The 141104-nt window shown below is 47.4% G+C and overlaps 4 protein-coding genes across 17 annotated transcripts; 3 read left to right on the top strand and 1 right to left on the bottom strand.

Annotated features, from left to right (window-relative positions):
* Positions 1-1502: 1502 nt before the first annotated feature.
* COMMD7 (COMM domain containing 7) lies at positions 1503-8708 on the bottom strand. The gene is made up of 9 exons (XM_037915883.2): positions 8596-8708; positions 6788-6841; positions 6584-6686; positions 4645-4701; positions 4530-4567; positions 3819-3909; positions 3607-3656; positions 3064-3112; positions 1503-1712 (listed from the first exon to the last, which is right to left on the bottom strand). Exons 1-9 carry the CDS (start codon positions 8686-8688, stop codon positions 1636-1638), a joined length of 612 nt encoding a protein of 203 aa, XP_037771811.1. The 5' UTR covers positions 8689-8708; the 3' UTR covers positions 1503-1635.
* Positions 8709-25320: 16612 nt separating this feature from the next.
* On the top strand, positions 25321-72303 carry DNMT3B (DNA methyltransferase 3 beta). 9 transcript variants are annotated; one of them, XM_037915341.2, is made up of 22 exons: positions 25321-25388; positions 28218-28330; positions 36849-36996; positions 38239-38345; positions 40936-41076; positions 41431-41622; positions 47440-47598; positions 49018-49125; positions 50734-50875; positions 51932-52063; positions 52735-52779; positions 54259-54338; positions 55000-55112; positions 56452-56635; positions 57462-57546; positions 59173-59318; positions 59542-59632; positions 60092-60240; positions 61291-61376; positions 64830-64899; positions 65813-65931; positions 68124-72303. In XM_037915341.2, exons 3-22 carry the CDS (start codon positions 36855-36857, stop codon positions 68263-68265), a joined length of 2433 nt encoding a protein of 810 aa, XP_037771269.2. In that variant the 5' UTR covers positions 25321-25388; positions 28218-28330; positions 36849-36854; the 3' UTR covers positions 68266-72303. The 9 variants fall into 9 exon arrangements, 8 of the variants coding, with proteins under 8 accessions (XP_037771269.2, XP_043382674.1, XP_043382676.1 ...); XM_043526738.1 differs by lacking the exon at positions 25321-25388 and adding an exon at positions 32838-33000 and having other exon boundaries at positions 26763-28330; XM_043526739.1 differs by lacking the exons at positions 25321-25388; positions 28218-28330 and adding an exon at positions 25393-25523.
* A 3699-nt stretch (positions 72304-76002) lies between these two features.
* Positions 76003-87496, top strand: MAPRE1 (microtubule associated protein RP/EB family member 1). Of its 6 annotated transcripts, none has more exons than XM_043526776.1 (8): positions 76003-76225; positions 77245-77368; positions 80376-80521; positions 82072-82279; positions 82611-82688; positions 82873-82991; positions 83615-83767; positions 84155-87496. In XM_043526776.1, the coding sequence occupies exons 2-8, from the start codon at positions 77248-77250 to the stop codon at positions 84209-84211; spliced, it is 882 nt and encodes a 293-aa protein (XP_043382711.1). In that variant the 5' UTR covers positions 76003-76225; positions 77245-77247; the 3' UTR covers positions 84212-87496. The 6 variants fall into 6 exon arrangements, with proteins under 6 accessions (XP_043382711.1, XP_037771639.1, XP_037771640.1 ...); XM_043526778.1 differs by lacking the exon at positions 76003-76225 and adding an exon at positions 76488-76510; XM_043526777.1 differs by lacking the exon at positions 76003-76225 and adding an exon at positions 76606-76747.
* Positions 87497-90273: 2777 nt separating this feature from the next.
* On the top strand, positions 90274-130144 carry EFCAB8 (EF-hand calcium binding domain 8). The gene is made up of 27 exons (XM_027824980.3): positions 90274-92011; positions 94838-94895; positions 96021-96195; positions 97736-97854; positions 98078-98181; positions 99512-99692; positions 100637-100742; positions 101043-101127; positions 102617-102738; positions 105954-106027; positions 108218-108348; positions 112648-112715; positions 113796-113944; positions 115036-115173; positions 117168-117275; positions 117449-117676; positions 118157-118227; positions 118664-118868; positions 121375-121629; positions 122080-122220; positions 122315-122536; positions 122935-123096; positions 126201-126369; positions 127569-127701; positions 128817-129021; positions 129149-129247; positions 129671-130144. Exons 1-27 carry the CDS (start codon positions 91932-91934, stop codon positions 129875-129877), a joined length of 3795 nt encoding a protein of 1264 aa, XP_027680781.2. The 5' UTR covers positions 90274-91931; the 3' UTR covers positions 129878-130144.
* The last annotated feature ends 10960 nt before the right edge of the window (positions 130145-141104 follow it).

The raw sequence follows: 141104 nt of genomic DNA, 5'->3' as shown, positions 1-141104 counted from the left end.
GGAGAAACCATAGGAACAAGCAGCAGAAATCGTAAGGCAGAAAGGCCCCTCTTCTTGACGCGACTCTCCAGCTTTTCTATGTGAGATGGCGGTGGGGTAAAAAAAGTAATGGACAAGGAATGTTTTACGGGAGGGATTTTATTTCTCAGGGTTTTATTTCCAGTTTCCAATTTTCGTGTGACAAAGCAGGGATCCCCTATGAATGGAGTGTGACACCAGGAAAGAAAAATGCAAATATTGGCCTTGAGTCAATCTGGGACATTTCAAGTAGGATTCCCCCATGTTACTCTCTTCAAACACAAGACACCATTCTCATTTGCCACTTGGTCCTACTTACAAAAGATAACGGGGGTTTATATTTTCCTGTAACGGATTAAAATTAGCATGTAATACTGCACCCAGAGGGCAATCTGTCAAAGTTCTCGTATTTATTTATAATCTCACTGTGCATGGTTTTAATGGGATGGGAATGTTGTAACTGGAAGAGAAGTGATTTAAGAAAGGAAGGTCTCATGTTTGATCATTCATTGAAACTAGCCAGGAAGGAGACTCTGCTTATTGCAGGACTTAGTTATTTTAGGTGTTGGCTGCATGCTAGTTCAAGCTCTTATTCCTACACATCAAGTGTACTGGTTCTTTCCATCATACATGTTATGACTACAGTTGCATGTGAAGATCTCACCTCCTCAGGAACACTTAGTGTTGGAAAGAGAATATGTTGCAAGAGGGATCACCTTTCAGAAGACCTGTCCCAAGAGGTGTGCTTAAAGTGAATTTAGGCTGATAAAAGGTGCTAGTGACAACCCTGGAGAATGAAATCTAGTCATCCACAAAACAGGTCTAAGTGAGGGCAGCAGTAGGTAGTACAAGCCCTCTGCTTGGCCCTAGAGGTGTCTCAAAAATTCCAAGTGGAGAGTTCATCTTCCCAAGAGACTAACAAGCATGACAAATGTGCTAGGAAGTAGAAGACTTATTTCACACAGGCCTGTCTTTAGGAGCTCTTCACTAGAATCATATGTTTGTTCAGAAAACCGGGGGATTTGTCTAATTATCAGGGTGAAATTTTTTTTAAATAAAATCCCAGTGTTCTCCCATGTCTACCATTTAATAATAATTTCCATAATGAGGCATTATGGGGCAGTACATTATCAGTCAAGTTCTTAACACAAGAATAAGAGCTTTGATGTGGAACACTGCTAACTAATTCATCTAGTTAGGATTCTCTCTCTCTCTCTTTTTTAAATGGTCTTTACTCACAAGTTTGCTTTATCTCTTTTATACAAGTCCAATACAAAAGGAAGCAGGACCCTAACATGGATTCCTAGCTTGCATACCACTATAAATGTCTACATAGCTCTGACAATATTTTCTTCTAATGGTTACTACAGAAAAGCAATACGAGTACTTATGTCTGTAGCTACTAAATATTTGTAAAAGTTTCAGTCTCTGAAGGACAGAAATATAACAATTTTTAAAGACCATTTCCATTCTGGGTCCAGAACTATTTGACAGTGTTGTTTATTAAACAGTGCAATCTTCATCTAATATGTTACAAATCTGCAGAGTTAAGATCAGACATGTTGGCCCACAAGGAGAAATTACCCCTCTATGGTATAAATGCAGTCCCTTGGGGTTTCAGCTGAAACATTCCAGACTGGTTTTGACTCGTTCCATCTCATGCAGAAAACTGTAGAACTGCGGCAATGTTAACTCTGAAAAAGGAGAGGAAAAAAAACCCCCCAGCTATATTTAAAGTCCCATGTCTAACACAAAGCTATTCACATCCATATCAAGGAGCAATTTTCATCCCCACCTGGGCTGGATTGTATTAGAGATTCTAGCTCTTAACATGCTTTTCTACACAACATCATTTGAATGTAACAGGATTCCAGGCAAAGATTTTCATAATATGATAGACATTGGGATTGCCCTCATTTCTGTTAGTATGCTGCTCTCTAATGACTACTTCTAAAGGCTCCAATTGTCAGAGCTTTATGGTATATATTTTGATATGCATAGATATGAAGACCCTCCACACAGTCATTACTTCTGAATCATTTCCTACAGTGCCACCATTTGGGAGAGGTCAGGGTTGGAATAGTTGTGAGCATCTATAGTCAGTGCTTCAACAGCAGTGGCTTTCAACTTTTCCAGACTCCTGTACCCCTTTCAGGAGTCTGATTTGTCTTGCGTACCCCCAAGTTACACCTCACTTAAACTACTTCCTTACAAGATCAGACATAAAAATACAAAAATGTCACTGCATACTATTACTGAAAAATTGCTTACTTTCTTATTGTTACCATATAATTATAAATCAATTGGAATACAAATACTATATTTACATTTCAGTGTATAGCAGGGATCGGCAACCTTTGGCACATGGCCTGCCAGGGAAATCCGCTGGTGGGCCGGGATGGTTTGTTTACCTGCCGAGTCCGCAGGTTCAGCTGATGGCAGCTCCCACTGGCCGCGGTTCGCCGTTCCAGGCCAATGGGGGCTGTGGGAAGCGGCGGCCAGCACATCCCTCGGCCCGTGCCAGTTCCCGCAGCCCCCATCGGCCTAGAACGGGGGACCGCAGCCAGTGGGAGTTGTGATTGGCTGAACCTGCGGATACTGCAGGTAAACAAACCGTCCCGGCCCGCCAGCAGATTTCCCTGATGGGCTGCGTGCCAAAAGGTTGCTGATCCCTGGTGTATAGTGTAGAGAGCAGTATAAACAAGTCATTTTATGAAATTTTAGTTTGTATTGACTTCGCTAGTGCTTTTTATGTAGCCTGTTGTAAAACTAGGCAAATATCTAGATGAGTTGATGTATCCCCTGGAAGACCTCTGCGTACCCCAAGGGTACACACATCCCTGGTTGAGAACCACTGTTCTACAGTGATCCCCTGCTGGGAGCTGGGTCTGCTTCCAAAGCTCATTGAGATCCAATGAATATATGTGACGGTTCTATAAATACTTGGACTCTCAAATACATTTCAAAGGCTTCATGAAATACTTCTGAAGTCCCTTCATGAAATGTTTCTGTTCTAGAACTCCCCACTGAAGTTAGTTAACTCACCTACATACACGTGATCCGTTTGGCTTCCTTTTTTAACCACCAGTTTCAACTGGGAAGGAATCAGAGACATTTAATTGAAACAGCCGAGCATCATAAAAATCAAGGCATCAAACGTTAGTTTCAGACAGCATAGACTATTGTAGAGAGACCACTTCTTCAACTGGTCTTCCAGAAAAAGCTACTATAGGGGTAGATCCTTCAGAGATCATCCTAAGGAGTGTCTTTTATCTAAGATAATCAAACCAACCTCTCGTACACAATATCAGGACCTCTACTAGACTGCAAATGCTGGTACCTCATCATCCCTACGGTTGGCCACAAATCTCCTTAGATAAGTGAAGCCTGCAGAAAAAGCAGCAGCAGTGCACTGGTTTTAGCTGATGTCTTCAAGAAATCAGAAGCAGAGCCAACTCCAAATGCCATACTCTTGGGTTCCCTTGGCTCCCACTGGAGTCAGCACCAGCAGGTTCATCCCTTTAGCTTGTCCTTTACCAAGTGATGAACTACAACCCATTCCCTAAACTCTCATTTTGGGAGACTTACCTGTAAGAAGATACTTCCCACTTTTTCCAGTTCACTGCTCCCTGCAGTCACTGTGAAATGGAGAGAAGAGATGGCAGATAACTCCCCTGAGGTCTAAAGTAGCTTAGTTGAGTGAAATTATTTCAAGAGAGTCTACAGTTAAGAACTGCTGCTGGATTTCAGCCTTGACATCAAACAGACACTCCAGCCTACTCATGTCTCGCATCCATTACCTCCAAATTTCCACTCCATGTCTATAAGCTGGTTAATCATCAGTGTCTGTCCAACAGCCAGGCGTGTCAGAGTGGGGGAATTCAGCTTCCACTGTAGGAGCAAAAAATGGACACTTAACCAATTGATGCAAAAATACTACTCCTTACTGTATTACCTGTAGCTCCAACACCAGTAAGGAATTGGGCAGAGCCCCAGCAGAAGCATAAGGCAGATGTACATGCAGCACGTATCAAGGGACTGCATAAATGCCAAAAAATGAAAATGGACGGGGGTATAAGTTTAAAAAACGTATTTATTTTATGTAGTTGATTTAGGCATTTTTGAAAATTTTGCCATGGGACCAATTTAACATGTTAATGCAAAAGTCCTGTATTCATTTATTTGGATAACGCTGAGGTTCAATGCAACCAAAGGCAGAAACAGAATCAAAGCAACGCTTAATTGCCACAGTCAATAAAACTGTTTAAGGTGCTTATATGCTACAATGCGTATATCATGCCAAATCAGAAGTACTGCTTAGACAAAACGTTTCATTCCAGTTGTCATGGCATCTTCAGTTTATGATTTTCATAAGGTATGAAGCAACAAACAGCCTGACTTCTTGGGACCTCTGAATATGTGGCCACAAGTTTATGAAACCGCCCTGTCCCAATGAGAGTTTTTTTTTTTTTTTTTTTTAAAGTTAAGAAGTAAAGGAATTCTATTAATACCTGCTCTGCAAAATAACTGGCTTTCTCTTCACTGAGCCCTGTAGGAGAAACCACACAAAATTAACAAAATAAAAACCAATGAATATTTAATATTTAGTAAAGTCAAGTGACCTACCCAGAGCAATGAAATCTGCTTGGACTTGTTCAGATGACAGATTCCTCTTCAGGGCCCCTAGAATAAACAGTGCAAAAGGAGGAAATCATTTTTACTGAATACAGCATTGCACTGTGTTAAGTCAAACACACACAAGGACAGAGAGGTTTTAACAGGATGTTTTTGTTCTCCAGTTGTGCTGTTCAGCAGCTCACTACTCACTAAAGTAGGAAATACTGTTGTCTTCTACTGTACCTTAGTAGACGCCAAAGCTACTGCTTAAAGCGTCAGTCGGATGCATGTGCATGAGAGCAAGATGAAGCTACATTGTTGGTCTCCATGGTAATGGCACCAGCAGCTTCGTTTTGAAGTTACTGCTTTTTCCCCTACAGAAGCTTTGCTTGTTAATGGCTGGCAAGCTACTAATTTGACCTACCTGCTGTGTTCTGGATGGTGGGTGTGACCATGTGCCTGTAACATTTTCTCCTGCTGTGCCTGCCTGCTTTGTTCTTGGGGAGCGGGCTGCACACTGAAATTTACAAGGACCCTGTTCTCTGAAGCCAAGAGAAGGAGTCTGTCTGGTAAATTTTGATAGACTGCCTGCCCCACACGGCTTTGTATCCGTATTGTACATAAGCACTCAGTGAAGTTATCAGAACAGATGGCAGGTATCGTTCATGGCAACTCAGCCCTGACAAAAATGATACAAGGATCTGAGGATAAGGCATATAAATAGCAACCAAGGGAGCTAAATGTATGTTGTCTAGAAAAGAAAAGCCTCAGAATGGGGAAATTATGATTTCTGACTGTTAATACCTTCAAGGTAGCTATATAAAAGGAGGAAGGAAATTTTTTCACTGCCTTTTATGCTAGCAGGAAAAGGAGAAATGGCCTGAAGCTACAAAAAGAAAGTTTAATACAAGCAAAATGCTAGAAGAAAATTTGCACTTAAGTACTATGGTGATGGGAAGTACAGAAAAATCTAAGACCAACAGATAATAGTAAAGGTAATGGATGAACAGGAGACACTCCCAAGGGAGGTGGTTGAAGCACAGCCACGGCAGATTGCTGAGAATAAGTTGGCTATGGTGGTAGCAGGATTGCTGTAGGGAATAATCTTGTACAACAAAGTGGTCAGACTGAATGACTCTGCTGGTCTTTTCTGGCTCCGCTATGTGTGATTAACATGCACTTGTTTTGGGGAGCTGCTCACAGGTAAGTGTTTCTCTAAAAGGAGGCTGCAAGGATAGAAGTCACCTTAACACAATTTTAAATGGCTCTGATTTCCAGAGTCTTCTAATGTGGTCTCAATTTGCTCAGCCCTCTATCTGATGAAGCTCATCTGCCTAGTGGGAAGTACAATGCTGCATCATGTAGATGGCAGCTGCTACATGGTTTTTGTCTGAAGATAAAACTGCACTAGTTTCACCAAATATATTAATTTTTACAGGTGCAAGTTAAATTAATGTAATCAAGTGTTAAACCAATAGATGTGTGGGTTGGATGGATCACCTGATGATTACCTGTTTTGTTTATTCCCTCTGGGGCACCCAGCATTGGCCACTGGGCTAGATGGACCTTTGGTCTCACCCAGTATGACTGTTCTTATGTGTCCGCATAAAGGATTTCTGTAGGTTCAACTAAAATATTTTTTTAACAAACTTTAGTTAAGCCAGTGGAACCTGTGTATAGACATGGCTTAAGAGACAACAGCCTGATGAACTGAACAGGGATTCTTCAACAGAGAGAGGGATTTCTAAAGTATGTTTGAGAACTCATTTTTAATTCTTGATTACTGCTTACTTAGCAATCAAAGGTTCTGTCCTGCAAGCTGATAGGCACAGTGAAATCAGTGGGGCTCTAGATGGATTACTGTGCAGGCACAAACACAGCAGTTCCTTTCAGGCTCAAACCAAGAGTAACATTCTCACACACACACAACCATTTCCAGGCTACTCACCATTAGGTATCAAGAGGATACTTTTGATAATATTTTTCAGAGGACCTAGGCTGATTTCATTCATGGTGGCAAATTCAGAGAGCTGAGTCAGAAACCTTTCTACCTGCAGACAGCAAAGAGAAGAGACAAAGCCTTAACGCTGCGCTCATCTCATCTGACCGCTGCAATCAAACCCCTCTCCACATTGTGCTGCAGAGGCCTTACCTCCTTGGGCTCTGTTAAAAAGCTGAAGACTACATCAGTCAGTGCTGAGAATTGCTGTGAAGAAACAGGACAGTGTCACTAAACCAGGGACTAGCAGGCTACATTTCTCACTCACCTCTTCCAAATTCTCTTCACAGATCCTTGAAAGAGGAACATCTGCTGTTCTGTGTTAACACCCTTCTCCTATTCAGTGCAGCTCTAGCGGCCCAGATTCATTTCACCACTATACAGTTTACTTCACAGCACTTTGGTGGCCACCTCCCTCCAATGGCAACAAGGAAATGACGCTTCCCAACACAACTTTCTGGCTTTGTAGAGGTCACTCACTGATCCTTTTGGAATACTCTGTCTTCAAGTCTCAGAGTAGCAGCCGTGTTAGGCTGTATTCGCAAAAAGAACAGGAGGACTAGTGGCACCTTAGAGACGAACCCATTTATTTGAGCGTAAGCATGATGCATCCGACGAAGCGAGCTGTAGCTCACGAAAGCTGATGCTCAAATAAATGGGTTCGTCTCTAAGGTGCCACAAGTACTCCTTTTCTTTTTGCGAATACAGACTAACACAGCTGTTACTCTGAAACCTGCCATTTATTTGAGCGTAAGCATGATGCATCCGACGAAGTGAGCTGTAGCTCACGAAAGCTGATGCCCAAATAAATGGGTTCGTCTCTAAGGTGCCACAAGTCCTCCTGTTCTTTCTGTCTTCAAGACTATTCACGCAGCTAGCAGCTGTGGCTGGAAAGGATTTTGTACGGGCGCTATGCAACCCAAGTTGAGCATTTAGGGGCACAACAGGAGAAGGGCTGTGGACCTTCCCTGGTATTGCCACAGCTTTACAGGGTGTCTGGACTGCTGCGGCAGTAGCTAACGTCCATTACCGCTCCATCACGTAAGCATGTTGTAACCTCTACCTGCAACTAGAGACCGAGGGTTTGTCTCCATAACATTTCTGTAAGGAGCTTCTGACGCTGGATGATCCATTGCTGCCCGGGGGCTGGGGCGAGGGTAGGCAAAATGAATCGGGGGCAGCTGCTGCCCTTCGGAAGGGGACTGAGCTGGCCCCACCGTTACGGTTCCCAGGGGGTTAGGCGAGTGGATTCGAAACAACGGCGGGAGGCCGGAGGGGCCGTTCAGAGCCTCAGCGCCGAGCCCGGCAAGGCCGCCCGCCCGGCCGCCCACGGGCCTCCCTGGGAGAGTTTGGCGCAACACCTAGAATACGGACGGGGAGCCCAAGCGGCTGCGGGCAGCCCGGAGCCCAGGCAGGTGCCTGGGTCCCAGTGAGGGAAGAGGGTTAATCTCACGCCCCCCTGCCTGGGCGCCGCAGCGGGGAGCTCCCGGGGCGGGAGAGGCGCCGCCGGACCGGACCGGACCGGACCGGGGGCAAACGCACCCTCCGCCCCGGGCACCGCGCCGAGCACCGCGGCCAGGCCTCGGGCTCTCCCCACCAGGCTGCTCAGCCGCAGGGCCGGTGCGGGGGGGGGCAGCACCGGGGGCCGAAGGGCCCGTGGCTCCCCAACCTGGGCGCGGGCGACCCCCCCCCCGCACAGATTAAAACCCGGGGGGGGCATCGGTTTAACACCATGAGAAATGCTGGGGGCGAAGCGGGTTTCGGGGGGGCGGGGCTGGCAGCTCGCGACCCCCCCCAGTGTGAGACGCCCCGCCCCGCCCCCGGGCGGGAACCGGATCGCCCCGGCCCGCAGCGCGCGGCCTGCGGGGGGGAAGCGGCCCCCGGCAGCCCCGCCCCGGGCTCGGGTAGGCCCCGGCCGAGCCGCCTCGAGCCGCACAAGGGCCCGGCCCGCGGCCCCGCACCTCGGCGCGCAGCTGGTTCAGGCTCCGCATGGCGCCGCTCCCCGCCGGCCCCGGCCCCGGCCCCGGCCCCGCGTCCCGGCCGCGCTGCCCCATGTCCCGCCGGCCCCGCCCCGCGCCGCCGCCTCAGCCTGAGCGTTGGCGGCCGCACTTTCCGCGCGCGCGGCGCCGCCCCCTCCCCTGGGCCCCCCCGCGCCCTGCCCCCCGCCTGGGGCCCCTCACCTGGGCTCCCTACCCCCCGCCTGGGCCCCCCGCCCCCTCACCTGGGCTCCCCAGGACCCCCCGCGCCGACCCCCCGCGCCTTTCCCCCCCCCCGCCTGGGGCCCCCGTGCCCCCACCTGAGCCCTGCCCCCCACTTGGGCCGCTGCACTCTGACTGCCTGGTACCCCCTATGCCCCGTCACCGGGCTCCCTGCCCCACACCTGGACCCCCCCCACGTGCCTCCCCAGCTGGGCCTCCCCATGCTCTGACCTCCCAGGACCCCCCGCACCCCCTCACTTGTCCCCCCCGCGCCCTGCCCCCTACCTGGGCCTGCTGCACCCCCTCACCTGGGCCCCCCCCCCCCCGACACCCTGTCAAGGTTCCTTCCCCCCTCTGAACTCTAGGGTACAGATGTGGGGACCTGCATGAAAACCTCCTCAGCTTACTTTTACCAGCTTAGGTTAAAACTTCCCCAGGGTACGAACTATTTTACCCTTTGCCCTTGGACTTTCGCTGCTACCACCAAGCGTCTAACGGGTATTTATTATTGGGAAAGAGTTCCTTTGGAAACGTCTTTCCCCCCAAAATCCGCACCAAAACCTTACACCCCCCTTCCTGGGGAAGGCTTGATAAAAATCCTCACCAATTTGCATAGGTGACCACAGACCCAAACCCTTGGATCTTAAGAACAATGAAAAAACAATCAGTTTCTTAAAAGAAGAATTTTAATAGAAGAAAAAGTAAAAAGAATCACCTCTGTAAAATCAGGAGGGTAAAGACCTTACAGGGTAATCAGATTCAAAACATAGAGAATCCCTCTAGGCAAAACCTTAAGTTTCAAAAAGGCACAAAGATAGGAATCTCCATTCCATTCAGCACAGTTAATTTTCTCAGCCATTCAAACAAACAGAATCTAACGCGTCTCTAGCTAGGTTGCTGACTGAGTTCTCAGACTCCATTCCTGTTCTGTCCCCGGCAAAAGCATCACCCAGACAGACCCAGACCCTTTGTTTCTCCCCCCTCCAGCTTTGAAAGTATCTTGTCTCCTCATTAGTCATTGTGGTCAGGTGCCAGCGAGGTTATCTGGGCTTCTTAACCCTTTACAGGTGAAAGGGCTTTTCCTCTGGCCAGGAGGGATTTTAAAGGTGTTTACCCGTCCCTTTATATTTATGACACACCCACACTCCCTCACCAGGTTTCCCTGCTTCCCCACCTGGGCTCCCCACCCCAGCATGCTGTGTCCTTCCCCCCTCCTGGGCACCCTGTGCCCCCTCACCTGGGCACTCAGCACCCTGTTCCCCCACCTGGGCATGCTGCACCCCCTTACCTGGGCCCCCCACACCCTTACCCCCTGGGATCCACATGCCCCCTCACTTGGGCACCCCACACTCTGCCCCCCCCTGGGAACTCCATGCCCCCTCACCTGGACACCTAGTGGCCTACCTCCAGCCACCTAGGCACTGCGTGCTCTGCTCCTCACCTACCTGGGCATCCAGAGTCCTGCCCCCCATCCACTGGGGTACCCTGTGCCCTGCCCCCATCCACCTGGGGACCTGTGCTGTGCCCCCCTCACCTGGACACCCAGTGCCCTGCCTCCACCCACCTAGGAACCCCATGCCCTGCCCCACTCACCTGTGAACCCCATGCCCTTCCTTTCCACCTATCTGGGCACCCTTTGGTCTGCCTTCTCCCCTACCCGGGGAGGTGCTTGCCTTACCGACTTGGACACCCTGCACCTCCCCACCTGGGCTCCCACACCCCTATCCTGGGCACCCCGCACTCTGCCCCCTACCTACATGGGCACCGCGTGTCCTGGTCCCCCTCCCGGGCACTCCTTGCCCTTCCCCAGACACCTTGTAGGGTTGCCAGTTTTGTTTGGAGGTATTCCTCCCCCCCTTCATCACATGTCATGATCTTTAATTAAAGATTAATCTTTAATTCCTAGTGACTCCAGGATAATCCTGGAGGGTTGGCACCTCCATCACCTAGTATCCCCCCCAGGCACCAGTGCCTTGCCCCCACCTCACCTGGCCACCGACCACCCAGTCCCCTCCCTCCCGACTCGCCTGGTTTCTTTGTCCCCTCTACTCACCTGGGCACTCAGCACCTGCCCTCTCCATTCACCTGGGCACCCAATACCATCCCACTCACCTGCAATCTAGCACCCTGTCATCTCCCACATTTTGCACCCAATACCCTGCTCCGTCACTCAGCTGGACACCCAATACTTTGCCTCTCCAACATGCTTGGTACCTGGGCAACCAATACACTGTCCCCCAACACAACTGGCACCTGGATAATCTGCCTCCTGCTCACCTGGGCACCCAAAAATTGCACCCTGACACGCGCACACACACCCACCCACCTGGTACCAAAAAAACTGGCCTACTTCTGCTCCCTCCAAGTACAGATTTACACATACAAACATTTGACTGGTGGTGCCATGGACAACATATTCATCGTCACAGATTCCAAGGCCAGAAAGGACCACTGTGATCATCTAATCTGAACTCCTGTAAGACACAGGCTAGAGACCTGCCCCAGAATAATTCCCAGAGCAGATCTTTTAGAAAAACACTCAATCTTGATTTAAAAATTGTCAGTGGAGCGTCCACCATGACCCTTCGTAAATTGTTCCAATGGTTAAATATGCTCATTGTTAAACATTTGTCTTATTTCTGTTCTTGTGTAGCTTCAACTTCCAGACATTGGACTGTGTAATCACTTTATCTGTTAGATGGAAGAGCCCATTATTAAACGTTTGTTCCCCATGTACATACTTGCAGAATGTAATCAAGTCACCCCTTAACCTTCTCTTTGTTAAGATGAGAATATTGAGTTCCTTGAATCTGTCCTTATAAGGCATCTGTTTTCTAATCCTTTGACCAGTCTCGTGGCTCTTCTCTGAACCCTCTTCAATTTATAAACATTTTTCTTGAATTGTGGGAGCTAGAACTGGACACAGGATTCCAGCAGTGATTGCACCAGTGCTAAATACAGAAGTAAAATAGCCTTGCTACATCTACTTGAGATTCCCCTGTTTGTGCCTCCCAGGACCACATTTGGGCAGTTATCACACAGGGAGCTCATGTTCAGCTCATTATCCACCATGACCCCCAAATCTTTTTCAGAGTCACTGCTTCCCAGGATAGAGTACATTTAGCTATATTAAAATCCATATTGTTTGCATATGCCCAGTTTACCAAGCAATCTAGATTGCTCTGAATCAATGACCTTCCTCTGCATTTTTTACCACTCCTCCATTTTTTGTGTTATCTGCAAACTTTATCAGGGATGATTTTATGTTTTCTACCAGGTCCTTGATAAAAATTGTGAGTAGCATAATGCTAACCCCATCTCCAGTCTGCCTGACACACACCCTCATTGCTGCCAAACAAGCCCTGCTCCTATGCTCTCTTCCGCTCGGTAGGCATGGTTCAACAAAGCAATAACAAATACATGACATGCCGTATATTCTTGGCCCTTCACTCAAACCCAGGGATTGCAAGATATCTGTAATATCACCTGTGTGCCAGTAGCCTGAACATTCAGTGTCCTTTACTCTGGGTGGGAATTACTCAGGGCTTGTACACACTGCTACTTATGTCGATATAACTTATGTCACTCAGGGGTGTGAATAGGCCACACAAGTTACACCAACCGAAGCACTCTCTTCCGTTGGCATAGAGCGTCTTCGCCAGAGGCACAACAGCGGCGCAGCTGCACCAATGCAGCTGTGCTGATATAGGGCTTGCGCTTCTAGTGTAGACTAGCCCTCCTTTGCTGCTCTTGGCCTTCAGAGGCTTTTCCCTGCTGCATGGTGGCTGTAATTTCCCCAGACTCTGATAAGTGGGAAAAAGGCATTGTGGGCGTCCATCATTATTCGCTCTTGAGTCTTCCACCCACTTGCTTGCTTTAAAGTAACCTGGGTTACACATCTGTTATTTGTTCTGTTTTTCTGTTCTCAGTTCTGCTATTAACGCGAGTGTTTGCGAACGCTTAGCTCACTTCTGTATAAAACCATTTGGGCTATCTTCAGAACGAAAGGCCCCGTACAATTGTCCACGTTCTCATTTGCAATGGAAAGCGACAGTCAGCGTCAGCAGCACGGCAGTCTGCAGCACTTTCGCTTTTCACAAAGGCAATACATCCATACCGGTCACTCAGGCAGCCAGTCAGAGACTTTAAGGAAAAATAGATCTGATATCACATTGACAGGGAAACAGATTTGGTCCCTGCTCTTGGAAAGTTGCAAAGTGGTAGCTGGAGGCCCCAATCAAGTATTTAAGCACATGATCAGTTCCATTGTCTTCAGTGGGAATACTCCCAGTCATCAAGTTAAACACGTCACACAGCCGATGAAGTGAGCTGTGCTCACGAAAGCTTATGCTCAAATAAATTGGTTAGTCTCTAAGGTGCCACAAGTCCTCCTCTTCTTTTTGCGAATACAGACTAACACGGCTGCTACTCTGAAATTTGACTTCAGTGGCATTGGGATGGAGTGCAGAGGGCAGCTGTAATGAGAGTAAGAAGGTGACGCTTTTACAATCAAATAGTCACTTTTCCAACCATAGTTACAATGGAGGCCCTTCTCCAGCAAAGCACTTTAGCCTGTGTTTAACTTGATGACTGGGAGTATTCCCACTGAAGACAATGGAACTGATCATGTGCTTAAATACTTGATTGGGGCCTCCAGCTACCACTTTGCAGCTTTCCAAGAGCAGGGACCAAATCTGTTTCACTGTTAATGTGATATCAGATCCATTTTTCCTTAAAGTCTCTGACTGGCTGCCTGAGTGACCGGTATGGATGTATTGCCTTTGTGAAAAGCGAAAGTGCTGCAGACTGCCATGCTGCTGATGCTGACTGTCGCTTTCCATTGCAAATGAGAACGTGGACAATTGTACGGGGCCTTTCGTTCTGAAGATAGCCCAAATGGTTTTATACAGAAGTGAGCTAAGCCTCAAAGCACCAATGTTAGAGGAGATGTTTACTGATGGTCTGACTAGAAGAATCAACTCCAAATTTTTTTTCTATATTAATATCACAATTATTTCTTATACAGCCTGAACTCAGTGAGACTGTTGATGTGAGAAAATTACCTGTATTGTGGCAGTGTTTGCAGGCTTGAGTCCTAAGTATATGAAACACTTTAACCATAAAGAACAGGAGGACTTGTGGCACCTTAGAGACTAACCAATTTATTTGAGCATAAGCTTTCGTGAGCTACAGCTCACTTCGTCGGATGCATGTAGCTCACGAAAGCTTATGCTCAAATAAATTGGTTAGTCTCTAAGGTGCCACAAGTACTCCTTTTCTTTTTGCAAATACAGACTAACATGGCTGTTACTCTGAAACCTGACTTTAACCATATTTTATCTGAAAAATAAAAGAGGCTCATTTGTGCTAAATTTTAATCAACATCAGTTAATATTTGTAGCTAAAAGAAAAGGAGTACTTGTGGCACCTTAGAGACTAACCAATTTATTTGAGCATAAGCTTTCGTGGGCTACAGCTCACTTCATCGGATGCATACTCAAATAAATTGGTTAGTCTCTAAGGTGCCACAAGTACTCCTTTTCTTTTTGCGAATACAGACTAACACGGCTGTTACTCTGAAACCTATTTGTAGCTATAATTCTCCAAACCCAGCAAAATCCAAGCAAAATTACCCTGAGGATTGCACTAGAGGAACAGCTGTGAAATAATGGCAAGACAACTTTGTGTAGGACACTGGATCCTGTGACAAGTTTCACAATATGGCACTTAACCAATGTGCTTGCATCCTTCTCCCTTTCCCTGGGGAATGCTTTAAGAGAGTTAATAAAATTGTTAATGTGGGGTTGGGTGGGAAGTTAGCACTGTTCCAATATTTCTCATGCAGCAAGTGGAATCCCTAAGAAACTCCGAGTGTCGAAGAAGAAGAGTTCTAATCAAAATACATGTTCATAATATCCTGTTTTAGCAATCAGCAGGAAACTCAGCAATCACACCTCATAGGACATTGAATATACCTCTGAAGTGAGGTATATTACAGAAGTCCATGGTGCTGCACTAGCGTTTCATAAAGTACTGTTCAGACCATTTTTTTGGTTTTGGTCGCACTCTTTGAAGAAAGACAGTCAAGGAGGAGAGCGTATAAGTTGGCTAAATAATGCGATAAATAGAATGGAGTAATTTACATATGAGGAGAGACTGGTATCTTGTAGTGTGTTGAGCTGTGTAACTGAAAGGAGATAGTGTCACTTGGTTTACTTTCAATGTAGAAGACTCTTAGGTCCCATACCATTGCTGCATTTCTTGCATATCCAAAACTCCCTTTGGCTACCCTGGGTGCATGGAAATTCAGGCTCATGTTGAAAGAAAGTTTCTGTCCTCAGTCATCAGATGTGGGGACGTGCATGTCCTGAGCCATTCTCATGCAGAATTTGTCACTGATTGACTCATCACGTTAGTAGATATCAATAGCATTTGTTATGCTGCAGATAAGCCCTTTGTAATATGTAACCATCAATACTGGAGAGCAAACAGCAAGAGGAAATAGCAGGCAAAAAGGAAACAAGGAAGCATAAAAAATGATTTGCTTTAAAATGAGTCCCAGGATAAGCATCTCCTGCTTTGAAAATAAATTTCTCATCTTCAATTCAGCATCTATTTTCTTTAAATTGAAAAGTGTCTTCTCAGCCTTTACTTGGCAGTTGGAACCCATTAGCCTGTGAAAATTCCTTATTCTGTTTGTGGCAACATCTAAACACCATACACCAATGTTTTGCACTTTGATAGCATCTTCTATCCAAGGATCTCAAAGCACCTTACCAACGTTAGTGAATGGAGCCTCATAACACCTCAGTAAAGTAGGGAAATGTTTTCATTCCCGTTTTCTGGATGGGAAAGATTAAGTGACTTGATCAGATTCACAGAGTGAGCCTGTCAATGAGTCAGGAATACAACTCTGACCTCCTGACATCCAGACTCATGGATCAGACCACCCATTCTATTATGTCTGATCTACAGTGAAATCTCATTTCGAGTAGATCTTGGATAATACCTGTACCCCTAAGGCAGTGGTTCTCAACTCTGGTCCACCGCTTGTTCAGGGAAAGCCCCTGGCGCGCTGGGCCGGTTTGTTTACCTGCCATGTCCGCAGGTTCAGCCGATCGCGGCTCCCACTGGCCGTGGTTTGCCGCTCCAGGCCAATGGGGGCTGCAGAAAGCGGCGTGGGCGAGGGATATGCTGGCTGCCCGTCCTGCAGCCCCCATGGGCCTGAAGTGGCGAACCGTGCCAGTGGGAGCCGTAATCGGCCGAACCTGCGGACGCGGCAGGTAAACAAACCGGACCGGTGCGCCAGGGGCTTTCCCTGAACAAGCGGTGGACCAGAGTTGAGAACCACTGCCCTAAGGGTATGTCTACACCGCAGCTGGAAGTGTGTCTCATGTCTCCCAGCCCATGTAGACAGACATACACTCGGTCCAGTCGAGCTAGGGCTCTAAAAATTGCACTGTGGACATTGTGGCCGCCCCAGTACAAGCCTGCCTGGCTCCATGAGTCCATACGTTGGCAGCTAGCCGGTGCCACAACATCTACATTACTATTTTTAGGGCACTAGCTTGAGCAGAGAGCGTGACTCTGTCTCTTGGGCTGGGAAGCACACCCCAGCTGCAGGGTAGATGTGTTTTTCTAAAAGATCTGCTCTAGACATTGTTTTGGGGAAGTTCTCTGGCCTGTGTTACATAGAAGGTCAGACCAGATGATCCCAATGGTCTCTTCTGGCCTTGCAATCTGTGAAGTCCTTTCCTGTTTGTTGAATTGACTGGCTGATGCTAAAGAGCTGGTAATGCCTGATAGAGAAATTGGAAACAACTTTTCTGAGAGCATTTCTACTCACACCAGGAGACTTATTTGAACAAGATTTTTGTTTCTCAGAATTTCAGCTCCTCCTCCAGGTTATTCCCCTCTGGATCCCATCATCCTGTGTAACATCACAGTCTTCTGCAGGAGCAAATTATTATGAATATTGCACTGTAGGTGTACATAACATAGTAAACAGTTTTGGCAGCACTGAGAGCCGTGGCTGGCAGTCAGGACTCCTGGGTTCTACTTCCAGCTCTATCACTAACTTGCTGTGTGACCTTAGACAAATCACTTCCTCTTCCTGTGATTCATAAAAACATAAGAACGGCCATACTGGGTCAGACCAAAGGCCAATCTAGCCCAATATCCTGTCTTCCAACAGTGGCCAATGCCAGGTGCCCCAGAGGGAATGAACAGAACAGGAAATAATCAAGTATCCATCCCTGTTCGCCCATTCCCAGCTTCTGGCAAACAGAGGCTAGGGACACCATCCCTGCCCATCCTGGCTAATAGCCACTGATGGACCTATCCTCCATGAATTTATCTAGTTCTTTTCTGAACCCAGTTGAGCAGTTCATTTCTGAACCCATCTGTGCAGTGGAGATAACAATACTTGCCCAGAGTTGTAAGAATTAATTCATGTTTGAAAAGGGCTATGGGGTCCCTAGATGAAAGACAAGTTAGAAGGGAAGAATATTCTATCAGTAAAGATTACATAAACCCAAAGCAGTGGTTCAGGGAATTCGAATCACTTTCGTTTAGGCCCCTGGTTGCCACATTCATATTCTCTCTCTGGGAAAAAGGAGGTTTTCTGGTCTGCTCCCTCCGAGCTGTGTTGGTGATGTTCCTTTCTATGCCTGTCTTTGGAAGGTTTAATACTGGGCTCTACAGTCTTGCTGAAAGTATTGGTTAAACAGATGTCATTGATTATTAACCTATTTTGTAATTAAAGGGCTGTATTATGTGGTCCTACCCAGCCCACAGGAAGAGTCCTGTAAGAGCGATAACACTTCCTATCTAAGAATAAAGAGAATTTCCCAACAGGCGTGAAGCGCCAGCCCAGCTATGAGGGGAGGCGAGCTGCTGGTTCTCATGCACGGTAGCATAAGGGGACTTTCATGCAATCAGAACAGAGTGAGACCTACACTTAAGCACACAGGGACAGTAAAGGCAAGGTGTATTGCTCCATTACCATTCATAACAAACACACTGCAACTTTCTTTTGTGTCGCGTCTTTCATACAACCCCGGGAGAGCAGGCTGGGGAGATGGGCAGAGAAATTTTCCAGAGGAGCTTTGAAATGGGGTGGATGGTCAGTGTGATATATGGAGGTCGTTCCCCTGCAGAGAAGAAAGCTCGCCAGCAAGACTGAGGGGACTAAGTGAAGTGCAAGGCTAGATAAACCCATGGGAAGGGGAAGGAATGGGGTCCATGGGATAAAGTAGGATGGAAAAAAATCATGAAAGATTTTAAATTCTAGAAGGACAGATCCACACTGGGTTTTGAAATCAGTGGGGAATAATAATAACAAATAGTAAATATTATTATTGTTATTGGATTTGTTGTGGGGAGGGCCATTGTTCTAGGTGCTGTACAAATGCCTACAAAGATATGGGGTGAAATCCTGACGCCTATAAAATCAATAAGAGTTTTGCCATTGACTACAGTGGAGCCAGGATTTCCCAGAGTCCCTGTCCCAAGGAGCTGACATTTACAGAGCAATGTTGGGTGAAGAGATGAGGATGATGTGATGGTGCACATTGGTGCTTCTTTATATGTTTGAGAATGCAGAAGAAGCCCTCTGCCCATGCAGGAGTCTGGAAATCTGGGACGTAAGGGGACCAGAGGAGGGGGAATTGAACTAATGAAAGTGATGCGAGATATTATTTATTTTATCATATTTTGCATTGTGGAGCGCTTCGGAGCCTCAGCCATGGACTAGCCACTGTGCTCTACAAACACAGAACAAAAAGATGGTCCCTGTCCTAAGGAGCTGACAGTCTAAGTATAAAACAAGAGACAACAGATGGATACAGACATGCAAGGGAGCACAAGGAAACAAATTGGGGGAAAACAGTAGGCGTGATATATCTTGATTTTTGTAAGGTTTTGACACAGTCCCATGTGACAGTCTCCTAAGCAAATTAGGGAAATGTGGTCTAGATGAAATTACTATAAAGTGGTTGTATAACTGAGTGAAAGACTGTACTCAAAAAGTAGTTATCAAGGGTTGGCTGTCAAATTGGGAATGCTTCTCTGATGGGTCCTACAGAGGTCAGTCCTGGGTCTGATACTATTCAATATTTTCATTAATGAGTTGGATATTGGAGTGAGAGTAAAATTTATAAAATTTACAGATGACACCAAGAGGATTGGGGTTGCTAGCACTTTGGAGGACAGGATTAGAATTGAGAATGAACTTGAAAATTAGAGAATTGGTCTGAAATCAACAAGATGAAATTCAATAAAGACAAATGTAAAGTAGGACACTTAGAAAGGAAAAAATGAAATGCACAACTACTAAATGGGGAATAACTGGCTAGGTGGTCGTACTGCTGAAAACGATCTGGGTTTATAGTGGATACACCGAATATGAGCCAAAAATATGATGCAGTTGTGAAAAAGTCGAATATAATTCCAGTGTTTATTAACAGGAGTGTTGTATGTAAGACCCGGAAGGTAATTGTCCTGCTCTGCCTGGCACTGGTGAGGCCTCATCTGCAGTACTGTGTCCAGCTCTGGGTGCCATACTTTGGGAAAGATGTGGATAAATTGGAGAGTCCAGCGGTGAGCACCAAAACTGATAAAAAGGTTTAGAAAACCTGACTCATGAGGAAAGTTAAAAAAGTTAGGCATGTTTAATCTCAAGAAAAGAAGACTGAGGGGATGTAACCCTGTGTAACCTTTATGTTCAAATGTTCCCAATTAATCTTAAGTTGTTAAAGAGAAGGGTGCAATAAAACCAATTTAGTTTTCAGGTTTGAGCCTTTAGGTCGGTTACAGCAGAAAATGTATTTAGTAGAGGATCACTAGGTGACACTTGGATTGATACAACCAAACTTTATTTAAAAGGAAGATAATTAGTTTAGCAAACAGGCATGCAGTTACCACTTACACAATAGTACAGTTATACTTACACTCCAAGATGAAATAGTGTATCCATGGGTGATCCTTCTGCTGACATTAGAGTGAAGTGTAATCCTGGAACCTAACAGTAGTCTGGGGATGTTAATTGGAGCTCACTTGCAATTTGGCAAAACTACTCCTTTTATACTCTGTTATAAAACTAATTAACATTAAACTGCCCTTTACCATAATTATATTTCTACCACCTTCTTATTGGCTCTTTAATTACACATTATTTAAATTAACATCTGCACCAATGTCCTTCCCATACTATCAATATAGATAGCATTTGAATAGAACATTCACAGTTCTCAAAAACACTAAAAACCTTGCTTAAATCAGTTATAACCAAGAGATAACAGTAACATAACCCTGGCTTATGGCCTTGCTAACGCTTACTTTCCCGTAACACTCTGTCTTCAACTTGTTTCTAACTTTTTCACACTAGCAAATTTCCATTTCCCATACAACTTAGGCGCAAAACCTAACTTCTACTTACTTTTTTAATCCAAACTATACTCTTGGTTACGAGGGGGACCTGATAGTTTTCCAATACATTAAGGGCTCTTATAAAGAAGCTGGGAATGAGTGACAGGGGATGGATCACTTGATGATTACCTGTTCTGTTCATTCCCTCTGGGGCACCTGGCATTGGCCACTGTCGGAAGAGAGGATACTGGGCTAGATGGACCCTTGGTTTGACCCAGTATGGCCGTTCTTATGTTCTTATGTAAAGAGGACAGCAATCAGTTGTTCTCCATGTCCACTGAAGGTAGGATAAGAAGTAATGGTATTAATCTGCAGCAAGGGAGATTCAGGTTAGATGTTAGGAAAAACTTTCTACCTATGAGGGTAGTTCAGCTCTGAAATAGGCTTCCAAGGGAGGTTGTAGAATCCCCCTCAAGAACAGGTTAGAGAAACGCCTGTCAGGGATGCTCTAGGTTTGGACCATCAGCACAGAGGGCTGGACCTAATGACCTTTTGAGGTCGCTTCCAGTCTTACATTTCTATTGTTCTGTAATATGGGTCAGCAGGATGAGCAGTGGTCTTAGCGCAGCAGCCTAAGTGTGGGCATAACAGCAAAGGAGAGTTTTAAGAAGGTTTTTGAAAGAGGACCATGAGGTAGATGAAGGCATAAATGAGGAGTGCAGCAGAGGTGCTGTTGGGGCAGTGGTATACATGCGCAATGCTGCAGAGAAGGCAAGAGGCCAATCTGCAGGCAGATGAGATGTCGGAAAGAAGGAGTTCAGGGTCAGGGATGACCCAGGAGTTACACATGGAAGGGCTGAGATGATTACTAGAGAGACAAGGGGGATAGTGTAATATCTTTTACTGGACCAACTTCTGTTGATGAGAGAGACAAGCCCATTTTACCCAGAGCTCTTCCTAGGGTCTGGGGTGTCACAGCTAAATACAAGGTGGAACAGATTGTTTAGTGTACGTAGCACTTATTTTAAGGGACCATTCAAGGTGCAGTGGCCTGTTAACACCTCTGCAGTCATAGGACAAAAAGAGGGGGTGTAGAGAGTTACAGATTTTTGTAATAAGCCATAAATCCAGTGTCTCTGTTCAGGCCATGACTTTTAGTGCCTAGCAGAGTTATGAATTTAAGCTCCCAGACTCATCTTCTGAAAGTGTCCTGCAGGTTTCCTTTGAGGATGAGGACTGATAGGTCAGATAGAGAGTGATGGCTTTGTGAAAAGTGTTCACAGTGATAGGGTGTCTTTATCTTTTGTCATTTTCCTGTGTCAGTTCATTCAAGTGCATAGTGATTGTCTGGGTTCACCCACCTCGTTGTTATTGGGGCATTTAGTGCGCTGGATGAGTTATACCGCATGTTGTGATAGGCCTGTGTCGGCAGGGCCATCCCTAGGAAGGGGCGGGGCCCGGGGCGGAAGCGGCGGATTCGTCTCTTCTGGGACCGACTGCGCCGGCCAATCACACCGGCCCTTGGGGCCCCCCAAAGCGTGGGGCCCAGAGTGGTCGCCCCAATTCGCTGTACCCAAGGGACGGCTCTGTGTGGGCCCCTGGATCTTGAAAGGTGCGTTATGGGGGGTGTTGATCATTGGAGCAGTGGAGCTGCGGCTGCAGGTTTTCCATCCGTTGTTCTGGCAGGTCCGGTGCGTGTTACTAGAACGCAGCGGTAGTGAAAGCGGAGGACATGTCCCTTTTGATCGGAATGAACGTTACCGATTCAGTGTAGTTTTGTTATGATGGTCATGACAGATAGTGCCTCTTTGTGCTGGGTGGTTAGTGGGCTCCATGTATTTAAAGTGAGGCTGAGGAAGACCAGCAGGGTGACAAAAATGCTCAAATAAATTTGTTAGTCTCTCAGGTGCCACAAGTCCTCCTTTTCTTTTTGCGGATACAGACTGACACGGCTCCTACTCTGAAAAAACACTTCTCGTTACTGGAGGGATACCGTCTCTTTCCAGACTTCTCTGAATCACCCTGATAGGGACGTGCAGCGAAACTCAGCTCCCAGGCCCCCACCCTGCAACTCCTTCCAGGCAGATGGGCCCAGGGCTCTGTGTGGAGCAATGCTGGGGAGCGCTTGGACTCAAGGGATCAGTGTGTGGAGCAATGCTGGAGAGCACATAGCCTTGGAGTCCGTCTGCCCGGAACGAGTTGCAGGATCGGGGCCCTATTTGGCAGGAGTGGCTGAATTAATGAACTGAGCATATTGGAAGGATCTATAAAGGTTAATTTAAGTACCAAATCCTCTCAAAAGGCATGTCCTTTCTCCTTCTGATCCACAGACAAACTCCCTTTACTGTTGAGAAATAGATTCAAAGCATCATTGCATTTTACCCAGTAGTGTTGCTATGGATGGGTGGTGGGGACGGGGGACGTTACATTATAATCCAGTACAATGCATCTTTGTTTTGTACTGTGCCTTTCATACAAACAATATCCCCCCAAATGCTTTCCCTAAGTTAAAAAATAACAGAAGGGGAGAGGACATGAAAAGGGGCATTTTCCAATGAGCTTTGAGTGAGATGGAGAGTCAATGGGGAGAAAAGTATCAGGGGGTAGCCGTGTTCGTTTGTATCCACAGAAACAACGAGGAGTCTGGTGGCACCTTAAAGACTAACAGATTTATTTGGGCATAAACTTTCGTGGGTAAAAACCCCGCTTCTTCAAATGCACGAAAGCTTATGCCCAAATAAATCTGTTAGTCTTTAAGGTGCCACTGGACTCCTTAATGGGGAGAAAGAAACAGAAAGGATTTTAGCAGAGGAGCAGAGTTTGTGGCTCCATAAGGCAGAAGAATGTGGCTTGGCGATAATCACAAATTCTGCTCTGAACCATGGCCTACAACATCTCAAGAGTCTGGCTTATGAAAACATTTTATTTTCCAAATTTGGAAAAACAAACAAAAAATAAAGCGTATTTGCCTGGTTTTAATCTTCCCAGCAGAGAGCAAATTAGCTATAGGTTTAGGTGGCTTTTTGTTTATTGAAACGGCAATCTCCAGTGTTTCAGAAGACTTATCCAGGACTAGGTTTTTGGACTTTTTCCTTTATTCACTTGTATATTTTGCATGTGCAGCTCCATTTTTCATTTCTGTCTTTTGCATGAAGTGGAAGAAAGGTCTTGGAGTGAGAGTCCCAGTTCTACTATGTATTCCTGTGTTACCTTGGCGAAATCACTTTGCCTCTGTGAAATAGGGATAATAATATTCTTGTCTCTTACAGGTCTGTAGCAACCTACTGGTGAATCAGGTACAGAAAATAATAACAATTAGACATGGGGCATTAAACCCCAAATGCCCTCTGATACTTTGTCCTGGGCAGAAACTGGGCACATTGTGTCTCTCTCTCACCCAGACTTCAAAATTTCTGTTCCCTTTTTAAACATTGGTGACCCCATATTAGCTTGTCATGAGGATTTTGCATTTGTTGTGAGGCTTCATTCATGTTCAAAAACTGCTTTGAAATCCTCAGATGTGTAGATACGCAAAGTGCTGTTGGCGAAGTGACTCTATCGTGTGTAGGCTGGTTGACCTGAAGGTTACGGGGTTTACCAGATCCTTTGCTTCCAGCTGGCCATCGTGGGATGATTGGCTCTTTATTTTGATTGCAGTGTGTTTTTGTTGTTGTTATTTAACATTTAGAACGTAAGAACGGCCATACTGGGTCAGACCCAATGATCCGTCTAGCCTAGTATGTTGTCTTCAAAGAGTGGCCAGTGCCAGGTGCTTCAGGGGGAATGAACAGAACAGAAAAGGAGTACTTGTGGCACCTTAGAGACTAACAAATTTATTTGAGCATAAGCTTTTGTGAGCTACAGCTCACTTCATCGGATGCATACAGTGAGCTGTAGCTCACGAAAGCTTATGCTCAAATAAATTTGTTAGTTTCTAAGGTGCCAAAAGTCCTCCTTTTCTTTTTGCGGATACAGACTAACACGGCTGCTACTCTGAAACCTGAACAGAACAGGTAATCCTCGAGTGATCCATCCTCTGTTGTCCATCCCAGCTTCTGGCAGTCAGAGGCTTAGGGATACCCAGAGAATGGGGTTGCATCCCTGACCATCTTCATTAATAGCCACTGATGGACCTATCCTCCATTAATGTATCTAATTCTTTCTTGAACCCAGTTATACCTTTGGCCTTCACAACATCCCCTGGCAGTGAGTTCCACAGGTTGACCGTACATTGTGTGAAGTAGTGCTTCCTTTTGTTTAAGCCTGCTGCCTATTGATTTCATTGGGTGACCCCTGGTTTTTGTTATGTGAAAGAGTAACTAACACGTCCCTGCTCACTTTTCCCACCCCATTCATGGTGTTATAGATCCTGGTCCTATCCCCCCTCAGTGGTCTCTTTTCTAAACCCAACAGTCCCAGTCTTATTAACCTTGCCTCAGAGGGAAGCTTCTCCACCCCCCTCCTCAGTTCCCCCGGCCTTCTCTGGCCCTCTTTGAACCTAAGGGATCTGTTTCGGGATGGGGGCGAGCAGAACTGAGGCGGTATTCCGCGCGTGGGCCCACCCTGTATTTGTTCAGCGGCACGAGGACATTTACTGTTGATCACTTTATGATTGATTGGGCTCCTTCAGCGTCCCCAGGGCGATGGGGGGGACACGCTCCTTGCCCCCGACAGCGCGGGACGGCCAGCCAGGGCCGCGGCGGAGCGGGAGAAGGGCCCCCCCGGGGAGAGCGGCACGTTTCGCGGACCGTCGGGTTCCTTGTCCAGCGGCGGGAGCCGACGCGCATTACCCCGCCCGGGACGGGACGGGGCGGCCGGGGCAGCCTCCTGCCCTGTGCGGCGCCGGGGGGGGGCAAGCCGGGTTAGTCCCCCCCCCCCGGGGCAACCTCAGCGACCTGCGGGGCCTCCCGCTGCGTCTGCCCCGAGCTGGCCCGGGCTCGGGGGGGGGGACGCGCAGCGCCCGGCCCGGCCCCTGCCCCGGGGTGGAGCCGCCGCAGCCGCAGCAGGGGCGGCCCGGCACGGGGAGGGTTAACGCGCCAAGTAAATGTAGCTTTGCGGTTGCCAGTTTCCGATTCGAGACCCGGGAAAAGTCACGCCTGGCTCCCAGCGCCCGCCGCGGGCTGCAGAGCGGCTCCGCCGGGCCGGCCGCGAGCTCCGGGCGCGCGCCGGGCCCGGGGGGGGGCGGAACGGTGAGTCCGGGCAGCAGCCCCCCCCCCGCCCCACGCGGCGCCGGGGGCGGGGGGCAGAGCCGGGGGAGGGGCCGGCCGGGCTGCGGCAACAATCGCTGCAACTTTGTATCCAGGAGCGAAACTTTCTGCGCCCATGTGAGCGAGCGCGGGGGGGGCCGGGCCGGGAAGGGGGGGCCGTGCTAGGGGAGTAGAGCCGGGCACGGGACTTCGGGGGGAGCCGGGCTGGGAGGGGAAAAGGGGGGGCAGGGACGGCTGGGGGGCGGCAGAGCCGGATCCAGGACCGCTGGGGGGCAGAGCCGGGATGCAGGGGTGGGGGGAAGGAGCCTGGCGGCGGCGGCGGCGGCGGGGGCAGAAGTTGGCAGGGACGGCTGGGGAGTAGAGCCGGGCTGGGGGGAGCCGGGGGGCGGGCAGAGCAGGGCACGCTGGGGGGGGCAGAGCAGGGCACGCTGGGGGGGGCAGAGCCGGACTGGGACGGGGGGGGGGCGCAGAGAAGGGAACGAGCCGGGCACGGGACCGCTGGGGGGCAGAGCCGGGCGGGGGGGGGGGGCAGAGAAGGGATCGAGCCGGGCACGGGACCGCTGGGGGGGCAGAGAAGTGATCGAGCCGGGCACGGGACCGCTGGGGGGGCAGAGAAGTGATCGAGCCGGGCACGGGACCGCTGGGGGGGGCAGAGAAGGGATCGAGCCGGGCACGGGACCGCTGGGGGGGGCAGAGAAGGGATCGAGCCGGGCACGGGACCGCTGGGGGGGGCAGAGAAGGGATCGAGCCGGGCACGGGACCGCTGGGGGGGCAGAGAAGGGATCGAGCCGGGCACGGGACCGCTGGGGGGGGCAGAGAAGGGATCGAGCCGGGCACGGGACCGCTGGGGGGGGCAGAGAAGGGATCGAGCCGGGCACGGGACCGCTGGGGGGCAGAGCCGGGCTGGGGGGGGGCAGGGAAGGGAACGAGCCGCGCACGGGACCGCTGGGGGGGCAGAGCCGGGCTTGGGGGGGGCAGGGAAGGGAACGAGCCGGGCACGGGACCGCTGGGGGGGGCAGAGCCGGGCTGGGGGGGGGGGGCAGGGAAGGGATCGAGCCGGGCACGGGACCGCTGGGGGGGCAGAGAAGGGAACGAGCCGCGCACGGGACCGCTGCGGGGCAGACTCGGGATCGGACTCCGGATCCAGCCGCCGCTGGTCCAACATCGGCAGCAAAGGCGCCGGCAGCCCCCGCTGGGCGCCGGCCGGGCTTTGTCTGGGGTGGGCGGGAGGGGGAGGGGAGGGCGTTTCGGGGGGGGGGGGTTGAGGGTATTTTGACTTGGGGCTGGGGGCTGTTCTTTGGGGTCATGGGGCTGATCTCATTAGGGGATTGTCGCTGCTATTTGGAGCTGGCTTGGGGGTGGCGGGATGATCCGGGCTGGTCGTTGGGGCCGGGGATGGGTTGCTGTCGGGACCCTCGTACAGGGAACCGTGATGGAGTCTCAGCCGCGGATTTATTGATGTTCGCTCATAATAGTCCTGGTGGATGCTCCCGCACTGGCCATTTGAAACCAGGATCTAAAAGCCCTGCGGGGGGTTATCTTGGGGCAGTTCCCCGGCCTGTGGTGTGCAGGAAGGTCAGACTCACTCCAGGATCACAATGGTCCCTTCTGGCCTGGGAATCTATGGAGAGGAATGTCAGGCTGCAAAAAGAGCTTCACCTGGGGCATGAGTAAGGTGTCAAAGAGGGACGGACGCACAAGCCTTGGGGGATTATCCTGAGAATTTTCATGCATCCACAGCTGTGGGTTTATAAAGCCCAGGAGTGCACAGTAGTAAATTTAATCATTATTTAGGTCACTGCTTAATGTTGGGAACCTTCCCTCTCCCATACATTAGTACTGTTTGTTTCAGCCAGACTTTTAGTTGGATTTTCCCTCATGTTCTGGGTGGGAAATTGGCAGAGGGATGGGGATTATCTGGAACACAATGAATTTGGCTCAGGGAGATTAAATGACTTGCCTAAGGAAACCCAGTGAATCAGTGGCACAGACAGAGATAGAACCCAGTGAGCTGCTCTAATCTGTAGGTAACATTATATTAAGTGTTCCCTAGATTTAGGCATAAAGGGCCATATTTTTAAAGGAACCTCAGTTTGGCCTCCTTTTCAGATTGTTGCATATGCAAATGAGTATGTGTGCAGAATTGTGTGCCACAAACATAGAGTGCTGGGTTCTTTTAGCTGTAGGCTTTAGGAATGGGTCAAACAGCTCGACTGCCTTCCCGTGTATTTATTGTCACGTCTTGGAAGTTCATATTATTTCTGGGAAGAGTTTTTACACGGAGATGAAGGATGGTCCTGGGGATACAGCAGTAGGAGCTCTGTGTTCAGTTCTCTGCCCTAGACTCTCTGCCTCCCACAGCTGAAGTGTGGGCAGCGTAGGGCTGCCTATGATGGCACAATGCAGTGCCCATGGCAGGGGAATTCTCTGGCTGCTTGTGGGCTGGTTGGGGAGAGACAATGCCACCTTGGGTAAATCACTTAATCTCTCTGGGCCTCAATTTCCTATCTGTAAAATGGGGACAGCAATCCTTCCTTTGTTTGTCTTGTCTGTGTAGCCTGTAGTCTCTGTAGGGCAGGGACCTATCTCCATGACTGTACAGCACTCTGCACAATAGGGCCCTGATCTCAGTTGGGACTCCTAGGTGCTACTGTAATACAAATGCATAAATAATAACAGCTGTAATGGTTCCCCACTGGGACCTGAGTTATGGCATTTGCATGCTCAAGTACCTTTGGATACATTCCTAGTTTTTTGACCGGTTGTCTGGAAATGCCTTTTTTGTTTCTGTTTTTTGTTTTTAAAAAGCAGATCTCGGCTGGTTACTAGGGCATCAGGTTACCCCTGGCCTGGGGAAGGAAGGGGAGAGGGAACTCTTCAGTGCTGAGACGTTTCACTGCAGGTTCCATACACCGAGCCTTCAGGTAGTGACACAGTTAAAGAAACTGCACTTTATTCTGCTTCATCCTCCCAAAGGCCAATGAGAAGAAACTCCCTTGGTGATATAATGGGGAAGGGGCTGGGTGGTGTCTAAGAAGCAAATTCTGCAGCAGCTCCGGAGCTTGCACCAGTCCCAGGTGGATGGGAAATGCGGCTGGATGGAGACCCATGGGGAAGAGCTGAAAGTTAGGGTCTCTGTGGTTGGTAAATGTGTATTAGAGAAAATGATCCACGGAAACACAGACAGTAGGAGATTGGAAAGAAGCGAAGGCTCCCCTGGGCCCAACTGTAGGGGTTGCACTTACTTGCTTCTCTGCAGGTACACTCAGTTACTCCCTTTCTTCCTAAATGACTGGCTTGTTTATTGCTGTGGTTATTGTTATAGCACTGAAGTCTGAATGATGGGCCCGGGGGGGAGGGCGGGAACAGGCGTGGATGGAAAGAGTGAGGTTTTGTTGCTTTATTTCTCTTTGTGCTGTTGCTTGTATGTGTTTAGCACTGGTGAAAGGTGCCCAGCTGACAGCCGTGGAAACTGACAAACTTTTTCTACATAGCAGGTGCAACTCCCTGCTACTTCCTGCTTCAGCCCAGACCTGGGAGTAATTAATCTCTTCTCTGCATTGGGGATTTGCCCTGGTTAGAGAACTCAGAGAGAACAAATAACATGTGATAGATGTTAGTCCCAGTTGCTCAATGCATTACTGGAAGATGCTCAGATACTGGGGCAATGAGCATGGGATACGAACCCATATAGAATAGAATACAGTAGAATAGTGACTGGCCATGTGTGTAGCTGCTTCAGAGCAAACGCCTAGGCCTTGCTTTCCCTAGGCAACAAGGTATTTTTTCACCACTTTTTAGCTAACACATGGTGACTCACACATTAGTGAAATCCTAGTGTGGACAAGGCAGCTGTCGTTTTAAAATGTGATACCAGGTTGAGGTGAATGTGGGGGTGGGGGTGGGAGCAGGGGCAGGAGAGGATGAAATAACAAAAAAAAGACAGTACAGTTAAAATTGGGGAAGTCTCCAAGCCTGTGATTGTGGGTGAAAAAGGGGAAACTGGCAGCAAGGGCAGGGGGTAGAAACAGGAGGTGGGTGGGGCAGGGAAGGGACTGGCCTTTTTAACGAGCACATCTGCAAGTCAAGAAGTTCCTTTTCTTATGAAACTGCACACCCCAAGTACCTCTTTACTTTTCAGGATTAGAGGGAAATGCTCTATTTTAGGGAGAATGAAAGACCATTTGGGAAGTGATGGCCCAGAGCTCCCAAATGAGCCATTGGTGTCAGCCATTGGTATCAGCTATTTCTTTTTTGTCATTCAAATGGTTTTTGGGTCATGGCTGACATCCCACCCATCATGTAAAACGCTTCCCTGTGGTCTTTTGACATGCACACAGAGGTATCTACAGGCAAAACCAGGCTGTTTCCATTGCACTCTCTGCACCTACAGAGGAAATGTACCTGATGAGGGTAACTCTGTTTCCTCTGGAATTAAAACTGAAACTAGCCCAACTGCATCTTCGATGAGGACTGGGAGGGTGTGGAGTCCGGTCATTGAAGCTGCAGTAGTCAGCAGCGACGGACACAGGGCCTAGGGGGACAAGCAGGTTCCAAAGGGCGGAAAGGCCTGGAAATAGTGTTTCCGGGGGAAGCTCAAGTCAGGGTTTAGAAGGCAAGGCTGTCTCTGCCTTCCTTCTCCTGAATGTAGGCGGTAAGCTCTTCAGGGCAGGGGTGGATCTGTGTTGCTCTGTAAGCAATGAATAGTACAACAGGATCTTTACCCAGCATGGCAAACCTGAAATGGCCTGGGCTGCAAAGCTGGGATCTGGATCTGATCTCAACAGTTTCATTGTCTCAGTGGGATATAACTTTTGGGGGCGAGATCATGGTTCCAGATGCAGAAGTATCCCAGGAGTAGCTGGGCCCAGCCTCTTGGAGGGCTTTGAATATTGGGATCAAGACCTGGAACCATTCTATTCTGTTCTATACAGGTTCTTACGCTGTGCTCATCACCATAGTACCTGAGTGTCTTCCCAGTCATGCATTAAGCAACTGTGACTATTACATGTTTGTTCTCTCCTTCTCTCCCCAGGGGAAGAAGTGTGTGCAGGGGGGGTGTTTAGTTTTGGATGTTTTTAATTTTTTTTAATTTTTATATATAATCTGTATATACACACATTGCTATCTGTGTACGCTAGAGAAGGCAGGTTGAAGAAATGTACCGTGCGTTTGGAGCGGAAAATGGGAAGGTTTGGGTTGGTTCTTTGCTCCTGGAGGAGTTTGGTCTCAGTCTGGGGCTGGCCCCTGAAAAAAGCTTTGTCTCCTATATTCACTGGAGCTTTGTATTCAGTGGGAGCTAAGTGCAGGGAGCAGGGCACTGGAGTGGTGCGTTAATGGACAATGGCTGTGATGATAAGGAGATGGGCTGTTGCAGATCCTGTTCAGTATCAGTCAGAGCTTTTTCAGGGTGTGCACCTTCATTCCTAGATTTAATGGGCTGCAATAAATCAGGGCTGGCAATCACAAAAACTGGGGTCACCCTGGCCAGGTCTTTGTAGTTTTTTAACTTGCTTTGCACCATTTGGACTGGTTGGTTACTACCCTCTTCCATTCATCCTGGACAGTGAAGCAATATTTTCAAAAAGTGAGTGCTGAGGCTGTCCCAAGAAAATGTCCATGCAAATAGTCATCTGTTCCATGCCTGTATGTATTTTGCAGGCCCAGCATACAGGCTGTCTTTTGAAAATTCAGCCCCGAAGCCCGTGTGGTGTGTTCTGGCCTGTTTCACTTTCTGGTACAGTTGTGGTGTATGGGATACCAGCTCTGTAGGAGAATGTTTACGTTCAAACAACACACAATTCTTTTCAATGAAATACTAAAAGACCCCCAGTGAAACGTCAGAACTCCTTAGCTCTGGGGTTCACCATGAAGGAGAGTCCTTTCTGAAAGTCACGTGGGCCAAAGTAGCCTTGGTGTGTTAGACCCCCTTAGAGAGCTGTGTTGCTGGGGGAGCCTGACTGAGATGCTCACAAGAAATCACAGCCCTCTTAAAAATAGTAAGGCATTGTACTGGATCAGCCCAGAACATACCCTTGTCTGAATGAAGATTACAGGATTCAGCTCTTTACCGATTCGAGCTGTTGCTGTAGAATTGCTGTACTGTAATACCCAGGGCCTGCCTCCACTGCTGAAAAAGCTTTTTTTTTTTTTTACCCTTGGGGTGGCTATCCCACACGAGGGAGCCGGAGGTGAAAACACAGTGGAGATGTTTCAGAGTAACAGCCGTGTTAGTCTGTATTTGCAAAAAGAAAAGGAGTACTTGTGGCACCTTAGAGACTAACCAATTTATTTGAGTATGCATCCGATGAAGTGAGCTGTAGCTCACGAAAGCTTATGCTCAAATAAATTGGTTAGTCTCTAAGGTGCCACAAGTCCTCCTTTTCTTTTTACAGTGGAGATGAGGCACTTGATTTAGTTTTACCGCTCGGGCCAGCCCTACGTACCTGCCTGGGGTTGAGCTTCGGGGTTGTGGTTAAACTCAAGTGCCTGGTCTTTGCTGTGTTCTCCCTCGGGATCGCTCATGCACGCTAGGAAGGGAAAAACGCAGCTTGGTTAGAGAAGCCCTCCGTAGCAGTGGTGGCTGGAGTGGAAACAGGAGTCAGCCCTTATTTCCCGCTACAGACTTTGAACGTTTGTGTACTAACCAGCCGTGATCAGGCAGCAAAACCCAGGTGCAGATTTTGGACATCCCTGAGTTCAGGGCTGTTCAAAGCCAGGATTCTGGTGTAGACTTATTCTAAAGATAGAGGTAATTTGCAAAATTTGGATGTGGATGTAGGGGTGGGTTTCAAGATGTTTGGATCCAGGGTTCAGGGTCTGGCCTGTCTCTAGTAATAAACTCCTAATATTCAGTAGTAACCTGAAATCTGTGGAGGGACCCTGGCGTCCCTAGAGAGAGAAACTGTGACCTTTGCTGCCTTTGTTTGTGAGGTGTGTGAGTCTGTTACTCCCAGCTTCCGGGTGAGGCATCTCGGGGGAGGAAATGCTGCTCCCCCTGAGCTGCTAGCTGCAGTAGTCAGCAGGCCTTTCAGGTCTCTGAGTAGCTGAGGGGAGTCGAGCGAGTCTGGGCAGCTCCCAGTAATTGTTCATTTGGTCTGAGAGCAGATGTGCTGGATCAGTGGGATTGCTACAAACAGCTGTAGGGGTTTACTTAGCTTGAGACTCTCTTCCTTCTGCCCCGTGTTCAGACACTGTTGTTGTGCTCTGGGGGAAGGATCTGAATGTGCACTTTGTGGGGACTTTTTGCTTTTGGCAGGTGTGGGATGGACACCTGACTGATGACCTGTGTCAAGAGCGTAACCAGTCTTAAGGCCAAAACGTCTTCTCTAAAAGTTCAGTCCAGACGGCTCCTTTATGCTTGTCGGATGAGGTGAAAGAAGAGCTGAAAGCAGAAACCTCAATTGTTTCTGTACTGCCTATAACACACAGATTACAGAGGCATTTGTGTCCGAGAGAGAGAGAAAAGATAGGATTCTCCCAGCCAGGCTCTGGTCCTGGATGCAGAGCTATCTGGAGAGGACATCAGTGACCTGGTCAATGGGTACCAGCACCTCTCTGCTCCTAGGGAAGATTTCACTAGGTCCTGAGTCAGGTAAGATACCAGTGACGTCAATGGGAGTTTGGGTGAATATGGGCCTCAGGTTCTGAGCCGGTTGGAACAGCAGGTCGTTCGTGCTTCTCAGGATCAGGCCCTTCAAGTTGAGTTAAAAATGTCCCCGGAAAAACATGGGTTTACACTGGGAAAAGTTGTAGACCACATTCATGTCACATCATGGCTCCTGCTACACAGCAGCGAGATGGCTTCCTTCATTGGTCCAAGGGAAGCCGCTGCGCTGCAGCCCTTTGGTCCAGAGTGCTTCTGAGATAGTCTGGGAGCTTCCGTTTACTAAAACAGGACCAGGCAAGGACATATTGGGAGGGCAGGAGACACGTGGGCTCAGGTGAAGTGCCCCTCGTTGCATGGGAACTGCTGGACAGGTTTAGGAGGGGGGGGGGGGGGAAACCCTTGTCTGAATAAGAGAAAAAGAGAGAGAGGAGAAAAACAAAAACCCGCCCTGTCTTTGTTCTTTGGCTCAAGACTGTGCATCCCAGCTGACAACCCACAGCTCAGGAGGCCCCAGGGTGACATTAAGGATGTATGTTTGCGACAGTGATGAGAAATTCTGGCCGACACAAACGCATGGTATGCTGAGTACAAAGCAGAGCAGACCCCATTTTGTGCACCGGTGTGTTGCTGTGACTGTGGCTGTGCTGGCAGGAGAATGCTCTAAGCACCCGTTCTGCTGCGTCTGCATCAGTGGAATTGGATCAGGCCCCAAGCAGAGATTGAGGCCCTCCACAGAACTCCTTGTGGGCCCCTCTTTGTTCCCACACGTGTGTTCTCCAGAGAAAGAGCATGACCCCTAGTGGGGAGCTGTCGGGAAATGGAGGGTTCTGTTTTTAGGCAAAAATGAAGACTTTTAGAACCAATTGCAATTTGAAAAATCACTTTAGTTATAACACTGTTGCCTGCACCCTGTACAGGGTTATGAGACCCTATTCATCATTACATTTCTGGTGGGGAGCGGAGAATTTAATTGTGTAGGTGACAGACTCTCCCGTACTTAAACCACCAACTGATTTAAAGTTATAAATGTTTGATCTCTAAATGGGTGACGGGTCCAATTGGGCCTTCAGTGATACTGCTGCAACCACAGTGAATTCGCTGGCTATGTCTGCAATGAAGATGTTTTCAGTCCCCCCCCCCCCTTTTTTTTTTTTCCTTTTCTATTTTATCCATTTTTTGTTGTTGTTAGTTTCTGAAATCTGCAAAACACTTTGGAACGGCACTGCTTGGATTGGATTCAATGAGGGAAGGGCTGGGCTCTTGATAATTATTCATATTATAGGGCTGGGCCCAATAACCTAATACTTATTTCATGTTTGGGAGCAGGATCAGGCCCAAACTTGCAACCTCGTGTCCTTTAGATCCACAGTAGCTGTGTCATTCTCAGTGAATCTTTGCTGATTAGGAAAAGGTGAAGCTGGTGCTGGTTCTAGCTGGATGAGGGGAAGTTAGACCAAGGAGGAGGAAATTCTAATAAGACACTCAGGATGCATTTCCTACCCTTAGAGCTGATGTGCTATGTTCGTCCAGAATGGGTCAGATCCTACTTCCGGTGCAGTGAATGGCAGTTGCCATTGACTTCCATAGGAGCAGGATTGGGCCCTCCCTCGGCCAGTTGTCACAGCTGAGCAGTAGTAGTGAATCCATCTCACTGCCAGTTCTGAAATAGTTTTATCCCCCTATAAACAATTCATTAGGTGGGCCAGTGGCTCTAGACTTGGTTAAATGGTTCCTGTGGTTTGGCTGAAGAGAAAACATTTTAAATTAATAATTACTCTGACTCTATCAAGATTATGCCCCTACTTCAGTTGAAGCCCTTCTGCATAATTAAACACGCATGGCTACTGAGCCCCTGCTCTCAAGTAGCTTGCGACCCTGTGCCTCCCAGGGTTCATGGAAGGGATGCACGCTCGCAGCTCCACCCCCTTTGTGCTCCCTGCAACTTCAGTGTGCTAGCACCAATGTCACAAGGAGCAGACGTTGTCCCTGGCTCCTGAATCTCCTCTGGAAAGTGGGACTCACAGGCCTAGTCTGCTGAGGGAGAAGGGAGCGTAAGGGGGCCCTTGAATGTCAGTGCTGGGGGAGAGAACACTTCCACTGCCTCGCTGCCTAGCTTCTCTGGTCACATCTTTCTCTGTCCCATATGGACCACTGTGAAAACAATGCACGAGACTGGCACTAGCCTTGGTTAGGCCAAAGAGTAGAGGAGAGAGTTGGAAGATGCTGAGAATGGATTGGAAGAGGCAGAGGCCTGAGGCAATGTCAGGGTAGGGCTGGAAGTGTATTTTCTGGACTACATCAGCATTAATCCAGCTCCCCACCAATGTGACTGAGAGCAGAATTTGGCCCTCTGTTTTTCAGCAGACATATTGTATGGGGTGGCAATGGCTGTCCCCTAGTCAGTTTAAAGCATCCCGTAATAAGCTGGATTTTTAACCCCCTTCACACCACCTTCTGCAAAAAAAAGACCCGCGCTTTCTGCCATCTTGCCTTCTGCAGCTCACCTCGGGGAGAGGAGGTGCGTGGGCAGTTTGATGAGAATCAGAAACATTTTAAACATTTGAAAAAGCCCGTGCCCTGTTTGGTTCTGTATTTCTGACTTTGTGGTTCATTCTGTCTCCAAAGGAGCTTGGATAAGAATCTCACAATGGCTTTGGTTTGGTTGCCCCTGCTGAGAAGGGCCGGGCAGCATTTTAGTGGGAGATTTATATCTGTTTAACCAGACACTACAACTGCTTGCCAGTGCACAAAGAGAGTTGTTTAAGCTATTGATATTGGTGTAAATGCCAATAAACTTGAATGTTTGTAACGGACCTTGTCTTGATGTCAGGTTTTGCAGTTGCAGCAGCTGCCCTCCCAAAGTAGCTGGAGCCGGGCTGCAATTGTGGGGACCTGAGCTGCTAACCTGCTGTATTTCTTTACTTTCTAAAGGGCGGGTGGATTTTTGTGCAGAAAGCGTGCTATTGTGTACGTGTTGTCTGGACTCCCCGATAAACTCCTTACATTAGAAATTAAGTTGTTGTGTTATTTGTTTTTTTTAGAACTAGAATAAAGCACGTCTCCTGGGCCGGATTCTGCAGCTCTCGCTCGGTCTTTGTTGCAACCAAGCCCCCTTGGAATTCAGGGGGAGCTGCAGCTGAGTGTGATCTGCATGACTTTGTCCCCACTGGCTGTCTGGCTGGTGCATTTTAATATTGCTGCCCCAGCTCATCCTATTGCCCTGAGCTACAGGACAAATCCCCTCTGCGCATTTCTCAAAGGAAAATAACCAGTCTAGTGGCAATATGGGGACTTGGTTTTCCCTGGTAATATAGGCTTTTTGGAGACATCTCATTCCTCCAGCGTGACTGGGGACAGCAGCTTGAAATCCGGAACAAGAAATTCCGCTCTAGATTAAGGATGTCCATCCAGTCTGTTAGATTGGTATTTCTCCTCTCACGCGCACCAGGATAAATTGGGAGCAGCTCCACTGAAGTCACTGGCGTGTGAAACTGGCCTGACTTCAGGACTAATGCCTAGACGCGCCGTTCAGATCGTTACCAGGCCCCATGGAGAATGATGTAAGGAGCAACACTGAGGAGAATCAGAGCCATGTGTGAATCTGAGCAGGACGGGGTACAGAAAGGGACTGATGTTACATTCATTCGCATCGGTGAATTTCCATTAATGTCCATGGGCATTGGACCAGGCCTTAAGAAAGCCGCTAAGTGGATGTTCAGTTGGGCTGCATTTAGTAGGTTACGCAGCCCAGTTTGTCTTTCTCAGACTTGACTTGGCTGTATTTAGTGAGTGGCTAAATTTCTCCCCTGTTGTACCGCAAATCATTTCCGCAGGCTAGCATGAAAAGAGACAAGTGCCATGGCGATGGGGAGACAGACTGCAGGGCAGAGCTGGTCTTTGTCAATGGAGGCTGCAGTGACCCTGCTGAAGAAGAAGCTTCTCCCCCAGCTCTGGAAGCAAATGGGGGGCTCAATACACAAGGTCAGTCTCCTCTTACTGTACTCGCAGCATGGGCTGGGCTCTGGATTTCCACGGCTGACCTCTTGGGGGTGGTGCTGGGTGCAGTGGAGATCATTGCGTTGGGTGCTGGGATAGGTCGGGCTTCTCTACGGTGGCTCTCGTCTTTGTAAGGCTGGATCCTGCTCTCATTGAAGACAAAGGCAGTTTTGCAATTGACTTGAGAGGGAGCAGGACTGGGTCCAAGATGGGCGGTGAGCAAGTGCAGTAGGGCAGATTCACACGCTGGTATTCTGTGCGCTTGATTTATTTCACTGATGCTGCACAAGTTAATAATAAACCACTGGCATCTTCTGAGCTGTAGAGCACATTGAAGAGACATCATAATTAACAATGGCAACACATGCTCCTATTGCAAATTGCCCGGAGCCATGTGACAAGCTTTGCCATCCTGAATCATGTGACCAGCTGTGCTCTGCCTCCCTGAGTCATTTGACTGTGCCACCCTGAGCTAGGCAAGCAGCACAGAGGACAAATAAATATGCACAAAAGGAGTTTTGCCAACTCTTGCGATTCTATCAAGAGTCTCGTAATAGTGAATAGATTTCCCCAGTGCCCCAGCTCCTGGAATCGTGTGGTTGGGTCAGACTGTCAGCTTTAATTAAAAAGAGAAAGGAGTAAATTTCTAGCCTGTGTGGCTGTGGAGAAAAGCTTGAAAATACAAAGAGGAAGCGGCAGCATGGCTTAGGGGGTTGAGCACTGAACTGGGACTCCGGAGACCGGGGTTCCATTCCTGGCTTTGCCGATGACCTTGGGGGAGTTGCTTCTCTTCTGTGCCTCAGTTTCCTCATGTATAAAATGAGGATAATGATACTGACGTCTTCTGTAAAGCGCTTTGAGGTCTGCTGCTGAAAAGCTCTCTCTGAACTGGCAGTTACCATTATTGCACCCTAAAGGCCTAACATTTATCATTTAAAAAATAAAAACCCTTTACAATTTTTAAGGCAATCTCACAATTTGTTGACAGCTGACTGATGATGTTTGAATGCTTGGGGTTCGCAATCCTGCAGAGGTGAGGTCTGAGAATGTCAAAATCTTCAGAGTTGGGCCAGATTTCTTCCCTAGGGTGGGAGGGTCGTGGGTGAGATCTCCCTTTCTCCAAATCAGGACTTGTTGATTTATACCAAATTCCAGGCTGTGGTAAGCGGGTCCCGTTCCAGAGCAACTGACTGAGGGCAGTATTACTTTGGACTTTTTTTCCCGTAGAGGCTGTGGACCTACGAATAGTGTCCACTAGGCGCAAGAAGGTTGCCAAGGAAGACCTCGCCAAGGAAAACCTGTCTTGGCCCATGAAGCTCGGCGAGGCTCAGGAGGTCAGTTTTTTCCCTCCGCGGAACGTTGTGCTCTGGTTTCCCTGGGCTGTATTCTGTGGTGTCCCTGGGGTTGTCGCAACAAATCTTTTGGCGGCCTCAGAGTGCAGCCATCAACGCTTGCTGGTGGCCGCTCTGACAAACCCGTCTGCCTGTCCGTTGCTTCCTGTGGCCTGGCAGCGAGAGACGCCCCAGGGAAGGTGGGTTGGGAACTCACCAGCTGCGTGTGAAGTGCCTGGCTCCCCATGCCCCAGCCAGGCGGGAGTGGGAGAGCTGCCCAGGGGAGTGCCCCGGCAACCGGATGCTGCGGCCGCCTCCATTGACAAGAGCCTCCTCCGGCGCCCTGTACACCAGCCCCACGTCTCCAGGGGCACTGCCTGGAGCCCCCAAGGAGGCTGCACGGGGCAGGGCACCAATCCCTGTGGTGGCACCAGGGCCGGCGCCAAGGCAGTGCATCTCGCTGCCCTGGGTAACAGTTAGTCAGGAGCAGCAGCCCTGTGCTACTTTGCCCCTGCCCCCAATCTCTGCCCAGGCTTTTTGGCGGCAAAGAAATTGCTGGTGGCCGCATTTGAGAGACACTGCACGTGTCTGCATGGTGGTTTAACAGCCCATTCCGTGAAACAGGCGCACAGCTCATCTGGGAAGTGCTGCTGATAACTGCGTGGGCCAAATTCTGTGCTCCTCGTTTGTTCTTTACTCCCGTGGCCTGAGGAAGTGCTGCGGGAATTGGCCCTGTGACAAGCCTGGCAGCTTCCTAGATGTATTCAATATGGACCGTGCATTTGATCCAGTCTGGCCCTTGTTGCAGTCTTTGTCGGCAGTTTGGGAGCCAAATTGCTCTAGCTTCTTTCTCAAACCAGAGAAATTCTGAGGGACAGTTTAATCAAAAAGAAAACCAAAAAGCCAAACAGCCTTCAGTTATAGCTGGGTTATCTCCTGTTTATAGAACGAAGAGCGTGTCAACAATGAGACACAGTCAATAATTCCCTCCCCTCTCGCCCCAGGATTTGAGTGTGGTATAGGAGGTGTAAGCTTTATATTCCTTTACAAGGGTACATGGTCTTGTGATCCAAGTGCAAGATCGGAGCTCTAATTCCAGCTCTGCCATGGATGGTGAGACCTTGAGCAAGTCCCTTTCCCTCTCTCCACCTTAGATTCCCTGTCTTTAAAATGTGGGGGGAGTACCTGCCTCGCACGGGAGCTGGGAGGGCTCTTTCAGCTGGGAGGGCCCTTTCACTGGTGCTCGTCAATTGTTTGAGATCCTTGTGTGGAAGGTGCTATAGAGAAGGCCAAAGCGTGGCTGAGAGTGGAAGACTGGAAAGAAGGAACTGGAGCCAGCTTGCAAACCTTTGCCTCCCCCAGACACGAGCTGGGACCTTGCTGCAACTGGGGCTGGTTACTTTTGCCTTTCACTTCCATGTGTCAAACGATGAATTCAAAGGCCTTTCTGGCCTCCAGCGTAACTTTGTGTTGACTTTGAAACCCCAAAACTAGAGATCTTCCTGTGAGGACAGACCTTTCGATGGCAGAAGCTCTCTAAAACAAACTCAGGGGTTAAAATTCTGTCTGCTTGAAGGGCCTGTTCACCCATAGGCCGCTTTGAAGACTTGTTTTATTTTAAAATTCTGTTACCCCAGATGCAGGAAGCCCGCCTGGTTTACAATGTTTCATTGAACAAGAGATCTACAAACCACAGGGGAAAAGCTGCCATGGGAGGGAGCCTCTGCAGAATCAGCCTTTGTGTGTATAGGTATACGAGGGGTGGGGCCTAGGAAGGGACTGCAGAGAGAAAACCGTGTCCCCCAAGTACAGCCCAGCTGCAGATGCTGTGTTCCCGAGTCCACAGCATTCAGAATAGCTGCCAAATCTCAGGTCCTTTTCATTGCCTTTTAAACATGTGTGTGGTTACCTCTCTGCCAAGAAGTGGTGGTATTAGGAGGAGAGACAGTCAGTGAAACACAATGACCGAAAACAAAAGTTGTCCCTCTAAACAGGGATTCCCTTCTAGGATCTGGGCTGGGCTTTCTTGGGGCAAGATAACTGCCCCAAGGACAGAATAATGGGTCTCTTGGGGGTGGGATATCAAGTCGTTTAGAGGCACCAGGCCCATGCAATGAGATGCTGAGATACCATATGACAATACACATGGTTATTGTAGCACCGGTTGGCTCTAGTCAAGGTTGGGGCCCCGTTTTGCACTGTACAGTCCCACAGTGAGAGGTAGTGTCAGGCTGGCCGAGCTCCTGCAAGGTAGGAGGCAAAAGGGGTCCCAAGAGATGCAGGGATTCACGCCACATCTCCCAGCTGGTTCGTGCTAGAGTTAGGACGAGAACCCAGGCCTCCTGCTCGCCAACTAGTGCCCTGCCCACTGGACGACGCCCGTTTCGTAGCCTCTGCTGCTCTCACTCCCAATTCCTTCTCCGATGGCTGTTGGCCCTACAAGTAGAATGAAGCTGGCCCATGGTCACAGCATGGCCCTTGCGGTGCATTGTGGGAACGCATTAGTACAGATTAAACGTATTCTCTGTGTTGACTCTATGCTGGGGAAAGAGCATGAAGGGTGTAACCAAGGCCTGTCCTCTCTGGATTCCAGGTGCGACCGCGCGGGGCTGCTGGCTGGGAGAACAGCCTGAGGCAGAAGCCTCCAGCTCGCATGATATTCCAGGCAGGTCTGAATCTCCACGAGACGAAACTTAAAGAAGAGAATGACCTGGAGTCCCTGGCTCCCGTTCGGGTAGGGCTCTGCCTGGGGCAGGGGACCACACACAGGGAGAGCTTGAATTGGCGAGGGCAGAACTGGAGCCCACGTGGTATGTAGTGTGGCTTCAAGAGCAAAGCTTTATCCTGGCGCCTGTCCAGGGCTCTGGAGGAAGAGGCTGGGGTGAGTCTGCTCTCTCTGATGCTCAGCCTGGAAATGTGGTGTTTTAGGGTGTTTGGGGGATGCAGTTTGCAGGGATGATGTGACGCAGGATGGGTCTGTGCTGCCTTCCTGGCCCTTCATGCTTTTGTTCTCTCTCTCCTCCCCTCTCCTGTGTTTCCCTCCCTGCCTTCCTCTTCTGGCTACTCATGCCCTATTCCTTCTCCCCAGTGCTCTAAGAGGAGGACGGGCATGTCTGTCCAGGCGCCCCTGATCGACCTCACTGAGGAGGATTCCAAGGAGTCCTCCCAGAGCAGCAGTACCACGTCTGCCAGCAGCACCCAGGAGGACCAGAACGGATCCCCCGAGCTCGTCGCTGGGGAGCAGAGGAGCAGAGTTGCAGGGGAAGTGGTGGAATACCAGGTAGGGGAGCCCAGTGATGCCAGAGCTGTGGCTGTTCCAGACAAATCATTGTCTTGCACCCAGGAATAGTGTTGGGTGCTCACTGAGATCTCGGGACAGCAGAACAGTACCCAGAGCTAGGACAGACTCCCCAGATGGGGCAGGTGTCTCCTGGGTTTTGCAGTCTCAGACCCACCCGGCACGCGATTTGGAGTTTCATGGCAACCTCTCTTCCTGCCTGCTGTTTGCCTTTGACTCCTGTGCCCTTGCACATGTCCAGGTTCCTCTTCCAGCCAGGTGGGCAGGAGGCCCGGGGCTCTGTGTAGGTGCTTGGTGGCAGCAGGTGGGCTGAGTCAGCACGAGGTGACTTGCAAGCCCTGCTCCACCCTGGGGTCTGCCGCCCTCGCTGTGCGGTGCTGGCCAGGGAGGGAACCGAGCCGGGATGCTCTGGTTAACCGTTCTGTGGAGCCCGCGCTGTACGGTACAGCTGCTCTCCCCCAGCAGGAGCCCTGAGGGCAAGCAGTGGTGCGGAGGTTTAGATGTTCCAAAGGAATCCCTGGTGTGCCATGGGCCAGGCTGAGAGCTGTGCCCCTTGCACACACTGCTGTTTCCAGCAGGAGGTGCCACAGAGGACGAACTGGTTGCTCCTGTGGGTGAGGGCGTCTGTGACGAAGTGGGGATTTTCCCTTGTTAAGTTGTATGTGAGTCTTACTGTTCTGCTTGAATACTGTATGTGCCTCAGTTTCCCTGTGTGCTGCACCAATACCTCGGTGGTGGGAATAGGGGGGTATGACTTTGGCTGAGACCTCTGGGGAAGATGAGGCTGCTCCAGCTGCCTGCAGGTAGGCTATGGCCAGTGCCCTTCGTAACCTGAAACCCAGGAGGGGGATGCAACCAGGTGATGACCAGGTGACTTTTTGTCTGGGAAGGGAGACAAAGAGAAGGAGGAGCAACAGGGGTGTCGGAGGTCGGGTCCCTGGAAGCTGGCAGTCTGCTTGGGGGGACTGGAAGAGGGGGAGTCCAGGGCTACTGGCCCAGGACTCCCCAAGATGGACTTGGCTGAAAGTCACTGATTTCTGTGTCAGCAAGTTCTGTTCTACGCTGTGTTCCTGTCGAATAATAAACCTTCTGTTTTACTGGCTGGCTGAGAGTCACTGCTGACTGCGGAGTTGGGGTGCAGGATCCTCTGGCTTCCTCAGAAGCCCCGCCCGGGCGGACTCACTGTGGGAAGCGCACGGTGTGGAAGGGGATGCTGAATGCTCCAAGGTCAGATCTAGGAAGGTGGAAGCTGTGTAAGCTTCTTGCCCTGGAGACAGGCTGCTCAGAGAGTGGAGGCGCCCCCAGAGTCCTGACTGGCTTCATATGAAGTAGTTCCAGAGCATCACTCTGTGACAGCGTCCCAGTGCCGGGGCACGCTCAGAGGCTCGCTGGAATTGTACAGTTGCATTTTGCTACATAATTAGGCACCTAAATGCACACCAAAGCTTAGCCTGAAGATGTGCACCTGTGATGCTGCTGCCTCCCCCATCCTACCGGTTAGATTACTGAAGGAATAGGCGTTGGTTTGGATTTGGCTTGTTTGCTTTGTGTTCCGTGCAGGACCAGGATTTGGGGCCCCCGTCAGGGTTATTCTTGGTTGCCCACCTCCTTAGTTTCTTTGCCTTTTTCCCCCTCAGACCTTTTCCTTTCTCTTGCCCATGGTCAGGAATGGGGTGGGGGGGCCTGTTGGCCAGGAATCACTCTCCCTCCCGGTGGTGCCTCCTGTGTTAGAGAAGAGACAGGACTCACTGTAAAGGGTAGGAAAGGGATTCTTCAGTGTGCTGCTGGACAAGGGTAGATCTGGTGGTTCCCTCCATCGCCCCGACTGACAAAGAGACTGCTGTCCCCACATGGCACGCCCTGCGTCCTGGCCGAGGCGAGCGACTGTACTGCGGACTATACTGCCTAATCACTAGCCAGTAATTATGGGCCTTTCCTGACACAGAGCTGAGAGGGAGGGATGGAGCCTGCTCGCTGGGTCTTTTCTCAGACCCAATCCATGCATGTAGGATGCAGTGTCCCCTACAAAGAGCTCTGAGTGCCCTCAGCTCCTGTTGTCTGCAGTAAGGGCTAAGGATGCATCTCGCAGGATTAGGTTTACAGAGGCACGTACACTTGTCCTGTCCTGTTGATGGTTAGATCGAAGCTCATCAATTCAGGACTGTTGGCAGACTGTTTCTTGAAATACTGCTCTAGCCATTGAATGGAAGGTGTTATTTTCACCTGTCACAGACGAGGCCTTGCTCCTGTCTTCTCCTCTCTGTCTGTCTTCACAGGCTCTTTGGAGACTGTCCGTCATTAAACACCACAATGTAGTTTCTTTACACTGCTCTTCCCACCACCTTACTAATTCACAAACCACAGCATTTGTTCCTCATTAGCCCTCTGCTGAAGAGAGAAGAGATCTCTTCATCCAGAGACCCTTCTTGGTTCTGATTCCACTAGCCTGCCTGCCTTTCTCCTCAGTACTTCCTTCCACTGCCACCTTCTGCTCTAATGGGATAATTCGCCCATTTAGTCCTCCCAAACCCATTCTGATCTGCTCATTAGGCCCATTCAGGTCCACTCCGGGGGAATTAATGGGAGTTTAAGTGATCAGAGTGCTGGCCCAGCCATTGGTTCCCAGCACTCTGTCACACCACCAGCGGTCTCTATGTTGATGTCTATCTTTTCATCTCCTTCATGGATGAGAGTTGCACTGGCATGAAGTGGTATGATTCTGTTTGGAATGAACGCACCTCCCTGGAGTCTTTCTCCTTTGGTTTTGGCAGCACTAGGGATGCGCTGCCTCAGCTCGTCATAACTGATGCAGGGTCTCTGAAGATGAAGCCTGAGAGACCCAAACTGACGGGGTGGCTGTGCAGTGAGGCTTACGTGCAGTGGTGTGAAAACTTCGGAACTGTTAAATATTGTGCATTCTGCAACTGAGAGGCACTTTCTCTGTGTGTCTTCAGCAGGATGGTACTCACTGGTGGCTGAGTTATATGCCTGCTTATCTATCAAAGAAAGACCAAACTCATGTCCCAGTTAGGGCACAGAAGTAGCTGGCCTCTACAATCACCTGGCTCTGGATAATATTCTGAGGCTTTCGTTCTGGCCCTTTCAGACTGAAGGGTTGAAGTGGTATTATAAGGAACCACTTGATCATTTGAAAGCAGTTAGTCAGGCTCACTCACTGGAAGAACATTCACAAAACATTTGGGTGACTTAAGATCTTGCTTCAGATTACTAGCAGCTTGGACAGCATCAGCTAATGTTGTTGCGCGGCATAGAACAATGGTCGACTTGCCTTGCCCATGCTGTGCATGGAATGAAATTACAGAGCCAGAGTGTTTTGCTGATCTTGCCTGTGATTTACTACTGGAATAGCTTGCAGTTTCTACATCTGAGGGAAGCAGGGCTTTATATCTTTGGAGCAGCTTGACAGGAGATGAGCCTTCTTGTTGTATTGTCTCCAACTAGGTGATAAAACACAGAGTTGTAAGGTGACTGTATTGTTGTAGTGTTACTAGATGGTTTTAATGTAGGATTCATTTTACTCAGGTAGGAAGAAAGGCAGGGCAAGTGATAAACTGCATCCTTAGCAATTAAGCCTTCCACAGATATTCTGCGCAACATGTCGTCCTCGCCACTTGAACTGGTGCCTCCCTTAGATTAGTTGCTCTCTGAAATGTTTCTGTTTTATGGAGTGTCTTGTCTGTCTTGTATGTTTTTTCTCAAGCAAGCACGGCAGCAGGACCACTCGCTGGAGAAGGTGCTTGCTCTGGTGGCTATAGAAGCAGGTCAACATGATGCGCTCTGATCAGATTCAGAGTCTGTTTTCTTCCCTCGATTCAACACACCTCTGGCATGTGCCATGGTTGACTTGCTTGTGTACTTCTGAAAGCAGCGTCTATGAGAGAGCATTGGTGGCGCATCACCTAAACTAGAAAACTCACCGCGTAGCCGCCGATACAACTCCCCTCTCCTGCCACCATCACCGAATTCTACCCAGTACTGGTGGCTTTGGACAGGGGTTTGCATTCTTTTGATTTTTCTTGACAAATAACACATTTTTCAAAGTTTGCTGGGAGTTTTTTTTCTCTTCGATATAAGTGTTAAGAGGCTTGCATCCTCCATAGCTTCCCATACTGCAACTCCCCGCAAAGGTAAAATTCCCAGTGTATATTGTGAGCATTCCCACCACCATTTTTCATTTTATACAAGTACACTGACTTGTGCTAAATTAGATCTATACGTTAGTATCAAAATGGTCATTTTTGTTTAGTGAACTTGTTGAAGCCCAGAGTGAAACTGTGGATTGTCCCTTCTCACACTAATACTGTGCATAAGTGCCACTGAATTAAAAAGTGAGTTTCTAGAAATTTCAAAGGCTAGTACAGCATGCATAGGCAGTTGCACATTAAAACCTCGAACCAGGCAGACTAGGTGTGATGTATGTGCAAGAGCTCACAAGTGGAGAAGCATTACATCAGGAATTCACATGTATCTATATCTACCCACTGTGCAGTACAAACTGTAGGGATGCAATCTACGGCTACTGGTGCGCAACCTTCAGTGTGAGACTGATCTGGTCAGCAAATTTCAATTGCAAATATAAAAAAAACCTATTCTAATGACTTGTGAAATACTTTGGCAAACTAAGAATATGCAACGTGAAAACAGTTCATGTGAGTGTACTGCAAAATGTTGATATTTGTCATTTTTGCAACATGATAATCAGCATACTCATTCCGGGGGGAGGGGGAACCTTGCACATGCAAAACCAATAAAAATCTTTTAATAGATTGTCGTCTGGTAGCCTTGGCCAAACAACACCGCCACACTGTGGCATTGAAATGAACGTAGACAGTAGAAGTTGTAGTCATAAGCATGCTGCACGATTCCTGGAACTATGCAAAAAATGACACTGGCCCAGCCTGGGTTTCCTTGTCCCACCTTGCCCACAAGCTTACGGCACCGCTCGCTGTCCACACCTCATCTAAACGCACACACAATAAGCTTTCAAATGATATATGGTGTGGATGACGAGGGCGGGTACATTGAACTCCAAAAATATAGCCCTTTTCGGAGAATTGCTGCATGCCCAATAACACAGCATAATTAGTACCTCTGTGGGGGAAAAGGGCCTCTGCTGGTGAAATGGGTGGAGCTCACTCACCTCGCCAGTTTCCACCAGCTGAGGATGCGGCCAACAGTGTGAAGGTGGTAAGCCTGTGTGTCTCGGCATCAATGAAACCAGGAGCGCCTGAGACTGGCTTGTTTGGATGCAGAGAAAAGGCTGCTCTGAGTTTGTTTTTTTTTTGCATAGTGCAAGCCAGGACACAAGCAGGAGGGGGCATGCTCGCTGGGTGAGTGCAGGAGGAGGCATGCACTGTATGTTAGTGCCCAGGAGGCATAGCTGCGTGTGAAGTTGCCAACAGAAAAAGCTTTCCCTCATTCTTCTGAAATCTTACCATACTTCCTATAGACAGTAGCTTAGAACCAGAATTCCCTGGTGACTTAGGGCCTGAACCTGGTCTCATGGACGTCAAGGGCAGTTTTGTCATTCATCTGGGAGGGAGCAGGAGCTAGCTTTCAGGGCCCAATCCTGTAAATGCTTACACACATGAGTAGCTTGACTCATGTGAATCGTGTAAAGGTGAGAGAGGTGCAAACAGAATGCTTTGTGTACACATTGCAGCTGGGCAATTTCACGATCACTCGAGGGCGCTTGTTATTGGCTTCTCTGCGGGCTCCTCCTGCAACGTCTGGCTGGTGTTTTCTGCTGCTGATTTGCATTGCCCTGGTTTTTTTCAGGATGGAAAAGATTTTGGAATTGGGGAGCTCGTGTGGGGGAAGATCAAGGGCTTCTCCTGGTGGCCTGCAATCATCGTCTCCTACAGAGTCACATCCAAACGTCAGGCAATCTCTGGAATGCGCTGGGTGCAATGGTTTGGGGACGGGAAGTTCTCCGAGGTACGTTGAAAGCACAGGGGCTGCAGATGCTCACTGCCCCCCTCCAGCAGTCTTGCTCAGCCTGGGGTAGAGGTCAGGCTGGGGACTCTTGTCTTGCAGATTTCTTTGAAACTCAGCTTGCGGTGTTCTGTGTGACATTTCTCCCGTGCTGCTGCAGAGGCAGCCAGATGGCCAGTAGAGGGTGCCCGAGTCTCGTCGTTGTGATCCCCTCCAGGATCTTGTTGCCTTGCCCCTGTTTGCAAAGCCTGGATTGGATTTCTTTGCATGGTTTCATTTTCAGAAACAAAGATTCTGATAAGAACAAAAAGAGAAAATAAGCCCACCTGCAGCAGAAGCGCCAGGAGTGACCGGAGCAAACCTACAACAACAATGGGAGGGACAGCTTGTGATTAAGGGACTAGATTTTAGTGTCCGACTTCTCAGGTTATTCAGATTAAAAAGTGGTTCTATGACAAACACTCTGCCACAGGGGTTGGTCCTCCTTAGCCACACCTGAAAATGTCCAGGTGCAGCTCTCCCACCTCTGACCCATGCAGAACGGGCAGGGGAGTGAGCAGATGGCCATTTGCATGGGAAGTTGCCCATTCTGCACAGGCGGAATGGATGCTCCCAGGAATGTTATGGGTGATGCTATGGAGGCTGGTTGAAACCGTGGGCTTCAGGGCTCTTTTAGCCTGGTGAGATCCTCTGAGAGCACCTTGGAGCCTCAAGCATCAGCCATTTATTCCTATGTTCTTTACACGCTCCCTTACACTCACCCACTCTCCCCATCGCACGGACCCTCCCTCCAGCAGAGAGAGGCCGAACGAATCTCCCTCCAGATGCCCATTAACAACTCTGCGCATGTTGGTGTCACTGGAGAGCAATGTGAGCCCTGCCTCCCACTCCCCAGGGACGACGCATGGTGGTTGAGATCACTGGGAGCCAGATGCTGGATCTGAGCAGAGCTTTCTTGGGGGAAACAAACCATGTCATGCAGGCATCTTGTGTGACCGGATGTTTTGAGAGTAAACAACAAGCTGACTCCGTGTCTGGCTGTTCAAGCACCTTTTGCAAACGCTGCTAATTGCCTTTCTGTTTGTTACAGGTTCCTTCTTCTCTGCAGGACTACATATTGTAAATATAGATGTGCTCTAGTGTGCCTAAGGCAAGGGACTGGAGCCAAAACACCTGTGCTCTATTCCTGGCTCTGCCATTAATTCACTTTTTAGCCTTGAGCAAGTCTCTCATTTGCCTTGGTGTGGGATGGGGGAGATAATGCAACTTAGTTTCATGGGGATGTTGCAAGACTTAATGTTTATAAAGTTCTTTGAGGTCCTTACATGGAAGGAGCTAGATAAGTGCCTGGTACTTATTATTATTTGTATTTTATTAATAATAATCATATTTGTTATTAAGTATTGATCACTCTCTTACTAGGTTTCAGCAGACAAGCTGGTGGGTCTGGTGGCTTTTAGGCAGCATTTCAACCACTCCACATTTAATAAGCTGGTCTCCTATCGACGAGCCGTACACCATGCCCTGGAGGTAACTGGAGAGCAGCGCTGGGTTTTGTTGCAAGATTGCTCACTCAGCGGGAATCTCTTGGCAACGCAGGGCGGCATAGCATTTCTCAGGGCTCCGGCCTGCATGGGGAGCACTGGGGACATAGGAAGGGAAGTCAGAACCTGCCATATCCCACCCATGCTGAGGCTGTAATTAGTGATCTGCTGCGTGAGGCGCACACTTTGTGTTGCCCAGAGTGACTGAGGCAGCTGGCGCAGGGGCGCAGCTGGTCTGTTCAACATTAATACTGAAGAAACTAAGGAGGGTGAAAGTGCCTGGGCCAGGAAACGAGGCCCCTTCACCCCTAAAAACAGCCCTGCTGCCACCCTCCTCTGGGGAGAGCAGGTGACGGAGTCGGGACTCTTGGCTTCCATTCTCTGATCTGTTACTCTCTCGCTGCATAAGCTTCGTCAAGACCCTTCCTCTCCGTGTACGGGGAGGTGAGGAGAGTTCCTGCTATCAAGGTGTTAGTTAAGATGTGGGGGGCGCGTTGAGATCCGGGGATGCTGCAAAGGGTCAGTGATTCTACCCAGCTGGTTGGGGTGGGCTCAGTGATGCTCACGCCGCTCTCCTGGCACCATGCCGAGGTGCAGACTTGGGGCCGGACTCTGCTCACGTTTATGCTGCGGGGGATCGGAGTAACTGCTGGCTCCACCAGAGTCATGCTGGTCTTGCTGAGTCTGGCTCTGTGTCAGGATCTTTGCTTCTCCTGCAGCAGCTCCCCAGTTGCTCAGGGGTGTTATCCAGGGAGCAGTTGCTCCGTGCTGATGATTGATGAGCAGCAGGTCTTGTTGTTGGCACTGGGGCTAAATGCCTCGTGACGCTAATATCTCGTACATACAGTGGGACCCATTCCACTCCTGGTTACTCACTGCAAACCTGCAGGGACTCCACTGCCTTTGGAATTTGGGCCAGTGGCTCTGGGCTCATTCCTCCTGCTCCTGTCTGGGTTGGGGCTCGCAGACGTGGCTGGTTGCAGGCATGCTCTTCCCAGCTGACTGGGAGGGAAAGCCCCGGAGGAAGCAAGAGAGCCCTCCGGAGCTGGCACACCCACTGCTGGAATGTGTGGCAGCGTTGCCCTCAAGGAAAGGCCTGTTCGTCCCCCACCCCTGGGAGCAGCTGTTGCTGCAGGTGCTGGTATGAATGAGCCCAGTGTGCACATATGTTTGGGGGGAGGGCTGGCACAGGAGGCTGCATCCAAGCAAGAAAAGTCAGGCCAGCCATGTCGCCTGGGTTCAGCATTTCAGCCAGAGGCTAGAAGACAGAGAGCCTCCATGATTCTCGCCCTGTCTCCTTGAGTGGTTTCAGAGTAGCAGCCGTGTTAGTCTGTATTCGCAAAAAGAAAAGGAGTACTTGTGGCACCTTAGAGACTAACCAATTTATTTGAGCATAAGCTCCTAATGATGAAGTGAGCTGTAGCTCACGAAAGCTTATGCTCAAATAAATTGGTTAGTCTCTAAGGTGCCACTAGTACTCCTCTCCTTGAGTGGTTGTTTCCAAGTGAGACTGTCATTGGGATGCCATTGTGAGATGCTTTGACTTGTCATCCGGCTGTGCAGAACGTGGTAACTTCTCCTCTCTCTCCGGCAGGTTGCAAGGAGCCGGGCAGGGAAGACGTTCCCAGGCACCACTGGGGAGTCTCTGGAAGAGCAGCTAAAGCCCATGATTGACTGGGCGTTCAGCGGCTTCAAGCCTATGGGATGCAAGGGACTGAAACCACCGAAAACTCCAGGTTTGCTGCTTTTGTGAGCCAGACAGCAGAGCTGGCGTGGTCGGGACTTGTCAATTAACCTGGCCATTTGAATTTGGTTAGCTGCTGCTGACCCCACAGTGTAACCTGCAGTGGGGAATTCATTTGCCTTGGCCAACCTCTTTCCTCCTGTCTGCATCATCATCGGCTGGTCAGGATCCCCTTGGGCCAGAGCTGTCTCTAGTGTAACTCTAGGGGTTGCAGTGGAGTTGTCCCAGGGGATGCGTTTGGCCCTGGTTGGGCAGTAGCACAGTGGGTGCCAGTAGACAAAGGTGCCCAGCAGCAGCTTAGCAAAAGGCCAGAGGAAGGACATGAAGCACCTTTCCGTTGGCATAAAAATATTGCTCCAGGAACTAAACTGTTATTTGGTTGTGTTCACCCAGCAGGCAGGGCTTGGGCAGGCACGAGGGGCTCGGGGGACACAGCTTCCTCCTCTATGGAAATATTTTGATGCCCAGCAAAGGCAAAAAGTAAGAATGGCCCTTGAGACACCTCTCCAAGAGTCATGGCTGGCTGGGAGGGCTCAGTGTGTGAGAAAGAGAGGGGGGTGAACTGTGCCAGGTGCAAAGAAATTTCCCAGCCCTCTCCCCAATCTCCCAATCATCTCCAGCACATGCAGGTCTGGCATCGGGATTAACTCTCCTGGCACACAGCGGGAATGTTGAGGGTCTCACCAGAAGCTCAGACTAAATCCCTGCATGAAGGACGGGGTGTGGGTGCCGCGTTGCCAGACGCTGTGGGGAACACGGCATCGGGTTGAGCATGTCTTAGCGGAAGAGGCTTCCCACTGAAAGAACATGTAACATGATTCTAGTTCGGGAGCGCTCTGGCCTTTGTTTGTCATGGTCCTTGCCCTAGACCAGGATAAATTTGGCCACGGGAGTAGGGCACTTATCCTTGGAGAGGATGAGGGAGAAAGAAAGGAGAGAGAGAGAAATTCAACACCTTTCTTGGAAATTCTCAAGACTGTAATGAGCCAGGGTAGTGGGTCAGGACCGGACAGAGTCTGGGAAGCCTGAGGCTGCTCTCCTTTCACAGAGAATGGAGTGGCTCCCCACAAGAATGGCATTGAAGAGGTCTGTGCCCCTGAACACTGCCCCCCAGCCAAGCGACTAAAGACTAACTTCTGCAACAACAGCAAGGAGCGGGTGGAGGAGGACCAGAGCAGAGGTAACTCGGGAGATGGGGGGGCGTGGCACCAAGGGTGGGTGTCGCAATTCAGCAAAAACTTAGGCGTAGAAAGCACCAAAGAGAAACCCCTCTGGGCAGGTGATAGGCTGTGACTCCCTCCCAGGCAGCACTGAACGAACGATATTTTTTTTGGTGTAGCACCAGAAATGTGGGAGCTGGAGTATTTGTCTAGCTGTGTCAGTACAATATCCACACCTCTGCACACTGCACACCCACATAACCTGCACACGCCCCCGCTACACACAGCCCTTGCCTGCACATACCCTAATCTGCACATAAACACGTGTAGCATGACAGCCTAATCTAGGCACGGCCATTCACGCACTTCCTCATTCTGCCTGCTAATATACGGATACAGAACGTTTTTTGCCAAAATGTATTTAACTGTATTGTCCCCCACGTTCATTTGGGACTGTCTGGACTGTTTCAGAGCAGTGAACCACTGGAGTAAAGCTCCTAAAAGGACACACAGTCTGTATAAGATAAGTACATAATATGTGAATATATACTCCTTCGTGTGAATATGCAGTATTGCTATAGTAGTTTAAATTAAGGAACTCGAGTGCTGTTAAACAGGCTACATGTAAAGTTTGCTACATAAAATCGTTTAAGGACTGAGCACATTTTCCTTTTGTTTTTTATTTGTAAAGAGCAAATGGTTTCTGAAGTCACAAACAACAACAGGAGCCTTGAAGGTAATTAGTTTCCTTTTTTCTCTCCGTCAAAAGTCAGTGGCTAAGTCAGGTGCTTGGATACGGTCTCAGATGAAAGATAATTTGTCTTCCCTGTTTAATTGCACCGTGTGGAATTATTGGGAAGTTCTCCAGATTGCTGGAGAGGTGACCATCCTTCCCTGAGGCTGAAATGCAGGAGGGCCAGTCACCACGCAAACTTCATTTACAGCCCTGACCCTGCAAACAGTTACCCATGTGTTTAACTTCAGATGCTGGGAGGAGTGCCTTGAGGTTCGCTGAGGCTGCTCTCAATGTACAAAGTGAAGCATGCGTGTATCCTTGCAGGACTGGGTCCTGACTCCTCTCAGGAGAGTCTACGTGGTAGACAGACCTTTCGCTGGCCCTCTGTACGTACAGGGGTAAATTTCAGTCTAAGAGATCAGTCTACTGGTTAAAAGTTAAGGGCCAAACGCAAGTTGGTCAGAAATTGGTTTGTTCTTGGAATTCCACTATACCTAAACATGTTGTCAAAATGAGATGGGGCGAAGGGCCGTATAATGGTCTACGGAAAATGGAGACAATGAGGCGGGGGCTGGAATATAATTAGTCCAGTATTCAGTGGGATGCAGCAAAGGGGAGAAGTAGCCTGTCTTTATGGACCATATCGGGGGGTCGCCGTGTTAGTCTGTATCCTCAAAAACAACAAGGAGTCCGGTGGCAAAGTGGTTTCTTATCCACAAAAGCTTATGCCCAAATAAATCTGTTAGTCTTTAAGGTACCACCGGACTCCTTGTTGTTTTTGTGGACAGTGTTTCCTTACAAACTAGACAAAACTGAAACTCCGGAAGGGACAGGAGTGTAGTGAGACAAGGCCCAGTCGGGAATGGTGGTAGCGATTTAAGGACAGCTGGGTTCTAGTCTGCTCTGCCACTGACTCAGAACTGACTTTCACTCTCTGTGCCTCTTCGCGAAGTACTAATAATGATCATACCTATGTCACAGAGGTGGTGGTTGGCTCTTAAGATGCTTCATTCTGCACACTAGCAGGTAGGGCCCTGTGGACTTCTGGTGGGTGCTGTGGTGAGAGCCACGGAGGGGGCAGTGACAAACAAAGGGCTGTGTGTGGCAAAGAGGCTGCTGCCTGCCACTCGATTCTCAGGGGTCCCTTTTCACTGATTACAGCAACAAAGGCGAAAGCTAACTGGGAGCGGAGCTGCCTGGGACATCTGGCTCCCATTGCGGGTGCTGAGCACCTGAATCGGGGCCCTTTGTCTCTCTTTGCTGCGGCTCTCCGTCGTTAACGCGGGGAATAATCATCCTTCTTTTCTGCCCTCCTGTGTCTCTCGTCTGCCTAGATTGAGCTCTTCGGGGCGAGAGCTGTCTCTCACTGTGCGTCCGTGCAGCGCCTGGCACTGTGGCGTCCCGCTCTCGTTCTGGCCTCTAGGTGCTACTGGGATCAATAACACTATTTTTAAAGGGTGTGTTCATTGTATTAAACAGACAGTTGTTTATCGTGTGGGAGAAAAAACCCAGCCACATTCCACCCGCTGTTTGAGGGGGGCCTTTGCCAGACTTGCAGGGTAAGTCACTAGTGAGGGTGGGTGTGGGGGGCCGGGGGAGAAGGCTGGGTCAGGTCACTGTCAGTGTGTAGTGACTCTGGCTACTGCAGCCTGCGAGGTTTTGAGAGAGGTGTGGGGAGAGAACCAGCTGGTTTGGGAAGCCCCAGGGCCTACGGGAGCTCTGCTGACCTTTCTGTGTCAGGGTTATACTTCGCTCTGCCAGAGGGGCCACGCTGTGACTGTGCGCCAAGGCTGGGGAGGGTGCCGGTCACCCCTCCCGGGATAGGGCAGGGGAAGGTGGAGCCAGGGTGCCACACTCTTGTCCTGCCCATCAGAGGGGAGAGCACGCGGCACCCTTCTAACACCAGATCCAAAGCCCATGGAAGTCAGTGAGACTCATTCCATTGGCTCCCCTGGGAATTGGATCCGGCCCCTACGTGAACGTGCGGATGCAGCGTCTGCTGCCCTGTGCACCCAGGAGCTCTGGGAGGCTCCCATGGGACACCGGAGAGGTGCAGCTCCTTGCTGCCTCTCAGCATGAGCCAGAGCCTTCCTGGAGCCTCAGGGGTTTTGGCGTGCGCCATGTGCCCCCTCCATTCTCTCCATCTTGCCTGGTGCCGTTTGGGGCTGGCTCTGCAGCAGACCCCGGGATTCTGACTCTCTGTTGGGTGCTTCTCGCTAGGATCGGTTCCTGGAGCTCTTCTACATGTACGACGAGGACGGGTACCAGTCATTTTGCACCGTCTGCTGCGAAGGCAAGGAGCTGCTGCTGTGTAGCAATGCCAGCTGCTGCAGGTCGGCACCCCACCCAGGCCACTCGTGGTTCTCCTTCTCCAGCAGATCCTGGGCTAAGTTCCCTCTCAGCTGCGCGGCTGTGCCCCAGCCTGTTAAGCACTGCACAGGCGCTCAGGACTGTGGTGGGGAGAGATGCCTCTCCCCTAGCCCTGGACCTGCCGCGGCCGGGGGAAGAGGCATCTCTCCCACCTCAGCCCAGGCGCTGCTGCAGGGATAGACAGCTGGGGGGAGCTCTCTCTCGCCGCTGAAGCCCTGGGGCAGCCTGCACCCCAAACCCCTCATCCCTGGCCCCACCCCAGAGCCAGCATCCCCAGCCAGAGCCCTCACCCTCCTGCACTAGAGCCCTTTGCCACAGCCCTGAGCCCCCTCCCAGATGCCGAATCTCTTGGCCCCACCCCTGCCACATGAATTTTGTTATGTGCACCGAGGTGGAGGTGACGTGTCACACATCACCTCCATCTTGGTGTGAATAACAAAATTCATTCCGCACGTGTGGGAAAAATTAGAGGGAACACTGAATTCCTGGGGCAGATGCTGTGGGGGGAGGGGGTTCAGCACTGCTAGAAAATCTGGCCAGTTGGGTTTCAGTACCTAGGTTGAGGAGCCATGGGATAAGCAGTCTGATCTGAAAATGTTGGCCTCCAACCTTTATGCATCCCATAGGTGTGGACTAGGACAGGCTGATCAGTGCAGTAATGGGGGCTGAGATTTTCAGAGGAGACTGGAGGGAGTTGAAATTCAATAGGACCTGGCTGGCTGGCTGCTTTGAAAACCCCAGCCAGAGAAAGGGAGAAGCCACTTCAGACATAGTTTAGAAGACACTATTTTAAGTCTCTGTAATACTTTCCCAGTGGCTCCTGACTCGCCTTCCCCAGATTGTACAGCCTTTCTCTTTACGCAGTGTTGTCTCAGTGAGTCCCGCTGATCAGACCTGGCTTGTGGACAGCAATTCCCAGGTGAAAGCACTATTCCCTGGGCCTGATTGTGGTGTGCTGTGCTCAGCAGACCGGCCTGCCTCATACCTGAGCGGGTCTGTGAACGTAGCCCTTAAAGAGAATAGCACGTGCCTTGCCCCGGATGCAGGGGCGTGAATACCCTGGCTGAACACATACCTGGGGTCATCAGCTCTAAACACCTAGAGATACATGCATTCCACAGGGATGCCAGAGAAGTCCTGGGGACCTAGTGTCTCCCTGAAAGGTGGGAGAGACGAGAGAATTGGGCTCCATGATAATGTCCTGTCCTGGGGAGATTTATGAGCATAATCTTGGAGGTGGAAGGTGGCTCAGCGGAGGAGCCTTTGGAACTCGGAGTTACCGTGTTCTCCTGGTTTGCGCAGGTGCTTCTGTGTCGAATGCTTGGAGGTCCTGGTAGGGCAAGGTACCTCAGCAAAGGCAAAAGAGCAAGAGCCCTGGAGCTGTTACATGTGTCAACCACAGAAGTGCTATGGGGTGTTACAGCGCCGGCCGGACTGGAATGTACGGCTGCAAGACTTCTTCACCAGCGACAAAGGACAAGAATATGTAAGGAAATCGACCTGGGGCAGGAGTACAACAGACCTCATGTGGGGATGGGCGAGAGATACTGAAGGACACTAGCGATGGGGAAGGACGTAATGCTGTGGAGGACATGGGAGTGGGGATTTGCACAGAACCCAGAGTCGTCTGGACTGGGGCAGCCTCAGGCCATACAGCAGGAGGGTAAGCAGCAGAGAGGAAATGTTAGCTACGCATATGGACGTGAAGGTGGAGGGCCAAATCCTCAGCTGCTTTTAGTTAGCCAGTGCACTTCAGTGGAGCCATCACAGCTTTCCTGAGCCGAGGATGTGCCCCGGGGAGAGCAGCAGAATGGCTGAAGGACAGCCGAAGAGGGAGGAGGAATTGAGGCAACAGGGAATGTTTGATCTCTCTGGTTCTTGTATGGCATGCGTCACTGTGGTCTCTGAGTGCTTGAATCCTTCGTGCTGCCTATAAAAGGGACATTAGCATCTTCCTGAGGGGTCCTGCTGACTCTTATCTGGGATTATGGGAATCTGCTGGATTCTTAAAACCACTCCTCAAAATCCTCACTTTTCTGTTAGCATTTGACCCAGTCGTGGTGCCCTTTGTGTTCCTGACTTGTGTTTTCCTGCACACACGTCTCCCAAGGGTTCTGGGCTTACAGATCCTTTCATCCCTGGCAGAAGCTCTCCTGAAGAGATGCCAGCTGAGAGCCACGTAATGACAGGGCTTGGGCCTGCCTCGTGGGGCACTGAGATGTTACCCAGAGCAGGGGAGTCCTGCTGCAATAGGAGCATGAGCCCGGGCTGAAGGTGCTGCCTACTTCATTTCTCTCTCTGTTTAATTGCAGGATGCGCCTAAAATCTACCCAGCAGTCCCTGCAACAGAGAGGAGGCCAATTAGAGTGCTGTCCCTTTTTGATGGCATAGCAACGGGTGAGGAGCCAAGAGAGCTTATTTATGAATGACTAACAGTATTAAATCTTGCTGATTATTTATGAATGACTAACAGTATTAAATCTTGCTGATTCACACTGCTCTCGCGCCTGCCATCCGGGGAGCTCCAAGCCCCTCACAAACGTGAATGAACTCAGCCTCATGGCACCCCAGGGTACTAGGTCATTGTCATCATGCCCATTAAGCAGATGGGCAAACTGAGGCACAGAGTGATGAAGTGACTTGGCCAAGTTCACACAGAATGAGCCTGAGGCAGAGCCAGGATTCTGAGTCCAGTGCTTTACCCACAAAACCACCCCTTAAAACTAAATGCGGAGGACGAAGAGTCCAGAATCTGAGTAGCTACTCCTTCTGCTCGACGGAGGGAAGTTGTGGTGGGAGAGGGCAGGCACGTGAGACACAATTGCTGTTGTCCCTTCCATTCACCAGCGGAGCCTGAGCACAGACCCAGCTTGCTTATTAACTGATATGGAGAATGTGAGAGCAAATCAAGCCAGAGGTTGATGCCAACATTGTGTCCCAGGTAGAGCTGGCTGGGAAACGAGAATTCCAGTTTGCAAAAAAAAATCAGAGGTTTTGAAACGTCGTCTTAATTTTGCCTTGGAGTGAGAGAGACTGACCCACCCCCGAACAGCCAAGAGCCTGGCGGGTAAAGCACCCGCCTTGGGCCAGGGAGATGAGGTGCAAATCCCTTCTCTGAATCAGACTGAGCAGGGACTTGAACTTGGTTTCCTGCATCCCAGCTGAGTCCCTAATCACTGGACTGTTTAGGTGGGGGAGGTTGTCCGTCTTTCTTTCTTTCAACACATCTGGGGCAAATTGCGTTCTACTGTATGTAAGACGCAATTCCACTGACGTCAGTCGAGTTCTATTTGTTTTTACACCAGGGCTCGATTTGACCCTATAATTCAGCTTCAAGGTGAAGAACCATCAGCTTGTTGAAATGCACCCAATTTGGCCATAAGACCATGTCATGCTCACTAAGTGCACCCAGGGCAGTGTGTCCTCTCACACATTGTGTCCTCTGCCAAACCTAGGATGCATTCGGCAGTTACACACTATATAGGTTCTACCAAAGTCCTGGACTGGATGTGGGTGGGGAATGGATTCTATATAGCGAGCTTGACAAGAGATAAATGTTGGAAGCTGGAACAGTTGGGCTTTATAAAGCAAGGGCCTGATTCGCTGAGGTGCTGAGCAGCCTCCTTGCCCACTCTGTTCAGGGAGAGGTGAGGGAGCTTTGAGGGCTTCCCTGTAAGATGGAGCCCCCAGTGGGGAAATGTCTCAGGGCAGGTGGCTTGACTACTGAAGATCCAGTTCTGCACACACCTCCCTCACCCTGGAGAGAATGAATGGGTGCTCCTGGGAGAAGTCCAATGTGTTCGTTGAAGGTATCTCTCTATGGAGATGATCTTCAAGGGTGGCGGGGGAGCTCAGAGGACCAGATTCTGCCACCCTTACTGACATAGAGAAGATCCTTCGTTTGCACTTGCTCATGAAGCACCAGGGTGGCACAGAGTGTGTGTTATGGGCCGATGGAGGAGGATGGGGGACTGATGAGAACCACCTGACCAGAACTCAAGCTGGGTGTCTTTTCCCCAACAGGTTACCTGGTTCTGAAGGACCTAGGCATTAAAGTGGAGAAATACATTGCCTCTGAGATTTGTGAAGATTCCATTGCTGTGGGAACTGTCCGGCATGAAGGGAACATCACATACGTGCATGATGTCAGGAACATAACCAAGAGAAACGTGAGCATAACCAAGAGAAATGTGTTCCACGGAAGGGCCGGCAAACACACTTGACACGCCCAGGGGGATTTACTTTGTTTTATTTACTACTGAAAAGGAGAAGTGTGAGCTGAGTGTGCAGACCTGTGATACAATTGTTGTCGTGTCCCCAGTGGCACATACTTTAATGGGAGAGGGCTGTTACCTGGTGTCCACTGACACTGAATCTGATTGTCTGTCCTAGATTGAGGAATGGGGTCCTTTCGACTTGGTGATTGGTGGAAGTCCCTGTAACGATCTCTCTATTGTGAATCCTGCCAGAAAGGGTCTGTATGGTAAGACTGTTTGTTTCTGGAGGGAGGTGGTGGGTAATGGGGAATGGAACATTTCACCTCTAGCCCACTGGTTCATATCCAAACGGGGTTGGTGCTGGCCCCAAGATTCTACCATCTGCTCTGGTGACTGATTGGTGGTTTCTGGGAAATGACTTGGTGTCTCATTCCAGTTCCTGGTGGACAGGAGTCCAAAACTGCCACCATAAATGGCGTTAATATGTTCCCCAGTTGGCACCTGCTGCAGGGAGGTCCAGGACTGAATGGACCCTGGAGACTGAGCTTGTCTTACCTCTGGAAGGGGTCCCACTACTAGTTCAGGGTGGAGGCGCATTTGCGGCGCTGCGTGAGGGGAGCTCTTGTTGTTCCTGCCTGTGCCATCGCTCTTCCGGGAGACGGGAGTGTCTCTCTTCTTTCTGGGCTGGGGTAAGCGCTCACAATCTTATACGTTCCCTATTGCAGAGGGAACTGGGAGGCTGTTCTTCGAGTTCTATCATCTCCTCAATTACGCACGTCCCAAGGCAGGGGAAGAGCGACCTTTCTTCTGGATGTTTGAGAATGTCGTGGCCATGAGAGTCAATGATAAAAGGGACATTTCTCGATTTTTGGAGGTAGGAGTCACTGCAGACCATTCCCTGCATTCCTGCTCTGCAGACAAGGGCCTAGAACGGGCAGGCTCTTGCATCCTGGGATGAAGCTGGGCTGTAAGAATATGTATGGGTGGTGTTTGTATAGGGACCTGAGGTTAAAAAGCTCAAACAAAACAAGTGGGGAGGAAGGATGTTCTAGAGGATGATGCACAGAGCTGGAAATTGGCAGATATAGGTTTTATTTCTGGCTCTGCTTCAGATTTCTTCTCTGACCTTGGGCAAATGGCTTCCCCTCTCTGTGCCTCAGTTTTCTCATCTGTAAAATGGGATTAATAGTTCTTAGCAGCCTGGCATGAGGATTGTGAGCTTCCGTTGATTAGTGTAAAGTGCTTTGATATTTCCAGTTGGAAGGTTTTAGGAAAGTGCAAAGCATTAACTCTCACAACAACAAAGACGGTGCTACAGAGAAGGCTGCAACTTCTGTGGCAACATTTGCAGCCCGTCTATTGCGTCTTGTAAGAGTCTCTGCCTAGGAGGATAATTCTGTCCCTGACCCAAAGTAATGAACAGTGAGACACTGGAATTTGATCAACATGTATCATTGTTATTCATTTGTATTGCATTGGTGCCTAGGATTCCTGGTTCTGGATCAGGACCCCAATGCGCTGGGCCCTGTACGCACGCAGAACAGACACATTTATGCTGGCTCCCTCTGAGAGGATCTACTGAGTCTTTAAAATTGTGTATAGCAGAGAATGCACTTCCCATGCTGGGCACTGGCTTCAGGGAGCTGGAGGATGCCGCTCCAGCCCTGGCCACTGGCACACAGGACTTCAGGGAGCTGGAGGATGCCGCGGCAGCGCTTGGAAATTTAAGGTCCTAGACAGATGGCCTTTTAAGGCCTTGTTCTCTGGTTATCTGAGGAGCAGGGCAGTTTGTCAGCCATCTCCGTGCAGTGAGTTGATTTGGAACGCTGCTGGAGGTGGCTGCAGTTAGTGCTGGGTGGTGCGGTTTATGCTGGTCACAGCTGCTTCTCTTTAATCTTTTCCCTTTTTCTCTCTTGGAATGCAGTGCAACCCTGTTATGATCGATGCCATCAAGGTATCAGCTGCACACAGAGCACGCTATTTCTGGGGCAACCTGCCTGGGATGAACAGGTAACTCTTCTGTTTGTGAAGCTCTCACGGTTCTTTTCTCCTCGGCACCATGTGCAGCTCCTGGGAGCCAAAGAGACTCACTATCCTGCCACCCCACAGCCCTTTGCAGAGCTCTGTTATCTTCGTCGTAACAATGGTTCTGTTTCTGCACTGCACTTACCGTTAGCAATTATGTGAATCTGGAAAAATTGTAGAGTTTGGGCCTGATCCAAAGCCCATTGAAGTCAATGGGACCCTTCCCTGGATAGCAGGGCGCACTGGCTCAAGCCCTTCATGCAGTTTGCTGGAGCTGTAGTAGGAATTTCAAACTCATTATCCTCCATCCTAATGGGTTGCTCCAGCAAACTCTTGTACAGCTGACAGGACAGTGGGTAATCTGAATTCCCCTCTGCCCCCACACAGGGCACTTGGTTTCCCTTGCTTAGTGCTGTGAGATTGGGATACGGTCAGCACTCTGGGTTTGATACGTTTAACAGACATTGTGATAAATGTACCCAGTTCTCTTAAGCAAAACACTCCCCTGTTTCCACCAGGTGGAGAGTCTCTTGCTTCTACAGATACCAGTTCAGTGTTTGTAAACCCACATGCACAATTGCCTTTTTAGAAGGACACTGACAGTCCAGTTCCCTATGGACCAAAACCCACCACTGTGAGTGGCACTGACTGGCCTTCCCCCTGCTGACAGCCTCAGCATAAGGGAACAAGGGTTTGGATGGACCGTAGAGCTCAAACTAAACTCTCCGTCCCAGAGATGGTCCATCCAGGGCCGTAGTAAGGCCCATTTGCAGGGCAACATGGGGAAAGCTGGCATTGTTGCAGTCTGTTCGTCCTCAGAAAGCTACAGGATAGAGGCTCCACCCTCCCTGAGCCTTCTGACCAGCCCCTTTCACCATCACCAAATTCACAGGAAAAAGTTATAATAAAATTACATTGCAATTAAATAAAATGATGCTAATCGTGACCTTGTTAACCAGAGATTCCTAGCAACGGCAGGTGGAATTTTCACACATCAAAATGTTCAGTAAGTAAATACCAACAAAAATAAACCAATGGAATCCCTCATGGATTTCTGAACTTTATATGCTTGATTGCACTTTAATTGCCAATACTTTTAGGAGTTATAAATAGTTAAAGCTGCACCTGATGGAAGTAGGCATTTGGAAAGTGAAAGGGCAGTTGCTTGGCTTCTGTTACATCTGCATTTTGAAAACTGTAGTTGCACTTTAACTTGTTTGTAACTGAGCATAGAAATTAAAGCATGAGGTCTTAGTGGTGTCCCACGGAGGTGGGTTTGAGGTCAAATTTTCAAAAGTGACTAAATCCCATTTTCCAAATCGATGGGCACTTAGGAGTCAAGTCCCATTGACTTTTAATGAGACGTGGGATCCTAAGGGGCTTTTGAAAATGGGACTTAGGCACTCTTGAAAATGTTACCCATGAAAACCTATTGAGAGCATTGCATAAAATGAGTTACCAGCTGCATGTCCCAATTTAGAGCCTGTGCCTATGAACAATAACTGATTAAATGAGGCTGACTGTACTAGCTGTTGTTGCTACTTGACCTGCTTCTATTAATTAAAAATGGTCAGGTATCCACAACAGTCGTAACAGGATAAAACCTACAATCGTTGCAGTGTAGTTGTAGCCGTGTTGGTCGCAGGGTATTAGAAAAACAAGGTGGGTGATGTAATACCTTTCATTGGACGAGCTTGTCTCTCTCCTCAACAGACGTTGGTTCAATAAAAGATAAAGATACTACCTGCCTCACCGTGTCTCTCTCATCGCTTCTGCTATAATTTTAAAAAAATGTTTTCTTCAGGCTGTTGAGAGAGAGAGAGAGACTGTAAATGACTCACCATAATTGTATTATTATGGATCATTCCCTGACCCTTTAATCATTTCTGATCACGTCATGATGTGTCTGATGGATAGGGGCAGCCACTGTAAATTGCATAACTATTGTACATTACCTGAAACAAGGGAACTCTGCAAGGAGACAGCACTAGCAGCCTGTAAAGGGGTGCGGTTGGTTTTGTAATATGGCTGACCCCAGCCAATGAAGTTGAACAAGGGCATGTACGATGTCATTATAATGTGGCTGAAGAGGCAGGTATGGTCTGGAGAGGGAGAGAGGCACCGGTCCTCTCTGGAAAGCTTGGTATGAGAGAGATCCCCAGACGACCTAGGATCTGTGTATTCAGACAGCTGGCAGCACATTGCAGGAAGGGAAGGGGTAACAGCTCCATTCTGTAAGCTGTAGCTCCATTCTGCTTTACAGGTGAGGAAGCCACAGCACTTCGGAAAGGGATAGAGTGGGGGAGTGGGCAACACAAGTGACATCTGTGTCTGGTACATCCCAAGGATTCGCTGTGTGTGGTGGAAGATTCTAAAGTCCCAAAGGACAGGAGCAGTGAAAGCAGCCTTTGGGCTGGGTTCCTGCGTGGTCCTATATTTGAAGGAAACAGCTTATTTGTTCTCTTGGAAGAAGCACTCAGTTGTTACCCTACTTTAAAGAACGCTGCGGTTCAAAGTGAATTGATATCTGAGCCCAGAGCTCCGTACTTTGGGGATGTGATTAGGAGATATTTGTAAATAGATTATATGCTCTTGCATCATCTAAGAAATAGGCATGTTCATTAAAGCCTCTTAAGTAGTCAAGAAACATGAATCAGTGTCTGAGCATCAGTGGGCTTTACCACTGGAACACTCGTTTTTCTGTTTATATTTCTCAAGCTGGCGGAGGTTTGGTTTCCATCCCTCACTGACATTGTAGGAAAAAGGAGTCTCACGACCTCTCTCCTCACCTGTGCCTGTCATTTTAAGGTGGGAAATGAAATGATACAAGAGGCCAGGGGTACAGTTGCTAGGTATGGCACAAAAAGAATGTGCACAAATCCTAGTAATCGGTTGCCAGACTTGTTGTGCAGGTTATCCCCCTTCACAAGTAGATCTCCAACGGTCACACTGTCTTTGAAAGAATCCAAGAAAAACTCCACTGGTCTCTTGGTGTGTGTTTTTTTTTTTTTTTTTTTTTGTAACGTCATAAATATTTCCCACTTCTTACAACTATAATTAAAGAACAAAACCAGAAGCCCCGGCCAGCCATTAATGTCATGCTTCCCCCATGACCTTGCTTGGTTCTTCTCTCTTTTGGGAGGTTTCTGGAGTCTGTTGCCTCTTTTGCGTAAAGCTTGCTTATGCTGAGCAGGGCTGTGTGGGGCTTTCACAAAGGCTGTTCACGTGTATGAAATGATAATGGTGAGGCTTTATTTTCACCCACTTGACTTGCAGTCTGGGATTACATTTGATTTTCACCTTTTCTTTAAATGATGCCGCATTCCCTGCTACAGCAGAGGACGCAATGAATTTTGCACAAAAGAAAAGCTTGATGGAGGACTAGAGAACGGAGTTAATTGTAGAGTTTAGAGTGTAATGAGCTTTGCCTGTTCTCAGGCCTCTGGTAGCTTCCAGGACTGATAGAGTTGAGCTTCAGGACTGCCTGGAGTACAGTAGGATAGCAAAGGTAAGACTCGCTGTTCAACCCTTTCCCTTTCCTTCCTTGGGGCAGTCTGGTATTTCTCAGCTTGCCACGAATAGCACTTACTCGGGATGCAGGAACCTCCTGGGGCTCCGTCGCATAATACTGCATGCTATAATAAGGGATGTCCTTTCTGGTGGATGCTCTAGTTGATTTACTCTCAAGGATTCTCTGCTTTCTCCTGGACTTGTGGATATTCTCTCTCATTTCAACCCTAATGAGGGATTTCTCTGTGGTTCCAACCTCTCTCTCCACACCTCCCTTACCTTCCTCTCTGTTCTGCTCTGTGGATCTGGTGAGACAGATGATGCTGGGCTTCTGTCTTGTTCATAGGGGCTTTCTGTTGAGGTATTGTCCACACAAAAATGAGAATGTACAAATGAGGCCCAAAGCTGAGTGTTTGGCTGTAACTGTGGGGACTTAATGCCATACGGCACAGTCCTGGTTAATGGGCACAAACCCTGGCCTGCTACTTTTCCTTGTTCCCAACATGCCAACGCTATTCCTACAGGAGCCACAAATTGCTGCTCTCCCTCTGGATCTCTCTATAGATATTTTTAATTCTTGGGAGCTATGGATTTCACTGCCCAGGTAAAAGTAGCTCCATCTGTTTCCATATACTTTTTTTTACAAATACCCTCTTCTGCGAGTGCAACCACTTCTCTTCAGAGCTGACGTACCGGTGGTTGCAGAATCCGTTGCTGGCATCTGATGCATATTGGTGCAAATACTAAAAATGCTGGCATGCAAAATCCCTGCTCCTTCCTTTTATCATTCCCTGCGTAGATCAGCCCTGGTCTCAGGACGAGATCTTTGCAGGATAGCCCACAGAACATTCATCTGATCCCTAAGACTAAGCCCAGAAGTTCACGTCAACTCTTGTTGTTTTGTTCTTCAGCTGAGGAAAGTGCAAACCATAACGACTAAATCCAACTCCCTCAGGCAGGGGAGAAGCATGCAGCTCCCAGTGCTCATGAATGGGAAAGAAGACAATTTGTGGTGCACTGAGTTAGAAAGGTGAGCGTCACTACCAAGGGGTGACTCAGAGAGAGGTGGAGGGATGGGAGAGGAAAAAAAAGGTGGGGATTAGGTAGAACCACACGCCTAGGGCATGTCTATAGGGAGAGTCAGTGCACGGCAGGCTGGGGTGTAAATCCACAGCGCTTCAGCCTGCCGTGCACTGACTGGCCATGTGGGTCTTTTTAGTGTGAACAAAAAGTACCGTAGAGCGCACTGACCTACTGCTATTCAGATCAAAGGGGCTATGGAACTTTTAGTGCACAGTAGCAGGGTCCGTCTGGCCAAGCCCTTAAAGATCTGTAGGAGCGCTGCATGCATCTGCCAGGTCTTTCCAAGGGAGTCTGTGATGGAGTTCACTGGCTCTTCAGGGTGAGACTCCAAGAGGGTGAGGCCGTGGTCTAGAAGCCCCCTGCCTTAAACTGGTTCCTGGAAAGGAAATACTTCTACAGCATACACTGGAGAGATGTGTGAAGTAGGCATAGGAGGTGGCCTTTTCTAACCTGGCAGTTCCTCAGCAAGAAGCAGAATCTGTTGACCCTCCTTGGAAGGGGCCTAGGAGTTTACACTGCAGGCTTTCTGGCTTGTCACTAAGGGCGATGGCCCAGGGAGCCAACAAGGGGGACTTCTCAATGGTTTGTGGACTCTATAGGCTTCCCTCTTGCTGTTGCTTGCTGCAGTGTAATGACTGAAAGAGCCCCCAGTCCTGATCCCTGGGCAGAGAGGTCTTGGGTGTGTCATCTGGTTCTTTTATTTCCCCTTCCCTGGTTATGTTTTAAATAAAGCTGGGACCCCAGGAAAGGGGAATTTGTTAATCAGAGCATCCAGGGTCTCTTCAGCCGGAACAGCTGGGCTCTGCTGTGGGGGTGCTCTCAGTGGAATTAGTCCAGGCATGTGATGGTGGAACGCGCTTTGTTCTTTAGTTCAGGGGGATTCCAAAGTTCAGTTCTTGTGGAAACTAGTTTCCACGTTGCGCAGTGATTCTCCAGTGCCCGACACGTCTGTCTGAGCTCTTCAGGCAAGTGACTCGATACATTCACTTGCCTTGTGTTTCAGTGGACAGCAGTAATAATAAATAATAATACTAGAGACCGCCACTCAGATAAATACATTACTGCACTTCAGTCAAGTGCAGCACGGTCACTGCATTTCACCTGACTGTCGGCACATCAGGGCTTTTCCGTATGACAAGAGCCTGTTGCTGGGCTTCAGAGAAGAGAGATTATCTCTGCCTTTCAGTAATACAAGAGAACCAAGATCATAGATGCATGGAAGGAAAAGTACTCCAACAGTAGCGTGGGTCACTAGATTTCAGCACCTGAATGGAAGCTGAAAAAACCCATAAACCTGAGTTAGGTTTGTGAAAACCATGAGTATGGAAGTGTGTGATAGCCATGTGGAAACATAAAAGCCATACCAGAATCATGAGACTAGACAAGCTTTTACAGATGGGGGCAGAAGTGATTTTTCAGGATACAGATCTCTACAGGAAAGAAAAAATATGTAGCATATATGGAACACTGTCCTACATGTGAAGTAAATACCCTAATACTCCCATTGGCGTCAGTGAGAGCAGGGTCAGGGTCTTGGGACCAGATTTGTAAAACGGAGAAGGGGGCTTCTTTAATGTGAGCGTAACATGTACCTAAAATGGAACTGTGGGCACAAATCAGAGAGATGCTTGAGGACTCTCACCTATACTTCCAGTGCAGAGACAGCAGGCAGAGACTGTGCCCACAGAGTGGGGGTCTGGGCCTCATCCCTGTGGAAATGTGCCCCTTAGTGAGACAACATAGTGACCAGCACATGAGACATCCGTGTAGAAATAATGCCGTGATGCTATGCAAGGGCACTCTACACCAACTGTGTGTCATACGGGGTAGGGGGGCGCTGTCTCCATGACAACATAGAAGTGGGCATAGGTGAGAGCATGGACTACGTGCGTGCTACTGCAAAGAGCCACAGGCCAAAACTCCTCCAGTCCAGGAGCTGCACAGTTGCTCACCGTCTGTGGGTGAGGGAATCCCTCCGCTGGAACACCCAGAGAACTCATGCACAAAGCCCAGTGCCTTGGGCGATGCACAGGGTCAGGGTTCTGGCCCTCAGGAATAACCCAGTGACTACAAGGACAAGACGTCATCAAAGTGTAACTGCTGTTCTAAAAGCTCCTCCTCTCTTCCTTCCCCCTGCAGGATTTTTGGCTTCCCCCTTCACTACACGGATGTGTCCAACATGGGGCGTGGAGCACGTCAGAAGCTACTCGGGAGATCGTGGAGCGTCCCGGTCATTCGGCACCTGTTTGCCCCGCTCAAGGATTATTTTGCCTGTGAATAGCAGGGATTCCTTTGTCTCTTCTGGTAAAGATGCACTAGCTCAACTGCTTGTGTGGGAGAGGGAAGGAAGAGAATGGCCCACAAGCTCCATTACTTGGTAGGAAATGGTCCCCCGAGCCACATGCTTTGGGAAGGAAGTGTGGCCCTGCAGGGAGAGCGTAGGAAACTTTCTTTAACCAAAGAACCTGTTAGGGTGACTTTTTCAAAGGGACAGAAGACAACGCTCTTTAGAAAATACCAAACACAGAAGCTAGCTTACCCCAGCCAGGAGAGCGTAGATATGGTGGATGAGACACAGAGCATTAATCATTCCATTTTACTGTACAATTGAAAAGTAGCAATTCAGAGGCTGGGTGGTGAAAGCCGCTGGCTGGCGTGCTGCAACCAAACTTGAAATAGGTAGAAACAAAGCTTTTGTGAAGACAAACCAGCCTCTCAAAACAATTGCTAAGAAATCAGAACGGTAGCCACAGGTATAAAGAACCCTGTCAGGTTACTGAACGAACAAGCGGGATACAAGAACCAAATCGCTTTTTACATTTTTTTTTTATTTGTTAAAGTTTAATTTTGTGTTTAAACTTTTGTTGCTGCTTTAAGGCATTACATGAGAATGTGGAAATTCCTAGACCTGAATGTAGCTGAAACTGAACTGTGAGGTGATAGAATGACTGTTCTAGTTAGAGCTAACGAAATGTTGTTGTTTGTGTTTGGCTGTAGTTTTACCAATATTCACTCCTTCCTTTTTAAAACATTCTTTTAATTTTTACATTAAGAACTGCTGAACAGCTAGAAAGGTAAAACATTTGTCAGTTTCTGGAGGGTTTGGGCTCCAAGTTGAAAAGGAAAATGTTCTCTTAACGTTTTGCAAACGAATGTGCTGAAATGGGCAGGAAGGGGCAGCGCTCGTGTTCAATGCTGTTTTTTTTTAAAAACCGCAAAACTTTATTTTTATTAACCGTTTTATAAACCTGGACAGTGTTGCCAACACAGTGCTGCCCAATCCTGATCCCACTAAGTCACCAGGAGTGAAGTCCTGGGCCTTTGAAGTCCATGGCAAGACTCCCATTGACTTCAGTGCAGCCAAAATTTCACCCTAGGAATTTTGCCCTGGGCTTTGGCCTGATTCTTCTCCCGGGTTAGTCAGTGATGCTTTTCCTGCTGACTACAGTGGGGCTGGAGCAGGCCCGTGTTAACAGAATAGGAAACCCTCCTGCCATGGAGTAAACGCTCAACACCCCTCGCCCTCCCCCGGGAGAGTCAGTTTTTATTATACGGTCTATCAGACAGAGTCTCACTGTTCTTACCTCATCTGCCATCCCTGCACATATAGCTAATGTCTGTTAAGAAGCATAGAGGGACACATTTTTACTCTGAACTTTGCCCGCCCACAGGCACAAAACGGTGTGCACACAGGTGGGACAGGTGGGCCTCCACCTGCACCAGTTGTGTGCATGGCCCCGGCCTTGGCAGTGCAATCAGCTACCCATTGTGAAGTGGATGATGCCCTTTGCTGAGTTGGGTTTGACCAGGGTTGAAAATCTGGCTTCAGGCTGAACAATTAAATATGGATCTAGCACCACGGGAACCTTCCTGTCTAATCCACTGCCATGCTCTGAGAAAGGGACGTCCCAATCGGGTCCAGCCGTCGTGATGGTGGCTATGGCAGACCTGCTGCCCCAGCGCCTTGCTGAGGGTCTCACCTTACTTCCTGCCTTTACTGGAAAAAACAAACATTTGAAACATTGAAAGAAACTCCCAAGACTGACTGGCGTTCGCTGGATCCTGAATTGGATAAAGCCTAGACCCAAAGATTTCACCATCAAATACATTAATCACGGGCCGGGCAAGCCAGTGCGTAGGGCTCGCTTGCATATTGTACATATACCATGATGAACAGTCTCTCTGACAGATCTACTAATGGCGCAGGACCCTTTGATAGGGAAGTCAGACTTTTGTCCCCGCAGAGCTTCCCCTAAACGTGGCACCCTCATGTGCATATTGCCATGCTTTTGAAACAGTCCAGGACTTCAGCTCCTCTGTCCTCTCCTAGCTCTGTTCTTCACTCAAAACAGTGGCCCCAGTGAAGTGAAGCACTTTTTATGCCCATGCTTAATAGTATGCATGTGCTTATAGAAGTGCTTTGCTGAATTGCATTAAGTGTTGCTATATCTGATTTGACTGAAAGGAAATGCCATTGCAGCTAAGAAAAGGATCGAGCACTAGACAGACCAATGGACTCTGGATAGTAGTTGGAAGGGCTTCCATTTCTTCCGCAGCCTTCAAGCATCTCTTGCTTTTCTAAATTAAGAGAAGCCTCTGTCTCCTATGCCAAGTAAACATCTGCCTGCCCCCCCATACAGTCTTGCAGGCTGTGTGAAAAGCTGGGCAAACAGAAGTCTTTCTGCATTGTGCTCAGCAGTGTTCCTAAAGGGCAGCCTCCACTTTAACACGGATCCATGAGAAATGAGAGCATCCCTATCTCTGCTCCTTCTGCCCCGCCTTGATAGCAGGAGACCGCTATGCATTTCCTTCCCAGGTCCTAGAAGAGGGCATCATCTCCAGTGGATGAAAACCCTCATGTTTCCCACTCCTCTTATGGTGTCACTTACCCTGTGTTGAGCTGTTTTTGATCTACGTGCAGATTGTTTCCCACCTCCAGCCACAGCTGCAGCCTGCCTCCTCTTGATGCCCAGAGTCAGCTGGGAACTGACAGCAGGGGGAAGCAGGTCAGAGCCATGGGAGACAGGGGTTTTCCCACAGAGGAGAGACTGAGTAGTGCTCTCCTCTCAGTCCTGCTTGGCACTTCCTCCCCAGTTGCACTTGGAAACCCTGTCAGTTAGCTGTTCCCAGGTGACATCCACTTGAGAATGCACTGAGTTCCAAAACAGCGCTCTCCTATGTGCTACCTCCATTCTTTCTAAGCAACTCAGGGACAAGAAGCAGCCTATTATCTCCCTTCGTCATTGCACGCCCATAAACTACATAGATGTGACTCAGGAGACACATGGGGCCAGATTTTCAAGTGATGCAGGTGTTCAAAATGCTCTTCTCAAGTGAGCATGCAACTGACAAGTCTGCATGCATTCATGCACATGCAGCTGGCTAACTGGGTGCCTCTGTGTGCAAAGTTGGAGTAACTCCACATGCATTTGCATGCCTACCTCGTCTGAAACTCTTGAAACAAAAGCTAAACTCTGAACCCTAAACCTATTCTGGATCTGGATTAGAACACTAATTCCTCATTCCATCCCTAGTTGACTGTAATGTGAAAGCATTTTATAGTCCCTGAGCTCCAAGTGGGTGGACTGCAGAACCCCACAGAGAAGAACAGAGTTTTGCATGTTTGCAGGAGTCTGCCCACATGGAGCTCATGGCAAAATTGAGACTTTAAATTCAAATGAGACAAGAAGATTACAAAATCCTCATGTGAGTCCTCCATTTATTTTAGCCTTTGACCTTTTTTCAGACTGAATTAACACACACAACCTCAACTCAGCTTCATCTTTGAATTCTCTACCCCAGTTTTTATATCCTTCCCTTCCTCATCAAAAGAAAAATTAATAAATACAATGCAGAATATTTGGAAAGCAAACAAAAATAAGGAAAAGAGGAATAAGAGTTGTCTTGGCATTAAATTTACATGAAAAATTGTAATTTTCCGCAAAATATTTTTTCCCTGTGAAATCTGCCTTTTATTACGTGTTTATACAAATGTTTTAAGGAGAGAGCTGCATTTCAGGAATTCTATTTTAATGATTCTTAAAGGCCTTTTACTCTCATTGGTGCTATTTTTTTAGACTAAGGATTTTAATGTCAAAACTTTTGTGGGTGATCTTTTAAAATCACGACAAGCTTGTATTTTTGTTGTGTTGCAATAATTCATGTTTTCTGTAAAATGGGCCCAGTACCAAAGTGTGAAAAATCAAAACTCTGCCTTGTCTAAACAGTTTACTGCTTTTCTTATGGAAAAGAAAAAAGATCAATGCCCTGAGTTTACGTTAACATTTATCACAGTTTAATTAAAATCAGTATTTCTATACGACTGGACAATGTTTTTTTAACAGAAACAAGAGAAAGTAAAAAAACGCAGTACTGTGCTGGGAAATGGTGGTGATAAGAAATGTGCTTAAAATTCGTTAGCTGTCCACTTAGTATTCTTGTCATGTGAGTAGAAGCGTTATTACCACACCCACACGGTTATCCACCAAGCATCTTAAACACCTAGCTGAGGTGATCATATCCACATTGTTCCTCACTCTGAAGTGGATAAGAAGCCAGGGGTAAATTTATCAGTTACAGCCTGACTTCTCTTCATACGGATGTTTGTGGTCATCTAGAAGCCTTTGCTCCTAGCTGTGAATTCTCTGCCAGAGAATTTGGTCTGGCCTGACTGAAGACTTTTCCCTTATTTTTCTTAAAGCCCGTGATACTAATTAGAAGTTTTAACTGTTTTTCTGAACTGTTTTTTAGAGAGCGAAGCCCCTAGAGAAGGCTATTGCAAAAAGAACTATATATAAATTATAATTGGTGAACCTTCTGCTCTCTAAAGCATTAGAAACTCACATGACTGGACAGGAATTTCTAAATAGTTATTGCTAAAGAAACACTCCTCTTGTTTGTGTTCATCATGCTCCTTACATTACAGTGCTACATATCACATGAGCAAAGACACATCTTCAAGATAAACAAAAAAGGGAACTAACTGCAAGATATGTTAAAAATATACATGCATCAAGGAGCAGCATAAACTTGGTATTTTTGTTGTTTGCTTTTGCACATTGTAGTCATAAAGATGAGGTATTTTCTATTTTATGTCTCCAGCTATGTGCAATGGAGACATACAACAAGGAGACATAATTCTCCACTGCCTGGCATCTTGTGTCTCCATCTACATCTATACAAAGTGAGTGCAGAGCACTGGTGAAAAGTACAACACAGGCTGCAGAACAAAGAAGATTCAGGTCCTTAGCTATTAACACCTACCCAGGGTAACATGGTGTTCTAGGGAGCTATGAGAAGTTTGAGTATGTGAATGCAGGGAAGACAGAGTCATTGACTGATAGTACTGAGGTAGATTCCATGCAGATTTAAAGAACGATTTACACTTGTCTTTCATCTTGTGAGGATTTCTTTTAGCCCTGGATTGAGGATGAGCAATGGCTACTCATTTGTTGTACCCAGTGATGAGGACTGGTGATGCCGTATTTTCCTGTTGGCAAATGTTTTTATACCCTGGGAGGTTGAACTGGCAGATGATGTATTCCTAGAGCAGAGGTGGGCAAGCTACAGCGGCCTGCGGGACCGTCCTGCCTGGCCCCTGAGCTCCCAGTCGGGGAGGCTAGCCCACGGCTCCTCCCCCGCTGTCCTCCCTCCCCTGCAGCCACGCCGCCACACGGGCAGGGCTTTGGCCCGCTGCTCCTGTTGGGCAGCGTCAGGGGTCAAGGAGCGGGGGGGGGGGGGGGGGTTGGATGGGGTGGAGGTTCTGGGGGGAGGCAATCAGGGGCCAGGGAGCAGGGGGAGTTGAATAGGGGCAGGGGGTCCTGGGAGGGGGCAGTCAGGGGTAAAGGAGCGGGGGGGTTGGATGGGTCAGGGGTTCTGAGGGCAGGTGGATAGCGGTGGGAGCCAGGCTGTTTGGGGAGGCACAGCCTTCCCTACCCGGCCCTCCATACAGTTATGCAACCCCGATGTGGCTCTGGGGCCAAAAAGTTTGCCCACCCCAGTCCTAGAGAGTGGGGTAAGCCATGCCAGTTCTCTTTTGGCCAAGCGGGAAAGGGCTTATCTCCCTGAATTGGGGATGGGTGGCTGGGTGGGGATGAACATGGTCCTACTTGGTGGTTGGGGGCTGCCAAGGTCTGGCTTGGGCAGTAAGGGAGACATGGCCACTATGCAAAAGACAAACCTGAGTAAACGCCTCAGCCGTTGCTGATTCTCTTACCTAAAGTGTGCATGTGTCTTTAGAGCCCCCTGGCCCCCCCTGCGAGGAGAGGAGCTCGGTTCCCACCAGGGTCCCTATGCAGCCCCAGAGACAACAGGCCAAACACATGGGGAAACTGGAGGCTGCTGGGACCTAGAGGGGTCTCTGTGCAGGATGGTCGGGGTTTGCTGGGGGGGGGGCAGTTTGCCTGGGACAGAGGGGGGGCTGGGGGAGGAGAGGCTGGAGGGAGGGGCTGTGAGTCGGGGAGGAAGCGATGAGGTAAGGGTGGGGGAGACTGGAGGGCAGAGGAGGGGCGGGGGGGGGCTGTGAGGCGGGGCGGGGGGGGAGGTGGGAAGTGATGAGCTGTGGACTGGAGGGCAGAGGAGGGGCGGGGGGGCAGTAAGCTGGGGGGAGGGGCTGTGAGCCTTTGGGGGAAGCGATGAGCTAAGGGCGGGGAGGGGCTGTGAGCTGGGGGGGGGAAGCGATGAGCTAAGGGTGGGGAGGGGCTGTGAGCTGTGTGGGGGAAGCGAAAGGCGGGGAGAGGCTGGGGGAGAGGGGGAGTGAGCTGGGGGGGGGAAGCGATGAGCTAAGGGTGGGGAGGGGCTGTGAGCTGTGTGGGGGAAGCGAAAGGCGGGGAGAGGCTGGGGGGGAGGGGGAGTGAGCCGGGGGGGGAAGCGATGAGCTAAGGGCTGGGGGGGGGCAGTGAGCCGGGGGGAGGGGCTGTGAGCCGTGTGGGGGAAACGAGCTAAGGGCGGGGAGGGGCTGTGAGCTGGGGGGGGAAGCGATGAGCTAAGGGCTGGGGGAGGGGCAGTGAGCCGGGGGGGAGGGGCTGTGGGCTGTGTGGGGGAAGCGAAGGGCGGGGAGGGGCTGGGGGGACGGGCTGTGAGCTGTGTGGGGGAAGCGATGAGCGAAGGGCGGGGAGGGGCTGTGAGCTGGGGGGGGAAGCGATGAGCTAAGGGCTGGGGGAGGGGCCGTGAGCCGTGGGGGAGGGGCTGTGAGCTGTGTGGGGGAAGCGAAGGGCGGGGAGGGGCTGGGGGGAGGGGCTGTGAGCCGTGTGGGGGAAGCGATGAGCGAAGGGAGGGGAGGGGCTGGGGGGGAGGGGCAGTGAGCCGCGGGGGAGGGGCAGTGAGCTGTGTGGGGGAAGCGAAGGGCGGGGAGGGGCTGGGGGGAGGGGCAGTGAGCCGGGGGGGAGGGGCTGTGAGCCGTGTCGGGGAAGCGATGAGCGAAGGGCGGGGAGGGGCTGGGGGGGAGGGGCTGTGAGCCGTGTGGGGGAAGCGATGAGCGAAGGGCGGGGAGGGGCTGGGGGGCGGGGCAGTGAGCGGGGGGGGAGGGGCTGTGAGCCGTGTGGGGGAAGCGATGAGCGAAGGGCGGGGCAGTGAGCGGGGGGGAGGGGCTGTGAGCCGTGTGGGGGAAGCGATGAGCGAAGGGCGGGGCAGTGAGCGGGGGGGGAGGGGCTGTGAGCCGTGTGGGGGAAGCGATGAGCGAAGGGCGGGGAGGGGCAGTGAGCCGGGGGGGAGGGGCTGTGAGCTGTGTGGGGGAAGCGAAGGGCGGGGAGGGGCTGGGGGGCGGGGCAGTGAGCCGGGGGGGAGGGGCTGTGAGCCGTGTGGGGGAAGCGATGAGCGAAGGGCGGGGCAGTGAGCGGGGGGGAGGGGCTGTGAGCCGTGTGAGGGAAGCGATGAGCGAAGGGCGGGGAGGGGGAGGGGGTGGGGGCGGATGACCCAGAAGGGGGCGGAGTCTGGCAAGGTAGCCCAATGACCGACCCCACCAATCCTCTGCCATCAACGGGGAAGGGGCTAAATGATATCACGTGACCCAAGGAGGGGGCCGTGCTGCGCCTTAGCAACGAGGCCTCGGCCCCGCCCCTTAGTAACTACTTCCCGCCTCGCCTCGCCCCCCCCAACTTGAGGAAAGGTGACAAGCGACGCCTGCTGCAACGGACGCCGGGTAGTGACGCGAGCACGTACAGTGCGCGTGACGTGCTGCTCCCGGGCGGGCAGGCGGGCGGGGCCGGTTTGAACGCGGAGGAGACGGGGCAGAGCCGGGGCAGGTAACGGAGTGGCGGGGCCGGCCGGGGCCTAGGGGGCGGGGCCGGCAGGCCGTGAGGACCGGCGCGAGGCCTGGGGCTGGGGCGGGGCCGGCTGAGGCGCCCCCCCGCCCCCGGGCCGCTGAGCCCTGACGGGGCGGCCTGGGGCAGCAGCGGCCCCCTCCCGGGCGCGTGTCGCCGCCCAGCGGGCAGGGCCGGTAACGGCCGGGGCGGGGGCCGCGGCCGCGTGAAGCGCCCCGTCGGCGGGGGCCGCGATGGCCGGGCCCTGCGGGCGCCGGGGGCGGAGAGGTGAGAGATGTGGGGGGCGGGGGGGTCTCTAGCTGTGCCCGTCCCCCGGGGGGGGCGGTGGCGGGACGCTTCCAGCGGCGACCGCTCCCCGCGGGAGTTAGGCGCGGGCAGGGACGATCCCCCTGCCCGGTCCGGCAGCCCTGCAGAGCGGGCGGGTCGCGCTCCTTCGGTCCCGTGTCGGTGTGAAAGAGAGACTCGGAGCGGCCCTGGCTTTTTGCTGCGGTGACTTCCCTGGAGGCTGGTACTGGGAAGGGAGCGGGTGGCTTCTGCTTATGGACGGGGGTGGCGAGCGGCTTCTCTGAGCAGCGGCTGAACGGTTTCGCGGCCTCAGCCCACCCACCTGCACTCGGTACAGTCCGCCAGGGAGCCTGCCCCGCCGTGTAGTGGACTATCCTTTCCGCAGTCTTCGGGGCCAGGGGCGAGAGGGCTGAACCAGCTCATCCCAGACGTCCGGGTGGAAGCGTGCTCGGGGAAGTTTGGGTGGCATCTGCTGATCTGTCTCCCATGTCTCTCACAAAACACTAAATCGATTCCTCTCTGCTTCCGATGACTTGGGGGTATTTCCAGCAGCCAGTTCTGTTACCTGGCCGTGTTAGAATCTGCCCTCTGTAGCAACAGGAGGGTGTAAATCAGGGTGTACACTACTGTTCTAACAAGTCAAGTCTGTAGCAGATCTTATCCTACCCATATACAACTTTAGTATGAAACTTTAATCTGTGGTTTCTATCTTTCAGAAAATGGCAGTTAATGTGTATTCTACTTCAGTGACCAGTGATAACTTGAGTCGACATGACATGATTGCCTGGATCAACGAGTCTTTGCAGTTGAACCTGACAAAGATTGAACATCTGTGCTCAGGTAAGAGGGCTAATGACAGGGCATGACTAGGGGTTTTAAGAGCATCCAGTAGTCTGTCACTGGATCTTGCTTGATTTGAGACTTGCTAACCCTGGACCCCAAACTATCTTAGTTGTGAGTACAAAGGATTGCTTCTGTAGTTTTGTGGAAGCTGAAGACTTGTACGCTCCACTCTTGCCTTAAAATATAGCCTTGAACTTTCAGCTCATAGCCCTGTTGTCAGACAAAATAGGCAAAAGCTGGAGATTGTAAAACATGGTTATGATACACCTTTACACTGCCACAACTACATGGTTAGTTAAAATCCTAGTATAGACAAATCCATAGTCAGAGTTAATCTGTTGTCTTGCATTATAACTTGGCTGTGAAACTGTCTCTGAAACCCTGCATTTAATGTGAAAGGTGTATTCCTCTTAGAAGATTATAGTTTAAGATATAGGACAAAAGTTCAGGGAAGGGAGAATGAAGTGAAATCATTGGTGTGGAGAGGGGAAGTTTCCTGGGAGAAACTAGGTTCTAAAGAAGGATTTGAAGTGGATTTCATCAACGGGAAGTAGACTTGAAAAGAAAGACGGAAACTAGATAGTGGCCACTGTTTATAGTGGTGGTGGTGACCAACTTCTCTCAATAGCTGGTTACTAAAAAGATGAAAAGAAAAGTAAGGTGGGAGGCCTGGGAGGAGTTTAAGGATTGAACTGGGACAGCAGATGGGAAAAAATATACTGGTAGGACTTTGAAGGTGAGGTCAAGGAGCTCTAATTTAATGGGGTAAGGAGGCAAAGCCCAACAAGGTGATTTGAGGTGATATAGTTGGAGTTGAGAGGATTTTGATATGGTGGTGTTTTGGATAGACTTGGAGGGGGAGAGAAGGGAAGTGTGTTAGGGTTATGGTCCTGACGAGTCACATTTTAAAGGAGTTAGTTCTGGAAATTGAAACAAAAGGGTGTCTTTTGATGCTGATAAAAATGAAGTAACAGACCTCGAGACAGGATATGGGGAAGGAAAAAAGAGTTGAAGACTAAACCAAGGTTGTGAGCATGGGATACAGGAAAAGTAGTGGTAGATAAGGAAGGTGGAGAGGATCAGGAGAAAATAGTTCAGTTCTAGGAGGTGAGTATGAGACCGTGGCAGGACATCCAGTAGGTGGGAAACATGGAATTTCCTGATTGGTCAAAGGAGGGGGAGAAGGAAAGGAGAGTGAGGTGCTATTAATAAGATGCTGCAGAAATGGTCAGCAAGGGTAGAAAGAACCAAAAGTACAGAGTTACAAGAATCAAAGAACTGAGCTGAGTTACCCAGTGTCCAGGGTTTTAAATCAGAATAAGAATAAAGACTTTTGGATTGCTGGTGTCTTTTATTTTGAACTCCATGAGAACCTTGCCCCGAGGAGTGAGAGAGCCTACATCAGCTTCTGCAGAATCTTGATTAATTTTTAAAGGTCTTAGATCCTACCACTCACCATTGCAAAGAAAAACTTTCAAATGCATACTTGCTCTTAACTGCGTAGTGTCACTTTCCAGTGTCTGCAAACAGACCTCTCTAGTGCTGCTGCTCATTTCTCTACAGCTTGAAATAAGCAAGATGAAACAGCTTTGCTGCTGTTCAATGAAAACTGACTGGTCATGTCAACTTCCTGGGGAATGTCATGAGCAGCAGAGGCAGACACTGGAGTTATTCACTGAATAGAAGAAAAAGATGCTGGAGGGTTCAGTTGCAGACACTTCTTTCCTACCTTAATTTGCACCATCCGAAGGTTATGGAGAAGGGAGAAGAAGCTCTTTTCCAATAACAGGAGGAGACAGTGGGAGCCCCAAGCAGGAACAGCAGCCTGATTGAAATTCCTGCATTCTCTCCCTTCCTAACAGCTGCAGATGGCATGACTAGACCACACATTAGGACTAAAGGCAAAAGGGAACTTGGAATTCTGTGTTCTTGGCAGTTAAACGGACTTCTTACAAATTTTTCACAAAAGTGTACCACCGGTCTTAGTATGACAGTTCAGGGTATTTGGCTTCTGTTGTCACCAGTGAATGTGGACATGGACTCCTCTGGTATATCAGGAAAAAAATAACCCCTTCAAGATAGGCACCTCCCATGTATGTGGCTAGTTCACCTTCCAAACCTATTACCAAATACATATTACCTCTGCAGCCAACCGGAAGGGCTGACAACTTCTTTTTTGTTAATTAAAATCTTTGCAGAATCTAAGTTAATACTTGCTGGGGAAAGATTTCTATTTTTTTCTGGGTGAGTGGATTTCATCCCCCTCCCGACCCCCCCCCCAAGTTCTAAATTGTAGTTATGTGGGGACAAGAAGGGAATAAGAGGTCTTTGAGGTGGGTGGAATGAAGCACTGGCTTTTTTGTTACTTTTATTATGTCTGGATTTCTGTTAGGGAGTGAGGATTGATATGGCCTTTTAACTCCCAGGGCACCAAGAGCTGTGGATAAGTGCTGTTTGTTTTATTTATTTTTCAATTTCTAAAATCTCAAATTTATTCACTAGTTAGAGAACCAGGTTTTCTTGCCTAGCCGAATATGACTGGTTATCTATCCCACACAACCCCACTGAGTTTATTGTTGAAGGAATGTCATGGTGCAGATCCTAGTTACATGTCCAATGAGTATGCTCACTCAGTGAGTTATGGAGGCAATGTAATAAGGGTTCAAATCATAACAGAGACCACCTTATAACCTTCATATTTTCCCTCTCTTGCAGTAAATAGTCTGCCCAGGAGTCTCTGATTCTGACTGACTTTGAATAAGATGTTGTAGCCATGTTGGTCCCAGGATATTAGAGAGTCAAGGTGGGTGAGGCAATGTCTTTTATTGGACCAACTTCTGTTGATGAAAGAGACAAACTTCTGAGCTACACCTGAAGAAGAGTTCTGTGTAGCTTGAAAGCTTCTCTATTTCACCAAAAGAAGTTGGTCCAATAAAAGATATTACCTTGCCCAACTTCTCTTTGTATAAGATGGCTTATGGAAACATTCTGTTTTTCTTGGCAGGTGCTGCCTACTGTCAGTTTTTGGACATGCTCTTCCCTGGTTCTGTAGCACTCAAGAAAGTGAAATTTCAAGCAAAGCTGGAACATGAATACATTCAAAACTTCAAGATTCTACAAGCAGGTTTTAAGCGAATGGGTGTTGACAAAGTAAGCTGGAATTGTAATTGGTATTCCTTGCACTTGGGTGCACGCATTTTAGTTTCAAGTTATCAGTACTGCCAGCTGCACAGCTGTATGAACCCTATGGCTTAGACCTGGATTTCTGTTTACATCTGGGTGTCTGCCAGTCATCAGCTTCGATGACAGCACTTACCCTTCCAACTTCCCAGAATTGGAAATTGAGCTGCTAGGATTGGATTTCTGGCTCTTACAAACAGAATGAGTTTCACTACCTGAAACATACATGTTTGCTTACAGAATACTGTTACAACTCTTCTGAGGTACTGCAGTTGAGCTTCCTGCTCTGTTTGTGCCAGACATGTGGCTAGAACCAATTGGTGTGGTGGTCCCAGGGACTGCAAGTTTTACTACTTCCCACAAATTCCAAGCTGCTGTAGAGTAGACCTGTGAAAGTGATGTTTCACAGTTTAAATAATCTTTGGTTTCAGAGTAGCAGCTGTGTTAGTCTATATCCGTAAAAAGAAAAGGAGTACTTGTGGCACCTTAGAGACTAACACATTAATTAGAGCATAAGCTTTTGTGAGCTACAGCTCAGTTCATTGGATGCATACAGTGGAAAATATAGTGGGGAGATTTTATATACGCAGAGAACATGAAACAATGGGTGTTACCATACAGACACCCATTGTTTCATGTTCTCTGCGTATATAAAATCTCCCCGCTATATTTTCCACTGCATGCATCCGATGAAGTGTAGCTCATGAAAGCTTATGCTCTAATAAATTTGTTAGTCTCTAAGGTGCCACAAGTCCTCCTTTAAATAATCTTTGTGTTCATGGAAAGTACAGTTTATTCATGTAATGGGTACTGCATAGCAATATCAGTACAAGGTTTCAATATTAACATTTCAATGTTATCTCTTATTTTGAGGGAACCTCATCTAAGGGTGAATTGATAGGTGCACTGAACGGATATAGAGAATGGGCTAAGACTGCTATTTATTTTGTGCAGTTCTTGTCTAGTAAGAACTGGGCTGGACTGCTATGTCTCAGATCACTGAATAACCATCAGATGGCTAGCCTTGGTCATTGCCCATTTGGACTGACCTTCAAGTTTTTAATAATTCTCTGTCTCCCTTCTTGCAGGGTGGGGTGCGCTGGGGGAGAGAGGAACCACCTCAAAACTGGGTATTGAGGAGAGTGGGGGTGGGGTGGGTGGGCCAACAGGTGAGACTTGGCATGAAGTTAAGATGTTAGAGTAGGGAGAGATGGACAGACTTCAGGATAGGAGGAGCAAATTTGACATTGGAACTCACTGCAGAAATTCTTACTGCCTAATGGTATAAGATGTGATAGTCGCCACTCAACTTTAAGGGTCCAATTATCTCTCCATTCCAACTAATGGAGAAAAATCTTTGACCACTCCTGTGTTTAAATACATAAGAGAAATCCTCCCTGGACTTGGACTAGAGATTGAATTTACACAATCCTGAGCACAATCTGTGATTTTGTAGAGCTTGATCTTTACTCTCAGAATATTTCCCTTCTGTTTAACAAGCTTTATTTCTCCCTCTCCAGATAATCCCTGTGGACAAACTAGTGAAAGGAAAATTTCAGGACAATTTTGAATTTGTTCAATGGTTCAAAAAATTTTTTGACGCAAACTATGATGGGAAAGAGTATGACCCTGTTGCGGCTCGACAAGGCCAAGAAACAGCACCAGCACCCACCCTTGTTGCTCCAGTACTGAACAAACCCAAGAAAGCTCTCAGTTCCGGCAGTGCAGGTAAAAGAAACATTGAAGATCTTCCGAAAGTCTTTCTAATTGATAAGAGCTTCAATAACCTAAATAGCAAAACTGACTCATTGCTTAATTTCAGTGCATTAAATTGTGGTAGTTCATAGCTTTCCTCTATTTCACAAAGATTCCAGTCTCTCAAAACACAGAATCAAATCATGATACATATGCCTGAGATCACACTGTAGTGCTAAACTTCTTATTTCATGGAGGATAGGAAGCTCTTTTCCATGTGAGACACTTAATCTGTAGGTTTGGCATGGCAGGCATCTTCAGGTCAGATAGTGTGTAACCATTAGAATTGCTATACCTCTTATAGATGACAGTTTCCTGGGAGCCACAGAAATGAAGGCTGCAAGAACAGACGCTTCTTCCTTAAAGAAAATGGCGATGATTGGTACCAACACCCTTGCCAGGGAGAAGGGACACTTCACATGGGGAGCTTGGGGCATTTCTTGCTGCATTACACTGGCTTTCAAATTCTTCACTATTCTATCTAAGCATGGATGGAAATAACTCCTGAGGGGACTTGGTTCTAAAAATGATTAGGCTAAGAATTAACACTGCATCTTGCCTTCTAGCTCCTCAAAGGCCCATTGTTACTCAGAGAACCACAGCAGCTCCTAAAACTAGCACTGGAATGGTTAAAAAGGCTCCCGTAGGAATAGTAGAGGATGAATCAGCAGAGCTGATCCAGCAGGTGAGTGTTAAACCTGTGGACTGTCAGGTTAAGTGAAAGTGCTCTAGATTAATCTACCTGAATCTTTTTATTTAAGTTAAGAAATGACTGGGTCTTGGAAATATAGCAAACAATTCAAATGTTTGTGCAACATGGCATACACAAACACACACACACTAACTTAAATCTCTTACATCCTGATACTTCATCGTACAGCGCTGTTGCAGACATCTAGCCCATTGCAGTTAAACTATGAATGGCTGCTGCTATGCTGCAGTAGTCAGTGTGAGATGTCATGGGTCACACTGTTATAAACTAAACTGACCTCATGTAAATGGTAATTTAGCCTCTAAAAGAATAAGCTGGGCAGATGGTTGGGTTTTTACCTGCATGAAGTAGCGATCCCTTAACATTTGCAAAGAGGACCGTCCCTCATGTGAATTGGATGTCTAGCACAGAAATAGAACATATGAAGTAAACTGAGTCTCAGTAATAGACCAGTGCAGGTCTTGATTATTCCCAAAGTGGTCTCATACATCACAAAAAAAGCAGCTTTTTGTGAACTGTGAGAATCTTGCTTTCTGAGTAAATGCTTTGTGGACTTCTCTCTGGTGGAGAAATGATCATGTGTGACTCTTTGGCAGATCAATGTATTGAAACTTACTGTTGAAGATCTGGAGAAGGAGAGGGACTTCTACTTCGGCAAACTGAGAAATATCGAATTGATCTGCCAAGAGAACGAAGGGGAGAGTGATCCAGTGTTGCAGAGGATTGTGGAAATTCTTTATGCAACAGATGTAAGTCTGCCTTTACATAAACTACTAGTTGGCAAGCGGGCGAATTTTCTCTAACTAGAAGTCTTCCATGAAGCCAATGTCAAATCTTGCTTTCTTCTATGTGCTTTGGGGCAGGCATCTTTTGTACTAAAGCTCTAGATAGTATCCTTGTGGTTACGCAGGAGATTCAGTTTGAATGGAAAAATACTTGAAATTCCGTGACAACTGGATCCAAGATTTGAGAGGGAAAATCTTTCTAGTATTGTATCTGGTCTTTCATAAGTGAGTGTATACCTCCTTGACAGTATCCCAAGTAAAACTGTAGGGAAGGGTATGTGCAACCAGCTGGATCAGTGGGCCTCATTTGACATCTGCTTCCATTAATACGTTCTTTCTTTCCCTCTTCAGGAAGGCTTTGTGATACCTGACGAAGGAGCACCACAAGAGGAACAAGAAGAGTATTAACAGTCCACATACTGTACCAGCAGAGCAGGAACATCAGAATTCTTTGCCCCAAATCATGTGCTTAACTGTAAAATACTCCACTTTATTATTCGTAGAGGACTCACTGGTTTCTTTTCGTAAGCAAAAAGTACCTCTTCTTAAAGTGCACTTTGCAGAAGTTTTACTCTTTTCCAATGGGTTTGAGTTAGGAGCTCTTTTTCACTTCGTAGCAGAACAGTATTAACATCTAGTTGGTATATTTAGGGAACAAGAGGTTGAATATTTTGAAGCTTGCTGCGGAATTGTTTGGTTGCTGGTTAAACATTGGTTTGTGGAAAGTCTTTTCTTCTGTATCTTACTGAGGTGGAGTGTGTAGTAGAGAAACTAATGACTGACTCACTGAAAGATTGAGTTAATGTGAAATTGCGGCAGAGAACTTTTAATAAAAATGCCTTAAGAGTATTTAAAATATGCTTCCATATGCCAAATTATAAAGTAATGTGACAGGAGATTTTATGTGCTTCATAATGGGGTAAGAAAGTGTCTACCTTACACTGCTGTCTGGGAGGCCTTGTGGCAATGTGACTACTCAAAAGGGGCTAGTAAAATAAAACTTCATCCCTGTGTAAAGTCGCTTACTAAGTGGTTAGTTCTCAATGACAAAATAGGCTTTAACGTTGCCCATCATAAGATTGGGAGGGAGTATGAGAGCTCAGACAAACGTACAAATTATTGAGTGCTAAATCTTTCTCTGACATTGTGACTAACAACTTTGCCAAACCCGTGAACTATATTTTCTGAGAAATAACATGTATCTAGTCGTATTGCCTAGAAGGTTCTTCAAAAGTTTCTCACTTCACTCTCTGGATCATTTTTCTACTTGTCCTGTCTCCCTCTATTTTTGTGGTGTCCTTTCTGGTATGTTTGTTTCTGTTTCCCATTCTCTCCCCCATCGTAGAGTACTGGTTAAATCAATGGATCTAACAGAACCTGCCTTATGCAAGTGTCTGTATTAAAGGGAGTGAGCGGGTTGAGGCTATACCTATTTTGTGCCTGTTGGGAAGTCTTCCTCAGCCCTTGGTGTACCTTAATAGTGATACTTGCCAGTACAGTAACCTTCTGGGGACAAAAAATGTGTTAGCTAATAGAAAAGCTAATGTTGCTGCAGAAAATACAGTACCCAGACTAACTTTAATATTAATATTTAAGATACTTTGTTCTTGAACTATCCCTTCCTTTGCTATCAAGTTCCTCTCATTGCTGTTTGTGTTTGGCAAGATCCCACAGGACATATGATCCACCCACCCTGAGTCTGATCAGTCCTGATGTGCTTGTATGCATTTGTTTCTGGTTGTAGCTTGTCCTAAAATGTGTGTAGAAGGCGAGCATTTTATGGTAACTGTTGTGTAGTGCATGAATCTTTGTGAAGTTCAGAGGAAAACCCAATTTCAGTGAATGCCAAAAATAAAATAAAATGCAAGTAACTAGCCATTGTTTAAAATTGCAGTGGTGCTATTTCTCTTGTGGCCTTCTAGACTTTTGTTGCCCTAAAATTCCATTTTACTGAAAAACCATATTCCACCTGGATTTTTCTTGACAGGGTTTTTTCTACTTTAAGCCGTTTCTAAATAAAGTTCTGTATTTCAAGAGTGTCATGTCTGCTGGAGTCGTCATGTTCTGGGGATATGATTAGACTAAGCAAAGGGTCCTGGTATTTTCAGTCTGAAGCTACACTACTTGCAACTTTGGCCTTCATCCTCAAATCATAGCTCCATTCCTTGCTCAAATTACTGCTGCATTGATTTTTCTTGGGGCTCCCCTGTATCCTGTTGGGAGAGAACTTCTTTTGGTATTTTAGGCTTATAGTGAATACAAATCATAGTTTGACTGTGGGCTTCCCTTTCCTTGGGTGTAATGTAGTGGAGCAGTGTAACAGCAACATTTGGTCTGTTTCTCTGTATCTAACTCATGAAGTCTAATGCATTGCATTACTAGAACACCAAAGTTAAAAGAATACCATGTTTTTGACCTTAGGTTCAGTCACCGGCCTCTCTGAGCAAACATCTCTTGTAATTTAGTCATCTTGTTAAACTTGCCGTTAGTTTCAGTGAGCCAAGCCTTAATGTTAGACAAGTACTAACTAGCTTCTGCAGAAACAAATGCTAATGTGGCATGTCTAGCCTTTTAAAAGTTCTGATAAATCCCCCAAAGTCCTGCCAGTATTCATGCTGGCAGACTTTTGGAATGGTCCATAGAGGTCTTATCCTAAGGAATAGTTACTGATGGCAACAAAACTAGTACTGCAGTGTGAAAGTGCATTGGCAAAATGGGGTTTTGATGCACATAAAATCTTCTCTACCATTACTTATTTGGTATGAGGTCAAAAACTTACTATCTTTCAACTTTTGATAACTGTGTAGATCACTCTGTTATCCTTTCTGCATACTCAAGGCAAAGTAGCAACATCTGGCTTGTGTGACCTGCCGTGGGAAATTACATTTGTAGGCTTTACACATTTTGTGAAGAGTCAGCTACGTGCTATGGATCATTGTGGTTTTACCTCTGTATCACAAGATCCTACCTGGTGAGGAGCAAGGATGGATCCATGTTTACCATGACACTAGATGAGTTGTGCTGTGATCAATTTAACCTCTGCTTCTGCCAAAAGCAAACAAATCTCTTAGGTTAAAGGGGAAGGAATAATTGGAATCGTAGAAATACTACTGGTGCTCCTTGACCACAAAATAGTCAAATGTCTAGTTGGTATCCAATGAGTCTACACAACTCAATGTGGAAACTTTCAGTCTTGCAAGTCAAAGTCCTGTGAAATTCCAGATTGCTGCATCATTCCCTAATATACCAAGAAATGACAAGTCATAAATAGAATTTGGAAATCCATAATACAGGTAACTTATTTACAAGTTTGTATCATAGACTTTTTTGGCAGTCTTTTATAATTTCATTGCTGGAAAGAAAATAACCAGAATAAACTTAAAACTCAAGTGGCTACTCTGCTGACCTGGTACAGCATTGGCTGATAGATGTTAAGTGCTTTTCTGCTGGAATGACTATTTCAGAAAACAAACAAACAACCTTTCTTAGATTTAGTTTTATCAGTTATGTGAAACAAACAAAATGGAACAACCAAAAGCTTATATCTATCTTTCTGTACCCAATGTGTCTTACAGGTGTGCACTCTGATTTTTTTAACTTAATTGTTCAATCTTTTCAAAATTCCTGGTTTGCAATGACAATTCATACTGTAACTGTTAAAAGGCTCCAAATAAAAGCCAAGAATTTACATCACTCATTTGTCTTAATATTTAATGTGACCACTGTTGCACTGACAAATGATATCCTGTTTTTGCTTTTGATGTTAGCACTCAATAACACATTTATAGAATTAGCTGAAGTTGAACTAGTACTTGGGGATCCTCTTAGGCTAGTGGTTTGAGCACCACTGGGAGCTAGGAACTAGTTCTGCTCATAGGTTTCAGAGTAGCAGCTGTGTTAGTCTGTATTCGCAAAAAGAAAAGGAGGACTTGTGGCACCTTAGAGACTAACAAATTTATTTGAGCATAAGCTTTCGTGAGCTTCATGCATCCGATGAAGTGAGCTGTAGCTCACAAAAGCTTATGCTCAAATAAATTTGTGAGCTACAGCTCACTTCATCGGATGCATGAAGCTCACGAAAGCTTATGCTCAAATAAATTTGTTAGTCTCTGAGGTGCCACAAGTCCTTCTTTAGTTCTGATCATAGCTTTCTTCCCCCTACTGTGCTTACTAAGATGTGGCTATATCTCAGAGGGTTTGAGGATTAGCTGGGAATTGTTTGTACAGTGCTCTGATTGGAACTACGCAAGTCTTAAGAACCCAGTGTAAAGAAAAATGGCACTATGCAATGCTCTGTGGATTTCTGAGCTTAGTAATGAAAATTCTGTAGCTATTCCCATTGTTAGTGTAAACAGCTCATCTACACTTGTGAAATTAAGAAAATAACTTGGCCCGTTGTGCAGGAACTCTTAAACTCGAGTCCAATTGCTTCTACAGCACTGAAGGCATAATGTGTAAGTACTGAAGTCTTCTAAAACTGCCCACGCATGGTTTGCAATACATCTACTCTGGCAAAATGGGGCTCTTCAACAGATGCCTGCCATGTGATTATAGTCTTGTGATACGGAGCAGAGGATGACAGCCGCCCACCTAGTCACTGTGAGAGAAACTCCTCCTGCATTTCGGTTAAAAGAGGGTGCCATTCCCTTGTTTTTGGAAATTGCTTGATTTTCCAGAGCAGCTTCATTACACCTGTACAAAAGATGGCAGCAAACTGGTGTGGGTTCCAGAGCAGCATAACTTAGGTGTGATGCTTTAAGCTTAGAATTGCCAGGTGTAAAATCATGGCTGTTTTTTTCCTTCTCCTTTGCTGCTTTTTCTTACAAGTTGGGTGGTATAATTGATTCAAAAATTATTCTCCGAGTTCCATCTTTGAAAGATAACTTAATTTTTCCCGTTGCAGATCATCTTTGGGTTTTGATGTATGAAGATTCGAAAACTTTAAAAAAAATTAAAATAAAAACCTGAGCTCTTATCCAGATAAATTATGTGTTGGTGGAGGATCCCTAACGGCCTGTGTGCATTCTTCTGCTTTTCTCCCTTCCCTGGTGATAGGACTCTTCTCAGGATTAGTGCAGTGTCTGTGTCTTGTTCTCCCTGTGTTATGGTGGAAGAGCTTTATGAAAGAGGGTGGTCTAGCAACACCTCTTGCTCATTAACAATTCCTGTAAAGTTGGGATGGGAGTTAGGATTGGTGCTTGCGGGCCCATGATTGGATTCTGCAGCCACTTGTTTTATTAGATGGCGGTAGTTTCTGCCAGCTGTAATGATCAAATAGAAGGTTCTCTGCTTCCTTTACTATAGTGGCGTATTCCTATGAAAAGCATTTGTGCTGTTATTAGATGGGTTCAGAGCACACTTTGTCCCCCTGACATTCTAGCTTTCTTTTTATGGGCTTCATTGCCTGATTTTCAATGGTGAACTTTGGTGATTTTCCTGCCCTGAGAGGGGGAAGCTTGATGTTAGTGGTCATCTGGTAATCCTACTGTTCTATTAGCTTGTTAGCCCCTTGGTTTCACAACTGGGCAGTTTTCCTTCCTAGTGTGTCTTCAAATCTTAGGATAAAACATTTTCACAGACCAGTCTGCTTTAGTGGTTCATTCATAAGAATGGTCTGTGAAAATGTTTTATCCTAAGTTTTCAAGACACACAGTATGGCCAATGTTCCATGTCGCCTATTATCCTGTCTTCTGACAGTGGCCGGTGCCAGATGCTTCACGGGGAATGAACAGAACAGGGACATTCAATCAAGTGATCCATCCCCTGTCACCCAGTCCCAGCTTCTGGCAAACAGAGGCTAAGGACACCATCCCTGCCCAGCCCGGCTAATAGCCATTGATGGACCTATCCTCCTTGAATTTATCAGTTCTTTTTTGAACTCTGTTATAGTCTTGGCCTTCACAGTATCTTCTGGCAAAGTGTTCCACAGGTTGACTGTGTGGTATGTGAAGAAATACTTCCTTTTGTTTGTTTTAAACCTGCTGCCTATTAATTTCATTTGGTGACCCCTAGTTCTTGTGTTATGAGAGTGAGTAAATAACACTTATTTACTTTCTACACACCAGTCATGATTTTATTAGACCTCAGTCATATCCCTCCCCTTAGTCATTTCTTTTCCAAGCTGAAAAGTCCCAGTCTTATTAATCTCCCTTCATACGGAAGCTGTTCCATACCCCTAATAATTTTTGTTGCCCTTTACTGAACCTTTTCCAATTCCAATACACCTGCACGCAGTATTCAAGAGGTGGGCAAACCATGGATTTATATAGAGGCAATATGAGCTTTTCTGTCTTATTTTCTATTCCTTTCTTAACGATGCCCAACTTTCCGTTTGATTTTTTGACCGCCGCTCCACACTGAGTGGATGTTTTTAGAGAACTATCCACAATGACTCCAAGATCTTTCTTGAGTGGTAACAGCGAATTTAGATCCCATCATTTTATATGTATAGTTGAGATTGTTTTCCAACGTATGTTCTCTGCACATATCAACATTGAATTTCATCTGCCGTTTTGTTGCCAAGTCACCCGGTTTTGTGAGATCCCTTTGTAACTCTTGGCAGTCAGCAACTACTCAAGATAGTAGTTTTGTATCCTCTGTAAACTTTGCCACGTTACTCTTTACCTCCTTTCCTGTATCATTTATGAATGTTGAACAGTATATTCTCCAGGTGGGATGGGTGAAGACCTTGGTATTTGGTGGTTGGAGCTGGAGAGTGGGATATGTGTGATATCCTAAATAGCAATACCTACCAAAAATTGGAGAGAGCCTGGGTAAAACCTACAGCTTTTATATTAGACAAGGGAATGGGAGGTTTAAAACTCATTTTGGAAACCCCTACTTCACTCAACTAGCTGAATTAATAGTTGGAATTAAAAAATAATTTGTGAAAAGGATGTGGGTATTGAATCTTTATCTAGAGGCCAAGAACTTCCAGTGCACAAGTTGGCATTGTCCGAGAGAGGCTTCAACCCAAACAGGTACAAAGCTAAATTTGACCTTCCTGATATTACTTAGGTGAAGGGAAAAAACCCTTTGTTTAAGGTTGAAGCAGCCACCTTATTTCTACATTGTATAGAAGTAAAATATTGGCACAAACCCATTCTTTGCCTGCCGGCCATAGAGACGTGATCTGGAAGACAGTGGTGTTTGTCAGAAGATGTGCTTGTCTCTTTAAAGCAAATTTTTCTTAGTAAGCTTGGCTAGCTTTCAAACAGCAGCCTTTTAAAAATCTGTGGCTGACCTGTCAGGAAATGTAGAAAACAGGAACTGAGGGTGCTTTTTCTGAGGTCTGCAAGAAATTTCAGCAAGGCCCCGGAAGAGTGACGTCCTTTTGCAAAGTAGCTTCATAAACTGGTTGCCTCTTAATCTTCCAGGATCTCTCTGAATCTACTGCTGTTCCAATGGGAGCTACAAGAACAGTAAAGCTTCCTGGATAAAATAATGTGGGATTACATTAACATAAGTCTCAACATAACCTCAACTTCATGATTCAATATTTTATATCAAATAAACAAGCAGCAAGTTCGCCTAAAATGGAGGGACAATTGAGGTGAGATCAGCTCAAAAAAATCTAAATACAAACCTCATTTCTGCTTGGCTTTCTCTCAGTCATCCTGTCACTGGGAGGTGAGGGGCTGGTTTAATGACCAAGACCAATGGGAGTCCTGACTGTGGATCCACTGCAGAGACTGCTCTCCTAGCAGCCCTTGAAAAGGGCAGGAAAAGGAAAGGATCTCTAGCCATAAATCCCTGGAAATGGCCTCTGCTATGTTCCTCTCTTGTGTTCTATGGATCCTTTGTAGAGCTCCTGCCTCAAGTCATCTCTGGTGCATATATGTGCGTGTGTTGCTCTCGATGGCGCAATTGAAGAGGAATTCCCTCTCCTCATCCAGCTGCTTTGCGGGAGAGGGATAGTAATGGGCTGCTCCATGGCTTCTTGGCATGGAGACCTCCACCCAACCTTTCTAAGGAAGAGAACCCCTTCCAACAGAGGCTGGGGAAAGCAGTCTGCCTGATGTTCTGTGGGTGATGTCACAAATCCAGAGGTGACATCATAGTTGAGTTTGCTGAGGGCCTTGGGCTGGAAGTCCCCAGTGGATACACAGCAGGAGCAGGAACAGGGAGAATGTCTACCTCTGAGAAGTTGAGCAGCTTTTTGGTGGGCTCAGAGACTCATAGGATCAGTATTCATCCCTCTGTGGCATGGTGAGTGATGAAAGACAGGACACCCAAGGAACTTTTTGCTTCTCACAATACCTAGTTAATTTATTGCTTCTTCTCTGAGCCACCCTCCAGTATAGTAAACCCTTCTCTTAATCCATCCTGCCTCCTTGCTAGGATGATGTAGTAAATTAATGTGTAAGTGCACTGAAATTCTCCCCTAATTTCCCCATCTGTAAAATGGGAATAAAAATATCTCTACCTTCTTGGGGCATTGTAAGGGTTAATTCAAACTTGTAAAACACCTAAGGGCCTGCACATGCAGCTCCCATTGACTTTAGCTGGACTTTCTGCATATGTCTGAAAATCAGGCCTTAAATGACTTCAATTCAAGGTCAAGGTCAGGGATCTCAAACTCAAATCACTACAAGGGCCACTACATTGGAATTAATTGATAAACTTAACAGTAACAAGTCACTGGGACCAGATGGCATTCACTCAAGAGTTCTGAAAGAACTCAAATGTGAAATCGCGGAACTATTAACTGTGGTTTGTAACCTGTCCTTTAAATCAGCTTCTGTACCCAATGACTGGAAGATAGCTAATGTAACGTCAATATTTATAAAGGGCTCTAAAGGTGATCCCGGCAATTACGGACAGGTAAGTCTAACATCCGTACCGGGCAAATTAGTTGAAACAATAGGAAAGAATAAAATTGTCAGACACATAGAACATAAATTGTTGGGCAAAAGTCAACATGGGTTCTGTGAAGGGAGATTGTGTCTTACTGATCTATTAGAGTTCTTTGAAGGGGTCAACAAACGTGGACAAGGGGGATCCAGTGGACATAGTGTACTTAGATTTCCAGAAAGCCTTTGAGAAGGTCACTCACCAAAGGCTCTTACGTAAATTAAGTAGTCGTGGGATAAGTGGGAAGATCCTTTCATGGATTGAGAACTGGTTAAAAGACAGGGAACAAAGGGTAGGAATAAATGGTAAATTTTCAGAATGGAGAGGGGTAACTAGTGGTGTTCCCCAAGGGTCAGTCCTAGGACCAATCCTATTCCACCTATTCATAAATGATCTGGAGAAAGGGGTAAACAGGGAGGTGGCAGTTTGCAGATGATACTAAACTGCTCAAGATAGTTAAGACCAAAGCAGACTGTGAAGAACTTCAAAAAGATCTCAGAAAACTAAGTGATTGGGCAACAAAATAGCAAATGAAATTTAATGTGGATAAATGTAAAGTAATACACATGGGAAAAAATAACCCCAACTAGACATACAATATGATGGGGGCTAGTTTAACTACAATTAATCAAGAAAGAGATCTTGGAGTCATTGTGGTTAGTTTTCTGAAGATGTCCACGCAGTGTGCAGCGGCAGTCAAAAAAGCAAACAGGATGTTACGAATCATTGAAAAAGAGATAGAGAATAAGACTGAGAATATCCTATTGCCCTTATATAAAGCCATGTTACGCCCACATCTTGAATACTGCATACAGATGTGGTCCCCGCATCTCAAAAAAGATATACTGGCATTAGAAAAGGTTCAGAAAAGGGCAACCAAAACGATTAGGGGTTTGGAATGGGTCTCATATGAGCAGAGATTAAAGAGGCTAGGACTTTTCAGCTTGGAAAAGAGGAGATTAAGTGGGGATATGATCGAGGTCTATAAAATCATGAGTGGTGTGGAGAAAGTGAATAAGGAAAAGTTATTTACTTGTTCCCATAATATAAGAACTAGTGGCTGCCAAATGAAATTAATGGGCACCAGGTTTAAAACAAATAAAAGGAAGTTCTGCACACAGTCAACTTGTGGAACTCCTTGCCTGAGGAGGTTGTGAAGGCTAGGACTATAACAGGGTTTAAAAGAGAACTGGATAAATTCATGGAGGTTAAGTCCATTAATGGCTATTAGCCAGCATGGGTAAGGAATGGTGTCCCCAGCCTCTGTTTGTCAGAGGGTGGAGATGGATGGCAGGAGAGAGATCACTCGATCATTACCTGTTAGGTTCACTCCCTCTGGGGCATCTGGCATTGGCCACTGTTGGCAGACAGCATACTGGGCTGGATGGACCTTTGGTCTGACCCAGTTTGGCCGTTCTTATCTACATTGGCCTGAGGGCCGCATCACTGACACCTTTTCATATAAAGATACAAAAGCCCCCTCCTCTGCTCCCAGTCCTGCCCCCACTCCATCCCTTTCATGAGGCCCCGCCCCTTCCCTGCTCACATTCCAACCCCTTCCCCAAAATCCCCACCCCAACTCTGCCCCCTCCCTGCCCCTATTCCAACCTCTTCCCCAAATCCCTGACCCTGTCCCGCCTCTTCTCCACCTCGTCCCCTGAGCATGTGGCTTCCCCCCTCCTGGAAAGCACTAAGTGCTGCCAAACAGCTGTTTGGTGGCGGGAAGTGCCTGGAGGTAGGCAGAGGAGCGGAGACGCGGCGTGCTGGCGTGGGGCGGGGGGGGGCGGGGGCTGTGGGTGAGGGGAGCTTGGCGGCCGCAGGAAATAACTCCAGGGGGCGGGACGGGGAGCTTGGCGGGCTGCAGCAAATAACTCTGCGGGCTGCGTGTTTGAGACCCCAGTCAAGCTGCTTTAGCACCTCTCATGATCAAATTCTTCCATAGCTAGCAGGATGAGTTCAGGATTACATAGCTCTACAGTAAGAACTATGGACATCGTAGTACCTAAGGCAGTATAGAGAGGGCCATGTCCCACTTCAGGTTACGCTAATTTTTACTGAAATTACTTTAATACAAATATTACCTGAATAGCCATTTTAAGGGTCGAAAGATTTGCAGTCTTATTAATGATTACAATCTCTTTCCCACCCCCAAAGCAAATACAGCTACATTTAACATTTCAGGGCAGGCAACGATTCTGAAGATGAAGGAAGCCTTAAACAGCATCAAATGGGGCAAAAGGTAAATGAGCAGAAATGGTATTGATGGACAGAGTGTTATGTGAAAAAGGGCTGTTGTCAAGTGTTCCTAAAATGCAAATGGAGCTGGATTGATGTGGTGGTCTTATTTTCTTAACTGTACACATCGATATTTTGGAAGGTTGAATGATATCCTTGCTTCTCTCAAGTGCCATATTTCATGTCCCCTTTAATATCTGCATCCAGCTATATTTTTTTCCCTCAGATTTAAATGACTTTAAGAACTGCTGGTCATGTGTTTATTTTTTTAAAGCAAGCTTTAATGGTTATACCTTTACCTTAAGGTATCAGATGGGGAAGGGAAATATTTTGTTTTAAACTTGAAACTTACCACAGTGTTTCCTGTTTGAAACCACAATGTGCCCAGTTCATCCTGGCTTTGGGGCTAAACTCTGTGCAGTCGGTGAGTGGGTGCAGGGAATGTTGGCTTTATGCTCATCTTGCTCCTTTCCTATCCTGGACCAGTGAGGGGCCAGTTCAGCTCGCAGCACAGATCGAAACAGCCTGAGTGCTGTGCTGATTTGCACCCAGCTGCCTGGGACAAATGGGCCTGCGTAGCAGCTGGGAATAGACAGAGCTTAGCCATGCCTGCTTGTTTCTGGTCTTGCCTTTGCCATGCCCCTTGTGCCAGGAGGATGGCAGAGAGCTAGCTATGCCGGCTGTACCCCAGCCAATGAAGCCCTCTGTGTAAAGGTAATTGCTTGGTGGCAGCTATAAATTGGGTCCTGTATTTCTTAAGTGATTTAAAATTAATGATACTGTAGTAATGCAGTGGGGCTTAAGTGAGAGTTGTGGTGCACAAGACCTTGTGTGGGGTCTCTGCATTGTCATGGATTTACCCTTGTTGAATTCCGTGGGGCTACTATCAATAGTGAGGACTACTTCCATGGACAAGAGTTTAGAGAACTGGACCTTCAGTTTCTAAGGTCTTTGGCAGAGGGGCCATTTCTCTTGCTTATCTGTATATGCGCTCATAAGGTTACTGCTTATAAGATGTTTACTGGCCTCCTGCTCTTGCCGCATTTCTGTGAGACCTGAGTAAAGAGGGCTATCTTGGGTGGAATAAAAACTCTGCACATGCTGTTCTTGATCCCAACTGTTTTTTCAGCTCACTGGACTTCTGAGGAAATCTGTCTCGAGCTGCTCATCTCCCAAACAAATACGGAGGTTCCCAGAATCCACCGATACCTCCCGTGCCCAGCAAGTTGAGGACCAGATCAATTATGAGCATTTGCAAAAATTGGAGCAATCATTCCGGGAAGCGGATTTAGACAAGGGAGGAGGTGATGATGCAGCATTTCCCAAAGCATTTCAGTCTCTAGATAACTGCTCTTTTGGTCACTTTTTTAGTTTCACAGCTATCTCTGTTGCTGTTAAGAAGCATGCAGTCTACACAACAGCATCCACCAGATTAGCCCCTTCAAGCTTCATCCTTTACTTTGGACCTGATTTTTCCACTGGAGAGGTTTCCAGCTTACCTCTCTCAGCAAGTCTATATCACCCATTCTTTGTGATAGCGTTGGGTTTCTATATGGTGAAGCAGACTCCGATTTCCTCTTCCTCAGTTGCTAGATGTCAGGAAGCCAAGAGAACAAATTTACCACTCTCTCTAATTAGGTTTGGTTTAAATAGGGTAAAATCACACATTGTAATAATGACACGAATACTTCCATAGCATCTTCCAGCTGAAAATCTTGACTTTCTTTAAGAGCATAAGTTAAGCCTCACATGCTCCCAGTGTGGCAGCAGGGTAGTTTACAGATGGAAAAATATGGCACAGAGTGTGTAACTAATCCAAGGTGTCGCAACAGGTCAGAACCAAGGCTAAACCCCAGCTCTCGGGTTCCCAATTCTGTACTTATCAAGACATGTGGCTAGATATTAACCTTCCTCTATGCTTAGGCTTTTTTCCCTATGGCTGAGTTTTTTGTTCGTCTTTGAGGAGGGATGATCTGTAGCCTGACTTTGAGAGATGCTGATCTGGACATCCCTGCATGATCCTGGGTGTAGTTCTCTAGTATTGCCAAAGAGCAGCCTAAGTTTAAATACTGGCTGACAGAGACATTGTGCGTAGCGTGTCTGAGAGCCACATACTGTACCCAGCCACCCCCAGCAGGATGATTTTTCTGCAGTGGTAGAGTTTAGGTTTCAGAGGGATTATTTTAACAGCAGACACAATAGGGTACAAGTGAAAATAGAGCAGTCTGGAAAATTTCAATTGAAATGAAAACTAGATGAAAACAGAAAAGCATTTTCTCTTATTTTCCTCCTATTTTATTTACTGCTCGCCATGAAAATCTGTAAGCTGCCTCACTCCCTTCTTTAGGCACTGGACCAAGGTTTGTAGGTAATAAAACTTGGGCTAATGCTTTCTAGGGGCAAGAGCATTGCTCCACGTTGTGAGTCAGGTTTAGACACTCTAGGAAAAACTTAGTTAGGGGCCCCTGTTCAAAAATCTGTTTGCCCATGATCAGACTTTCAAAGAAGTTCTGCACTTATTTGGTGCTTACCAGTGTGCACAACTACTGCAGAAGTGCATGCAGATTTGGAAATTGCGTATGTAAACAAGTAATTTATAAGCATTTGCACACATCGATATGTTACTTACACAGTTGCAATAGATTGTATGAGCAAATTAGATACCCAACTGCATGTGTTTTTTGTATGCACAAATTATCGAGAAATCTGCCCCCATTGTTTTTTGGGGGGAATTGCTTTTGATACTTAATTGCCATTTTGAAGTGCTCTGTTCAGTCTATTTTTTCAATAGACATAATTGTCTGGAAAAGTTTAGGGCTGAATATACTGTGCTTATTCTCCCAGGGCTGGATATTAAGGAGTTCCGCAAGGCAATGAAGAAGATAATGGACAATATTACTGAAGAAGATATTGATATCATATTTATGAAAATTGACACTGATTGTGATGGCTCCGTGGGCTGGGTAATACTGTGCTCTAATCAAAGAGAATGGTGGTTATGTAGCAGTTGCAAAAATTTCCTGATTTTTATTTACCTTGGTTTAATGTTGGGGGAAGGCAGAGTTTCCTGCTATTCCTATTATCTTTGCCATAGTTCTTGCTGCATCTGTCAGCACCACAGGACTTGAGATAATTAATTCTGCTCTCCTTTTTATGCTATGCTGATGAAATTGTTCTCTCTCACAGGAAGAATATCTGAACTATATATTGCGAGAGTACAGAGGAAAGGATGACATGCTGAAAAGCCAATCTCCTCTGCTTTTTCAGACCCCCATGAAAATCATTCCAGTGTAAGCTCTTAGCCATTACTGTCTGAGGAGGAGTGATTCACATTAAAGCCGCTTGTATTTGTCTTCCAGTTTAGTGTGTTCTTGTGACATCCTAGCTGCGAAAAATGTCTTTTTAAAAATAATTTAACAGCAAATGACAAACATGTGCATCTTCCCATATGAAATTGGCTTAATAAACTCGCCTCTAATCATTTAAGGAACAACCTCTATGAAAGATAATAGCCTAGGTGAAATGGCTGCTTGAGATGAATTCCCGTCAGGATTTATTCAGTCTCAGTAGCATATTGTGAGTATAACTAGGGACACAGTAGATTATTGCTGTTATAGCAACAAATCAGAGCATGAGAAATGACAACACTCCCTTCTCCGGGGGTCACTTGAAAGTGAGGTGTTGCCTGTTTCTCAGACCTGCCAGTGTGATACCACTTGGGGTTGGTGCTATGATGAAGAACAAAGAGCGAGTGTGGCGAAATATGGCTAACTTGTCTTGCACACTTGCTTCTGACTCTGTTTTGTTTAAACTCAGATCCTCTCCAACCCAGCCAAAACTCTCCCCCGAGTCATGCATCCCTTTTCCTTCCTACCTGGATAGAGCCTGGCAATAGGTGAGCTTTGCAGCATGAACTGGAGGTTAGCGACTAGGGAAGCATGCTCCAGAACCATGGAGACTCTGGCTGGCTTCAGTTTCTAGGGTATTAAATAAAGGGACAGGTGGGTCTTTTGTTGTCCAGGCCTCACAGAAAAGGGTACGCTGTAAATACTTCAGTCCTAGTGTCTCTTTTGATCTTAAACTTACGATCATCTAGTTTATCCTGTGTAATACAGGGTTTTTTAAGCTGCACCCAAAGGCTCAGCCCATCTTCACTAACAATTTGTTTCCAGCTTGAAAAAAAACATCCCACGTGAAGTGTCCGGGTTTCAATTTACTTCCACACATGACAGTCCCTCCAACGGGTATTTTCTTCTTTATATGCTGTAATGTATCTTTGTGCTAAGGGGTTGGAGACATTGCAGTGTGAACACCAGTAACCTTATAACCTGATAGTGTGAAAATCTCCTTCCCACTCCCACCACTTTGCCTTGTGTCTCTCTCTCTCTCTCTGTGAGGCTGAGACTGACTCAACTTGCATCAAAAGCTCCTCAGCTCAGGGGCCGGAGTTTCAAATTTCTGCTAAGTGCTGAGTGCCCCATCAGGCTGTATAAGGTCATCACCTTTCAGTTCTTGTGTTCCCACCTGCTCCATTCCTGCCCTCTTACAGGCCTGTGTTACCCTTCTGCTTCCTGACCATTCTGCTCCATTTCTCCTGTCTCACTCCTTTCCCTTGCTCAGGATCCAAGGCCAGGAAATCATCAAGGTGCAGTTTTTCCCAAACCAGGGCCAGGCAATGGACAGGAATGAAAAGGCCAAGAAAAGTAGTGTTTGGAATCTCTCAGGGCGATTCCTGACAGTCAGCCGGGATGGAATCTTACTCTACTGGAGTGACACGTTCAAACTACTCCGCACTGTCCAGGTACATGGCTCATGAACTTGATCGAAGTGAAGGGCTAGATTCTCTCTAATCCACATAATGCAGGGCTCTCAACCTTTCCCAGACCATGACATCCTCCCATTTAGCCCTCTAGAAATGAGGTGGATGTGGCCTCCCTGGGGGTCTCAACCCATGCCCTCATGGAGCTTGAATACACAGTGCAGGTGTCTCCTTTGCATATGTAGTGCTCGTTCTGCATGTGCGACATCCCATTGCCATGAGTGGCGATTCCACAAGTGTGGATGCACCACAGAGCCCCCCACTGCAGATGAGAGACCCACAGCATGGATCGGAGGGGAGAGTTTTGCCCATTGTATGAAGTATTTCTAAATCACCAAATCACTTTAGTAAGTGGCAAGGCAGTGCTCTGCTACACTGGATGCAGAGGTTGGGGTCAAAGCCTTCTCTTCTGGATTCCAGCACTCACAAAAACCCTAATATTGAGGGAGTATAAGGGGAAAATGAACCATTTCTCATGGAAGGAATATTGTGCACTAATTTCCCTGGAGAATCTCTTTAAACAGAAGCACCTGGTCTCAGCTCAAGTTTTGATCTATCTGCTAAGTTTTCTCCTCTTATAAACTAAACACAAGATAATGAATGAGAGATGAGCACTATAGGACAAGATCAATTAGACCCTTGAATCACTGCATCTTTCTACCATTTCAGCAGTAAAACTCTTCCTATTTAAAAATAAGTGCTGGTCTGGGGCTCTCATTCAGGGTGGAAAATACCAGAGCTGCTGCTAACTTAGGGGGAAATTCTCCTCAGGTCAGACAGCGAACCCAAGGCCTATGCATTGCTTACACCCTGCTTAAGCCCATAGACTGATGCATGGTAGTGCTTGATTACGTGAGCTTTGAGTGGGATTTGCAACTATTTTGGGGTTACTTGAGTTTTCAATGTATGTTTCCACTTCTATGTAGCTTGACCAGTCTGGACGACGGCCCAGTCAGCAGATGTGGGTCACTGACATGGTGTGTCTGTCTAATATCAACCTGTTGGCGATAGCGTCTACTGATCAGATTATTGGTAAATAGAGACAAATCATTCCCTCCTGTGACGATCTGGACCCTATCCTGCACCACTGACATTAACGGAAGCCTTGCCATTGACTGCAGCGAGCATGAGGTCCTGCTCTGTATGGCTGCAGTAGTGTCGGTCAGTTGCAGTACCTGTTCAGCAACCGGCATGTTTGCATGGCAGAATGTCTAAATAAACACAGATGCATGTGATAGGTTCAAAAGGTCTGTCTTTGCATGAACACCAAACGTCAAGATGTTGATGCTAATTTTGAGATTCGTGGGATTTCTCTTTTTTTCTGTTACACAGAATTCTTTGATATCAGTGGCAACAAATGTGACAGGCTCTTTTCCCTCATTGAGCTTGACAGCTGTGTTACGGCCTTGGATTACTGGTAGGTTACCTGCTTCTCCGAAAGGGCTGTTACCGGTTTTAAAATAGATACTTGCATCACAGACCCATGGCTCCTCTGCTGTGCGGGGTGCAGGAGCAATGAGTACCTGTCTATTGTAAGGTTTCAGAGCAGCAGCCGTGTTAGTCTGTATCCGCAAAAAGAACAGGAGGACTTGTGGCACCTTAGAGACTAACCCATTTATTTGAGCATAAGCTTTCGTGAGCTACAGCTCGCTTCGTCGGATGCATCTATTGTAATGAACTGGGGGATGTTCATGTGCACAGATACCCTCTACTGGACGGAGAGAGAGCTGCTCACTGACCCACAGCCCCTGTACTGGCTAGCACTTACAGGCCATGGATCTGTGCTCTTTGGAGTAGAAGAGATCTGAATTCTTTATCTACTGCTGCTGTGAAGCTCTGAGTGGCCACCGTATATACTGTAGAGACAATGGCAAGTTGTGAGATGCCGCAGATTTGTCACCTACATTCTCTTACTTTAAATAGTGAGACTCTCTCCTTTTCTGTTTTCTTACTAAATAGTGTAGTGACAGGAGTTTAGGGAGGTTCAACCCTATTCTTTTGTTTTTTACACACCCCTTTTTCAACTGCTCATGAATCTTTTTAAAAACAAGAATGTGTTTTGCCAGGGCCATATGTTTTGTGTGGCTCCTCCAACAGGCCTGACACTTCTGTGTCCCTCAATGACTTCCCGGATGACTCGGTGTCTTTTATCTCAATGTCACTGTCTCTGGTATACCGCTTGTGCGGTCACGTATGTCGAGGGGACAGTGACTATCATGGACAGAGAATTATTCTTGAATGTTTCTCTTTCAGTTGTTCATGAGACTTCAGTGAGCATTGGAGTCTACCAAAAGCATAGCCAAGTGGAAAATGTATTGAATCCTCCCTCTTCACCATATTTAGGTTGCCTGGCGGTAGTGTTATCACTGGATAATTGCTGGAGTCTGGTTTAGGATCCTTAAAACTTTGTCAAGGGGGCCGAGTGTGGGATGGTCACTTTTATTAATTCAAATTCATGCTTATAATAAATAAATACTATTGTATCTGAATTGCAGCTGTGTATAATGGAGCAACATTTCAGCTTTCAGATACTACCTGGAAAAAAAATTTCAGCCAATCTGAAAAAAGCTGCTTCCAGAGAGACGACAGGCCTTGCTTCCTACATCTGTCTTGTGCCCAGTGCACGGCTATGGTACTAGGTGTTCACTTTCCAAAGATGAGTTCTCAAATAGGCTCTCCAGGTCCTGCCTATGCATGCTTAGGTTGGCACTTAGGTGCATAAGATGGGTGTTTACTACATGTGCCTGGGAGCCAATCGGAGCACAAATGTTCAGTTAAGCTGGCCCTGTTTGAAAACTGGGTTTTCTATTTGTGATCCCCACTAGTGCTCTAGTTTAATACTTGCCTGAAGTGGCAATGTACATGGGGGGGTCTGATCTGTTTTCTTTCTTTTCTCCCTGAGTCAGGACAGATGGGTACAAAGGAGTGTTTTGTATTGGCGATGTGAAAGGAAACATTCTGATCTTCTCCTCGCTGGACGTTCTCGCAAATGGGATCTTCAATGTCCGTCACTATATAACTAAACCAGGTACAGATACTTTATAGCTATGCTTGGACCATCACATGTTCTCCTGTCTGATATACTAGAGAGATGAGCCAGGACTGAGGCTTTATCTGAATTGCCCTTCCTGGAGGAAGAGCAAGTGTTACCCATTTTACAAACACAGAGGTGTTATGAGACTGACTTTGAGATTTTATTGACTTCAGAGAGCTGCCAGGTGCTTCGCCCCTCTGAAAATGGCACCCTCCATGACTTGTCCAAAGTCCCACAGGGTCAGGGTAGTATCCAGGAATCCTGGCCCTCAGGTCTCTGCTTGCTCCTTAACCATCCTGATTCCCTAAGCAGGGCTAGATCCAAAGTACTTGGTTTTGGTTTTGGTTTTGAAAAAACAAACTCTGTTGCAGGTTTTGCAAAACCAGAATCATCCCTGTTCCTCAGTGTCTCTGTCCTGATGCACCACTTTTTCGAATCTCTAGGTAATTGTGTATGATTACTGTTAAGATAATAGGACTGGAGGGGACCTCGACAAGTCATCTAGTCCAGTCCTCTGCACTCATGGCAGGACTAAGTATTATCTAGACCAACCTTAACAGGTCTTTGTCTACCTGCTCTTAAAAATCCCCAATGATGGAGATTCCACAACCTCCCTAGGCAATTTATTCCAGTGCTTAACCACCCTGACAGTTGGGAAGTTTTTCTAATGTTAAGAAAAATAATTTTTCTCCCTCCTCCTTGTAACAACATTTTATGTACTTGAGAACTGTTATCATGTCCCCTTTCAGTCTTCTCTTTTCCAGACTAAACAAACCCAATGTTTTCAATCTTCCCTTATAGGTCATATTTTCTAGGCCTTGAATCATTTTTGTCGCTCGTCTCTGGATTCTCTCCAATTTGTCCACATGCTTCCTGAAATATGGCACCCAGAACTGGACACAATGCTCCAGTTGAGGCCTAATCACGCGGAGTAGAGCAGAAGAATTACTTCTTGTGTCTTGCTTACAACACTCCTGCTAACACATCCCAGAATGATGTTCTCATTTTTTTGCAACAGCGTTACACTGTTGACTCATATTTAGCTTGTAGTCCACTATGACTCCCAGATCCCTTTCCACAGTACTCATAGAATCATAGAATATCAGGGTTGGAAGGGACCTCAGGAGGTCATCTGGTCCAACCCCCTGCTCAAAGCAGGACCAATCCCCAACTAAATCATCCCAGCCAGGGCTTTGTCAAGCCTGACCTCCTTCCTAGGCAGTCATTTCCCATTTTGTATGTGTGCAACTGATTGTTCCTTCCGAAGTGGAGTACTTCGCATTTGTTCTTATTGAATTTCATCCTATTTACTTCAGACCATTTCTCCAGTTTGTCCAGATCATTTTGAATTTTAATTCTATCCTCCAAAGCACTTGCAATCCCTCCCAGCTTGGTATCGTCTGCAAACTTTATAAGTGTACTCTGTATGCCATTATCGAAATCGTTGATGAAGATATAGAACAGAACCGGACCCAGATCTGATCCCTGTGGGATCCCACTGGTTATGCCCTTCCAGCATGACTGTGAACCACTGATAACGACTCTCTGGGAACGGTTTTCCAAACAGTTTTGCTCCCACCTTATAGTAGCTCCATCTAGGTTGTATTTCCCTAGTTTGTTTATGAGAAGGTCATGTGAGACACTATCAAAGGCTTTACTAAAGTCAAGATATACCACGTCTACCTCTTCCCCCCTATCCACAAGGCTTGTTACCCTGTCAAAGAAACCTATCAGGTTGGTTTGACACGATTTGTTTTTGAAAAATCCATGCTGTCACTTATCACCTTTTTCTCTTCTAGATGTTTGCAAATTGATTACTTAATTATTTGCTCCATTATCTTTCTGGGTACAGAAGTTAAGCTGACTGGTCTGTAATTCCCCAGGTTGTCCTTATTTCCCTTTTTATAGATGAGCACTATATTTGCCCTTTTCCAGTCTTCTGGAATGTCTCCCATCTTCCATGACTTTTCAAAGATAATTGCTAATGGCTCAGATATCTCATCAGTCAGCTCCTTGAGTATTCTAGGATGCATTTCATCAGGCCCTGGGGACTTGAAGACATCTAATTTGTCTAAGTAATTTTTAACTTATTCTTTCCCTATTTTAGCCTCTTCTGATCCTACATCATTTTCACTGGTATTCAGTATGTTAAGCGTCCAATCACTACCAACCTTCTTGGTGAAAACCGAAACAAAGAAGTCATTAAGCACCTCTGCCATTTCCACATTTTCTGTTATTATTTCACCCCCCTCATTGAGTAACGGGCCTACCCTGTCCTTGGTCTTCCTCTTGCTTCTAATATATTTGTAGAATGTTTTCTTGTTACCCTTTATGTCTCTGTCTAGTTTGATCTCGTTTTGTGCCTTGGCCTTTCTAATTTTGTCCCTACATGCTTGTTTTATTTGTTTTTATTTATCCTTTGTAATTTGACCTCGTTTCCACTTTTTGTTGGACTCTCTTTTGATTTTTAGATCATTGAAGATCTCCTAGTTAAGCCAGGGTGGTCTCTTGCCATACTTCCATGACCCATCCTCCTTCCCCACTGCCACGGAGGCCATTTACACCTGGATTCTGCAGTGGGGAAGGAACTGAGGGGCAGTTGGGCCTGCTCCACCCTTATGCCTTTGGTAAGGGAGCATGAGGACGCTTACGGCACATGTGGCCCCAGTGAATGCTGCTGGCCAAAAGACTGATCTCCAGCGCGTGGGCATATGCGCTGCAAGAGTGGAATGTACTAGACTACTCATCTCAGAGGGCCAGTAGCATAAGTAACTTTTCTTTTTTGTCCATCTTTGTTTGAAACACAAGTGGGGCCAAATTGGAACCATTTCTCTGAACATCTGTGAACTTTGAGGGGTTGGATAAAATGTGACCTGGATCCAAATCCTCATCTTTTAGCCCATATCCTGTTTGAATGCATTTGCTAATACTTCTCCTAAGCATGGATTGTAGATAACACTTTAAACCTTTTAGTGCCATGCTTGTGTCTTGACATTTAAGGTGGATCTGTGAAAATACCACGTAATCCTTCCAGGCATTAATGAATGTCCCTTGTGACTAGCTATCCTGTACACCATATATCCTAGGTCACGCATGGGGTTTAGGCTACTATTATTGCCTTCGGTGCACTTCAGCACAATTAAAATAACTTCTGTTGAGAAATGGGGCAGATGTTGGGTCAGGATTAATATATGGCTTTTCTCCATCAGGTGTCTTAGCCAGAATTCCAGTGCATCTTCTCCTGAAAGGAAAGGCCAGCCTGTACAGAAATTTCCGAGTGCCAGTGAGTTTCTCTGTCTAAAGTTACATTTTGGGACAAACCCCACTCCTACTTAGATTCCTGTTGCTCCCCTATCCTGAAGAAAGTTGGGGAAAGTTGATCTTTATTAAATTACAAACTAAAAAACTTAAAAACCATTATGTACAATGTCTATCAGAATTGTCTCTTTCCCACAGCCTCTGTATGTTGTTCGCCTTCTTAATCTGTAAATTCTTTGGGGCAGAGGCCTCATCTTCCTGTTTGTGTGCAGCATCTGGCACAGTGGGGTTTCTTGGTGCTGCCATAATCAAACATTACTAGTAATAGGTCTCTGGGACGCCCATTGCTCTCATTCCTTCCGTCTTCTTACGTAAAAAGGAAAAGTGTACTTTACTGCTGCTGCTCGTAGACCAAGAACTCTGGCCGTTCAGGGTGTGTCTACACTGAGTAGCAGTCCACAGTGGTGAGTCTCAGAGCGCAGGTCTACAGAGTGAGGCTTGCAAGGTTTTCCCTATAGCGTTAAACGTGGTTGTATAAATGTTGCAGCTTGGGCTGGCGCTCGGACTCTGAAGCCTCAGGAAGGGGGTGGACTTCAGAGCCAGAGCCTGAACCCCTGCACAGCTACTTTTAGTGCTGTAGTGCAAGCTCTGAGAGTCTGAATCTGTCGAGCTGGGTTCTGGGACCTGCTGCCGCTCGCTGTGTGGAGCGGAGTATGGGCTGTGGAGTGCCACCAGGGGCTGCACTGTTTACACATCCTGAAGGCTGGCTCTGCAAACCAGAATGACTTACACCTGGGTCGTTTTGTATCATTCCACCAGCCAGCCATTCATGACCTTGCAGCTCAGCAAGCAGCCAGTTCAGACCATTCTGGCTGGCTGTAGGGCGGCTGTGGGTCTCTCCCTGTCAGTCGCTGTAATACTCCTAGAGCGGCTCTGTTTGGGGGGGAATTAGCCAACAGTTAATAGGCCCTGGCCCTCAGTCCAGGCCGGGCAGCAGTTGGGTCTGGTAGCCCCAACGTTCAGCCAGAGCGGGGCAGCACATGGTTAATGGGTCGGGCAGGGTAGTGGCACATCGCTAGGCCTGGCATCTTCAATCAGGATGGGGCCGTAATCAGTTAAAGGGCTCTGGCCTGCTGTCAGGCGGAGCAATTCAGTAGTCTAGGGAAAGATTAGCTCTCTGATGGGAGAGTCAGGAAAACCATCTGGTGTCCTAGCTCGGGTGGGTGTCTGACCAATACAGGCCTCTTGGCCTAAAGGCGTGGAGGCTGCCACCCCTGACGGTAGGGTGGCGGGGGTTGAGGGATGCAGGCCCACCCACTGCACTGCATCCCAGCCCAAGGCCCTAACCGTGGTCCGCCACTGGGTCAGCGGGGGAATCTGTCCATCACACGCTGACCAGCTTGCAGTCAGTCACACAGCTGAACGCTATACAGCTTCCCTGGGCTGCTTCCTACTCTCCCAGTTGGGGGGTACCTGGGTTCTGGGATCATCATTTGCCTCGCTGGGGTAGACAGCTCGTGGCAGCCCCAACAGCTCCTCAGTGCCCCCTTTGTCTGGCAGCTCCAGCAGCAATTCCAGGTCTCTGGAAGTATAGCAGCCATGCTCCAGCAGCCGGGGGAGAGAGATGTCCTGCTCCTCTGACAGCCACGAGTGACCCGGTTCTGCCCACCAAGGGCGACAGTGGGTCTCTCCGCGTCAACCAGAGGGGGAGACCACGTCCCTTCGCTACAATGGCTAATGCACATGCAAAGCACCGCTGCTTCCTGGATCCCAGAAGAGCCTTGTCTATAAGGATCCTTTTGGTCTGAACCCTCTCAATCCCCATGTCCAAGTTATGACCCTCTTCACATTTCTTGATGTACATGATGAACCATCTCCTCTTAATTCAAAACTGCACTCATCCAATCAAACACCATGCCTTTCCCTTTTCGGGGTTCTGCTGTGTGTGCCACCCTAATGTCTCTCTTCTCCTTCTTTCTTCTGCCTCTGCTCCTTGTCCCACTTTTCCTGTGTTTATTGTTCCTCAGCTTCACATTTCACTGTTTTTCGCTGGAGTTTTTCTGTCTTCTTCAAACTGTACGTGAACCCAGGAATGTCTGAATGGGAGTGGCACTGTTGGCCCCCACTGACGATTGTAATGACGCAGAATGAGCTCTCTGTGCTCTTGTTTATGACCTGCAGTGTCATTAAGCAAAGTCTTTCCTCTCTCTTCCAGGGTCTCCATGGGGACTGGTGCCACCAGATAAGATTCATTCCTCAGCTCAATCTTGTTGCCTCCTGCTCAGCAGCTGATAAGAGAGCTATGGTGCTTACTTCACTTCCACTACATATCATGGGTAAACCCCAGTAAGACAGGTCTCTTTGTCTGTTCTGTAAATTATCCATCACACAATGGTAGCAGGCAATGTTACAGTTCTCTTAAAATTCCATTTCCTCCAGGAAAATCCTGTTGGGACTCAACTTTCAGGCAGGGCTCAGGAAACCTAAATTACAGAACGGGGGTAAAGGGGCCCATAACGGACACTACTCAGTGGCCTGTAAATAGATGAAGTTTCCAACAGACTTCAGGCTGTAAGTACAGTCATTTCTGAGGCCTCTAGGCAGTGGGAAAATGGCTGCATACGGAACAGTTTCTTGAGGAAAATTTCAGAGAAGATGGGAAGACACTGCTTCAGCTCTATTATGTCGTCTATATTTTAGAGAGATGGGTCTGACCTGAGAAGTCTAACCTAGACCCAAATGTCCCCAGAGCTGCTGGGCTGAAGGGTTTGGTTTGATCTGTCACAGAGCAAAGGTCTAGCTGGGAAGTCCCAATCTTGGTCCAAACTTCCCTAGCAACTGGGGGCTTTGGATCTAAAATTTTGCTTGGGTTGGACTTCTTTCTAGTGTCCTGTAAACCTCAAGTGCTGTACTCCACAGGAAAAGTGAACAAACAAATGGAAGTCTCTTAGACTCTTTTCTTTTTAGCTAAAAGAAATTATTATTAGATTTGCTGAAGTGGAATTAAGCAAAATGCAGCCGCAGTGATGTCTGACTTCCTGTTTTTTCCCTCTTCCCGTCTTCAAGAGGCGAGGCAAGGCAAGGTGAAGTGGGGCTTCAGGGTAGCGAAGCTTGGGAACAGTCCTCTGCTCTGTTTTCTGGGGGTGGATGCCCGTCCTGCTGTTGCTGCTCCTGGTCTGTTGGGCCCAAGCGTGCGGTGCTTGTTTGTAGGCAGTGGTGCTGAATCCGAGTGTTGCCAGAGCTGAGCTGCCAGTGGGGAGCAGCACAAGTAGGACTCTCAGTGTTGTGAGGAGGAGGGGGTGGGATTAGGGCAGGCCCAGCAGGCTGTGGGGGGAAAGGGCAGGTGAATGTAAATTGGATGGAACTGGGCAGCAAAATTCTGATCCAAAGTTCAGCTCACCCCAAAGTTAACATCAGAGATGGGGAGGGGAGTTTGCATCCAATGTTTCCAGTCCAGGCCTATCGCTAATTAAAATGTTTCAGGGGTTGGATCTAGAGTAATACACATCCGGCAGGACAAGTACAGGGTGAAGACCATGTTTCTGAAAATGTTTAAGGAAGGGGAAGATGAGGTTGTCTTGAATACATTGCTAGTGTTCACAAGCTGTATACACTGTGTACCCCAGCTGCCATTCACCGCCCTCGTTTCTCTCTACCCTTCACTCCTTCCTCTGATTATTCTCTTTGCAGCCTTAGCTCATCTCCCTTTTCCTTTAATCCCCTTCTCTCCCCTTCTGCTTTCTATATCCCCCTCTCTCCTCCTTCTTTGCCTTTTCTTCCTCAATCCTTTCTGCTTCTTTCATTCCTTCTTTCCCAGCCCTTGTCATCTCTGTATTCTGTCCCTGTCCTTCTCTGCTTTCAAAGTGCATTAGGGCTGGCAGCAGTCCATCGCCTCCTGAAAGCTAATGGGGTGCAGCAGAAAGCCCAGTAGTTAGCTAGCATCCTGGCAACAGGCCAAATACATATTTCAGCAGCTGGCTCACTGTAAATTGTGCAGATAGCGGCCAATGGTTTGAATCCACAATTTTACTCCCTCTGCAATTTTCCCTGGCCCCTGGTAATCACCATTTTCTCTCCCCTTTCCCAATACATGCAACGCTGGGCTCTACTAGAGCAGCAGCCTGCCCAGACTTTATTTCATTCCTTCTCAGAAATCAATCCCGCTGACAATGGAGGCTATTGCTCTTGAAAAGGCTCAATTATGTGTTGGCCTGGAAATCGCAGGCCGCTGCGTCTGCAATCTGTCCAGACGATCATGGAATAACAAAAGATGTGAATGCTAAATAACCACCTCCAGGAGTCGAGTTTAAACTCTCAATCGCATGCTGCTGACACCTGGGTGTTGAAACTCATCTGTCTTTGGAGCCTCTGGAGAGAGTAATGCCAAGTCTTCTGTTGATAATTCATATAATTTAACAATCTCTCTGTTTGGTCGTGGTGTTCTTACTGTAGAAATATGTTCCTCTAGTGACAGATGGGTTTAAAGGAAAGGATTCCAGTGATTTGTGAATGTAAAGATGGTGTGTGCGGGACTCCATTGGGTTTGTCTGCATTTAATACTAAACAAACTTGCTTTATTAATGGATTTGTCTGCAGTTCTGATGATTGTGCATCCTTAAATCCAGAGACGTTGTCCCGTGCTGTATCTATATGTTGGGTAATTTCTGAAGAGTTGTGTGGTGGTGTGTGTGTGTGTGTGTCTCTCTCTCTCTCTCTTTCTCTGGCCTAATTCAAGAAAATCTGGATTAATGCTAAAATAGGTATTTCAGAATTTCATGACCCCGGTTGCGGTGTGGCAGATTTACCAGCAGGTGGTGCTACGGGGCTTTCCTTTACCTGTGAAGAGAGAATTACTGGTTTTGTTCCTTTATGTAGATGAGAGCTGTGTGAGCAATTCCCACTGAACAGTTTATTTGGCAGCTTTAGCCTGGATCATTGCAGCATTTTTATTATGCTATTTGTATGGAAGTTTTGTGTGAATAAATTCCAGCCTGCGGGTCACTTGCTAACTAACCCCTTGAGTATTCATAACTTGGTATTTAAGTTGTGCTGCTGGTTAACTGAGTTTCCTGGTATTGTTTTGGTTCATTGGCAGGGTGGCCGAACGCTTATGAGTTCTGATCCAGCTTCCTTTCAAACAGTAGCTTGGTTAGTGATTGAGCGGACCTTGGGTCATATGGCAGGCTTAGAATTTGCTCTGTGTCCATTTGTATTGTAAATCTTTGCTCGTGTGTGTTCATGATGAGGGGATAAAAAGGACACAGTCAGAGAGAGATTTTATTAAGAAGTCATCTAATTGTTTGCAAGTGGTTTTTCTCTCGTGAAGACCGATTTCTTCATTTCTAATGGTCTCCACTCGTGAGCTAGCTATTGAGGTTACTGCTCCAATGCAGCTGAGCCTTTTGCTCTGCACCAATCCCATTTTTATGGTTTTCACCCTTGTGCTCCCCCCGCCCCAAACTCATTATTTTTAACGGGTGCTGCTTTTGCTTTTAGAAGTGGGTTGTGTACCTTGAAATGAGTTGGTGGAAGCCACGGAATTGACAGCTGTCAGTGGGGTGAATTGTCCCCCTGGGGTCCGAATATCATCTGAGACGGAGCTCCAAGGACTCAAAAATAATAGGACAGCACACTTCCCAGATCTTTATTTCATTTCCTTCTCAGAGAACAATCCCTCTGACAATAGGTGAGCCGAAGCTTCTCTGCAGGTGTTTTCGAGTGTCGGGCGTTATTCTTCTGTTATGACCCCCGGCTCTCAGATAATAAATCACTGAATAGTCCCAGCCCGGGCCTTGTCCTGCTCTTGACTATTGTACTACCCATAAGAATGGGTTTGGGGATGGTTGTGTTCAGCTCCTTCCTTACAGGCTGCTCCATTTCTTCTCTTTATATGAATGCTGTTGCATTTCCTCTTTGCCAGCCACCAAGAGGCACGTTCTCTGTGATCCTGCCTCTCCTGGTTACCTTCTCTTTTTCTCCCCCCGACATAGCACTTCTCCGCCTTGAGTTTTCACCCTGCTCTTCCTCTCTCTTTGCAACTTCTTTTCTGCTTGGTCACCCTAACAATATGTAGAAGCCCAGTGCAAGAGGCCCTAGCAGTCGGGAAGTGAGTCTGCCTCCCCTTCCTGTCCTATTCTCGCAGAGGGTGAAAGGACCTGCAGTATTTTCCCCCTGGGCTCCTGCTGGTGACGGTTGCAAGTTATGGAGCTTGTATGGGATGTGCAGATCCAAACAATCCCTTGTTTTGCTTGTGTTGAAGGCCAGCCCTGGTCCCTTCTCTTCCTTAATCATTTCTTCTTAGAGATGGGTCTGAGCTACACCCTTTGGAGGGGACCTTTTCCAAAGTTTGGGGATGTTTTGGATTGGGGGGCTTCAGTTTGAGCTCATTGTAGGGCAGGTTACAGAGTTTCGCTAATTTTATAGAGCTCTCTTGCTGTTCCTTCTGGTTCTCCATGCTTCTGTCTGTATTTCCCCCTTTTCTGACCACCCCACCTATGCAGGAGGTCCCCTGTTTAATTAGCATAGAGTGTCCTTCACACAAGTGATGTATTTTCCACAGCCTTGCCCACCAAATCTGCAATATGTTTTAAAAGGGCCAGCTGTGGTTCTTGCAAAAGTCTGTTCATTTTATTTTCTCTGTTCTAGATCATCAACGATTGCTTTAAAGAAAGGCATTCTCTGCTTCGATTATTCACCTGAGATGAACGTGCTTGGTAAGCCACCATCATCAAAGCCCATTTTTCACCCCACTGATCTCTGCACTCCATCATTAGTTGCTGTGTTGAAAGCTTTGATAAAAAGGCAAGTGTTGGGAAAGAGTCTGAGTTCAAATACAGAGAGCTGTGTCTTAAGCAGCCATGTAGGGGACCAGCAGAAACTGGTTACTTTAATGGCAGTGGCCTCGTCATAATGGTGGAGTAGGGACTCTCAGATCTTGGGGTTCTATCTCTGACCACGTGGACTAATACCATTGATGGACCTATCCTCCAGGAACTTATCTAGTTCTTTTCTGAACCCGGTTATAGTTTTGTCCTTCATAACATCTCCTGGCAGGAGTTCCATAGGTTGATTGTATTCTGTATGTGTGAAATTTACCTCATGTAAAAGCCAGCACACGGCCTATATGGTATTGCATTTCAATCCCACTGAAACCCTCAAAATAGGGGTTAAGTGGAGCATGGGCAATGAGATTTTTCTTCTGCCTCTTGCTCTTAGTGGCGTGAGTAAATTTTTCAGTGAAGCTATCAATCAGCAAAAAAAATCAATACAAATTCCCTATGTCATCATCCATAGAGAAATGTGAGACACCTGACATCTGAATCCCTTTACGTGTACTTGCATTGCAGACTAAAGCATGTGACACTGTGTTTCTCTGGTGGAATCTGTTGCTCTCTAAGCCAGTTTTAGAATGCTGTAATGTTTCAGACTAGAAATAGGAGACTTAGTGACGACACACAGGCTTGGCCTTATTTAAGATTTATAGCACATGTAGGAAAAAAACCTATTTTAAAATAACTATCCATTGGAGATTGTGGAAGAACACACACTGTTTGGATACAGGTCTGAACTCTCCCAATCTGTGCTTCACCCCCTATTACTCATCTCATGGTCCTAGGTTTTCTCCTCTGTGTGTCAAGTGTGGTAATTACTTTGAATTCGAACAAGGAGACGGGTTAGGTTTGGGCCTAAGCATCTTCTGATGTCCTGTTCCAGTGTTTCCTTCATGGGATGCTGGAGAAGTTAGGTGCGTCCTTGCCTTCTTTTGTAACTAAAATGTATTTTCTTTACATTAGTGACCGGGGGATTGGATCCACTGGTTAGAATATGGAATCCATTTGTTACCAACAGCCCCATAACGCTGATGAAAGGCCACGTTACTGCTGTAACTCACATCATAGTCAATGGAAAGAGAAACACCATCCTCAGCATCTCCAAAGACAAAGTACAAAGTCCGGATTAAAGGAAAAATGGCTTGTTGCATTTGCAGCCGTATATTTCTGTGCTCAGGCAATGGGAAAGCATCGTCCTCTAAATATCAGTAGAACTTACTAGATGACACTTTCGTGGGTATGATGTGTGCAGGAGCTGTGCCTGAATGACCAGCTGGATTTGTATTAGGTTTGAGAGAGATTCTTTAATGCTAGACGTGGGAGCAGGAGAGAGGAGCCTTTGGTGTAATTAGTGCGTGCTCTTCAAAAAGAGGTTAAACGTTGGTGAAACTAGCTTGGCTGAATAGAAAACTACACCTTTGCATCCTCTGTGGGCCAGGAGCAGGGTACCGAGGGGCACCAGAATCAGTTAGTCAAATATTATAGCTGCCAGGAGCCTGGGAAGCTCCCACATCTGTTTAGTTAGGGGCTCCCAAAACATGAAAATGCGGTTTGCTCCTCCTTGCCTTCCTCTGGCCCTGTTTGTCTTAACCCCATCAAAACCCAGAGCGAAGCAGTAACACTGCTCAGTCCCTGGCCATCTTCTGTGATGCCATTCTACCTTTGTTTGTAGCTCCATCTTGAGTAGATGTCGGGTACAAAGAGCCTTTGTTATTGTATCCGTGTCTGTTGTGCTCAGCTCACTAACATTGGTGGGAGGAAGAACAAGGGCAGTAGAAAAGGCTAAAATATTAAGATTTTAGCTTTAGCTTTGAATCTCCTTGTAGGTTGTGGGTTTGAATCAACCCCCCTAAGCATTCCATTCATATAGCTTGTATTGTAATTTAAAGCTAGTGCAGCTTCATACTTTAATTCTGCCTTCTCTGGAATTCTGCAAGCAAAACAAAAATTTCCTGGAGAATGTTGATATTTGGTTTCCTTGGGGAAGGCGGTGTCTATCTGGTAGGTCCTTTGCCTCCATTCCTGGGCTATTGCAGTGAACGAAACCCTACGTTGGGATTGTGCATATGTTTGGATATTGGCCTGAACATATGGGAAAAGTGTATTTCCTCTGGGTTGAACTGCCAAACAGCATGAACTCTCTAATGTGCTTCACAAATGCCTTAATCCCTTTGACTTCTGGTTTCTTTCCTGCATCCTTCAGAATATCCGTGTTTGGGATTTGCTTGATCACTTTTGTCTCCAGTCCATTCCTGGCAGGACTGTCTCGTTAGGAAATTGCCCGATTGTTGATGCCTATTACAGCGAGTTAAACAATATGCTTATCTGCACCACCTTCACCGTGAGTTAGTTATTTTACCATTTAACAGAAGACATAATGTACCCTTTTCTTTCACAAAAGGGAAAAACATATTTTTTCTCCTTTCTTTGCTCATCTTTCTCGCAGACATCAGTGAGGGATTAATTTTTGACTGAAGTTCAAAGACTTAGTCTTGTTGATTTAAATTCACTCTTGTGCAAAGGGCCAACTCAAGGCTTATGCACCGTTTAAACCTTTAGGGCTTACATGGGACCGGGGCTGGGTAGGAAATGTCTTTCCCAACCTGCAAATGGTTTTGAGAGTTTGAAAATGTTACCATCAGCATGGGAATGGAAGATTGAAATCTTGACTGTTCACAAATGAAAAAAGCCGGAAAGCACATCCCTGTTTGAGCCGGGAGGTCTGGTTCCCAGCTGGCATCGACATGCCTGTGCTAGTTCTGCTCAAGCGAGCACCCAAACACAGCCGTGTGGTTGGAGGTGTTGTGGGGGCTAGCGGCTCAAGTACAAACCCAGGGAACCGGAGTTGCTGTCTGTGCTGTCCTGGCTTTGGAGCAGAACCAGGGCAGGTTTTTGTACACCAGCGAGGAATCACGCCTCCCGGCTCGAACAGACGTCGTGTAAGCTCTTGGTTGGGGTCAATTGAAATGTTTTTTGTTTTGATAATTTTGAGATGTCTGATTTTGGCCCTTTTTTTCCTTTTTGTAAACTTTTTCAGTCTGTCTCGCTTAAGTTTCAAAAAGAGAAGTTGTTCTGAACCGCAGAAGCAGTATTTTTCTTTTTGAAAACGTTAAAATGAAATGTTCCAACTATTTTTCAAAGTTTTTTTTTCTCTACGTTTTGTTGAGTGGGGAAACTTGCTGAAGCAGACCCCATTTCATCAGCAGGTTGTGTTTCACCAAATTGACATTTCTGTTGAAAAACCATCAAAAAATCCCAACCAGTCTGGCATGGGGCCTTGTGCCTGAGGTGAATGTCCACCCACCGAGACACCGCATGGCCTAGAGGAGACAGACTCGTTTCTGCCACTGGCATGCTTTGTGACCAAGTGGAGGTCAACTAACTTCATTCTCTGTACTGCAAAACTGGGACAGTGATACTCTCTAGCTACCTCACAGGGATATTGTAAACAAGATTTTGACTGAAATTCTCATCTTGTTCAAGTGAACAGAGCATCAGTGGGACTGCTCACATTCGTCAGGGGAGCAGGGTTTGGCCCTCTGTTGGGGTCTGATCCTGCAGAGTCCTGAGTGCTTCCCACAGGGTGCCATTAGTTCCTACTGAAGTCAATGGGAACTGCATGAGCACAGCACTTTGCAAGGTCCTGCCCATAAGTGTTTTTATAGTGCTTTGATGACATAAAGTGCTAAATACTGTCAGTGATACATGGTGGTGGTATTAGTAAATGCTGGATTTTTATTCAGTAGGCGGTTCGGAATAGAGATGCAGATATTCACTGACCATGTCTGTGGATGGACGCGGATCCAAATTCTATATCTGGAGCCCTGCAGATCTGCGTATATCCGTGGGTATATGTGGACCATCTTTTTGCGGATCAGACATGGATACAAATTTTGTATCCACGCAGGGCTCTGCAGGCCAACTGATGCTCTGACATCAGTTCCAGATATCCCGCCCTAAAAGAAGGAATAGCTGGATGTAACCTAACATTCCTTCCAGTGTATCTGCAGGAGGATGGCCATCCTGAAAAAACATTATAGTCTGGGTATTTCAATGGACGAAAGTGGCACTTTGGTATCAGTAACACAGCAGTGCAGATGTTCTTGAGGTCCTGGTTTATTTTTCTTTGGGAGGTATAGTAATATTGGGGGGCTATCTTTGCTGATGGTTTCCCTGTTCTTGAAGCATGTAGATACCTTTAGTCTATGTTCCATTCACTGCCTAGAGGTGGCAGCTCTGATTCATATAATTTATCTTTTATTCAAATCCTGATGGTTCTTTTTGCAGAAATGTTTGTTTCTGCAGTTTATGGTTTTTTAAATCTATTTCATCCAGATTGGAATTTTCTATGGAGATTTAGAATTCATGGAAACCATTAACTCAGAAGTCACGTCCCATGACCAGCCGCTATGTACAGCCCTGTATAACAGGAACTTCAAACAGGTGAGTGCCAGGATTATAAACTGCCTTAATATCTGTGGTCACTAATAAACTGCCGTAATGACATATCAATGTCTAATGCACTGATCTGCTCCCCTCCTTTATGTCTTATGACCTTGAAATGCCGAGAACTTGATAGATTGACAATATGTACTTCTTCATGGTGGTCTATGCAGGTGGTGAGTGGTTGCCATCGTGGGATGGTCAGAGTCTGGGATATCATGACTGGGCAAAAGATGATGCAGTTTATGACCTCGGAGGGCAAGCACACCGAAATAACAGCAATGGCTTTTGATGGGCCGGAGAGACGCCTCATCACTGCTTTGAAAGATGGGACAATCAAGTTCTGGAACTTCAACAATGGGGCCTGTCTGCTTGAGATGCCTCACTTGGATAAAACGGAGGTCAGCACCTCATGAAAGGAGAGAGATGTGTTTTATCAGCGCTTGTCACGTCCATCTCTCCTCTGCTCCAGCCTGGAGTAGAAGCACCATTTCATTATCCTCGATTCAGCTTGCCAGGGAGCAGAGGGTGGTGCTACCATAGTGTTTTTTCTCCTAGGATAAGTAAGCGGGAGAAGACTGACAGACTGAAATACCAGTAACAATTTTACTTGGAAAAGGGGCCCTTTTAGGGCCAGACTATCAAACTGTCTGTAAAAACCCTGCAAACGTTGCAGAGGCATCCATTGTGCATATAAAACCTGCCTTCCTACATGCAGTTTGACCAAGTGTGACAGCAGTGATGGGTAATTTGGTGCACAATTATCTGATTTGTGCAAATTTTGCACAAATGGGGGAAGTGTGGATTTTGCATATGTGAGCAGATGTTTTCCAGGCAATTACTAGTTATAACTTAGCATTGTGTCTGTGTCTTTCCTGTAGATCTGTGGAATTCTGTATATCAATCTGAAGATATATGTGACTGGGTGGAGTAAAAGAGTTACATGGTACCTGTAAGTAGGAAGTGGGCAGGGGTTACATGATCCAGTGTAAAAATGTATTTCCTTGGTTCCCATTGCTGGCTCGTTATCTCTAACCCTGCTGTGTACCAAATGTTTCCTTAAACATACCAATGCCTAAAAGGTGAAGTGGATTATGGTCTTGAGAGGGATTTGTTGTACTTTACAGTCCACTTCCTTCTAACTTCATTAAATACACTGGTTTCAGAGTAGTTGCCATGTTAGTCTGTATTCGCAAAAAGAAAAGGAGGACTTGTGGCACCTTAGAGACTAACCAATTTATTTAAGCTTTCGTGAGCTACAGCTCACTTCATCGGATGTACGAAAGCTTAAATAAATTGGTTAGTCTCTAAGGTGCCACTAGTACTCCTTTTCTTTTTATTAAATACACTGTTCTTCCTGGATGACTTGCTTTGATCTTGCTTTCCAGAGATGTCAAAGAAAATGAGGTAATTGAATACAAACACTGGAAATCCTACCACTCAGAGGACATCTTATCTATAGCCAAATACAACAGTCAACTCTTGGCTACTGCCTCCTGCGATGGAGATGTAGTGATCTGGAGTACAGACTCGGGGCAGGCAATCTGCAGGTTTAACGCATCCCAGAGTCCTTTGACCCTTACGCCAAACAGGGTAAGTTCAAGAACAGCTGCCCAGCTCTGTTTCCTACACAATTCAATGCTGCAGTATGTTAAAGATGCCTTCCGATTACTGTTAAATTGAGGGGATGTGTGCACTACATTATAACAGGGTCAGCTAATAGGATTCCTCTGTCGCTACATACAAAATGGTGGGATCTAAATTAGTTGTTACCACTCAAGACCTTGGTGTCATCGTGGATAGTTCTCTGAAATGATCTGCTCAATGTGCAGCTGCAGTCCAAGAAGTGAACAATGTTCGGAACCATTAGGAAAGGGATAGATAGTAAGACAGAAAGTATCATAATGCCACTATTATAAATCCATGGTACATCCACACCTTAAATAGTCCATGCGGTTCTAGTTGCCTCATCTCAAAAAAGATATATTAGAAGAAGTACAAAGGAGGGTAACAAAAATGCTTCCAAGTGAGGAGAGATTAAAAAGACTGGAACTGTTCAGTTTGGAAAAGATGCAACTAAGCAGGGATATGAGAGAGGTCTATAAAGTCATGAATGGTGTGGAGAGAGTCAATAAGGAAGTGTTATTTATTCCTTTACATAACAGAAGAACTAGGGGTCACCCAATGAAATTAATAGGCAGCAGGTTTAAAACAAACAAAAGGAAGTGCTTCTTCATATAACGCAGTCGGCCTGTGGAAGTCGTTAACAGGATGTTGTGAAGGCCAAAAGTATAACTGGGTTCAAAAAGCATTATAGACTTTAAAGCCAGAAGGAACCATCATGATCATCTAGTCTGACCTGTGCATTGCAGGCCTCACCCACCCACTCCTGAAATAGAGCCGTAGCTTCTGGCTGAGGTACTGAAGTCCTCAAATCATGATTTAAAGACTTCAAGTTACAGAGGACCCACCATTTACACTAGTTTAAATCTGCAAGTGACCCATGGCCCAAGTTGCAGAGGAAGGCAAAAAAATCCCAAGGTCTCAGCCAGTCTATTCATGGATAAGTTCATGGAGGATTTGCCAAGATGGTCAGGGACACAACCCCATGATCTGGGTGTCTTTAATCCTCTGACTACCAGAAGCTGGGCCTGGAGGACAGGGGATGGATCACTAGATAAATTGCCCTGTTCTGTTCATTCCCTCTGAAGCACCTGGCATTGCCCACTGTTGGAAGACAGGATAGTGGGCTAGAAGGACCATTGGTCTGACCCAGTATGGCCGTTCTTGTGCTGTTATGATTTACAGTTAGAAAATATATTATTTTATTTAAAAAAAAGTTTAATTTGTTGCTCATCAAAATTAGGTACTGATAATAGCTGGAGCCAGGCTGTGTGCCTTTAGTGCTACGAACGTTCTGCAATCCTGATTTATAATGTCCCTGCTCTTCCATTTCCTGAATGGGGACCTGGAAATCTGATGAATTTTACAGTTGTTTTGTGCTATTGGACAGGTGTCCTCTACACACTAAGTTGGGAGTGATAGAGAAGTTATCCAAATAAAATTATGAATATTAATAATACTCCAGCCAATCGGAAACAAGATATTTAAAGTACAGTCAATTGTGTTTTTAATAAGTATCTTGGTTTCTAGTTGGTTGAGGCACAGAACAAGTCTGTTCTTGTCCACATCAGAGCACGCACATCTCAGTTGAAACAGCAGCTGTCCTATCACTGGAGCAAATTGAAATTGTGGAGTATGAAGAGTCACTTGATGTTTCTTTTGCATGTCAGTACCCAGAATTCTGTTTTAGCTCTTACAGAACAGAGTTAGCATCTGCACGCTGTGGGACAGCATGGATTTGTGGTGTGCTTTGTAAGATGCATCATGTTTTCATAGGACTGGAAGGGACCTGGAGAGGTCATCGAGTCCAGTCCTCTGCACTCATGGCAGGACTGTATTATCTAGACCATTCCCGACAGGTGCTTGTCTAACCTGCTCTTAAAAATCTCCAGTGATGGAGATTCCACAACCTCCCTAGGCAATTTATTCCAGTGCTTAACCACCCTGACAGGCAGGAAGTTTTTCCTAATGTCCAACCTAAACCATCCTTGCTGCAATTTAAGCCCGTTGCTTCTTGTCCTATCCTCAGAGGTTAAGAACAACAATTTTTCTCCCTCCTCCTTTTGTTCCAATGCTTTGCAAGGCTGGATTGTGGGAAGCTTTGACCACTATGAACCCTCAGATCTTGTATTGAAAACATATTGCATTGGTATTTGTTCCACATGTTAAAGGCTCATCCTTCTCTCACTGAAGTCACAGAAGTTATGAATGGGAGAAAGATCAGACCCTAATTTAGTCCCACTGGCAGCTACTTCTCAATAGAAACAGGGATTCTACTTCTCCTTAAGCTACTGCAGCAGAAAAGTGATGTTGCTGGCCAGAATGGCTGGGTCTGCTTTGCAAGTGAAGAACCCATTGCCGCTTCAGTCCCGCAGCCCAGCAGATGGGATGGGATGTAGCAGTTTGCAGAAGGAAGATGGGAAAAGTATCTAGGGACAGTTTCACCCTGAATGCAATTTTTGTTCCCATCGCTTAGGTGTTTACTGAGAGTAAGGAAGATCCCAGCAGAGGAAACATCCCAAAGAAACCATCGGTATCCATAAAGCTGAGCGGTTATGCTGAGTCTGGGAAAAAGAGTTGGGCAGGCTCGAGGACTAGCGCCTCAGCTAGGCTTTCAGCGACTGGGAAGCCTTCGGTTTCCTTTTTTGGCCAAGGCAGAAATTTGGCTCCTGCTCCATCTGTTGTAAGACAGTCCAGAGAAAAGCAACTGGATCAAGCTAAAGCACAGCAGGTATGGTTCTGTGAAGGCTCTTGTGATTTAGGCTAAACCCACAACAAGCTCTGGCTTGTTCCAAGCTGGGGTGAAGACATGTCACAGCGTAAGCATTGTTGTCTTTTACACAGTGAACCGTGCCATAAACAGCAAATGGTAAAAATTCAAGGTGGTTTCCTGGTACTCTTGCTTCTTTTCACTCCCCACCCACCCCCTGCTGCCACTGCGTGGTTCTTACACAGCTCTCTGCTGCTTTTGGCCCTTACTCACCTCTGTAAGGGGGTCTCATGACTTGGCCTTATAACAGAGAACTTCTTGTAGTTAAGGTTGAAAGAAATATTGGCCCCTCAAAAAATCACTGTCATGTCTTACCACCCTGCAGAGACTGCTGTCAAGAAGAGCAGAACCTAATCAGCCTCCAGTGAAAGGCCTGGCTATGGGTATGTGGTGGTGTTTTTGATTCTGTAGGGAAAGCCTCCAGGAGGGGAAAATACTGACAGAGACAGTGATTCTCCCAAGGACCAAGATACTGCTGAAACCAGCAACCAAAAGCAAAACTATCCAAATTGGCAGGAAGAGTTGCAGGGCCTCCCAGCTGCTGTGGAAAAGGTTAGACATCTACATTTCTCTTTGACCTACCCAGCAATCAGAGTGGATGTGAGAGTGGACAGGGAACGTGTTGCTATGGCTTTCTCTTTTGCAGATACTTTTCCTGGAGACACGTGAGCAGTCCCCTGACACAGCCATTCTGCTAACCAGCTCTGCAGGTGGCTACATCTATGCCTGGTCAGTCAGTAGTGAAGGGGGGATGTTGGGCAAATTTCGGGCAGTACATGGTGATGATGTAAATGCAGTAGTCGGTACCATGTCCACGGATCCAGAGGACTTCATCTTGTTGACTGGAGATTCCCTAGGCTATATTAAGGTGATTGTTTTATGATGTCTGAGAAACAGCCTCTTTGAGAGTCTGACTCTGAAGATAAGGAATAAAATCATAGGATTTGTAACTTGTCTGCTGTTCAAAACAGACCAAACAGATTGTTCCATTTGAAAGGCTGGGAAAGTAATGAGCTGTGTGAAAACTTGAGACCTTAATTTAAAACCCAGGGAATGAATGAACAAAGCTGTAGAGCAAATGGGACTATCTTTTGTCCCTAGAGATGTCACAAGAATGAAAACTGGGGGGTGAGTTATATGCACCACTCATATTATGGTGAATGGGAGCATTGTGACTGGTCACTTCCTAGCCAGTTTCAGGGGAATGTGCAACATGGTGTTTCTGTAAATGAAAATTAAAAAGTTACTAACAAAGTCTCTCCTTAGATCTGGGATATCGAGAATTATTGCAAATCAAAAGAGGTAAAGAAAGTTTCCAGGGCAGGAAAGACAGAAACATCTCATAGAAATGAGAACATGTTTCGTGACCTAATCCCAAAATATTGCAGAGTTCCTGCCGGAAAAAATCCATCTGTGGAAACTAATGAGGTAGTGCATTTCAGAATCTGTGCTGTAAAGAGTTTATACATTATATTAATTAGCAGTAGCATAGCCTTATTTCCTTAAACTCTCCTCATCACATTCAGGGTGGGGTTGGCATTTCAAGAGTTTTTTGTAGTGAACTGAATTTTCTGCGGGCCTCTAAGATATCCCTGCATGATAAATGGGACTTGTGCTCCTAAATCATATAGGTGCTTTCGAAAATCCCCATCCTATATCCACAAATATTGCCCACGCATTTTTAGAAGCTTATTGGAAGTATGACTGTCAAGCTGTCTGGAGTGGCACTCAAGCATGAATACCAGCCTCAGGTCAGACTGCGTAGCAGCAGGGCACAAATCCCAAACTGGTTGAGAGTTCTATACTTAGATTTCACCAACGAAGGATCAAGTGTGAACTCCTCAAGCACTTATAACAGGCTTAACATAGAGTCACAGACAGTCCCCTTGGGTACTCCTGTCTATCTTGCCACCCAGTAAACTTGCCTTTGTGTGATATATGCTCCCTTACACCAAAAATTACAACTTCCCAGTCCCAAAGGACCAATCACTTACCCCAGATCAGCTACACCTTAGATCCTACACCAAAGACAATGCTTGTAGCCAATCCTATAATAAATTAACTAAAGATTTATTAACTAAGAAAAAGAAATGAGTTCTTTACAAAGTTAAAGCAGATAAACACATACGAATGAGTTAGTCTTAAGTTCCAAAAGGTAATAGAAGCTGTTGTAATATGCAAGCTCTATAAGCCCTCTAGGGTTAACCCAGGGCAAACAGCTGGGGATCCCTTGCTTATGCTTAGAAATCTTTGCCCCTCATTTCAAGCAGCATAGAGATAGCAATTTCTTCATGGTGGATTTTAATTGCCTTCCTCCCAGAGTTCAAGCTGATGGGACGAGTGCTTGTGCACGTCTCCTCTTTGTGAGTGTGAGGGGAGCAATTAGCAAAGTCTTCTGTCCCCTGATTTTCCACAATGGCTTGTCTGATGTCTGTGGTTCTTCTTTTGCTGGGCAGGAGATGACACCCCTTGTGGAAAACTAGTATTTCACACTTGGTAATGCTTCTCTTCTGACTGTGAGGTTTACACTTTCAGAGTAAACACTTAAATGCTACCTTATAACCCGGGATACAGACATTATAAGTGAGATTAATGCAGGCAGCAACTCACAAGCATTTCATAAATTCTAAACACATTTTTATAAATCTGATACCTATTTTAACAATACTAACACAGAGGTGAGTCAGACTGGCTTCCAGCTGTGCATTTGTCATTGTACTGTGAGGCCTAGAGGCCTTGGTGTGAGCTGGCACTTGGTCTGCCAGTGTCACAGTGACCACCTCTTGAAATATTTGGTAGATTAACTAAGCTATGTGGATTGGTCTCATTGCTTTGGGGAAGGTATCAATAGATGTGCTGATGCATGACATTATTTTCAAAATAAACATCAGGATTATTTCTCTCTTTGGAGTGACATTAGGAAAACATACCTTTCTCCTCACCCTTGGAGGTGACCTGCACTAAATTGACACCACCTCAATGAGATAGGGAGGAGGTTCTTCAGTCCTTCCTGGCTCAGTGAGATGTGATTTCATAGCAAGAGAGGAAAAACAAATATACTTGCCTTCTTTGAATTGAGAAATATGGGCCAAGAGGATCCTGACTTTGTAGACTCCCTAGTAATGTACTGGATACAACCCATTAGGAGATTCCCAGTGGAACTGGGATACAAAAGGAAGACTTGGCCAGCTGATGCATAACGCTATCAAGATAGTTACAGATTATGGTCAAAAAGGTGTTAGAACTATAGAACCCTATAGAAAGAGGTAAACAGGGAGGTGGCAGTTTGCAGATGATACTAAACTGCTCAAGATAGTTAAGACCAAAGCAGACTGTGAAGAACTTCAAAAAGATCTCAGAAAACTAAGTGATTGGGCAACAAAATAGCAAACGAAATTTAATGTGGATAAATGTAAAGTAATGCACATAGGAAAAAATAACCCCAACCATACATACAATATGATGGGGGCTAATTTAGCTACAACTAATCAGGAGAAAGATCTTGGAGTAATCGTGGATAGTTCTCTGAAGATGTCCATGCAGTGTGCAGCGGCAGTCAAAAAAGCAAACGGGATGTTAGCAATCATTAAAAAAGGGATAGAGAATAAGACTGAGAATATCTTATTGCCCTTATATAAATCCATGGTACCCCCACATCTTGAATACTGCGTACAGATGTGGTCCCCGCATCTCAAAAAAAATATACTGGCATTAGCAAAGGTTCAGAAAAGGGCAACTAAAATGATTAGGGGTTTGGAACGGGTCTCATATGAGGAGAGATTAAAGAGGCTAGGACTTTTCAGCTTGGAAAAGAGGAGATTAAGTGGGGATATGATCGAGGTCTATAAAATCATGAGTGGTGTGGAGAAAGTGAAAAAGAAAAAGTTATTTACTTGTTCGCATAATATAAGAACTAGGGGCCACCAAATGAAATTAATGGGCACCAGGTTTAAAACAAATAAAAGGAAGTTCTTCTTCACTCAGCGCACAGTCAACCTGTGGAACTCCTTGCCTGAGGAGGTTGTGAAGGCTAGGACTATAACAGGGTTTAAAAGAGAACTGGATAAATTCATGGAGGTTAAGTCCATTAATGGCTATTAGCCAGTATGGGTAAGGAATGGAGTCCCCAGCATCTGTTTGTCAGCGGGTGGAGATGGATGACAGGAGAGAGATCATTACCTGTTAGGTTCACTCCCTCTGGGGCATGTGGCATTGGCCACTGTCGGTAGACAGGATACTGGGCTGGATGGACCTTTGGTCTGACCCAGTATGGCCATTCTTATGTTCTTATGTACTAACTTTATACCATTATCATTGCTGTCCACAAACCTGAAAGGATGAAAGTTTGTTTCTTGGTAGATTACATTCTCATGGTATTTAACTACCATGGTGATAACTGCCATAAAAATAGCTGGGATAAGGTGTGGAGATTATTTATCGGTTATAAAGGTTTGTGTCATGTTTAAACAAAGCTGTTGACCTCCTAAGTGAGCATCTTTGCAAATTAATTTCTCATGTCATCTGTTCTGCAGGTCCTGGATGGCTGGAGTACCACCCTTATCCCCCCAGATCTTCTAAACTCTTGGAGGGGTCATCTGAAGAACGTCTCCCACATTGTGTATGTGGAAAAGCTCAGACTAATTGTCACGTCCAGCTATGACTGCAACGTCAAACTCTGGATGCTCTCAGGCAGGCACATAGGTACAATGGTTTGGAATGCTAAAGCCATTCATACCAGCTGGTGTTTTCTAGACATCCACCTTGGTTATGAGACATAAGAGACAAATAGGTGTGTCACTTTTGCTGTCTTGTTAGATAAAACTGGCTTCCTAACTTAAGTGCAATTTGTTAACTCTAAAGGATTTTTATTTGGGTAGGATGGCTGGCTCTCAGCTCAGTCTAAATTGGACCACAGCTGACCCCACCAAAAAGCTACATCCTTAGCAATATTCTGAGTCCATCAATGCCGTTTTGGTTATAAGGTGAGGAAAGATGCTGCAGAACAGAAAGTGTCAGCCAACTCTCACCAAAGACTGTGAAGCTAAAACTACAAGGAAGTTGCCTCATGGCTCAGGACCCAGCTGAAAATCTTCAGGGAGAACATTGCACATAAGAACGGCCAAACTGGGTCAGACCAAAGATCCATCTAGCCCAGTGTCATGTCTTCTGACAGCGGCCAATGCCAGGTGCCTTAGAGGGAACGAACCTCTGTAGGTGAGCTAGCAATGTCCAGCTGCTGCCTGAAGCCATCCCAGGCATAGTGCTATTTCTTGCTAAAACATTAAAGATAAATATGTGACAGCCCTTAGGAAGATAAAGTTGGTCTTTAGTAAAGGCTCGACTGGGAGCCTCCATGTTGTGGAAATGACACCAGTTGCATACAGTATTGCAGTTAAGAAAAATGATGCCATACAACTCCCATTTCTAGGATTTCCCCCTTTTCTATAAATTTTACTTTAAAAGAGAAAAAGAAGATTTCAATCCAATTTGTCAATTTTTAAAAAACAATCTAATTTGTTGAGGGAAATGAAGGAAATGTTGACCAGAAATTCCATCCTGGATCGGAGAAATCTTCCTGATGAAATTTTAGTCACAGCCAATAAGTTTCCATGGAAAGCTTCAGTTCTGATGAATTGGCATATTCTGAAGAAAAAACGTTTTGTCAATACATTTCCACCCAGCTCTAGGGATCTGTAGCATAGTGATGACCATAAAGTCCTGTGTTTATCATCGGCTTCACTTGCAAAAACCTTTGTTTCTCCAGAGATAGGGGAATTGCCGGTCATTCCAAAGGCAAACAAGAGTGAGAGGTTTGCTTGTAGGCAGTTGTTAATTGCTGTGTCTGGGTTATCCATTCAGCCCTCATTCTGACCTTTCTTTTCTGCTGGTTTAAATGGCAGGGACCTTTGGGCAGTCATTGTGGAACGTTGGGCTGCAGTATCTGAGGCCAGCCGAGGTGCCATCGGAAATCCGAAGGGTTGGTTCCACTCAAACCCTGAAAGTGCTCAATGAGGGCAAGTTCCCGCACTGGGAGTAAGTGAACTGGAATGCATCTTTGAAGAGTCACATTTAAGCAAATGCCTTTCTTGTGTGGAGGGTAAATACGATAGCCTCTGTCTTTGTCACGTCTGGTTTCAGTATGCTGGTGCAGTCTGTATCTGAACTCGAAATAATGGACAGGGATGGTTAAAGGAACTGATTAACTCATTCATTTTTTGTCAGCAGGGTGGGGGGTAAACCCAGTAGCTGCCATGATCTGTTATAAATCTCTGTTCAGCAGGTGTTCAATCTCTTTCTCCATGGTTCCAAGTTGGATTTTTAGGGCTGTCTCTCTTGGACTATATTTACACTAGCATTTTTGTCAGTAAAACCACACCCCTGACTGACACAAGTTTCACTGACAAAAGTGTCAGTGTGGAGCGTCTCCTGCCAATATATCTACCGCTGCTTGTTGGGGGTGGTTTAATTATGCTGACAGGTGAGCTCTTGCCCATCAGCATACATGGGAGACCTTACAACAGGTACAGCTGTGCTGCTGTAAGGTCTGTAGTGTAGACATATAGCCTTGGACTTTTTGGGGTCTGTAATATTTAGACTTGAGATAAATTCAATCAATTTTTCCATTCCCAAAGGGTTCCAATTACAAGAAAAATGTATGGAGCCTTATTGAAAGCATTCGATATGTCTGTGTTTCTAGGGCTGCTCTGAGAAGATTTGTTCTTTGTCTCCCTGGACACTAAATGCCATAGGTCTAGTCCTGTCCTCACATAGACCCATCAGCTCTGGTTGAAACCACTGAGAGTAGTGAGGGCAGAGCTGGGCCTCGGGAGAGCAGCCAGTGTTAGAAGCAGAAGTGCTGAGTCCCACCACGAACTAGGAATTGCAGAGACCTGAGAAAATGTTAGATAAGAGGGCGGGGAGGGGCGAATGAGAAACGATGCTGACTTTTCCTGAACCCAGAGAAGCTCCAGTTCAAGTCCTCTCTTATTTTATCCTAATTATTTTGCGTAGTCCAAATGCAGCATCTGCTTTAAATATTTCCTAGTTCAATGAGTAGGGTGGGCTCCATTCTGCTGCATTAGGGAAGAGGGGAAAGGCTATTAGTTTGCTGTGGAAGTTTAATCCTCTCCTTATGCCTTTGTGCCCAGAGATACTCGAAGCATTATGCATGCGCTTAGCCAGGAGAGGAGGCAGCATTCCATGCTGACGAATTTATTGCGAGGAAAATCAGACCTAATCTTAGATTTTAATCTGAACTTTAAAAAAATGATCCAGAAAGAGAAGCGACTGACCCGTTATATGGATGAACAAATTGAGGCCGAGTGGCACCAGTGGGAAAACAAGGGGAAGCTGGTGAGGAAACCAGTATTGTTGTCTGACATGCTGTTTAAAAGGGACAATGTACAGAGGGCTGGAGGGAGAATCTTGCAGAGGGAAACAAATGTAGTAAACTGCCTTCTTTTTACTGTGATTATGACAGAAGAGTGAGATCCTGGGCTCCTCCTACAAGCAAAAAGTGAGGCGTCATTTATCTGAATTCCTCCCAGATGTAAAGGCCTGTGTTACCAACAAAGAGCAGGTAAGTTAATGTCTTTCCACTGGAAGCTACACCCCCAGGGCCTGAATATCCGAGGGAGATGTCTTTAGTCCTTGACAATGGAAAGGTGGTTTCAGATACAGGCACTGCAGAGGAGAGGGATCTTGCACAAATGGTAAGATGGACGGGAGCAGAAAGGAGGCAGATGATAGGAATGTGAAAAGAACAGAAGTTGGGTAGAGGCAGATAGGACTTAGGATGGAGCAGAGGTTCTAAAGGAAGGCAGGCAAATTTTGGATCTTGAACAGGAGGCTGATGGGGGCCGGGGTTGGGGGGGGGCAGTACAGTCATTTTTTTATGCTACTGCTGCTTGTTTTCCTTCTACGACTGCTACAAAACAAGGCCTAAAAGTGCAAAAAAAAGCCTCTAAAAATTTCCAAACAAGACTTCTTTTGTCTTGTCCAGGCCAGGGTCTATCACTGTATCCAGTATGCTGACCTGCAGAATGTCACTCCTCCTCCAGTTCCTGAGATGTTGGTAGAGATGCAACAATTTCAAGCAAACTTTAGGAGAAAATCAAGGTCAGGGAAAAGGTTATCACCTGCCATTTCTCACAAGCTAAATCTGAAAACCCATCAGCAAAGTAAACTGTCTTCAGGCACAAAAGACTGAACTTCACTGAAAGAAGCTGATCTGGTCCTTTGAAATAGATTGACATGTAACAGGGGAAAAATGTGTAGGATATGTGAAAAACCTAACTCTGTTTTCTTAACAGATGCTAGAGTCCATACAATATATGGGCATCATTTATAGCTTGTAAGAGTCATAGACATTCTAGCCATCTGGTTTTATAAATGTTAGAAACAATTTTTGAACAGGTAATGTATTTGAGAAAATGCTGGATCTTGCAAATAAAGGAAACATTTATTTTATGTGCTAGCTTGGAGTTTAATGCACTGCATGTTTTTCTTCGTGAATGAGACATGGAGCCTTGAAATGTTGCCAGTTGGAGTAATTCCACCTGTTAAATGCACCTTGTTGAAGAGCTGCAGAAAACCAGGATGGAATCTTTCACAGAGCTCTCAATACCAGAATGCAGCGGGCTTCATAAAGAAGTTAGGGTTGGCAGCTTCTAGATGCATTACATGTCATTGGCAGGGTTGTCCTGGGTATGTAGCGAGGCGCCCCTCTTCTCCCAACAGTTAATGTGATGCGTAATCACGAGGAAAAAGTCTCAACTGTCATCATATGTCTAAAGTATTTAATACTAATACCTTCCCTGCAGCAGCTCTTCTAAGAGCTGTGTAGACTGTTACAACATCTCTGTAAGACAGGCAAGGGTTTCCATTTTCTAGGTAGGTAGAGGGTAAGTGACTTGCCCAGTGCTGCAGTGGGCCAAAGGCAGAGTTGAGAATGGCCCCACCTTTTAGCCATTAGACAATGCTGTCCCTTACTTGATTAGCTCCTTCTACAAAGAAGTGTAATATTCTGCCGATATTGACTAGACAAAGCTTTAAAGGGATTGTTATGACTCAGGGAGCAGGTGTCTCAGGGCATATAGGTATAACCCAAGTGGTGTCCTCACTAAATCATGAGGTAAAAATGTGTGTTAGTTGATAAAAACAGCTCTGGAATAAATCTGGTAAACAAAAGAATACGATGGGATATTGCTGCCACCTGGCAGGCATCAAAGATCAGAGGGCACGTGATCTACAGGTGCTGAATCGCATGGACTTGCTCAGTATATTAACTGTAGAGCCCCTTGCCGCTCCTCCCCGCTGGCTACTGATGCTGAGTGTGCCAGCTCCTCTATCGGCGTGTGCAGAAATATGTGTATACTGGGGAAAAACAGGTTAGTTACGTTTCAAGATCTCAGAGAGAGCTAAGCCAAACCAGTTTAGTTCAAAAACTGACTGGGGAAAATCCCTCTTTTTTCCATTAAATGTTTGCAAGTTACTTCAATATTTCCAGGTTCCTGTGCCATGTAGCGTCCTTTTCCGATCTTAAAAAAATTCGGACTGAAATCTAAAGAGGGGGTGACATGAGCAGAATTATTTTTATACTCCCCATGGACCAGCTATCAGAAAAGGGGGTTTTACTGCAAATAAGTGAAGAGTTTCTCTTGGGTTTAATTTGCTGCTATCAATCCATTTTAAGGGAGAGAATCCTGTAGACTACAAAAGGAAAAACCTTGAGATAGGTGCGATCACAGTTACAAACACTGACTAACTGTAACTCTGTTCCCATGTGGAGTGTGTGTAACTCATCACAATCATCTTCCAGTTGGAGGGGACTGAGGCAAAAGAGGTGAAGTCACTTGCCCAAAGTTGGATAGCACATCAATGACAAAGCCAAGAGTGGACCCCAGCAGTCATGCCTCTTCATTCCCTGATCAGACCACGAGCCAACACTCACTTCTCTGCCTTGGTAATCCCTTTTCAGGATGGGGATCGCTAGGATGCCTACAGTATCAGCCTTGTCCAATCCAATCACAACAGTGGTATTTAGGCTGTGTCTACACTAGAGAACTTACCGATGCAGCTGCGCCGCTGTAAGATCTCTCACGTAGCCATTCTATGCTGATGGGAGAGAGCTCTCCAGTCAACATGATTAAACCGCCCCCAGTGAGCCGCAGTAGCTATGTTGGCGGGAGAGGCTATCCTCAGCAAGAGTTAAGTGACTGATGACCCTTCTGCCATGGCACTGGATTCCTAAGGATACCAGGCTTATTATCTGGTAATTATACTGAAGGACACCCCAGGGAACAGTTATGAAAACTTATAAAATGTGGCAGCTTCCACTACATCATCAATATACACATCCGGTAAATCTGACTGCTTGCTTGAAAAACCCCTCAGTGCTTGACTTGAACCTGAGACTCCTTTTGCATTTCAGGACTCAGCAGTGGGTAAACTCCTTCTCAGGGATGTGACTATTCTAAAAGGCTGCTGGTGTGAGTTAACATTTGAAGTCTTCAGTTTTCTGTTGTAAGAAAGAAGGGGGTGAGATGATAGAGAGAAGGCTGTTCGGGGAGAGGGGGAGAGAAGTATTTTATTCTCGTCTTTGGTTTTTGAAGAGGCATTATGTTGTGGAAGGAAATATCCAATGATGAGATATATTAAAAAAAAATCCCACCCTTTAAAAATAAATAATTTAAAAAAATTCTTATCCAAGTCAAAGATCTGCAGGGCATGGGATATTGTAATGTACAGAGGCAGACACAAGTAGCTGATAGAACAATGCATGGGCCTTATGCTGCGCAGGACTCCTTGGCATTTTACTAGCTCACAATTATAGCTCTCCCTAGAAGAGTCTGATTATTTATGGAAGTGGCTTTGAACTCTGGAACTAAATGGAGCTTTGACAATGGCTGCTGATAACATCACGGCCATCTGCCCATTTGGGGGTTGATTGGACTCTCCAGTGCACGGGGCATGTCGCCTGTAGCATGTACATTTTGGCTGCGGTTTGTACACGTACTCAAAGCTGACTGTATCAGATGCACAGCGGGCACGCCCGTGAATGGGAGGGAGCAGCAGAAACAAGCCTATAGGTTTTAATTTTTTTCCATACAGAATGATCCATTACTCTTTATGACCTAATTTTAAGTGTAAAACATAGGTGCACACAGGAAATTGCATCCAGAAACTCTTGCTAAAATCCATAACGTGGATGGATTGCAGGAGAAATTGTTTGCGGTGTTGGTGTAGCTGTGTTGGTCCCAGGATATGAGAGAGGTGGGTGAGCCGTTGTGGCCTTTATCCACATGTATCCATGCGAGTGCACATTTGCCTGTTTTGTGTAGACAAATGTAGATATTTTGGGCCTAGTGTGTGAGCAGGTACCCACACTTTCAGCCTTTGATTTAGGCCTTGCCTGCTGCACTGAGGATTTCAGCCTCCGATGGTTGCCCACAGCTAGACCCCCAATGGAGACTTGGTAACTTGCTGTACACCGCAGTTGCTTGAAACCAGGGTAAACTGTCCTACAGCCACACCGGGGCCTGGACCACTGGCCGAAATCCCGTCGGAGCAGTCCTTGGCCGGCCCTGCTGTCTGACAGTGACACCCCTATGGCACGCATGTCAGCCGTTTGTACTCCCAGAGCTTGGGTGGGGAATATAGAACAAAAGGCGCTAGCCCGGCAGGTTTTTCCAGTTTATCAAAGTAAATATAGAGCCGGCCTCTCTGAAAAGCTTGGCTGGCCTCCAGCCATGAACCCATCCCGTGGCTCTGTTGAAGGGTGCTGGGAGAATGGGGCTAGCCGTGAGGAGTCCAGGCAGGACATTTACAAAGGAGAGAGCGGACACTGCACTGTGTAGCACCCTGATCTGGTGGCTACGGACACATGGCACCAGGGGATAACACCCCTGCACTGCAGATGGCACCTCCCTGTGACAGACGCCTAAGGCCTGTTCCTTTTCTTACACTGTTTGATAACCCTTGTATAGCCTGTCATGCAGATAGTCTCCTTGAGCTGAGCTGCAAGTCCGTCTGTGGCGGTTCAAATACAAGACAGCACAGAGCTTTTAGCAAGCAAGCGAGCTGGTCTGCCAACGGACTTCTGCCTGTCAGCTTTCCACCTTCCCCTTTATTCTCTCTCTCCCCCCGCGCATTACATTCTCCAACAGATAAAAGGAATACACTGGCTTTGTTTAACATTCTTATTTACCAATTTCTATCTACCGCATTCCTTGCTCTCGGGCCTTGAGCCCAGTCCTGGGAGGCTTCCCACGGTTCATGTCATCTGGGCGAGATTCCAAGGTTCATGCCCTTGAGAGGAGCTGTGGGTGCACTGCTCCTACACAACACTCCGGGTGTGCCCTGAATGTTGCCAAGCGCATGAACCCTGTATGAATGCTACATCCCCTCCTTTTTTGTTTATTTGTGCTCGGCCATCTCATGGTAGCCATCAATTTGCTTTTGCAAGCCAATTAACTCCCGGACAGACAAGGTCATAACTCATGGAGCCTGCCAGGGTGGGTCTCGACAAAGCCTTAACAAAAAGGAAATACATTGCACACAGCAACAGCAAAAAATAAGCTTAAAAAGGTAAAGTGTAATTGGCCGGGCCCCAATTAGCCATGCTAGAGTACTGGGAAGAGAGGTTCGCGTAAGCAGCGAGCATCATCTCATTCCCAATTTCCTCAGGGTGATGACATACTGGAATAAGGCACGTACCTAAAAATTCTTCAGCTGCTACAAAATCAGATAAACAAAAGTGGGTAACATTTGCTATTGAAGCCAATCTTTCCCGTAGGTTATATGTCATTCGGGCCCGTAACGGAGGAAGCGCTCCCGAGTCAACCCCTTCAGGAAATAGCAGGCACAAAAGGCACACAATCAATACAGAATTAGCAGTAATTTGGGCGAGAATTGCCACAAACAAAGTCTCAGGAGTCTCTGGCTGTTGGTTTGCTGCCAGTCTTTGTTGAGCCACGCCGACCAATGCTTTTACTGCTCCCCATGTCACGGGCTGGCTTGGGACGCTACGTCTCCTCCGTCTTCGTCCCGCCGTTGTCGACCCGGGAGGCACCGCGTTCTCCTCCAAGGTCAGCTGAAACTCCGGTATGGGGTTCGGCAGCCCCTGGTGCCACGCCATGCTGTTTCAGTGCCGGTCGCACACACCGGGCCGGAGCCCACAACGGTCCTGCAGGGAGAGACACAGCAGCATATCCCCGACCCCAAGTGATTAGAGGTACTGGGCCCAGCCATTGCGGATCGGGCAGCTGACGGTAATAGACACGCGGTCTTTCCAGTACCTCGGGTTTGTGAAAATGCCGATCCGCGGGGGTCTGCTGATCTGCGTTCAGTGTTAAATTATTTAAAGTAAACAAAAGGATATGCATTTGTTGCTGAATGTCTCCTAAGGTTCGGAGATGCAGCTCCCCTTGTTTTAATTGTTTGTCAAGCAAGGTTTTTAGCGTGCGGTTTGCATGTTCAACAATAGCTTGGCCTGTGGAATTATAAGGGATCCCGTGTTTGAGACGGACGTCCCGTTGGGCACAAAAGGTGGAGAGGGCTGTGGAGCAATAGGCTGGGGCATTATCCGTTTTTATCTGGCTCGGGCGACCCATAACAGCAAAACAGGCTAGCAAATGGTGAATAACTTTGGGAGTGGCTTCCCCACGCTGTGGGGTCGCCCAGAGGAATCCCGAATAGGTATCAATGGAGACATGTAAAAACGAATAGGGGCGGAATTGTGGCACGTGAGTGACATCCATTTGCCACAGCTGATTCGCTGCGGTCCCTCTGGGGTTAACAGCATAAGAAAAGGTAGGGGCAGCAGCGGCACAGTGGGGGCAGGAACGAACAATAGAACGTGCATGATCAGCAGGAATGTGAAACTGTCGGGCCAAGACAGAGGCGGACTGATAAAAAAAGGCATGGCTTTCAATGGGGTCGGAAAAAAGGGAATTTACCTGACCACGTAACGTGCGATCGGCGCGCGCATTGCCTTCAGTGAGTAGCCCAGGCAGAGGGGTATGACTGCGAATATGAGCAACAAAATAAGGGAAATTACGAGTGGTGAGGAGATACTGTAAGGACAGAAACAGGCGAAGGAGGTCTGCATCGACCTGAGGGGTAATGAGGGCAAGGGGTAAATGATCAATTACCTGATAAACATAATGCGTGTCCACAATCAAATTAAAGGGACAATCAGCAAAAAGTTGAAAGGCCAAAATAACAGCAGCTAGTTCCAAGGACTAGTGAAGCTCTCCAAGCGCTGTGCATGCAAATGTTGTTGTACAAATGAATGAAGCGCTTTCAGCTTTTCTAGGAGGAGGGGCCACTGGTCAATCCGTACGGGCTCTAAGGATTGCCATACAAATGGTAATGTGGATGGCAAGGTGGGTGAGGGAGGATTTTGGGCCATTATATATTAATATCGAGGGTGGTGTCCAGCTTTACAAGTAAGTCACGGCCCCAAATATTGAGGTGGACAGGGAGCACAAAAGGGCGGATCGTAGCAAGGGCACGGCCTCCTGGTTTAGAGACCGTGACCCAAGACAAACTTTGGCACCCGGGTTTGCTACCCCCCGATCCCCCACAACTCTTTAGAAGGAACTGTTGGCCAACCGACCGGCCACTCCGGATCACGAATCACCGTAACGTCAGCTCCAGTGTCCACCAGCCCTGTAAAAGGAACATTATTTAAGAGAAGTGTTAACTGAGGTTTTGAGGGGCAGAGCGACATTGTTAGAGCAACAAGTGGAAAGGACGTGTTGTGAGACGGCAACTGAGACAGCGTCGATCCAAAGCCGTTCCCGCCCCGGGCTCGATCCTCTGCGGCTGGCACCTGATAGGAGACTAAAATCAATTGCGCAATTGACCGTCCACGCGGGAGCGACTGCGGAAGATGGGTCCACACCTGAACCTTAATAATGCCGGTGTACTCGGCGTCAATGACTCCTGGGATGACAAAAAAAACCCTGTTTCCCAGCGTGTGAGCGAGGGAGAACCAGACCCACAAATCCGGCAGGGAGAGGTCCCGTCACCTGTGTAGGTATGGTGCAAACCTCCCCCGGCAACTGAAAATCAGCGTCTTCCTGCATAATCAAATCAAGCCCTGCACTTCCGGCAGTCGCCGCCCTCATGGAATCTATGGATTCTAAGGCAGAGGAACAGTTGTCTGAGTGGGAAACACCCCCGTTTGGCCCTGGGTTCGGGGGAGACCCGTCGTGCGGTTTCCCGACCCGCTACGACACTGATTAGCCCAGTGATAGCCCTTCCGACACTTGGGGCACTTCTTTGAGGGGCGGGCGGGCGCCGTCGATGAGCGGCACTCCCGCTGAAAGTGACCCTCCTTACCGCAGCGGTAACAACGCTTCCCCTCCTTCCCGCTTTTCCGCAGGGCGGCGGCCAAAACCCCAGCTTTATGTGCTTGAGTTCCGATGTTTTGGCACGCCCGCAGCATGTCCGACAGCTCTAGAATTCCAGAGGCTTGTGCCGCCTGGAGAGCACGGCGGCAATCCTCGTTCGCATTTTCAACCGCCATTTTTAACAGAATCTCCTGAGCTGCCGCAGGGTTATCCACCTGTTGGAGGATAGCCTCCTGCAATCTGTTGGTAAAATCCATAAAGGACTCTGTTGCACCCTGACGGATACTGGCAAAGCTTTTGGTAGGCTTGCCTGAATCCGGGACCTTCCGGAAGGCATGCTGGGCGCAGGCAGAAATAATGGGGAAGACGGCCTGAGGGAGCTGAGACTGCAGCTGAACAGTAGCAAACTGGCCCTCCCCTGCCAAGTGCTCGTAAGTGACACCTTGCTCTCTATATACCTGGGCTTGGCGTTCTGCCATCTGCCGATACTCACTAAGCCAAATAACGTACTGACTGGGCGTCAGCATCATGCGCAACAGCACCTTCCAGTCTTCAGGGATCAGGGTGTACCCAGTACCTAGCCCTTCAATGAGACCACGCACATACGTGCTAGTCAGGCCGAACTCGCGAATCGCTTTCTTTACCTCTCGGATCACCGAGTAGGGCAAACTGACCCAGTTTGCAACCTGGTTGCCCTGGCCATCATCCTGCCAGGTCACCGGACAAACTGAGACCAGATCAGCCAGCTCCTCTGCTGTAATATCTGAGCGAGTCTTCGCTGCGTGAACCATTTGTTGCACCAGCGAAAGCCCCCGAGCATACACGGACGACCCCCCGGGGCGCCCCGGAGCATGGGGCCCCACGGGGGGATGGTAATCACACACTGGCTCCGGTGGGGAAGGCCAGGGAGGCGGTGGTAATAGAGGCATTGGGGAAGAAGCAGGGGGAGGGATGGCTGCAGGAGCGGACAGGGGTGGCGAGATCGGCAGCCCCTCTGTTGGCGCGGGAGAAGGTTTTTCTGAGGCGACACACTGTGTCGCATCGGTAGGAGGGGGGGTGGCCGCAGGAGCAGACGGGAGTGGTGAGATCGGCAGCCCCTCTGTTGGCGTGGGAGAGGGTCTTTCCGAGGCGACACACTGTGTCGCATCGCTAGGAGGGGGGATGGCTGCAGGAGCGGACGGGCGTGGCGAGATCACCAGCCTCGCGAGGGAGGGCCTGTCCGAGGCGACACGCTGTATCGCGTCGCGGCAGAGGTGCCAGGCATGTAAAGCCTGCACGGGCGCCCGAGGCTCTTTGTGCAATGTCTGGCCCAACCGCTCCCAGTCCGCTAGCTTAAGGGTTCCGGTTCAGGGTACCACGGGCACTGGGCACTCACCTCCTGTAGCAGGAGAGTGAGTTCTCGAGTGGGGCAGTCATGCTGAGCCTTACGCAGCAAATACTGTAGCTCATTGCGGTGTTGCACTTGCAAAGCAGAGAGGGAGCTTCCCATACTTACCACAACGAAAAATACTCACCGGGATCCACGAAGCGGATGAGTGACGCGTCTGAAACCCTTGCCGGGCGAGGTGAGTGCTGAGGGCCCCACGTTTGGGCGCCAGTTGTGGCGGTTCAGTGACAAGACAGCACAGAGCTTTTAGCAAGCAAGCGGCTGGTCTGCTAACGGACTTCTGCCTGTCAGCTTTCCACCTTCCCCTTTATTCTCTCTCTCCCCCCGCGCATTACATTCTCCAACAGATAAAAGGAATACACTGGCTTTGTTTACCCTTCTTATTTACCAATTTCTATCTACTGCATTCCTTGCTCTCGGGCCTTGAGCCCAGTCCTGGGAGGCTTCCCACGGTTCATGTCATCTGGGCGAGATTCCAAGGTTCATGCCCTTGAGAGGAGCTGTGTGTGCACTGCTCCTACACAACACTCCGGGTGTGCCCTGAATGAACCCTGTATGAATCCTACATCCGTCCAATGCAGTATAATAGTACTTGGCATTTCTATGGCTCCTTCTATCCAAGGTTCTCAAAGCGTTCTCCAAATGTTCATGGATTTAGCTTCATGACTCCCTTCAAAGTTGTTCCTCTTCCAGAGGAGGAAACTGAGCTATAGTGAAGGTAACGGGGTTGCCCAGTAAGCCTGTGGCAGGGACGGGAGTAGAACCGTGCCTTACCCACACTTACAATGCTTCCTAGAGTGGTCTCCGCTCCCATTGGCTTCATTGTGTCCTCTCTTCCTCCCTGAGCATTTGTGCAAGGTCCCGAAACCCTCTAACCCGTAGTACCGAGCTTGAACTGAGATCCTCAAATCTCAGGACTGGTCCGTGCCCAGAGTTGCACTGGTTTAACTAAAGCTCTGATTTTAAAATGATGGCGTTAAACTAGTGCAGGTCTGTGTGCAGACACTCTTAAATCAGTTTAAACCTGGCTTGCAGACTAAACCACCGTAACCAGTTTTAAACCAGCAAGAGAGTCCACACAGGGTTTGGACTTAGTCTATTTTAAAATCAGTTTAAGTTGAACCGGTGCAACTTGTGTGTGTAGGCAAACCTCAGAGCTGAGCCGGGATTGGAACAGCTTCTGTTCAATTATCTTAATATTTTAAGAAGTAGACATCCCTCTGAGTTCAATTTTCTTTTGTAGGAAACAAATTGTGGAACAAAAAGGGATAGAATGGAAGAAAGAGGAACGGGCCCATGAGGTTTGTCTGTATTTGTTTTCATTCCTTTTCTCCTTCACTCCGTTATCAAGAAAATGAGTATACACCAGGGATCGGCAACCTTTGGCACGTGGCCCGTCAGGGTAAGCCCCCTGGTGGGCTGGGCCAGTTCGTTTACCTGCCGCATCCGCAGGTTCGGCCAATCGCCGCTCCCACTGGCCGCGGTTCACCGCTCCAGGCGAATGGGGGCTCTGGGAAGCGGTGCGGGCCGAGGGATGTGCTGGCTGCTGCTTCCCGCCACCCCCATTGGCCTGGAAAAGCGAACCGTGGCCAATGGGAGCTGTGATCAGCCGAACCTGCGGATGCGGCAGGTAAACAAACCTGCCCAGCCCGCCGGGGGCTTACCCTGGTGGGCCGTGAGCCAAAGGTTGCTGATCCCTGGTATACACGTTACAGCAAACCAGATTCTCAGCTAATGTAAATAGGGCATAACTCCACTCAAATCCAATAACTCCACTCAAATCGAAGGGGTTGTGCTGCTTGCCATGAGCTGAGGGGTCTGGCTCAATGTATTCTGAATACAAAGCTGGATCCAGACCTTTCCCACCTGGAGAAGAGGGATTGGGTCCAAGAAAGAGAGAAGTCTCACCTATGAAGTTTGGGGCTGGATTCAGATCTGAATGTCCCTATAGTCTGAGGTGTCTCAAAATGGAGATTTTGGTGGAATTAACTCTTCAGATAGAGCCACCCAAGGAGTTCATAAGTGGATCCAAAAATGCAGGGCATAGTGTTCAGATTGGAAAGGGGAGGGAGTTGATTCTGGCAAATCCCTACCCCTAAATAGTTTTTTTTGGTCTATGCTCCTTGTTTTCCCTCTGTGGAGCTGTTTATTCACAGCAGAGGGAAATGGTGAATCATGTGGACATTTTATTCTACCTGAGATTTATAGCTATAGAGTTTTCACATACTCCCCCCTAAGGCCATTTGCAGGGCCTGTGACGTTACCGTGCAGTGGCCCATGTGAGTGGTTAGTAGTGGTGTGCAGGAGCCTTTTGCTGTACAAAGCTCGTTGAGGTAACATTAGCCACAATTGTACCTCCTGTGGTGAAGCGTCCCATTGTTTGTGAAGTGGCTTTGAACCGTGGCACTGAATGGAGCTTGGACAATGGCTGCTGATAACATCGCAGCCACCAGTTCCTTAGGATCTTGGGTGCACGGGGCATGTCGCCTGTCTCATGGAAAATTGGCAGCTGTGTTTGTACCCGTACTGGCAGAGGCGTTCCCCAGAGACGCAGCATCATGTGTGCTGTGGTGTGGGAGAGCGGGAAGGAGCCTGGTGGACATGCAGGAGAATTCCTCTGATTCCACCCCCCCATTAACTCCTCAGAGGGACCTGTCCTGCTCTCGTAGACACAGACATTTTGCTATTGG

The sequence above is a fragment of the Chelonia mydas genome, chromosome 13 (assembly GCF_015237465.2).
Source record: "Chelonia mydas isolate rCheMyd1 chromosome 13, rCheMyd1.pri.v2, whole genome shotgun sequence".
Taxonomy (NCBI): Eukaryota; Metazoa; Chordata; order Testudines; family Cheloniidae; genus Chelonia; species Chelonia mydas.
The sequence above is the reverse complement of the archived record's forward strand: the minus strand, read 5'-3'. Positions and strand labels throughout refer to the sequence as shown.

Bases quoted from the DNA above. Each gene is read 5' to 3' on its own strand.
- DNMT3B (XM_037915341.2), top strand. From the start codon at position 36,855: ATGAAAAGAGACAAGTGCCATGGCGATGGGGAGACAGACTGCAGGGCA. The intron at 59,319-59,541 runs GTGAGCATAACC...TGTCTGTCCTAG, and splicing joins GGAACATAACCAAGAGAAAC to ATTGAGGAATGGGGTCCTTT. The intron at 59,633-60,091 runs GTAAGACTGTTT...TCCCTATTGCAG, and splicing joins TGCCAGAAAGGGTCTGTATG to AGGGAACTGGGAGGCTGTTC.
- COMMD7 (XM_037915883.2), bottom strand. From the start codon at position 8,688: ATGGGGCAGCGCGGCCGGGACGCGGGGCCGGGGCCGGGGCCGGGGCCG. The intron at 4,702-6,583 runs GTGAGTAGCCTG...TGTTTATTCTAG, and splicing joins TATCCTCTTGATACCTAATG to GGGCCCTGAAGAGGAATCTG. The intron at 3,657-3,818 runs GTAATGGATGCG...TCCATTTCACAG, and splicing joins CATGGAGTGGAAATTTGGAG to TGACTGCAGGGAGCAGTGAA.
- MAPRE1 (XM_043526776.1), top strand. From the start codon at position 77,248: ATGGCAGTTAATGTGTATTCTACTTCAGTGACCAGTGATAACTTGAGT. The intron at 80,522-82,071 runs GTAAGCTGGAAT...CTCCCTCTCCAG, and splicing joins AGCGAATGGGTGTTGACAAA to ATAATCCCTGTGGACAAACT. The intron at 82,992-83,614 runs GTGAGTGTTAAA...ACTCTTTGGCAG, and splicing joins CAGCAGAGCTGATCCAGCAG to ATCAATGTATTGAAACTTAC.
- EFCAB8 (XM_027824980.3), top strand. From the start codon at position 91,932: ATGTCTACCTCTGAGAAGTTGAGCAGCTTTTTGGTGGGCTCAGAGACT. The intron at 94,896-96,020 runs GTAAATGAGCAG...CTGTTTTTTCAG, and splicing joins AGCATCAAATGGGGCAAAAG to CTCACTGGACTTCTGAGGAA. The intron at 98,182-99,511 runs GTAAGCTCTTAG...TCCCTTGCTCAG, and splicing joins CCCATGAAAATCATTCCAGT to GATCCAAGGCCAGGAAATCA.